Source organism: Natrix helvetica (genome assembly GCF_964273705.1).
Source record: "Natrix helvetica genome assembly, chromosome: 2".
NCBI lineage: Eukaryota > Metazoa > Chordata > Lepidosauria > Squamata > Natricidae > Natrix > Natrix helvetica.
Genome location: NC_138552.1, coordinates 235,110,635 through 235,254,813, shown reverse-complemented (window position 1 = coordinate 235,254,813; position 144,179 = coordinate 235,110,635). Strand labels below are relative to the sequence as shown.

Below are 144,179 nucleotides of genomic sequence, written 5' to 3'. Positions count from 1 at the left end.
GGGGGGTTGCTGACTGATCTAGAAGATATTATTATGATACCCTAAGATGAAGGTCTGGAAATGGAGATGACTGCTGATGAAGTGTTTCTCTTTAATACTTTTTGTAACATTTCTCTGTCTTTGGTTTTTAATGAGGAAAAATAAAATTATATTTTAACTGCTGTTACTGTCCCTCCTGCTTGCTCTCCCTTTACTCTGCCTGAATTCTAAGGCCCTAAGGCAATTCAAAGCATTTTAATGTTACAGTTGTATAGCAGACTACCTCTGGAGTCAACATTAAAATATTTTCATCTCTCAAAAGAAAACTTAACTGGAATCTCCTGTGCAAATTCTGGAAAATTATGTAGGCATGAATTTTGCAACCTTAGCTCAAATTCCTGTTTGTCCCACAGTTTAAGTTGCATCTTTTCCTAGCCACATTTATATGAGCAACAATCTTTGTCCTACCATCACTGAAAAATAAACTAGAATTACAAACATAGCTGTATTTGTAGCTATGTAACAAAACAAAATTTGTAACAAAATCCTGAGATCATAGTAAGTGAATGAATTTTACAGCGTCCATGTAGCAAGATATTTATGGGACCTGATGGAGGCTACTTTGTGGTGAACAATGTTATAGGGAATATTTTTGCTAAGAAATCTATATTGACAGGGAGGGAGCAGCAGCAGCAGTAGTTCTCAAAGCAAGCGATTTTTAATTGATTTTATTTACTGTTTTATATACTACCCACTTTGGATAGTCTAGAAGTTTATAGTGAATACTATATAAGCATAGATTAAACACAGTCACAACTTCATTGACCAGCTAATACTTTTTATCTTCCTAGAAGATTCCCTGCAAATACAGGGACCACTTTTGTTGTTGTTATTGTTGATCAACTGAATGTTGATTAATTGGTTTCAACAGAATTGTCAATTGGCTTGTGACCAGAGTCTGACCTCATGGGCTGAGAGAAAGTGACTGGCCTAAAGTCACCCAGCTAGCTTTCATGCCTAAAGTAGGCCTAGAGCTGACTGTCTCCTGGTTTCTAGCCTGGTACCTTAACCACTACACCAAACTGGCTAGTTCATATCGCATAAAATCAAAACCAGGTGGGAGGAAAAAGGCAACACAGCATATCCATCTATTGACTTGGTGTCTGCTGGAAGAAGATGACTTCCTGTCCTTGAAATCTAGTAAGTTAGAGGCCTCCATCCTTTTCACACAAAGTGGGACTCTTATCGTCACTTTTTGGACAGAGTGCAGTACCAGTCTGTATCCAATCAGCAATGTTTTTGTAAATAATGTCACAGGGACTGAGTCCCATAGGGCTGTGGAGTTGGAAATTAGCACATTGAGCCTATCAAGTAATTGACAGTGCAGCAACCAGAACATTAGTGCTATAGTGCTAAATCTCATGGATTCTGGCTCAGTTACATTATATTAGTCATCATTACCACTTTTTACTCTGCTGTCATCTAGTAGAACTCAAAATTGTATCCATAAAATCCCCAGGAAATGACCAAATCCCCATTTGCTTAATTTCAAATGTAGCTGTAGCTTGACATTACATGTTCCATTCATGCTGAGGAAAGCTATCTTAGGTTATTGAGAGATTGCCCTAGTAGTACTAACTTGACGCCAGTGGCTAAAAGTTGAGTTTGTGGTTGAACAGCCAAGAGCAATTTTTATAACTTGACTGTGAATCTTCATCCTGTTGTTTTTTCACTAGAATCAGGCAGGTGCTTCCCCTCAAAGATGAAAGCAGGCTATACAGATTCTAACATACACAGAAGAAGAAGCAGGTGTGTTTTTCAAGTTTCAGCCCTTCGGGTATTGGGAGCATTCTAGAAGTTAAATAGAAAATGCACATCAGCCTTGGTGAGTTGGACTTCAGTACCCAAAATAGATAAGATTGCTCAGGTTTTTTTTTTCACTGTCTCCACCAACAATATTACGTGGTTAAATTGGTAAGTAATATACACTTTAGTGTAGAGGCAGGCAATCAGGAGATCTCAGATGCTTTGTCTGAAACTCATCTGTTGCAGGTGCTATGGTTTGTAGAGGTTTGCATATGAGACATCCTTTTCTTGTGTATGAAACGTATCACAACAGGCATTAAGTAGAAAATAGGCACATAGGAATGGGAAATGATCAAAATAGAGGGGCAAACTGAACTCTTCTGAGGCTCTTGGAAGACAACGGTGCAAGTTATGTGTTTTAACAGTTTGCAAAACTTTAGGTACAATAAATATATGTAAAAATCAATCCCATATTTCTTGATAGCTTCAATATGAAGGTACATTTTTCATAGTTACACCCACTTACATACACAAGAAGTGTGTGAGTGTATTTACTGTACAGTCTAATGTCTTGTACAAGGCCAAGTGTTCTTTAAGGTAGAAAGGATTAATCAGGATAGGAAACGGATGCCATCTTTTAGGCTGTCAAATAAGGCACTGTATTTTTGGAGTAGAAGACGCACCATTTTCCCTCAAAAAAGAGGCTGAAAATCTGAATGCAGCATTTTGTACCTCCCCAACCCACCCCTTACCAAAATGGCCGTGCATAGCCTTTAGGAGGCTTCCAGAGTGCTCCTGGGGGCTGGGGAGGGCAGAAATTAGTGGAAAAAGTGCAGTTTTTTGCTCAATTTTGCCCCCCCCCCCAGCCCCAAGGAGCACTCTACAAGCCTCCTAAAGGCTATTCATGCCCTTTTTTATTTAAAAAATCCAGGCCTGTTTTTGGGAGGTCTGCAGAGTGCAAAAACGTTTTTTTAATTTGCCTCTTCAAAATCTTGGTGCATCTTATACTCCGAAAAATATGGTACATGCTTTTGTTCCTCAAGAAGGTATAGCATCCAGTCTTGTCAAGGCATTTCAATTTGAAAGCCTTTCTGAGTAGTCAGTTCCTATGTTTATGTGGCAGTGGGAAAAGCTCACCCTAGCATGAAAAGCCTACAAATCTACCAGGGTGTGATCACATTCAATTCTTTTTAATACGCTCTAGGATAATCACACAACTTCTGAAACTCTAAACTCTGTGATAACCAAACAACTTTTGAAGGCATGCTATTCCAGAAGTTGTGGGTGCTCCATTACCGGAAGCTTTTAACAAGAGACTGGACAGCCACTTGTCTGGAATGGTCTAGGGCAGGGGTGAAATTCAGCAGGTTCTGGTAGCGGAAATTTTGAGTAGTTTAGAGAACTGGCAAATATCACCTCTTGCTGGCTCCAGAGTGACAAGGGAATGGGGATTTTGCAGTATCTTTCCCCCAGGAGTGGGGAGGGAATAGAGATTTTGCAGTATCCTTTCCTCAGGAGTGGGGAGGGAATGGGGATTTTGCAGTATCCTTCCCCCAGGAGTGGGGCGGGAATGGGGATTTTGCAGTATCCTTCCCCCAGGAGTGAGGAGAGAATAGGGATTGTGCAGTATCTTTCCCCCAGGAGTGGGGAGGGAATAGGGATTTTGCAGTATCCTTCCCCCAGGAGTGAGGAGAGAATAGGGATTTTGCAGTATCCTTCCCCCAGGCGTGAGGAGGGAATAGGGATTTTGCAGTATCTTTCCCCCAGGAGTGGGGAGGGAATAGGGATTTTGCAGTATCCTTCCCCCAGGTGTGAGGAGAGAATAGGGATTTTGCAGTATCTTTCCCCCAGGAATGGGGCGGGAATGGGGATTTTGCAGTATCCTTCCCCCAGGCGTGAGGAGGGAATAGGGATTTTGCAGTATCCTTCCCCCAGGCGTGAGGAGGGAATAGGGATTTTGCAGTATCCTTCCCCCAGGTGTGAGGAGAGAATAGGGATTTTGCAGTATCTTTCCCCCAGGCCTGAGGAGGGAATGGGGATTTTGCAGCATCCTTCCCCCAGGCGTGAGGAGGGAATAGGGATTTTGCAGCATCCTTCCCCCAGGCGTGAGGAGGGAATAGGGATTTTGCAGTATCCTTCCCCCAGGAGTGGGGAGGGAATGGGGATTTTGCAGTATCCTTCCCCCAGGAGTAGGGAGGGAATGGGGATTTTGCAGTACTCTTCCCCTGCCACTCCCACCAAGCCACGCCCACAGAACACGACAAAAAATTTGAATTCCATCACTGGTCTAGGGTCTCCTGCTTGAACAGTAGGATGAACTAGAAGACTGCCAAGGTCCCTTCCAACTCTGTTATTCTGTTGTAAACCAATCAGCCTTATATAAGCCTTGAATGGGCAGACATCCTTGAAATCAAAGATCATTTGTAACCCTTCTATACTGAGAATGTATTTCTGTCTCCCGCTCTTATTGTGGTCTTTCTTAATGAATTCCCGCCTGCATTCACTGTATAACTCAAAAGCCATGTGGGGGCCTTGTTTTGTTTCTTTCATGTAGAACTACTAATCAAGCCAATTATGCTCCTGCCTTGCGAGCAAGTCATTTTAGCAGTTATACCAACAATAGAAAGTTACTGTTTTTTCCCCCTGGGGTTATTAGCATGCCCAAGCCTTCATGCCCTTGGAATTTGATATACAATAGCAGCCCAGCCCAAATGCACTACCAGGCACAAAGTAACTGCCCAGCTGCACCTATTTGCCCTGGCACAATAGTTTCTCTCCCCCCGAGATGCCATAAATGTTAACTCAGACTTTCCAATTTTCTCCTGCTACTCAGGGAGTTGTCATTTAATTTGAGGTTTTCCTTAGTTACCTTTTTAATGACTGATGATGATGTTTATCTGCTACTTGACATTCCTGGCAAACCTCTTCTTGAAATTCTTTCTGCTAAGCTGCATCTTGTTTAACAATGCTTTGTTAATAAACACAGCAAAGCGATAAGCCACAATTGGATGGGTTTCTGCAACATCCTAGACCTGCCATGTGAATTGGACTTCAAGTCTCAGAATTCCTGATGAACTCTCTACTTAGTCATGTAAATATGGATATGTAGAAAAAAAAACACTGGAAAGCTGAACTATAAAGACTATGGTATCAAAATACTCCATCTTTCACCCAGCCTTTCTCAATTTGATGGCAGAATTTGTTTTATAATTTTACTCCCAAAGAGATAAATAGCTATAGTACAAAGGGCCATGGTAGTGCAGTGGTTGGAATCAGTATTATGGGCTAACTCACTGCTCACTGCCAGGAGTTCGATTCTGACCTGCTGAAGGTCAGACGTCCATCCTTCTAAGGTCGGTAAAATGAGACCCAGATTGTTGGGAGCAATGTGCTGACACTGTAAAGCACTTAAAGAGCACTGTAAAGCACTATGAATCGGTATATAAGTGCTATTGCTATTACCATTCTCATAATGGGGATTATGATCTTTCTATTATTTTATTGATATGGGGACTAAAGATACTAGTATTCTTACTTTCAATGTCTGGTGATCTCATCAAGGGTTTGAAGTTCCAACTTTCAGTTAAGCTTTAGGACTGGAAACAGGAGGAGCCAGGAAGGCTGTAGTGTGATAGAATGAAATGTAACTAACTAACACCGATAGAACTCTATGCTTTAAGATAATAAGCCATTACCTACAGTATTACTAAGAGAAATGATAACAAATTGATTAATTGTTGCCATCAAGTTGTTTTTGACTCCTCTTGACTACATAGATAGATCTCCATAATCTAAAGCATACTGTGAATAAATGGAATAAAGGCAGGTAACCTTCTGGGATTACTGATACATTTGGTGTTTCAGAACAGTAGTTCACGAGATGACTTCCGGTCCCCAAAGGCGACGGAGGTGCGTGTCCGCTACTCGTCTTTTCGGTGGGCTCCCTTTGGGAGTACAGGGGGCCTTGTAGGGGCTCTCTGCCGCAGGGCGGCTTGTTGGGACCCCCTGGATTGGCGGCGGCCGCGGGGGGGGTGTCTCCAACTTTGCCCCAGGAGCCGGGAAGCGTGGGGGGTGCGCGGCGGTGCTGTCATGTCGCCGCGCGTCTTCGCCAAGCGGAGCCTGGAAGGAAACAACTAATTGAAGGCTGCAGCTGAAGTGCGGTGAGGTGGGAAGTCTCCCCAAATATCTTGCTAATCTATTCAATTGATGAACAGCAGTCTTTTCAAAGCTTCATTTCAATCTTTGGAAGGGTTAAGATTGGAGGGGGGGTTTCCACCACCCCCTCGGAAAAGCGGCATTCGTAAAAACCTACTTTCACTTCCTCTAAGTAATGGGAGAATGTCTTTTTACTACAATTGCGAGAAAAGATGGCTGAGTTGATTCTTTTAAACTATTTTATGGGAACTTTTGACTTGTTGCTTTCTGACCTCCTGTGAAGGCTGAGCCAAGATGGCCAACTTCCTCCTTCTTCCTTGCCTTTACGAATGAAGTTCCTCTCTTGAAAGATTTTCTGGCTTTGTACTATTTCACACCCCAGAGACCTCCAGGAGCCTCTCCTACCACGTATTTCCCTTGGATTTGGAATATTTGATTCAATTATTTGGCTTGCCTGCCTTATGATCTCTCCTGGTTATGCTTTTCCACAGACGCCATTTCTTTGTACAAACTTATAGCTATCTCTGAATTTAATAATGGGCCCTAAAAAAATACCGCTTAGTAAGGCATCCTCGGCCCCGACATCCTCTACGTCCAGCCCGATTACTCAACAGACACAACTGGCATCATTTCTACAACCTAAAGCTCCCGAAGAGAGTTCAAAGGATTTATCTGTTCACCAAATGCTTCAAACTCTTTTAAATGGACAGGATGAATTGAAAAAACAACTGACAGAATTAAATGACCAGCTCAGAGAAACGCAACAATAAGCTACACAAAACAAACAGAGAATAGGTGTACTGGAGGAGGGCGCAGCTGGGATGAGGGAGGAGGTTAAAACAATTCAGAAGGGGAATATAGAATTTGAAAATCATATGATAAAGATGGAATTTGAAAGGATGTCTTTTTTCCTTAGATTTCAAAACTTGCCAGAAACAGAGATTGAAGATCTTAAGGAGATTATGACTACAATCTTAGCAGAATACATTAAAAGAGATAAACAACAGCTATGGTGGGATATTGATCTGATTTATAGGATCAATTCAGCATACGCTAGAACACACAATGTTCCAAGGGAAATCCATGTTAAATTTCTTAGAAAGACTACAAGAGATGAGGTCCTAAGAGCTCAAAGGGGGGAACCACTAAAATATAAAGACAAAGAAATAACCATTCTTAAACAGATTCCGAAGAAAGTAAGAGATAAGAGGAAGAAATATTCCTCTTTAGCAAAGAAATTATATAATAAAGGAGTCTGGTTTAGATGGTTATTGCCAGAAGGTATGCTGATTTTCTGGGAGGGCAGCAGAATTAGAATTAATACAGTTGTGGAGGCGGAGGCTTTCATTAAAAAACACAATGCCCTCCTAGACGAAACAGGGGACAGTACACAAGATATGAAGGAGGGAGGGGCCGAGGCTCTGCCAGCAGACAGAGGGGAGGATGCAACACTGAGAAGACTCAGGTCACAAAAATGAGCTGAAACCTCATTGCAATTGTTATAATGGAATTGTTGGAAGTGATACAAAAATGATTGAATATATTGATGATTTAATGTAAAACCAAAAGCTGCCAATGTTTATTCAAATTTTGATGTTTTCCTTTTTTTCTTTGTAAAAGTTGCGAGATTTGGGGGGATTACCACCTTCCGCATGATGTAGCTGTCAAAATTTTTTATACCCATTTACCCCTTTTCCTTAAAACATTTGTAAAAACCAATTTAAAAAAATTCAAAAAAAAACAGTAGTTCACAACCTTTGTGGGTTGATGACTCAGCTGGGAAAGGGAGAGGGGAAGAGGGGACATCGGTGCGCATGCATGCAGCTCTACTTGCATGCGTGGTGGTCGGCACTTACGCCTGCAATTGCCTACCAGCCTGCTGCTCACACAAATTGAGCTGCATCTGCATGTTTGTGCATTCAGGCCAGCCGCTTGCATGGCCCAATTCTGAATAGGCCAGGATCTGGTAGTGGGTCATGGCTTGGGAGTTTGGGGACCCTTGGCATAGCAACTTAACCACTGCACCAGAGATGAGGCTATATAGGGTGTTTTATTTTCCAGCATCTTCCTCCACCCACAAATTAAAACTTTGATTGTGTAGAGAATCAGGGAGATAACCTTGAGAGAAATGTGCAAGAAAAGTTATTGAGGTAAAGATGGAGGAAACATTTTTTAAGTCCTGCAGAACAAGATAATATTTGGAAGTAGATCAGGCAAACACTCTCCTGATTCACTGGGATATAAGGGGGAAAGGGGATAAAGCATAACCAGGCTTGCATCATTCTTATCTCAATAAAATATAGTTTTATCTTCAAGTAGAATCATTTTCCTGATCTGGTGTACTTTGAAGCACTGGCAAGTTGAGAAGCAGCCTGATGAACACCAAAGGAGATATTCAGGAACACTTGATTGCCTACAGACGCTACACTGCCTCTCTCTAAGACAGAGAAATAGGCTCTCTTCAACAGGGAATAGCATTTTAGGAATTCGAAAGATGGTTTTTGCCCAATGTTAAATATAAACTGTGTATTGTGAAGACCAGTCAAGTGCAACAGTTGGCTTCTAATATAGGAGTTGCTTCCAGCTACTGTCTCTCAGTCTGAACCACTCCATGCTCTTCCAGTTGCCTGCAAATATTGGACAGAAGCTTCTGACAATTTCAGAAAAAGCATGATTGCCTTTATCTCTGCTTTTCCTCCTCAGGTTGGCATCTCTCTTAAAAGATTTAAAAGAGTCATCTTAGGGCAAGATGGGTGGCAAATTTAATAAATAAATAAAATTGGTTGAAGATTATATTGACATAGGAATGAGCCGAAGAGGAGTTGGTGTAATGATGTAGGGTCTCCTGCTTGAGCGGGGGGTTGGACTATGACCTATAAGGTGCCTTCCAACTTTGTTAATCTGTTAAATCTCTTCTTATGTTTATGATTCCCAAATCTGAATTCTCATGAATATGTCACTAGAGATCACTGACACATGTTGAGGGAGAATCTAACTTCCTACATATTGCAAGCATTTTGGTCTTAAACAAAATGATAAATTAAGATTTTGACTCAAAGGATTGTCCTGAAAAAACAGTCTCTATGCTCTGAATTGAAATCAGGCAATTTGAATTTGGAGATCCTAATGCCTATGATGAGTGCTCAGGCTACAATTTTATTTATTGGGGAGGAGTGGGCATTGATCTCTGATTCTCACATACAGAATGCACAGTGTCCTGCCTGATGGTTTTTTAAAAATTCCTGATGTACAATAATATGGCAAAGAAGTCCATTATGGGAACTCCATGCACAGAATCTACACACATATAAACACACACACTTTTGGTTATGCATGATTAAAAAGCAGTAAGAAGCTAATGTAACATTGGAGTCTGGATTCCTGCGCTATGCATGAGGTTGGATTAAAAGACCTCCAAACCCTCTTCAAATTCTATGATGCTATGAACTCACCACCACCACCACCACCACTATATTTTGGAAGGGGGAAGAAGAAGAACCCATAGCAATTGAGCTGAAGTAAAATGCTATTTCTCAGTAACAACGTTTGTTGGAGAGGGCAGTTTTCTATCACATCTTGCTGCAGGTTGTTTTGTATCCTTTCCCCATCTGGTGTCTTCTTCATGAGTTGGATGCAACACCCATCTTGGCCCATGCTATCTCAATGGAGGTGATGAGACCTGTGATCCAATGTTGTGTCTGGCCTGGCTGGTGGTTTCTATAAGGAAGTCACTCCTAGCTTTTCTAGAGCAAAACTTCAACTTTCAGCTATTGGAACATAGCTGAGTTTTGAAGTGCCAGATAAATCTCTTGCTGGGTCAATGAGCCAGGTGACTTTTAATAAGGGTTGGAAAAAAGTGAAGGTGAAAAGGTTAAAGAATGGGGGGAGGGAGGAAAAATCCATCCTGGAGTCAGAGCCAGATTTATGGGTCGGGGAGGATGGCAGGGAGGATGAAGCGAAATCTGTTCCTCAGCAGGGAAACCAACACCCATTCCTGGGAGCAGGCATGCCTGGATCTTGGCCCCAAGAGCTTGGCTATATTCCATCAGCATGGTGTGGATTGACTGGAAACAAGGGTGAGGTTATTCCCAAAATGAAGCCAAAGCTTTATTTTGTAAGGTTAGCTGAGGCTAAACTAAGTTCAGAAAGAATTAAAAACTAAAGCATATCAGGAACTATCTGCTTCAAAAAAAAAAGCTTGCTGATGATAGTTGCAGAGTTCTTTATGGCAAAGGTGGCATGTTAAAAACAGCACTCAAAAGTACTCAGGGTTTGGTTTGGTTTTTATTGGGAAGCGTTGTCCAAGAATCCTCTCTGAATGCAGTGCCAAAGCATGGAGGCTTTTCTTCTGGAAATGGACATCTGACTCCGTTGCGTGTTGAAAAATTGTGTAAGCATTCCACTCATTAAGTTTTCACTTTTATCAAGCATAGTAGGTAAACCATCAGTAGCCACAGGTCTATATTTGTGCAAAACATAACTCAAGCCTATTTACTTTATTCTTTCTTCAAGGAAGTTATTCTTTTCAAGTGAATTAGTTATTTTAAAAAAAGATTCCAAGAGATGTATCTGTCTTCATTTTGCACAAATTACCCAAGCATTTTGTGTTACTGGCAAGAGAAGGGATGTCTTTCCCTTGGAGATTTGATGCTCAGAGCAAGTAATGGGACTTCTATGGAAAGGGAGGAATAGGCAACCTGGATGGTGCCCAGAGCACAAGGTATAATGAAGTATGCTGGAGAAGAGAGGAACAAGGTGAAATAGCTGAAATAGGTGAAAAAAGGGTTCCAATGTCTCAGGGGCTGGCACAAAGGAGTCAAACTATTCTCCAAGGCACCTGAGGGTAGGACAAGAAGCAATGGGTGGAAACTAATCAAGGAGAAAAGCAACTTAGAACTAAGGAGTTAGAACAATTAATCAATGGAACAACTTGCCTCCAGAAGTTGTGAATGCTCCAACACTGGATGCTTTTAAGAAGATGTTGGATATCCATTTGTGTGAAATGGTATAGGATTTCCTTGACTAAGCAGAGAGTTGGACTAGAAGAACTTCAAGGTCCCTTCCAACTCTTGTTATTCTAAATTCTAGCTACTTCTCATCTTGTGGACAAATGACTGCCTTTACCGAGCAACCTGCTTTTTCCCATTGCTCTTTCTGGGAAGATTCTAGGACCCACGTCTGGAGCCAGGGAGTTCAGTGTTGGCATTTCCAAATATAAGAGCAAATATCAGCTACATCAGCAGGGAGTGTGATGGATCACAAGACTAGAACGTAGGGCTGATGATTGGCAGGCTCACATTCAAGACCCTGTTGCTGCTGCAGGACCTGTCACATGCCAAACTCCTGTCATATGCTCCAGAGTCCAGCTCCTGCGGACCCAGCAGTTCAAAAGCAGGCAACCATGAGTAGATGGATGGGTACCACTTTGGTGGGCAACTTATTGGGGAGATGAAAGGAGCCATCAATTGAGCATCCTCCAGGCAGTGGTGATTTCACTCTTCAATCCTTTCAACCTGGAAGTTCTTCGATGCTCCTTACACGAATGTAGCAGTAATAGCAGTACCAACATCCCTGATCTGTTTTTGTAGGACATGTCCCCAAGTTTCTAAGTTTAGTGGCTTTAAAATATGAGTGCAAACTTGCAAGTGTCCTATCTGATCCATTACAAGCCACTTACAGATGACACTTAGCCTCCATTTGAAGATCTGAAGCGAAGATGAATTCAGCATTTCTTTCAATTTGTCCTTACCTGTTTCAAATTGTGAAGCCCAAAACTGCCCACAGTAGTCGAGATTGGGCTGAACAGAACAACTTGCAACTTTCCATGATTTGGATCATATGTAACTGCTAATGCACTCCAAAATAGCATTTACCGTTTAAGGAGCTGTACATGTAGTTGAATCAGGTTTAACTGTGACTAATAAGAAGAACCCAGAACATTTTCACCTTTTTATTGCCAGACCAGGATTTCTCCATCTTATAGTTTTGCCTTTCATTTTTTCTTACCCCAATGCAGAACATTATATTTTTTCTTGTTAAATGTTATCCTATTCATTTCAGCTCACTTCTCACACCTGTCTAGATTTTTTTGAATCTTCTCTCTTTCAAATCTGGCTAATCATCCCTCCTAGCTTTGTCTAATATGGACACAACTTAATATTTCCTTCCAAGATGAAGGGGGATGAGTGGCCTTATGAGCAAGTTTTGAGTGTGGTCATTCATCCAGTTGTGAATCCATTTAGCAGACACATCATCTACCCTATATTTTATCATACTATGTTGAAAAAATGTCATGACATACTATATTAAAAGTTTAGTGTAGGTCTACTTTCATTCTATCTATAGCATTCCCTTGCCCTACTAACCTGGTATGTAATGTTATCAAAGATAGGAAATAGAGAGAAGGAATGTGGTTTAATTTGTTTGTGACCAACCCATGTTATTAATTGGCACATGCCTATTTAAGTGAACATAAACATGCTGCTTAGAGCAATACAATACCACTTTACACTGCACTGGCGAGACCACACTTGGAATACTGCATCTAGTTTTAATCACAAAGATACAAACTCCCAGAATTCCTGCTGTAGAATAACAATACATTGTCTGAAGAGTCCCAATAATGTTGTTCAGTCTCCTGATGGTCAATGTAACAGAAAATCCTATTTTCAAAGTGTCTGCTGATTCCATCACACCATCACACCAGTGAAATAGTGACGGTGAAGCCAATTGCATTCTAAGAAGGACATTAGAATGATGCATGAAGCAGGCCACCACATCCTCACTTGCTAGAGGCAGGGGGTGGTAACGACATGAATTTCTTTGACAAGCCTTAATTTTGTAAGTGAAATAGTGACACCGAGGAAGGTCAAATTTCTCATGCAATGTATGTTTTTCAAACTACAAAACCCATTACGTGAAGCTCTGAAACTTGATTTGTTAGCAAATATTCTCTTCTACCCTAGAGCATGCACCAGGGAAATGAATGCATTCTCAGTTGCACCTTTATGCCACACATTCCATGCTCCTCTGAAAAGCTCAGGGGAGGAGGGGAATGTGAATGACTGCTACTTCAGATTAGGACCCTGCTGGCTAGTGACTAGCGGCTGTCTGGATTGTTGCAGCGTAGACATGGGATGCCTACATAAGGCCAAATTGTTCATGCATTCACCTTTCCATTTATTCAGGTGATGGCAATCCAATATTTACTCATATGGGTGGGAGTTAGTCTCATTGAAGAGTTAGGAGGTGTTCTAGATTCTGAATTAAGGGAGGTGGAATTGCATTGTCTTTAAGGATTTCTATTTCAATATTGATTTTTTAAAACACTCTGTAGGGAAAGTGTTTTTCCTTTGCATAACAAAAACATCTAGGATGTGGGGAAGTTGCTTGTCTGAGGGGAACTCTTGCCCCTTCACAATTCTTTCAGGCCTAGGACAAAAGGCCCTTTCACACAACAAATGAAAATCTGAGCATACTGAGGCTTTGTGAGGTACTCACACTAGTCCCTTTGCTTCTCCTCAGTGGCAATCATATGATGTCTGCATGTAACTGAAGGGGTATGCATGAATCCCAGCTGCCCAGCAGCCTCTCTTTTATGCTCGGGTGTAATCTCTAGCAGAAGACCAGGGGGACTTGAGGAAATGCAAAGTTTAACTTTTCTTTTTCAAAAACCCCAGAGACTCTTCATCACTTAACAAGAGAGAGTTCAATAAGCTTTCCTATATAAGCTGCAAATGAATGGAATGCGTAGCCTCTGAATAACTACAAAAGAAAGAAACCAAGGAAAAAGAAGTTTGTAAAGTGTTTGAACATGGGAGACATGGAGAAAAGAGGTGCATGGCCTACAGCTAATTCCATTTCAGTCATTCAATGGCCGCCACAACTGTAGAAGGCTGGAATAATAGGGTAGCTAGTTGATGCTAGAGAAGGAAGGGAGGGAGGAAGAGAGGGAGGAAGGGAAGGGAAGGAAAGAAGGAAGGAAAACCCTTTCCTGCACAATAGTTACAGAGAAGAAAGATTTTCAGTAGAACAATCTAATTGAATAGGCTAAAATCCGATCATTTAAGTATCAGTTGCAAAAATCCAGGCAACCATAAGATTGCACCAAATAGGCATCAGACACCATCCTTCATTGCTGCCATCTATGGGTTATCAGGGATTTTGGAGTCGATGACTTGTAACCTTCATTGAATATTTTTAAACCTCATGTTTGTTAGACCTCATGAGAAATATACTTAGACCTCATGTTTCTGATTGTAAACCACTAATATCCACAAATACTTGTCTGAAGAGGTTAAAGTGAAATACTATCCATGATATTTAAATGAGACATCTTGTTGAATATCTCTTTGCATTTCAAAAATGATTTTAGGGGCTTATGAGCCCTAGTATTTTAACAATACTGAAACATTTGCCTCACTTAAGGGATGCAGTATACATTCCCCAATTTATTTATTGAAAACAAATGAATGCATGAATGTATCTGCTTTGGTTTACATTAAAAATGTATGTGCTTGATTTGAAAACAGCAAAATTTACAGAAGCATGGATTTTAGCAATACACATTTCTGTCTTCATCTGATTAGAAAAACAGAAAAAAACAACCTTCAGACAAATTCTGGGTTAATTCCTAAAAAGGAAGTCTGTACTGAGAAAATTTACAAAAGTAAACATTAACTTTTAGTCTTAAAAATTAAAATCTTTTAGTGTTCCATGAATGATTAACATTTCTGTCCAAATGTCAGCAAAAACTTCATAAAGGATTCCCAGAATTTTATAAAGATTTTTATTTATTTTAAGTCTGATTAAACTAATAGACTTTTATTCCTTCCTTTTGCTTCTAACAGTATTAGGCCTTAATTCATTCAGATGTTTAGGATTCGATCTTTCTTCAATTTTTCTTTCTCCCATCTGAAGCATTTCTTCAACTTTTTACAACCCTAATTTGTAAATTTAGTAAAAAGTCATTATCCAGGAAATTCTCTTGGTTTTATTTATTATTTTTCCTTTTGACTGTAATCTCAATAATTTTATAGTCAAGAATTTCTTTATTTTTGAGTATTTCTGCATCAGATAATATTTGTTCATCCCCTTCATCCTACCTATCTTCCAAAATATTCTCCCTCATGTATTTCATTTATTTTTAAAATTGTTTTGCAAATAATATATCCATATAAGGAAACATTGTTACTGAAATTGTATGGACTAGCTTCTGGGCCCATTCTTCAAAAATCTCCTAAAATGTCTCAAATATCATAGTATTGTCTGTCACTGTATAGGTTTGATTTTAAAAAAAGAATTTTTTTCTATCCATATTTCTCCTATCTGAAGTCTTTGGTCACTTCTAGTGTCTCATTTTTTAAAATTGCAAAATCTCAAATACGAATTGTTTCCTCTATAATTGACTAAACAATTTATGTTCCCGTAAAATAGTGTTTTTTTAAAGTTAATAATCTCCCAAATATTTTAGCAAAAGTTTTTACATTACAGAGTTACCTGGTCCCTTTGTTCCTTTGTAACCTTTAAAATAAAATTCTTATTAAGCTTTTTGCTGTTTACTTCAATCTAGGCTATTAGTTTGTGTTTTGTGCTGGAACAAAGATTAACTCACCAAGTTAGTTAGTTTTCAAATTTGTTACTTTTAAGATTTTTTCAACTTTAAAGTATTTTCCTGTACACCGCTTGGAGAGTCCAAGCAATGGGTTAATTCAGTCTGCTTGCCCTTAGGACTGAGGAACTTTTTTTCCCTTGGCCACACCTCCTGGTGTAGTCACTCCCCAGAATTCTTCCTCAGTCAGTCCGTTCGGATGCAATTAGCTTGAGCTCCCAGCTGAATTAATCCTTTTTTTGGCTTGGACTCTCTATTTCTTCATTTCTTTTTTACTGAGATCTCCCCTATTATTGAGTGTTGGTTTCTTTCTTCGTTGCTGTGTATTTCCCAGCAGATTCTTCGCTCTAGAAGGCCAGGAGGTAAGTCGGAAGGTGTGTGGGGGGGGTTCTCCTCAGCCGATCCGAGTTGGACGGCTTCGGAGCCCTGCCGCTTGCCTTTTAAAAAGACACGGCTGCAGCGGTGAGGTCCCTGATCCCCCAGGCCCCTCGTTTTTTATTTTAGATGCAGTTTTTTCGTGTCCCCGGCCTGCTAGAGGACCTCTGCCGCAGGGAGGGGTGGGCGATGGTCGCCTATTGAGGCGCGGTCGCCTCTCCAGTCTCCCTCTACCCCCACGCTGTTGCGGCGGCCATTTTAGGTGTGAAAAGTTCACGCTCTTTTCTGGCCGCCATTGCGCTTCAGCCACGCTACAACAGGAGACCGCTGGAGGTTGGGGGGGCCTGGCAAGGGTCTCCAGGCCGGCCCACCAGCCTCCATTTCCCCTTTTTATGAGCGGTGCTGGTTCCTGGGCCGTGTAACATGCAACGGAGGAGGCTTCTGTAAGGTGCAGGCCAAAACCAGATCCTACTCCTGGGCCATCCTACTGGTCTTTATGCAGGGGATTTTTTTATGGTTGGATAATTTTATAACTCGAATGATTCACTGTACAGTTCATTGTCTAATCCTTGATTTTTTTCTCTTTCCCCTTTTGCAGCAGACCAGTCTCACTTCTACTTCCACTGCCTTATCATAGCCTTGCACCCTCTTGTGTGGTCATTGACTATGAAGCTGCCCAGTCCCCCTGATTCCCAAGATACTAGGCCAGGCCTCTCCCAGGCCCCTAGCAAGGGTTCCTCCTCTTCGGGGAGTGGGGGTGCGGGCAAGAGTGGTGGGGGAGGATCTGGGAAACATCGTTCCAGGACCCCATCAGTGGCAGAGGCCAAGGATGCTGAAAGGCGCCAGCGGGCCCTTGACAAGCAATTTGAGAAGGCCCGACGCCAGCCAGGCAGGGAACCATCCCACTCCGAGTTTCCCTTATCTTGGGAGGATCCCCAAATGGTCCTGTCCGAGGAGGTGGAGTCCCAGGACCTGTCCCCAAACAGGTCACTCGCGGAACCGGCTTCCCCAGCCCCCTCCTGGGCCTGCAAACAAGCCCCTCCCCCTGGGGATGCTAGCCTAGATGACATGCCAGGAGAGGCTCGCCCACCTCTAGAGGAGGCCCTAGATCCAGATTCGGATCAAAACGAGCTCTCCCCCCACATGCAAGCGATGATGGCACGTGCCATTGCCAAGGGCATTGCCGAGGCCATGAAGTTTAAGGATCACCCTTCAGTGGCCCCAAAGGGCTCTGGGCCCGACCAGGCCGCTCCCCCTCCAGCCAAGCGAACTCACCACCCTTTCCTCGAGTCTTCTGTGGTCAGTGAGGCCTCAGCCCTGGAGGATCCTGACCCGGAGGGTCCAGGGTTGTCAGAGGACGAGGACCTCCCACAAGAGGCACCCGCCTTTGCGGGTCTTTTTAAACCCAGCCTTTCAAGTCGGTCCTCCATAAGGTCAAGGCTGCCACCAGGGTGGGGATCAAGCCCAAACCTGCCGCGCCAGCGGCGGACTCTACTCCGGTCAACCCCAACGCGGTCATGTTTGACGTGCCCACTCCTCAACAAGAGTTGGTTCCTGTCCCTGGGTTGTTCCTCGATCTTATCCAACGCCAGTGGGCCCAGCCAGCCATGCAGTTTTCTCCCAGCAGAGTGGACAAAAAGCTCTACACTATGGAGCTGGTCCTGGAGGACCTTCTGGTCCTGCCAATTGTTGACCCACCCATAGCCACCCTCACCTCTAACTCCTCCCTACCGGCCGACCTCCTGGAAGGCCTCAAGGCGGAGCATGAGAAGGCGGAGAAGGCGTGCCACAAAACCCATCTTGCGGCCGCCTGGGCCATTAGGGCTTCTTCGTCCGCGTCCTTCTTCAACAGGGCCTCTGTAATCTGGCTGCGCCAGCTGCTAACCAAGCTCCCGGCAGGGGACGTCCATCTCCACCAAGATGTGTCTAAAATAATAGCGGCCTCCCAATACACCACTGACGCATCTCTCAACGCCACCAAATTTGCCTCTAGGGCCCTGGCATCCAATGTGACTTCTCACCATTTAATCTGGCTCAGGCATTGGCAGGCGGACCAGAAAAACAAGTGGAAATTGGCTACCGCCCCCTTTAAGGGGTCTAAATTATTTGGCGAGGCTCTGGACCCTCTCCTCATAGAGTCCAAAGACAAGAGGAAGGTCCTTCCTTCCCTAACCAAAAAACAGGACCGCAAGGCTATGCCCTACCCTAGGAGGCAGTCCTTTCGAGCCTCCGAGCCTTCCACTTCTGCCTCCTCCTTCTCTTCCCCCAATAGATCCTTCGGACAGCAGGGGGACAGATCCCAGGACAGGCTGGCCTTCCAAGACAGGAACAGACAGCAGTTCGGCTTCCGCAAGTATAACCGCGGTGGGGCCTCCAACAGGCCATTCCGTAAGTCCAAGTGACTGCCCGAACTCAGCGCCCATAGGAGTTCAGCTCCAACTGTTTGCCTCCCATTGGGCCCAGACCACCGAGGACGCCTGGGTCCTCCAGATTGTCAGGGAAGGCCTCTCCCTGGAATTCCTGTCCCTCCCTCCCCGGAACTTCATCCGGTGTCCCACCCCAACCTGCCCTCAAAAACGGGAACGCATGGACCAGGAGGTCAGACACCTCCTGGAGATCAGGGCCGTGGAACCTGTCCCACAGGACGAGGAGTGGAGGGGTTTTTACTCCATCCTCTTCCTGGTACCCAAGAACTCGGGGGGGGGGGGTGGAGGGCCATCTTGGACCTCAAAAACCTCAACAGGCACATCGCCTATTGGAGGTTCAAGACGCAGTCCCTCCAGACCATTCTGGCGGGGATCCGTCAGGGAGACCTCCTCACCTCTATAGATCTAAAGGAGGCATATCTCCATATTCCCATCTGTCCCCAGCACAGGAAGTTCCTGCGCTTCTTCTATGCCGGCCGCCACTTCCAGTACAGAGCCATTCCATTCGGCCTCTCGTCCGCTCCTCGGACGTTTACCAAAGTTCTGGCAGTTATGGCGGCCCAGCTAAGACGCAGGCCCGTAAGGCTGCAGTGCTATCTGGACGACATTCTCATCCAGTCGTCGTCCAGACAGCAGGCCTTGCGGGATCTCCAGGTCACCATGAGGTCCCTCAGGAGTCATGGCTTCTCTCTAAACATAGAGAAGAGCCACCTCGTCCCCACCACCAGACTGGTCCACCTGGGGGCGGTGATAGACACCACCTTGTGCAGGGTTTTCCTCTCCCAGGACAGGTTGGAAGGCCTAGAGTCCATGACCCACAGGGTGATGCACATGAAGCAAGCTCCAGTGGTCCTTCTGTCACAGCTGCTGGGGAAAATGATTTCCTGCATCTCCATCGTCCCGTGGGCCCGCCTACATTCCAGGGCACTGCAGTGGCTGCTGTTACCTCATCAGAGGGCCTCCAGGAGCAATTCACCCATGCTGATCCGCGTCCCACCAAAGGTGAAGAGGTCTCTCCGTTGGTGAGTGTCTCCGGCGATTCTCAAGGGCCACCTCTTCAAAGAGCCCGAGAGGCTGATCATCACCACAGACGCCAGCCTCACCGGCTGGGGGGCCCACATGGGTCACCTGGTAGTACAAGGCAAGTGGTCCCAAGTAGAAGCGAGCTACAGCATCAACCTGCTGGAGTTGCGGGCCGCTCGCTTGGCCCTGCGTCATTTCCGCCATTCTGTCCATCGACGCTATGTGGTCCTGATGCCAGACAATGTGGCCACCAAGGCGCACATCAACCGCCAGGGTGGCACCAGGTCCAGATCACTGATGAGAGAGGCAAAATCCCTGGGCCGCTGGGCCGAGTCTCACCTGGAATCCCTCCGCTCCGACCACATCTCCGGAGTGGACAACACTCAGGCGGACTGGTTGAGCAGGACAACCATAGATCCCGTGGAGTGGAAACTGGACCCTCGTCTGTTCCATCAGCTGTCCAGCAGATTCGGTGCCCCGGCAGTCGACCTCTTCGCGTCCAAGGACAACGCACAACTCGGGCGCTTCTAAACCCGTTTCTTCACCTCGGGGGCAGAGGGAACAGATGCCCTGCATTGCAGGTGGCCCCGCGAGCTGCTGTATGCCTTTCCTCCTCTGCCCCTCCTTCCACAATTCATCACCAAGGTCATCGCAGAAGGGGCAGAAGTCCTTCTCGTAGCTCCCCACTGGCCCCGCAGGTCATGGTTCGCCGACCTTGTCCACCTGTCGGTGTCTCCTCCGTGGCGCATTCCGCCAGACCAGATCTCCCTCAGCCAGGGGGCCGTTGTCCATCCGGAGCCTCAGTGGCTTCAGTTGGCCGTCTGGCACTTGAGGGGGACCAACTGAGGGGCGAAGGCTTGTCAGATGAGCTGGTGCACACCATACAAGTGGCTAGATGCCCCTCTACCACAAGAATCTACGATGCGTCCTGGGCCGCCTTCGCAAAGTGGTGTGAAGAGCTGCACATCGACCCGACGACCGCTCCTGTCTCCCGGGTTTTGGACTTCCTGCAAGGAGGCCTCGACAAGGGCCTGGCCCCAAACACGCTTCGATGCCAGGTGGCGGCCCTGTCCACCGTCTGGTCAGGTGACCCCCTTTTGCCTCTTAGCAAGATTCCGAGGGTGTGCCTCTTCCTCAAGGGCGCCTCTAACCTCTGTCCTCCCACTGTTCATCGCTACCCTACATGGCAGCTGTCCGTGGTCCTGCGGGCTCTCACCGCCCCGCCTTTTGAGCCTCTTCGCACTGCGTCCCTTCGCCATCTGATGCTCAAGACAGCCTTCCTTGTCGCCATTACGTCTGCCTGTCGGATCTCCGAGCTGGCGGCTCTGTCAGTTTGCCAGGATCTATGTGTCATCCATCCTGACAGAGTTATATTGAGACTGGACCCGACTTTCACCCCAAAGATAAACTCATGGTTCCACAGGGCGCAGGACATCGTCTTGCCGAACTTTTGTCCCCGCCCGTCGCACCCCAGGGAGCGCTCCTGGCACACCCTTGATGTTAGGAGGGCCCTGAAGGTCTACATCGCTCGGACTGCAGAGTTCTGGAAATAAGAGGCCCTCTTCGTTTCTTTTCAACCAGGTTCCTTGGGGAAGAAGGTTTCATCATCTACAGTTGGCAGGTGGCTTCGAGCCTGCATAGCCTCAGCTTATGAGTGCCAGTCCAGATCGGTTCCACGTGGCATCAACGCGCACTCCACTCGGAGCGCAGCCACCTCTGCAGCCTGGGCTACTCAGGCCTCGATACTCGACATCTGCAGGGCTGCTATGTGGTCTTCTCCATCGCCCTTCGTGTGACATTACAAATTGGACATTTTCGCCTCGGCTGAGGCGTCCTTTGGCAGGCGAGTGCTCCAGGCGGTTGTGTCAGCGACCGAATCCCGGGAGCCTTCTTCTGCCCACCCGGATGGACAATAACTTGGGTATGTCCCATTGCTTGGACTCTCCAAGCGGTGTACAGGAAAATGACCATTGGCTTACCTGAAGGGTCCTTTTCTGTACACCGCGGGAGAGTCCAACCTGCCCTGGATGTTCTTGCCGGGATTCGGGTTCTTCGTGTCAACAGGATTATCTTCTTGGACGCTTCGCTCCATCCTCACATACTGACTCTATTGAATTCTGGGGAGTGACTACACCAGGAGGTGTGGCCAAGGGAAAAAAAGTTCCTCAGTCCTAAGGGCAAGCAGACTGAATTAACCCATTGCTTGGACTCTCCCGTGGTGTACAGAAAAGGACCCTTCAGGTAAGCCAATGGTCAATTTCATTTTAAAACAGTTTAGTAAATAAGGCTAACGTCCTTAACTTCTCCATGAGGGTTGAGACCTCATCTCCCAGTGCTCAGATCCATGGTAAATTGCTGACCAATGCTCTCCTCATGAGGAGCTGCCATTTAGAACACAAATGGGACATCTCTTGTCCTCTCCTTTATGCAGAGAGGTTATTTTAAGCCAGGCATGTAGCTTATATGTAAGTCTTGACTATTGTTCTCCACTGCTTCAGAGATATAGACTTCAACATTTCCTCACTCAGAAGCCTTGGGCATGACCTGATTCTGACACTGCATCCCCCATCTTGTAGAGTTTTTTCCTACCCATGAACAACTCTGTTTCACTCCTTTTCTTGTGCGAGTAATCACACAATTTCCCCAAGACTTGCTTTACAGGATTGATATGAAAATAAAGCAAAGCAATTCTTACATTTGTGACTAGTTCCATTAAATAATTTTGTTGCTAGATGGCACTGGACTTGGATCTGTGTAGAGTTAGGCGTTTTATGTTCAATTTGTTGGCGTGAGATTGCAACATCTTTCTTAAACTGCCTAATTGCAGGCCCTCTAAAAACACTGTGCAGAACCTTTTGGAGACAAGCACCATATAAATGCAGGGACATTTCTTAACTGTTGTACCTCAGAGACTTGAAGTCAGAAGACCTCTTTTACTTGTACCTAATTAAACATACCAGTCCTGGTGAGTTTCTTGTCTGAGAAATTCCAGGAAACAAAGCATCTGAAAAAATACCCCTGTTATCTGAACCCTTTCAGGCAGGGGTGGCCTGCTGGGAGTTCACACGGGTTCAGGCGATCCTCTAGCTAGGATTCTGTCCAGTTCAGCGAACCCCCAAATTCCACCCCTGGTTGGCCCCTCCTACCATGCTCCTACCCTCCCAGGAGTCCCCACGTGGCCTGTTCACTATGCCAGGTAAGTGCAGGGCCCATGGGGAAGCTAGGAGAGGGAGAAAATGGGCCTACCGGAGGTTCCGGAAGTCTAGAAATGGGCCTGTTTCCAGCCTCCAGAGGGTCTCTAGAGCCCAGGGGAAGCAGTTTTTGTCCTCCCAGAGGCTTGAGGGAAGCCTCTGGAGCCTGGGAAGAGTGAAAAACGGGCCCAGCAGAAGTTCTGGAAGTCAAAAAAATGGCCTGTTTTTGGCCTCCGGAGAGCCTCCAGAGGCCGGGGGAAGGAGTTTTCGCCCTTCCAGAGGCTTGAGAAAAACCTCCGGAGCTTTCTGGTGCAGGAGGCTGCCTAGGCCACTCCCACCATGGCCACGCCCACCAAGCAACGGAGCAGCAAACCCATTGCTGCAATTTTTGAAGCCCACCCCTGCTTTCAGGATCTGAGTACAGCACTGAAACTGCATTGATTGTAATAGTGGATGATCTCTGGATCATGATTAGATGGTATGACTTTCCCGATCCAGCTTAGTTCCTTAGTAGCATTCAATACCATTGATCATAAAAGCCTTTGGACAGTCTTCAGAGGCTGGCAGTGGAGAGCTCTGTATTGTAGTAATTGTCATTACATCAAGGTCTGTTCTAGTTGGCAATAGTAAGAAGGGATGCTTTCAAGACTTCACAGGGCATGATGCTCCCAATTTCTATTCAACATTTACTTAAAAGTTTCTGACTGAGCACATTTCTTACATACAGTATACCATTTAAATGAGGGCACATGTTGCAGTTCTGAAGTGACAACACAACTAGTCCACATATTAAGCAAGTTACATATAATTTACAGTTTCAGGGAAATAATTCTAAAGTTGTAGTAACATGAAAACTTTCCTCTCACTTTCACGCATGCCATCTTAAAAAGTATTGTCCTCTGCAAAAGAGCATTTCTTCAGCTCATAAAAAACCCCAGTGTTAGAATCGGATTGCATTCCCACACTTTCTCCTTTGGCTTTCCCAATGTGTGATGTTACATATCCTTCAGCAAAGCACACACTTTGCCCATCCATCACCCCACCATCAGCTGAGAAAATTCAGAGCCGTGGAGGGCAGCCATGTTGAAGCTTTCATGATTTCAGTCCATGTCTTTCACTAGAAGCCGTCAGATAAATATTTACAACTAAGTGTTGGAAGTGGCTCGTGAGCCTCTCTATACATTCTTTTTCATTTCAGTACTCTTTTTACTTAGGCTTCTGTATTTAATATCACATTCTTTGTATGCTCTGGGAAAGTATTTCTTTTGCCAAATATCTGCACCTCAAGATTTGCAAGTACAATTAGTCCTTGACATAGGACCATTCATTTAACAACTGTTCAGAGTTACAATATCTCTGAAAAAAGTGACTTATAATAATAGGACCTCACACACTTACGATTGTTGCAGTGTCCCCACAGTCAAGTTGAAAATAATATTTCAGAATATTATTTTCCAGAATGTATTTTTTAATACTTAGGAAATCAAGAATTTCATGGCAGCTTCTCCCTGCATGGTTGTGTGTAATACAATTTTCAGCTTTGATTGACAGAAACAGAATTGTACTTTCATAAAATTGGAAGGAATTTTGGAATTCCTTGAGTCTAGCATTTTGCTTGGTGGAGAAATTTTGCAGTGGCAGCATCCCTTCTTGCCTCTGTTTAAGGAGATTCGGCGAAGGACATCTCTTCAGAGTCTAAGACAGGTGATGTTGTACCATATGAGCCATGGTGACGCAGTGGCTAGAATGCAGTACTGCAAGATACTTCTGCTGTCTGCCAGCTGCCTGCAGTTTGACAGTTCAATTTTCACCAGGCTTAAGCCTGACTCAGCCTTCCACCCTTCCAAGATTGGTAAAATGAGGACCCAGATTGTTGGGAGCAATATGCTGACTCTATAAACTGCTTAGAGAGGGCTGTAAAGCACTGCGAAGTGGTATATAAGTTTAAGTGCTATTGCTATTCTAAAGTAGTACTCCAAATGCAGTGTCATAAGTTAGGACAGCCTGTAATAATTATTTCATATGATCTAGATCTTCTGCTTTTGTTAGTGCAATCTAACTATGATTTTTAAGAAGCTGGCTATTTTGTACTTTTCACTGTCATGTGAAAAGTACTAAATTCTATCATTCTACTATGTGAAATGGAAGTATATATTTTATACAATAGAACGGTCCTAGATAAAATAGCATAGATGGGCAATTTCATAACAAACAAGGGGAAATAGCAAGCTCCTTTTTATTTTTATTATTTACAGGAAATTATATTAGAGGATTCAGTGGTCAAAGTAAATGTACTTAAAGACAGCATACCCTTGCTATTATGCGCCATAAATACCTACATATTTTGTGAATGTTTTATCTGAACAAGCAAAAGTTCAGCATAGGACAGAAATGAAAAAAAATTGAGACCCCATATTATATAAATTTTGCATAGCTTTATCCTGTCCAGATGTGTCATGTGCTTCTCTCCGTATAGTGATCCATAGAAAAAAAATGGGTTGAGGTAATTTATTGAAAAGGATCACAATTTCCATCGTTGTTTAGATGTTGAAAATTTAGATTGAGGGACAGGGAATAGTCTTGCCTTTTCTGGTAACTTCTATCATACTTGTTTTTAGACTCAGTGAGGATTATCAGTCTAGAAGATAAGATGAAGCTGTGTTGTTTTTGAATTTCAGTAAGCCCTTAGGGCATTTCCCCCATAATTTGAGCAACTGCTGCTTCCAGTTATGGGGGATTCTAAATACCTTGAGCTCTATAACAGTAACTGCTCCTTATATGACAGCTGTTCATTTACGTTCTCTGAGTCAAAGACTGGCAAAGCAAGTGAAGTACCATTGAATGGAAAAAGTGTTGACCCAGCTTAGTTCTTGGTGGTTGACCTCCCCTCAGGATGTGGACCTTGGATCTTCTCTGATTAGTGGTGTCCACTCTGAACTGACTTCAGCATGGCATTGCTATCTAAACTGTGCCCCTCTAAATTTAAAGTCATCTTTAGAAAGATATCCAGTTCTGTCTACTTGCACAAGCACTTCCACATATCCTGACTGTTGCAGGTTTTAGTGAATAAAAGTGTTCAGTTGAGCGTCAGTTGAGGGGGGAAAAGTCCTTTTGCAATGGTTTAAAGTTGCTTGGAGAATTGAGGTTGGGAAGGAGAAAGAAAGGAAAAGAAAAATTCCAGTATAAACAGCTGATGATTTGACATACTGCTAGGATTTCTGCCTGTGATATACAACCGACATCTGTCCAAACAAGGACCCCCTTCCTTCGCTTGCTTGAGAAGAATCAACAACTGGCCAGGAAAGATCTTTTCCAGCTTTCACAGAGGGCTATGGAACAGTCTAGATCCTGCTTGTCAAACTGTCTCACCAGGAGTTGGCCTGGGTTAGATTTCATAGTTTGTTTTTAAACTGCTTCAGGGTTATTTACATGAATTCAGTTTGTGTTAAAAGTTTTCATTGGGATCTGAATCCAGAGAGGGGGAAATTGGGAAAGAAAAGTCATAGCACAATTCTTTATCATTTAGCCTATAGCAGTGATGGCTAACCTTTTTCTAAAGGTGTGCAAAAACTGTGTATGCGCTCGCTATCATGTGTGTGTGCATGGCCACCCACCTACACATGCGCGAGCACCCCCCCTGCATGCATGAGCATTTTCCCCCCGCACGCGCATGTGTGCACGAGGAGGGAATTTTTGCCCTCCCCATGCTCCGGAGGCTTTCCTGAAGCCTGTGGAGGGCGAAAATTAATTACTTTTCAGTAATTAATTTCAAAGCTTCGTTGGATGCAAAGTTGGCCTATAGTACACAAGAACTCATCTAGAGGAACAGATAGCAAATCAAAGAGTAAGAATTATTGTAACGACTGTTCATGTAATGAATGATTAATCATATTCATTGTTGTATTTTGAAAAGTTGAGTATTTTTTTCTCTCCTTTGCTAAATAGCATAAACCTATTTAAAATGTATTTATGAGTATTGTCTCATGAACAATACTGTAATGCAGATAGTGATCCTGGGAATTTTTGAATTAATGTTTATTAAAACATATGTATTAAATATAAGACTTGTCTTTCTCCCTCGGTTCTTGTTGCTTCACTGAAGGCTAATACAAAATAACGTGACATATTTTGACTATATTTAGAGTTGACCTTTCAAGAAGCTGAACAAAATCTTTAGTTTTCATTAGCTGCTTTGTTGGCAAATGTACACAAATATTACTTTGGTACTATAGAGACTATTGTAGTTTGTTGTGGTGGGATCATTTATAAATAAGTTAACAAGAACATAATAATCAGAGACTGTGAGCACCAAGAGATATATGTATGCATCTGACTATAGAGCTACCTTATAATCAGGATGGCACACAAACATGTATTTGCCACAACATCAATATTTGAATACAATAGTAAACACCAAACATCTCTCCAACAATAGATATTTAACAGCCTAATATGTTTGCATTTTGGATTTACCTGTTACATTTTGGATTTACCTGTTTTTCAAACAGGTTTATTAGGATAGGAGAGAGATAAAGAGACCATAAGACCTTAAGAATGCATTAAGTCCCAAAGTTGTTTGTTGCCTCTTCTTTCTCTTTCTCAGTGCATTGCAATGTTCCCTGTGGTTATGCCTCGGCAGATGGCAACATCTAGCTGATCTTGTCAAGTTAATAAATGATTAATACTTGTCTGGGAGAACACCAGGCAATATTTAGGGCTGCAAATCAGATTGGTAGGTCATTAATATCTTGGAAAAGGTCCATGTAGAACCACTTTTGTCTTGTTGAAGGAAGAAAGCTGTATTGGTTGTTTCCATGTAGTCATCAAGTGTTGACTTTGATTAGGATATGTCTTCATTTTTTATTGTCTGTAGTTATGCAATCTTAAAGATCTGGTCTGTTATGATTTAAACCAGCCTTTTCCCTGCATGAAGATTGAGACTTTCCAAGGTTACTTTAGGCCTTTAGGAAATTGCCTCGTATTCTAGCCAGAACATAGATTCATCCTGTGGGCAAAAACCATTTCTAGTATTTGGAGTTGCCTAGCTGGGATACTTGGGCATTCATTCTAAGATGTTGCACCCTCTGTTTCCTAACCATTTTTCCTGGCAAAATAAACTGTCATTTTCCAGATCTCCTGGCTAGTCCTTTCATCAGCCCTGCCTGCTTCAAGCATCTGGAACTGTTAATTGTGACCCTTAATAAGTTATTTGTCTTTGGGGAAGGTAGTTTATTTTTCTAGGTGGTATTCCTCCTCTTCTTCTCCTCCCTACCCTCCCCATGGCAAGATATGCATGCAAAAGAAGAACAAAGATATATTATCCCTGCAGATGTCCTTCCTGAAAAGTAGCTTTCACACAGCTACTCCTCTGGAATGTAATTGTTCCATCATTCTAGTAATCAAGTGTTTTTGCTTTGTTTATGATCAGGGAGGCAGAGGAGGATTAAAGCTGTGTAAAGCTGGACATTTTCCCAGTTACCAAGCACTTGACTTGCTAAGAAGGGCTAGTTTGTCAGTAATTATATATTTACCTGGCTCATACCAGAGCTGTTTGCTAACTCCCTGTGAGCTGGCTGATCGTAATGTATTAATTAAAGTGTGTCATGGTGGTAAAGGAGGGATAAAAATCTTAGGAAAGAAGATCTGTGTCACATATCAAAAGAAGGCCAAACCTTTGATCTGTTTATTTTAGAAAATATATGGCTTGATGCTTTATATCGCAGTTGCTTCAAAGAGTGTTAGTCTTAATTGTCTCAGAGGAAACCTGGGCTTGCCAGGTTTCCTCTTGCCATCAACAATAGGTAAATTAAGAAAGTAGGACTGCAAAAATCTGGAATTAATATGAAAGGATGAAATCAGCAACTTTCCATGCAATGTCTCTTAGGTACAGATTGCTATCTATATTGTATTCTCTTGGAGAAGCTAAAATTGTTGACACCTGGACTGTTAATCCAGCACAATCTGTACATGTTTATATGGATCTAGCATCTTGTTACATATGGTTACAGTTTGGAAACTCAGAAAACCCATGATAGAAAGCAAAAGCTGGTTTATTTCTTAAACAGAACTGGAACTTAATTGGATTCAACTTTAGGTTTATATGTATAGTAATTTTACCAGATAATTTTAACATCTGCAATTCCTCTCAGAAACAGAATTTCAATTAATGCAGGAACAGTAGTAATCACCTTTTTAAAAACTAGTTTCTGTGCCCCCTCTACCTTCTTAAATAACTTTTGCTGATACCATTACAGTTGTGAAATTGACTGTTTCTTTGGGAATGGGGGTGGGGAATCAGCAGATGGTAGTGGGATATATTTGTGGGGCAATAATCCATGATTCTCTCAGCAAGAAAAATGTGCACTGTGTATACACAAAAGATCTTTATGGAATAGGTTATACAACTTATGTTGGCTTCACATTTTGTGAAGCATCTTGGGGGCTGGTGAGAACAGAACCAGTTCCTATTGGGCGTGTTACCAGGTTTTAAAAGTGAAATTTCTATTCCTGGTGACTTTATTGCATTTATGTCATAGACAATAATAGAACAAAGCTGCCTCACTGGAGTTAGCCTTCCTTTCTCACCCTGTTTCCTTAGGGAATGTGGTCCACTTCAGTTGTGAATGATCTCATCTAGGTGTCTTTTCATTTGATGACCAAACCCTCATCATCAGATATATCTTCAAAGGGGACATGAAATTCTTCCATAGGATTTCCTTTCTATTTTGCCATAAAGTCCTCTGTCAGCAGATAATTTTGATAATGATGATGAAAAAGAACAACATTTTTGTACATGCATGTACCTGGTAATCATAGTAATAAATAAAGGCAATCACAATCTCTACATCTCACCCTGATGGGACTGGCCTGCCCCAGCTGCACTGACAGAGGGAGCATACTGTGGATCCCCTCAGCCAAGGAATTTTGACTGGTGAGATCCAGGAGAAGAGCCTTCTCTGCCATGGTTCCTGCACTCTGGAACATCTTACCCCCTGAAGTGAGGCTCACGTTTCAAAAAAGCCTTCTGGCTCATCTAGAAGCTTGGGGACTCAATGGGGGAAGCTTCATACTAGAGGTGATTGACTAATTAAAATGACCCCCCCCCCCCATGTGTCTAGCTTTCTTCTTTGCCATCCTGTGTCCATGATTTTATCTGTAAATGTTTTCATCTGCTATGGGATTGTTGTTGTTGTTTTTACAATGGCTGATTTTAATGCCTTTCAATGTTTTTTACATTGGATACGAGATGAGCAACAAATACATTTTATAAATAAATAAAAATAAAATCCTTTAGGTGAATGTTTCTCAACCTTGACAAGTTAAGATGTGTCCATTTCAGCTCATGGAAATTGCTAGCCATCAGACTGAGAAACACTGCTTTAGTTGATTGCTAGCACATGGGAACCCCATTTAGGAGTAAAATTCCTCTGTGGAGAACAAACAAAAGAAGACTTGCCAGTGTTAACCTTCTGCCACATTCCAGGGTAAAATATTTCCAAGAGTTAAGTGAGAAGCAGTGACCCAAGGCTGTAACTCTGTAGTGGAACACCTGTGTGGTGTTCAGAATGTATCTGGTTTGACTGCTAGAAACTGGGGAGGGGGGGGGGAGAAGTCTAAAACCCTGGAAATAGTTACTGTGCTTCCCAAAGAAGTCTTGAGTGTGGAGTCTTTCTAGGAACCAGTATTCTTGACTTCCACTGCCCTTACATACTAAAGAAATCAAATAGATCCAGATGTTTTGCTCAAAAAACTAACTTTGCTAAATATTTTATTGTGAAATGGTGCCTTTAAAACAGCCCCCTCCCTTTATTAACATGCCATGTAATGCTTGGTGAAACTATTTTGATTTATTTTTTAAACTAGCAAATGCTTTAGAATGTGAACCTTCTCCTGAGTCCCTGTTATACTAAACGCTAAACAATGCAATGATCACAGAGGAGCTAAAGTTCTATCATGGGTGACCTTGGCTGTGACAATTTATTTGCCTGAACTTGGTTCCCTGCCACATATAAACAACCCCATTCCAAATTATGATAAGACAAACCTAACAGTAACATTTTAGGACTCTCAAGCAAAGCCTTCCAAATTCCTTAAGATTTTACGGGGGACAATCATGAACATCTGATAGGATTAACAAATGCAGAATTTTACAGACTGACTTTTTTAAAATTTATTTTTCCAAATGTGAATCTCTATGTGACCAAAATCACAACAGACCTTCAGAAGAGAAAACGAAGAATGCAAGAAGCAGTTGTTATGTTTCCCCTGATATACAGGTCTGCACGTGATTTGCTGCATTACAGTCTATACCACATTGCTTTGTTGTGTCTGGATGTTTTTTTGTCGTCAGGGTGGACAAACTTCTGCCTTAATGTTTTCCTGGGTTTAAAATGTGTGCATGTCTGTTGTGTTGGTTGAAAATCTTCCTGAGATTTTCAGATATTCCTGCAACACATGGAATGACAACTTTGCTCCATTTGTTCTTCTCTTTTTTTATCTGTTATTGAAGGAGATTTTTTTGTGGATTTAATGAAGGCCCAATTAGGATATCCACAAGTTCTGAGGGCTTCCTTGATGTGTTTTTGTTCTTTCTCTTTTTCCTCTTTGCTGAGAGGCAAATCTTCAACCCGGTGGTGTAGGGTACTAATTACTCCCAGTTTGTGGTCCTGGAGTGGTGAGAATCAGAAGGCCAATACTGATCTGTGTGTGGGTTTTCTGTATACTTCAATGTTGAGGCTGTGATTCAAAAGCACAAACAAACAAGCACTGTATTGACTGCTATGCCAGTAATGTAGCAAAGTGCTAACTTGTTCTTTCTCTCTCTTCCTAGGTTACTGTTTGAGACAAAATGTAAAGTAAAAAAAAGTAAGGCTCAACTCGCAATAGACACATCTCGCTGTGGCTTTCTCTGACATGTTGTGGTTGTGTGGTTTGAGTTTGATTGCCGTACCAGCCATTGTGCTATTATTTTTGTCGATTGTTATTATCCACTATTTCCATCCTGTTAGTTTTAAACCTGTGTTCACTGCCCAGAGTCATAACTGCAAGATGAGTGGCTCCACTACATAAATCAATATAATGGACAAACAGCTATAGAGAGAGAGAGCATCCCCAAATAATTTAAAAATATTATTGAAGGATTCATGCAGAAGTGCCTGGGGTTTTTTCAGAGCAGTTGAGATCTTTTATTTAATTACCATAAATGCTCCCTCAGCTAGAGACATAGAAAAGATACTGTAGGTTCCTTTTTTTAATAAACTCTTTTTAATAAACAAATGCAAATAAATTTAAAGTAATATATAGCTTTTGTTCCTTTTTTTTTTGCCTGCCTCTAGTATTGTAATTTGATATCCAAAACGTTTTGCCCACTGCAGATGTAACTGACTGGTATGATATCCTTTTTATGATGATGACATGGATACATAAATTGGTAACTACCAAATCTATATCCCTAATCTATTTGTCAGGAGCGAGATAGCAGAAGTTAAGAGATTCAATTAACACAATTAATGGTTTTGGTGGGCAAAAAAAATACTATGTCAAATAACTAGACAAACAAACAAAAATGAAAGAAATTGACATTGTAAAAATTTAAATAATTGAATTCTCTCAGATTTTAGAACATTGCTAAATCTTCTAGAAAGCTTTTAACCATGTAGGTGATTAGCTCACTTCTTTTATAGGTAAACATGATGGTCAAGGAGAAGTAAAACAGTTTTGAATGGAAAAACTGAGTTTTTTCCTTGTAATTCTAATGCTCATGAAGTTAGTTGTTTTATGTAAAATGACCTTCAACAAGTGGCTTTTTGTTATTCCTTTCAGATTTAATAACATCATTTTGGCTTATAAATAAAATACATTAGTTATTAAAACCATATGAAGAACAACCAAGTGGGAGATGGTGCAAAACCTTTCAAAATGCACTTTTAATAAGAGGTTTTATTGAATGCTTGGAAGGTGACAACTACTGAAAGCTGGAACTAAGCCTGAAGATGTCTACAGTCAGTTTTGGAAAAGTGACATTGTGCAGTTTATTTCTTGGCAGATGAACAGACCAAGCCTAGGAGTTTCATAGCTAGTTGGAACTTAGTCTGGGAACAGCCTGGATCAATGAACATGGAAAACAGCACTTTCAGGCTATTACTTTTGATAATCACTTACCAATGGTTCAGAGTCTCCACCCAGACTACCCTGAAGCCTACTATCTTGATTGAAGGGACTCCCTTTGAAAACAAGTTCTAAACCTGGAACGCCTTAAAAGCAACAGCTTTTCAAAGATATTGTCTGGTGTTTTTCAACCTTGGCAACTTTATGTTTAGAATTCAACTCCTAGAATTCTTCAGCCAGCATGCTTTGTTCCATTTTGTCTGTGCAAACCCGATAAGATTTTTTTTTTTGATGACCACTTTATAAACAGCCAGAAGCGGTCTTCAAGGGCCATCATACAAATAGTATCTTTTAAATGCCCTGATAGCATACCTTATTTTTTTTTGTCAGAACTTACCTTTACAGAAATTTCACTGTGGCATTGAAAAGAAAGGAGGTGGCCTATATACAGTTGCCTAATGTAGCTATAGGCACACTGTTTGTCAATTAGCAAGACTGCAATAGTTTCTTTGTTGCAAGAGAGCAAATATTTTTCCTGCTCTATGTTTGGGATTTTTCATAGTTGATTTTTGAATTCTATGACTGGAAGTCTGTTTCTCGAGCACTTCTTTGCAATAAATGAGATGGGGAGATTATTGTGGGTGACCCTTCCCATTGGGAGAAACAAATATTCTAAAGGCCGTAAAAACCCACTGAAAAAATGGATGAGGTGGTACAACAAAATGGTAGAGGCAAAGGAGAAGGGAAAGCAAAAGTCACATTTTCTCAAATGTGAGTCCCTTTTGGATCACATTTTTTTTCTGTGAACATACTGGGTCAAATCCTAATCACAAAGCTTAGACTTCAATAAGTATAATTTTGTAACTGGCTGAACACCAGATGCCATTGTGTGTGTTTATGAAAAGAAAAAAGAAATAAAGCTCATCTTTGGACAAAGATACAAAAAATGTAAGCAATAAATCTAGGAAGCCTAGTGAAGACATGTTTCTTTAGCCAACTCCCTGCTGAAATATTTCAGACAACTTTGCATTAACATTCCATTCTTGGGTCCCTCATGGTATTCCTGCAGGCAAAGCTTTTGAACCAAGCCAAAACTGCTTAGTATGTAAATAAGACAAAAAAAAGGTGTATTTCCTAGTCCCTTTTCAAAATACTAGTGCTCCTTCAGCTTCTCTGACATACCTTAACTTGCTTTTCTTATAGAGCTACTTTCCAGCTTTTCATATAGAGCTACATTAGCACTGTTTTGACTTTGGAGGAAGAGCTTGAATAATATCAATCTGGCATAAGGAATCAACAGGCTTTATATTTTGATTCATTCCACTGCACATATTGCAAATCACAAGCTGGAATCAGAGGGATGGTAATTTACTTTGCTCCCATGCAAGGTATATTGATTGTACAATAATCTGGCATCTGATTTGGAATCCTAATCTTACTTCCATCCTACATAATTATTGCCTCAGTTAAGATGCACCAACTTATGTGTGTATGAGTTTTGTAAGGATTATTTGTAGAAAAATGTTTCCCAACAGACCGATTAGCAAGGCTTCAGAAAGTGCCTAAAACGTGAGTCCTTTCATCTAGATGAGAAATTTCTTTTTTTTACTTCATGGAGAATAATTCTACTCTTGAATATATCACATGGCATTTAGGGTTTTCCTTCTCCCCCCCCCCCCCCCCATAACTCAATTGGTTTCCAGTAATGGTTTACTGGCTGTTGTCATATCTGATTAGACTGAAAAATCCTGAATGTATCTTGAATTTGATACTCTCTTTGAACTCTCTGATTCTTTATGAACCCTAGTGTGTGATCATACATAGCAAGAAACTTCAGTTGTATCTCCTGGCAGTCTAAGACAGTAAAGGGCAGATCTTAGTAAGCAATTAGTATTTTGGCAAGAGTAGTCCTTGATTACAGCCCAGCTCTGCCCTGTTTAATGACTATTTGAACTAATGACAACCCTGAAAAAGTAAATTTATGACTGGTTCCCAGACTTATGATTGTTACATGATTACATGAAGACTAACAACTCTAAAATATAACCAATAAAGATGTAAATAAACCATTTTCTAAAATCTGTAGCTTAATATTTTGCACTCCAAGCGTTGTAACATAGCTTAGTTATACATTAAAATTTGTAATGTAAACATTAGGTACTGAAAATGTAAAAAACATTGAAATAAAAGGATAAAAACTCAACAACTTTCACCTGGGGAGATTCATTCATTGTTGAATCCATAAGTCTCTGATTTTAGTCTAAGTAGACAGGGATGCCTATACAGGGACAAGATTGGTTCTCAGTTGCTGGGTATGCTAACCAAATGTGAGACTGAGAAGTAATCTACAGGGGACACATAAGATGTCACTAAACTTGAATTAAATCTTTAAATTGTATAATTATTAAACAACATCTGCATATCTGATTCCTTGGGAATGACTTTTTTGGCATGCCAAATCCAATGTAAATATCTGTCTGATTGTGTTACCAACCATAACAACTGTATATGAACACATATTTACTCTTTGTAGAAAAAGTGGGCTTTTGTTTCTATTGTAATAGGAATCAAATTTTTTGATAGCTTGGTAGGATTTAATCCAGGAAAAATTGAGAACTGCTCATCTTAACTATACTATTTTAGAATGCCAAAGGAGTCTTGATGGACTGAACTGTTGCCCATACCAAAAATTATCTGCCATCTGGAGAACATCCAAGAAGTGGGATGTTTTCAGGGTAAATATACCCACTTAGTGTAAATAGCTTCTATCTCAACTAGCAGGATGATATTTAAGGATGATTTCTTTTGGGGTGAACATGTGGTGTTCTGATGGACCCAGCCTATTGTTGCAAAAAAACTATGTTTCACACAGACCAGATGTTAAAATAATTTTCTTTGCTGTGTCCTTTCCCCACTTTTAATTGATCACCACATTTGTCTTGAGTTCTCTATGAAAGGTCTGGAGGCCTTTCCTTCTATTAATGAATCCCAAAATAGGCCTTTTATTTCAACAGCTGGAGATCATTACCCACTGTTATGGTTTCTTCACCAGCAAAATCCTCTGGTCCCATCTCCTCCACATCTGAAGGGGATGCGGTATAGCTGCTTCGCCTTTATCTCTTTTCATCCTCCCTCAGATTCCTACCATTTTCTTCCCTTGTTGACCTTTGATTGAATGTGTCACTGTTGATTTGCCTTTTTCCAGTACATCTTGGGATTTGGAATCCTCAAGGGAAAATATTTTTGAATATTTCTTATGTGCTAATGGATCATTATAGATTTGCTCATGGGGAAAGGGTGATTGATGCTATTTCTATTTTTGAAGAAGCCACTAACCTCAGTCTGACCTTTAATATTTTTACGTATTGAAGGACTTGTTAGAAGTTTCAGTTTTTATTCTCTGTGTATAATTTTGGCAAGAAGTTTAAATAAAAACAGCATGGAAAGAACACATTTAGTATCTCCTCCTTCTCTTACTACTTCTTCTTAATCAATTATTAAGTTTAGTTTCACTCCTTACTGGTAAAAATAAATACCTATCCTAAACTTAAACTTTGAGAGCACAAGTACAAAATGGGCGTTGGTTACTTACCTGATGCACCCTTTCTCGGGATGGTGGAAACATTATCCAGGCATGGGTATGACTCCGTCAGGATCCAATCTGACTGGGTCTACAAGCATTAAAGACACGCCCATGAGGCTCCTCCTACCCAGATTAGATGAAGGAGTGACTTGTAGACCGCTGTGTAAACAGTCTTAGACGATAGATATTATCTCTCCTCAAGGTAAGAAACAGAGAAAAATCCAGGTGTAAGGCATAAAGAAAGGGTGGGACTGGATGATGTCTCCACCGTCCTGAGAAAGGGCATATCAGGTAAGTAACCAACACCCATTCTCCTAGTAGGTGGAGACATCATCCAGGCAAGGGACATACCAAAGCCCAATCTGTCCCATTGAGTGGGTCCTGAAAGAATTTAATAATCTTAAGTAGAAACCACTCGCTGCAACACGCGCCGTCCGAATGAAGCATCAGCTGAGGCATATCTGTCGAGCTTGTAATGGCGGATGAATGGAGAAATCGAAGTCCATTTGGCCGCTTGGCAAATTTCCTCTAATGAAGCTTGAGATGACCAGGCAGCAGAGGTGGCCACGCTGCGAGTGGAGTGTGCAGTGATATTGGGCGGAACAGGCAGGGATAGGGCGGAGTAGGCCCTAGAAATAGCAGCTCGCACCCAACGACCAATGTCAGAAGAAGAGGCCTTGAAGCCTTTCTTACCTCTTGGCTGGAACTTCATGAAAAGAGCCTCAGAATGCCTGAAACCAGCAGTTCGTTTAATATAAACACATAGAGCATGACGTACATCAAGGTAATGCCATTTACGTTCCAGCCGATGGGATGGTTGAGGACAAAAATTGGGAAGCACCAGTTCCTGGGCTCTGTGGAATACAGAATTTACCTTAGGTACAAAAGCTGAATCAATCGGAGGATGACCGTATCTGGATGAAAGATGCATAAATCTTGTCTGATGGATAACGCCGCCAGCTCGGAAACAGGCCTCGCCGAGGTTATAGCTACAAGAAAAACCACTTTTAAAGTCAAATCATATAAAGATACAGAATGTAAAGGCTCAAAGGGAGTCTGAGTTAAAGAGTCCAGGACTTTGGAGACATCCCAAGTCGGGAACCTGTGTATTGTTTGGTGGTTTGATGTTTATTGCACCTCTCAAGAAGCGATGGATAAGCAGGTCATGAGAAAGGGGTTGAGTGGAAGCTAGTTGCAGAACGGAGGACAGGGCCACAACCTGATGATGGAGGGTATTTGGCGAGAGTCCTAGATCTAGCCCACGTTGCAGAAACTGTAGAATATTAGAAATAGAAGCCTGTAAAGGAGTAATGTCTTGTCTATGACACCAAACAGAGAACTGTGTCCAAGTGGCATTGTAAATGTGGTTAGTAGAAGAGCATCTGGAGGCTTGAATTGTGTGAATAACGTCAGTGGATAGATTGGCAGTCCGTGGAGCCTCCCACTCAATTTCCAGGTGATGAGACGTAACCAAGGAAGGTCAGGATGTTGGCAACTTCCATGGCAACTTCCTCAGTTTCTGCCATACATGGGTCACATGTATGAGCAGAGAGGGAAACTGAGGAAGTTGCCATGGAGGAGCTACTGAAAGGTTCAGCAGATCGGCAAACCAAGGTCTGCAGGGCCAGTGAGGAGCGATCAAGATCAGTTCTGCCTCCTCCATCAGCATTTTCCGTATTACCCGCTGTATGAGAGGGATTGGGGGAAACACATACAAAAGGCCTGGAGGCCACTCGCACCTCAGAGCGTCGACGCCCTCTGCCCCCGGAGTCGAAGAGTGCGCAAAATACCTTGGCGGTTGATTGTTGCCCTGGGAAGCAAAGAAGTCGAGCACTGGAAGGCTGAAACTGGCAGTCAGTTGTTGAAAGATGTGCCAATGCAGGCTCCACTCTGTCGGGTTGATGTGCATGCGGCTGAGGTCATCTGCCTGAGTGTTCTAGACCCCGAGATCTGCTCAGCCTGGAGAGACAACAGGTGGGTTTCCACCCAAGACCCTAGTTGGAAAGACAAGGCTATTAGGCGCCAGGATTTCGTCCCCCCCTGCTGGCTTATGTGCACTTTGGCAGTGGTATTGTCCGTAAGATGAGCACATGCGCATTGGTTACGAGGTGTTCGAATTGAAGAAGAGCCAGGACAGCTTTTAGCTCCAACCAGTTGATACTGTTCCTCTGGTCGGAGCGTGACCAAAGGCCTTGGGCTGTGTGCGACAGAATGTGAGCTCCCCAGCCTTGCAGACTCTCATCCATGGTTAGAGTGATGCGTGGGGGGTGGTGGTCACAAAATAGAGATCCCTGTTCCAAGGCAGGGGAGAGCCACCAGCGAAGGCACTGGCTTACCTCTGAGGTGAGACAAACCTTGTGACTCGAGCAATTGCAGTCTGTCTTCTGATATGGTAGTAGAAACCACTGGAGCTGGTGACTGTGAAATCTGGCCCATGGGATGATGTTGAAGGTGGACACCATTTTTCCCAGAAGTTGCGACAGGTGAATGAGAGGAATCTTCGGATGGCCTCTGATGGATGAGACTAGATCGCAAATGCTCACCTGCCTCTCTGGCGATAAGAAGGCCTGTTCTAGGGAGGTGTCTATAATAATAATAATAATAAATTTGAATTTATTAGCCGCTCCCTTTCCAGGCAGGACTCGGGGCGGCGTACACTAGGACATATAAAACATAACACGTGTGTACAAACACATAAACATACATATATACAAAGACATACATGCACGGAGGAGGTAATAGATTACAACATTTAGACAATTAAAACCATTAACATACCCCAATAATAAAAAACCCAATATACAATAAAAATTTAAAATTTAAAAAAGACAGTCAGGAGGAATATGAAAAATTACGGTTGAGCCAGGCCAGATAATTGGAAGAGGTGGGTCTTCAACTGTACACGGAAGGAGTGGAGATCGGAAATAATCCTGATGTCACGGGGGAGGTCATTCCACAGGGCTGGGCCCATCACAGAGAAGGCTCTGCTCCTGGGTGTCGCCCCCCGACACTGTTTGGCGGACGGCACCCGGAGAAGTCCCTCTCTGTGTGAGCGAATTGGTCGTAGGGATGTGTGGGGCAGGATGCGATCCTGCATGTAACTAGGTCCTGTGCCATGAAGCGCTTTAAAGATCATAATCAAAACCTTGAAACGCACTCGGTAGACCACAGGAAGCCAGTGCAGCTCGCGCAGGAGAGGTGTTACAGGGGAGTATCTAGTCCTCCCCATAATCACCCGCGCGGCCGCGTTCTGGACCAACTGTAGTCTCCAAGTGCATCTCAAGGGAAGCCCCATGTAGAGAGCATTGCAGTAGTCCAGGCGAGACGTCACTAGCGCATGGGTGACTGTGCGTAGGGCATCCCGGTCCAATAAGGGGCGCAATTGGCGCATCAGACGGACCTGATGGAACGCCCCCCTTGCCACGGCTGTTACATGGTCATCCATGGACAGCCGGGCATCTAGGAGGACGCCCAAATTGCGCACCTGTTCCATGGGGGCTAGTTGCACGCCCCCAATGGCCAGAGATGGAAGCACCTGGTTGAACCGGGGGGCCGGAAGCCACAGCCACTCCGTCTTGGAAGGGTTGAGTTTTAGTCGGTTGCCATCCATCCAGACCCGTACGGCCTCCAAACACCGGGACATCATTTTGACGGCCTCATTGGGGTGGTTCGGGGTGGAAATGTATAGCTGAATATCATCAGCATACAGATGATATCCCACCCCAAAACCACGGATGATCTCGCCCAGCGGTTTCATGTATGTGTTGAACAGGAGAGGCGAGAGCACCGATCCCTGTGGCACTCCACATGTGAGTGACCTCCGGGTCGAACTCTGCTCCCCTGCCAACACACGTTGCGTCCGGTCAGAGAGGTAGGAGCCAAACCACCGTAAGACGGTGCCCCTGACTCCCAGCCCCTCTAGCCGGTGCAACAAGATACCATGGTCGATGGTATCGAACGCCGCCGAGAGATCTAATAGGACCAGGATAGAGAACCAACCCCTATCTCTGGCCCTCCAGAGATCATCAACCAATGCGACCAAGGCCGTCTCCGTGCTGTGCCCGGGTCGGAAGCTGGACTGGCGCGGGTCTAGATAATCATTTTCCTCCAGGTGACGTGGGAACTGCTGTACCACCACACTCTCTACAACCTTCGCTAAAAAAGGAAGGTTGGAGACAGGACGATAATTGACTAGGTCCGTTGGGTCCAGGGAAGGCTTCTTGAGCAGGGGCCTCACCACCGCCTCTTTCAAGGCGGCCGGTAGAGACCCCTCACCCAACGAGGCGTTCACTAGGCCCAGGAGCCAGTCGCGCGTAACCTCCCAGGATGCCAGTACAAGCCAGGAGGGACACGGGTCCAATAAACATGTGGTGGGTCGCAGACGTCCACGCAACCTGTCCAAATCCTCGATGGCAACCGAGTCAAACTCCTCCCAAAGCGGTCCCTCAAGACTCGCCACGGGCGTCTCTACTGGACCACTGAAAGGGGCCCATCCCATCCGGATTTGAGCGACTTTGTCCTGTAGACATTTCCCAAACTCCTCTGCTCTGCCCTGTAAAGGGGCTTCCCGCGGTCTCTCAAACAAGAGGGAGCGAGTCACCCGAAACAGGGCGGCAGGGCGGTTATCTGCGGACGCAATAAGAGCGGCACAATGTTGACGTTTGGCCGCTCTTAATGCCACAAGGTACGTCCTCAAATAAGCTCGTGCCTGTGCTCGGTCAAATTCGGAACGGGAGGATCTCCAACGACTCTCTAGGCGTCTCTTGTGGCGTTTCATCACCCTTAGCTCCTCAGTAAACCAAGGGGCCAGGGTGGTTCGTCGCCGCAGGAGAGGCCGCAAAGGCGCCACCCGGTCTAGGGCCCCGGTAGTCGCACTATTCCATGCGTCCACCAGGTCCTCTACTCGGGGGCGGGTCAGATCCACAGGAGGTGGCCCAAGCTCCGTCTGGAACCTATCTGGTTCCATCAGGCGCTTGGGGCGGAACCATCTAATGCCTTCCGGTTCCGCCTCCTCGCGGTGGGGGGTAGCACCAGGGAAGTCAAGCCGGAGAAGTGAGTGATCCGACCATGACAGGGGAATAATGGCTAGATCCCCTATTCCCAGATCACTCGTCCACTGGCCAGAGACAAAGACAAGGTCCAGCGTGTGGCCTCCCTCGTGAGGCGAGTTGTGAGCTGCAGATGGCTTTTCTTCAAGTTGACCAGGAAGCCGTGTTCTTCTAGAGTCTGAAAAGTGATCGGGACATCTCTGTGTGCTTCGTGGAGAGACCTGGACAGTAAGAAAATATCATCAAGGTAACAGAAAATTCTGACCGGCATAGTTTTAAGATGGGCAGTCAGCACCAAAAGGATTTTGGTGAAGACCCTCGGGGCAGAGGACAAACAAAAAGGAAGGGCATGGTATTGAAAATGATTCCCTGCATAGGAGAAATGGAGGCATTTCCTGTGATTTGGAAGAATAAGGACATGGAGGTATGCCTCTGTGAGGTCCACCGAGGAGAGGCAGTCAGTAGGCCGAATGCTGTCCAAGATGGATAGCAGAGAATGCATTTTAAACCTCCTGTAGACTATACATTTGTTTAGAAATTTGAGGTCGAGGATTGCTCTCCAACCCCCCCGAAGCACTATAAAGAGACGGGAATAAAACCCCTGCCCATATTGGTAAGGAGGCACCTCCTCAATGGCCTGAATTTGGGGGAGATGACCAATTGCGAGTTCAACCAGATGTCTTTTGGTAATGTCCCTGGAGACCGGACATAGTATGAAAGTCTGCGGGCGACTGGAGAGAAAATCCAGGGCAAGGCCAAATAGGATAGTAAGCCTGATCCAGGCATCGTTGGTGATGTCATCCCAACAATCGGCGAAAGCTGAAAGATGGCCCCCAATTGGGAGGTCTCCTATAGAATTACTTCTGCTTTCAGAAGGAACGGTTGGAGCCGCCCTTGAAGGGCTTCCTGTTAGAGAAACGCTGGGAATTTCTGTTGGATCTGTCCTGAGATGGAGGACCCTGTCTCGGGGGAGCCTGGCGTTGAGGACGGGGGTAGGCAAATCCCCCATCCTCCCTCGAAAGGATGACCTACAGAAAAAAGAAGAGGGTTTAGAATCTGTTTTGCGGCTGGCAGAAGGAAGCACCTTTTGCTTGTCCTTGGACTCTACTAAGAGAGGTTCCAAAGGCAGGCCAAAGAGCAGACCAGGAGAGAAAGGAGAAGAAGCCAAACACCACTTTGCTCTGGCCTCCGCTTGCCACTGTTTTAGCCATAGAAGACATCTTGTGGTGACTGAGGACGCCATCGACTTGGAGGAGAAACGAGCCGCATCCAGGGAGGCATCGGCAGCGTATTCCATTGCTGCTTTGAGCTTGTTGATGTCCTGATGAGAACGGGACTCAGCAGGAGGAACTCTGTCCTGCATCTGCTTCAGCCAACGGAGGGCTGCCCTGTTGAAAAAAGAGGCAGAAGAGGCAGCCCGGACTGCCCATGCAGAGGACTGATGACCCTTGACTAATGACTGTTCAAACCAGTTGTCCTCAGGACCGACAGCGTCCTCTGGAGCATTAGTGGCTGCATTGGGCGACAAAAGAGAAACCACAGGTAAATTGATGGAAGGGACTTCCAAAAGCTTAGAGAGCTCTGGACTGACATTGTACAGTTGTTTGTCCAATGTAGAAGGGAGGGGTTGCACCCCTGGAGATGCCCACTGAGTTTGAATTACTTCTAAGAACAGCTTTGGGGAAGGAACCATTTCCTTTTCGACAGGTGGGCGTGAAAAGAGAGGATCTGTGGTGTCAGACTTGTCAACCTCTGCAGTAAAAGATGGCTTTGAGGCCGGGATACCAGATACCTTTTTGGCCTTGAATAAGAGGGAGCGAAATAAGGTGGGTTTGAACAGACCCATTAAGGCCAAAGGGGCAGGTGTCAAGTCCTCGTCATCTGAAAGGTCGGAATCACGTGTTACCTGTTCCTCAGGGTCAGCAGCAGAAGGCTGAGAAGTACTTGCAGAAGCTGCCCCTTGAGAACGGGAAGAGGGACCCTTTTTGGACTGACAGTAATAGATTTGGGGGAAGGAGAATATCCCCCTCAGAATCATACTCTGCTTGAAACCCAATCCCATCTTCAGGGTTCAAGGGGGAAGCAGGAGTGGAGATTTCCCCATCAGTATCAGTAGAGAGATTTTCAGTAGGGTTGATTATTATTGGAGGAGAAACCAGTGGGGCAGACATGGGGGCAGTGCAATGCTTGGTCTAAGAAGTGGCCTTTCGTGTAGCAGAATATGAGGCCTTGTCATGGTCGGAACCAGGGGTAGCTATGCTTGGGGCCTCCTGAGGTGGGACAGTCTTAGGGGCCTTAGCAGGATTGGCTGTAGGAGGCTGAGAAGCAGTGGTTCTCTTTTTGCTCCTGGGCTCACAGGGGGCTGGAGGAGAAATAATGGCTGGAGAAGGTGGATTATCCCCCTGAGTAATGGTGGTCTCGTTGGTTGGCATTGCTCACAGTTGAGGAGAGCACCTAAAATGGCCGCCACAGGCTTCCCGCCAAAACAAAATGGCCATCCGAGTAGATAGGGCCCTGAGGAAGGGCTGAGGTAGCGAACCAACAATTCGGCTATTTTGCTAATTAAACGGCCACCCGATGGTCAAACCTGAAGCCAGAGCTGATAATCAGAGCGACGAAGGCGATCGAAGCAGTTTAAGTCCCCTGGTGGCTCGCCCAATGAAGGGCTGCTCTGAAGCGGCGAACACGAGTGGTGGTGTGCAAAATGCCCTGCGCTCCAGTGACTTATCTGGCAGCGCGGCTGCAGCAATCGCCTGCGGCTTCTCAAGTGGCATGGCTGCAGCGATGTCAGAAGAGAGGTAGAGCTGAGGAAAACCTTGGAGGCACGCCGCTGAATCTCTGCATGATGGCAAGCGTGAGATAGGGGAGGTCTGCAGCTCCAAGGGCTACGAGCCTCCAATCAAACCAATAGTAAGCCAAATGTGTTAAATTTGAAGAAGCCAATTAAAGAAATTTAGATGTTTTTCGAAGAAATTTAGATTTAAAACGAATTAATTAGATAGGAGAGAAACACAGACACAGCTAATCAAAGGTTCAACTGAGTCTAATCTGGATAGGAGGAGCCTCGTGGGCATGTCTTTAATGCTTGTAGACCCAGTTGGATTGGGTCCTGACGGAGTCATATCCATGCCTGGATGATGTCTCCACCTACTAGAAGAATGGCAAGATTTGAGTATGATGTATGATGATGCTGAACAATGCACACCACTATTTCGACTATTTGCAACAAAGTATGGTGTCATCATATATTTCAGTTATTTTGTTCTTTTAAAAAGTCTTGAATGTTTGGAAATCAACTGTAATTGAATTTTTATCCAGAGCCAGACAAAAACTTTTCTAAGTGTTTTCTATCAAGTTGATTTCTATCAATCATTTTTCATTTTATGATTGCAAATCTAATTAAATACATTTATTAAACTTATGAATTTTTCCTCCCTAGTTTTCCGTGTCTTATTAGCTATATTCATATGGAACTGAACCAGATTAATTAAGGTTAGTTGAGTTAACCATGGATGAAGATGTGTTTAATGACAGCTTCTCATTTAAGAAGCCTCACTACATTTTTTTTCTTTTCCTATTTCAGAGTGAATTTTTCATGGTCTTGTTCTCTGCAGTCCAGGGAATGCAGAATGCTTCTGTTTAAGGAGTTTGGATGAAGATTCTGATGAAAACAAGGGATCCTCTTCTGTGTAAACATGTTCCAAGTGGACATATTCATTTGCTATGTGAGTCATTGCCTCAGAAGTGCTTGTCTATATATTAACCTTTGAAAGATGCCGCACCATGCCATGTTGACAGTTTAAAAAACAATTGGGAAAGCATTTGGAAGTGTAGATGATGTTCTGAAGGTGGCAGAGAGCTTGATGTTTTGGGTATGGAAATGACAGCTGCTGGCTGCTTTGCATTGCAGTGAAAATGAGAAAACTTCTGCCATATGCTTAGCTGTCCCTATTACTCTCATTGCTTAATGGCTCAATTTACAATTGGACAGCCTGAAAGAAAAATCCAGCTGCTGCAGTTGCAGGGACAAGTAATGTAATCTCTACTGTCAACACAGATGTAAACTATTTTGTTCAGAGAATGTGGGGCAAAATCTAAAGCTCAACATCTCCCTACATCAGAGAAAAAGCTGCTGCATCCCAACAAGATGACCGGTAACAAGATGCCACCAACTTTGCATGGGAAAAGTTATTTCTGCTTGTGAATAAAGTCATGTGTAGGCTAGAATGCTTATAAACTAATACTAATGGCTGCTTTTGAGTGAGGTCATATTCCACAGTCTGCAACTGTATTTATAAATTGCTGCTTTAAAAATCTGATCCTAGTTTTCCTTTTGTAGAGTTCTCGTGTGATAATTTAAAAAACAACATGGGTAAGCAGTCTCTTCTCCAAAAGTATGGCGATATAAACTAGTTATGCACTTTTTAAAGTTGTCCTGAATGGCATCTTAGCATTTCACAAAAAGAAAGACATGGTCTCAAGCATAACCTCCTACAAAATGGAAACATATGCAAACAATTTTTACAGAGGGAGAGCGCGAAAGTATCCTATCAAGATTTTCACCAAAACATACAAAAAACAGAGTTGTTCCCCAGCATCTGTTTTTTATTTTAAACAGCCAAGATTTACCAGGAAGGGCACAAATAAGTTCACTGTGCATAAATACTTAACCACAAAACTTGTAAATGATGATCGGATGCCAGCTGATAAAAGGATTTGTTCTGTATACAATGAAATTCTACCCCTTTCGCTGTTTAATTGCACACATGCTGCACTGTGTCTGTTGAATTTCTTCCTGCAATTTGGTTGCCCACTTGACATTTTCAAACTCAGCTTTACAACAGCAGCATTTGAGAAATTAAGTTTCTTTCTGGGTTGAAAAGATGCATTTGGAGACAACAATAAATCTTTCACGACTTGGGTAAAGGTCAAAGCAGTAAAGCCAAATTGTTTTTAAGAAAAATATGTGATTATTTTATTAACAGAGGGTGATGAAAATTTATGAGGGTAAAACTCACATGGGTTATTTAGAGGATTTTGAAATAACAACTTCCCACCCAGATGGGTGAGGGAAAAAGCAGCTACAAAGACACACACACACACACAAATAGAGAGACACGTGCATGCGCTTCTGATCATCTAATTAAAAAAAAGAACAATTCCAATTTAATAGTTGATTAGCTTTTTATTTTATAGCAGAGCATTAATAGGTCTAAATTTAATAATTATTTTACCAGTATGCACAAAAATGGAAAGATACTTTAATTTCCACAATGGATGAATGGCTGGAAAAACTGTTGGAACTAGCATAGATGGTTAAATTAATTGCTCTAATCAAGGAAACGGTTACATCCAAATTTCTTTCTACCCGGAAACCACTTTTGGATTTTGTGCTTGAGATGGGGGGAAAAAAAGGAAACATTGACTTTGGGTTTTGTTGATTAGCTAGGTTTATTGTTATGGAAATGCTAATGCATATTATGTAAATGTAAAAAGTTGAGACTGTTATGTTACTCTATTGAGCTAAAAAGAGTCGGAAATCTATGCTTTTCTTTCCTTTCCTCCCGTTATCCTACACCTTTTATCTTATTCCCTCCTCCCTTTTCCACTATTTTTATTTGTATTTTATACTTTAATAAAACATGAATAAATATTTACCCTTCAAATTAGAAGCTTAAAACAGTTCTAAGCAGACAGTTTGACTTAACTGCCAATCCACTCTGCCATCTTAAAGACAGTTGGCTGTTTCCCCCCATTTTTTAAAGTCTCAAATCTTTCAACTATTGGGCAGCATCTCCTTTCCCACAACAGTTGCCTCTATAATAATTTAAATAACATTGTTCATATTCCTGGATTATTTAGGAAGATTTTCTCCAGTAAAGTCTGGAGATGATGATGATTGAGTATGCTTTGATCCAGTGGAACTGCTGTCTGGATGAATCTGAGGCTTGGCCCTATTGCTCCATTCAGCTGGCTTGTATTTCCATCTTAATGTATGAAGCTGCTGTGTAAAACTGTACAGAGCCAAACTATAAGCAATCAGGAATTTCCTCTTTTCATTTAACTCTTGCGGTAACACAGAAAGTCTGGCCACAATTACGGTTTGCAGAGGCAAGTTTATGTCACACAAGACTAAAGGAGAACATAGACAAGAGTTTTCTGTAATGTGGAACAAAGAACAGCAGACATAATTATCTAGAATAACCTCACAGCTTCCACCCATGTGCAGGCCTTAATAAATCTTTCTGTGCCTTTGGCATGAGAAAAAACAGGGGGGAAGAAATAGAGTGCTCACTTGGATTTTTTTTCAAAAAGGATTTCCTATCATTTGTATTTAATATATAGGAGGAACTCTGGAAGGATATATTTGGCATGTTTTTAGGTTGTAAAAATCTAGGTGGTCACTAGATGGCAGCAGATGGACTTCTGTATCTCTAAGTCATTTTGCTGCCACCTATGGCAGCATAGATGCCATATTTTACAGCTTAGACATAGTATGCCCGATAGTGTGTTTTTTTAATTTAAAAAGCCAACTTTGAGAGCACTCACAGCTTAATACACCCCCCCCCCCCCCCAAAAAAAAGTACTCACAAATATGTGGCAGAAATAAAATTAACTGTTGGAGGAGAAATTTAAATTATAGCAATGGCTAAAAAAATCCTATAATTTTATAATATACTAATTCTGTTCTGGAATTAGTAATCCTTGCTCATACAAATTAATGAACCCAAAATAGATGACGTAAAGGAATGAAAAGCTGATGCTGAAGATGGTAGCTTATTTCCAAACAAGGCAAAATATTTGATAAACCAGGGATCACAAACTATTTTGGACATTTGACATTTCAGGAGCCCTAATGCCAGATTTCATGAGGCTTATTTATTTTCAAACTGCTACTATATTGGACAAAAGCGGTCCTAAACTTCCCACTTAGTAGAAGGAAAACTTTTATTTATTTTGCTTTCAGATGAAGACGCACTTTTGAAGTTGCTGCTTGTTTTATTTCCTCCAAGATATTTCCTATATCCCAAGCTTAACTTTGTAGGGAAATGGGCAGAGCTCCTCAAAGCATGAGCTGTCACTAGCCACGTTTCTTTTCTAGTAATTTGAGAGGAATGAGGCATTTCGCAAATAACTCTAATGTTACTTTATCTATACTTTATTTTGTTGCATGCTTATTTCCATTTTTTAAAAAATTAAAATTATTGGGACTCTGATCCCAATATGAAGACCTTAGAAGCACTGGAGATAAACCTCAGTCTGGGCTATATATTTCAAAAAGCTGGGTTTTTTCCTAAATGTAAAATAAATATCTCTATAAGAGAAATAGTTATTAGTATGTGATTACAGATGGACCAAAATGGAAGTAGATTCTTATGCCTTAGATAAGGGACCCAGAATATGGAGGTTTACCGTACTTCATAAAGTCTGTCTCAGGCCCATACTTATGAACTCAGTACTCCTTTCAGTCTATGAATTGGGCAATTGTCATATTCCTACTTGCCAGTAAATCCATTAAAGTAGGGCTTCAAAACTACAGGCTTTATTTTATCATCAAAAGAAAGTTGAAATTAGTAAACATTTTCCAGTGCTTCCCCCTCTCCTCTCCTGAATTGGTTCCATTCTCATAACTAATATGTTTACATAGTAGATAAGACTACTGTATGCCTCTAGATTGTTTTTTTTCCCTTTTAAATACAATTTCTATTCTTTTCTCATATGGAATATGATGCAACCTAAGTGTAGAAATTATGAAGTAAAATCTGGTCTAGACCAAGGATAATTGCCTTTTTTCTGACTTATCCAAAAAGTTTCAGATATACTATTCAGTACTAATTCATAGTACTTCCATATCTTAGCCATGACTCTCTCAACTATCCAGGGTTAGTTATTTAACATTCTTTCAGGAACTGCCAAAGATTAACACTCTTTCCCACCCACATTAATACTAATCTACAACTGGCCAAGATATGAATGTGTTAGTATTTCACCTTGTAGAGGGAAAAACAACAATAACAACGAAGAACCTTTACAGAAAAGACTGCAACAGAAAGGAAGGATAAAAATTAGCTTAAGGTTCAGCAGCTCCACCTGGAGAGGGCCATCGGCAATTGTATTTTGTGCAAATATAAATATTTGTACATGGACAGGCAGAAAACATTTTGGTAATCAACCCAAGCATCAGAGTATTGAAGTAGCCCTTAGCACACATATTGACTAAATAGAAATCTAAAACTAATTCCTTTACCCCTTTTACATCAAGAAATAATGTTAAAGAAATAAAAACAAGTATTTTAAAAAAGTTTTTATAAAACCAACATTGCTATATCTATGTTACCTGTAAATTCTTAATTATCACCACTATATACATTATGATGCACATTATACACACATTCACTTCTAGGGGAAAAACATCCTTAAATAAGGATCAGGAATCATTAAACAGTGTTTAAAGAAAATGAAACCAAAATTGTTGCTTGTCATTTCAATGGCATATTGTACCAGTTATCAGTTGCTGTGCCATACGTCTACTTTTCAGCGTAATTTAGTAGCCGTATTTAGCATTCAGATGAGTTCTGCCGTCACCAGTTTGACCTGCTCAACAGAGAAAAGAAAGTAATATTTTAACATTTAACAGTATTTTTTTGCTATAATGCTTTTAAAATAATTTGCATTACTGTTGTTTCAATGATTTTGCCTCAATGGTTTTTTAAAATGTGTTGAAATTTTTTATTTTTATGTAGTTTTAACTTTAAATCCCATAAATATTTTCTTAATGAGTAGGATAAAATGTTTTAAACATATTAGCAAATTCGTTAATTAGAAATTGATAGGTTAGAAACACAAAAGGTACATGCAGAATATGCAGGCTATTTGCTATTTGTGAAATGGAGCTAGGAAACCTAATAAATATGTGTATGTATGTATACCTCTTACAACACTGTGTGATTTTATTACTGAAAAAATAAATTACTCAGAAGTTTTGGATGTTGCCCAGTAAAGGACTATTCTATCTCCTACAAAGATAGGCAAGGCTGTTGCCATTATTTCAACTCTAGCTTTCAATACAGCTAGGACCAGAAGCACATTGGGAAGAAGATAATTAATACTGTCAAAGATGCTTTCGAATCTGAACAGCATCATTCTTGCAAAAGCAGGGCCAGGCTTCACATAGAGGGAAGCAGCTTCGATTCTCTACCAAAATCCACTTCTGGCCATTATATTCAGAGATGGAACACTGATTTTGTCTGTACTTGCTTAGCATTTACATAACTCCATTTTGAAGCACAAATAGGAATCTATAGCATATCCCCACTCCCAGCACCATTCTGATTGCATCTTGTTTACTCTGTACTTCAAATAAGTTAGGTTTTTTTATAATGTATATGTGTGTGTGTGTGTGTCTTTGAGTCTACAGTTTTCTTGCCAAGATTTCAGAATTGGGTTGCCATTGCCTCCTTCCTAGAGTTGATAGAGAGTGATTGGCACAAGGTTAGCCATTAAAATGGGACTAGAACACCTATCCCTAAGTTTTCTTTGTTCATATATAACAGTGATGGCGAACCTATGGTATGCATGCCACAGGTGGCACGCGGAGCAATGTCAGGGCACGCGAGGCGCTGCCCTTTTAGCTGGCCAGCACGCATGCGTGCGCTGGCCAACTGAGTTCACCCTTTTTTAAAGCCATTTTTCGCCCTCCCCAGGCTCCAGAGGCTTTATAGGAGCCTGGGGAGGGCGAAAAGAGCCCCCCCACCCCCCCCAGAGGCTTTCCGGAGGCTTAATGAGTTTCCCTGAAGCCTCAGGAGCAAAAAAACCCGGCTCTACGGGCAAACCGGAAGTTCAGGAACAGACTTCCTGTTTGCTCGGAGGGTTGTTTTGACTGCCCCAGAGGCTTCAGGGAAGCCTCTTGATGGTTCCCGAAGCATTCGGAGTGCTTAAAACGACCCTCCGAGCAAACCGGAAGTGACTTCCTGTTTGCTCGGAGGGTCATTTTGAACCCTCCAAAGGCTTCAGACGAAGCCTCTTGACAGTCCCTGAAGCCTTCAGAGTTCTTAAAACGACCTTCCGAGCAAACCGGAAGTGACCCCCCCCCCCCCGGTTTGCTCAGAGGGTTGTTTTGACTGCTTCGGAGGCTTCAGGGAAGCCTCCTGAAGGTCCCTGAAGCCTCAGGAGGGCATCGGGGGGGGCAGGGGAGGCTGTTTTCGCACTCCCCATGCTCCTATAAAGCCTCTGGAGACTGGGGAGGGCAAAAAAAGCATGAAAAAATGGTGGGTCGCGCCTGTAGTGCTCGCATGCACACTCGGGGGTGTCTCGCATTGCATTATGGGTGCAGCACACCTGCACACGACCCCCCAGCTCCCCCCCCTTATGGCCACTTATGGCACGCGAGCCAAAAAAGGTTTGCCATCGCTGATATATAAACTATATTTTGTCAGCAACTCATGTTCCACAATTACTCTGTCCCTTTACCTTCAGGTGGTACCCATACACAGTAATCTGGATCATCTTCTGGATAGTTTGAGGATAATGAATGTTGACTCTGTAGGACAGAAAGTAATTTGCTTTTTGTAAACGTATTCCAGTATGCTCAACTTTCTTGCATTGTGGGCACACTAGTCCAGAATCACATAAATACATTTTAAAAAATGAGCGGGAGGCAAAATTTAAATTTAGTGATTAAACAAATCAATAGACTAAATCTGTCAAATGTTACATTTTGCTAATAAAATTATTAGTTTTGCATAATTTAAATTCTTGTTACAGAATAACACACCAACGTAAAATGATTCCCATCTCTTTGCAAAGCAGTTGATCCCAAGATTTAAAATAAACAAAAACAAAGCCACCTCAAAGCACTCTGTCCTGTGTGTAGAGATGTATTCAAGTCTTGAATATTTGGCAGTGGCAAAATAAAACAGAGGTAGTGGAATGTTGCTGGCAGGCTGTGCAACCAGTTGGATGGGGTGGGGGGAGAATAATAGAACACAACTTGTATATTTTCTGACATCTAGAGCAATGTTTCTCAACCTCAAAAATTTTAAGAGGTTGGACTTCAACTCCCAGAATTCTCTTGCCAGCTGAGGTTGAGAATGAGTGAGCCTAAAGCAAAAATGTAAACTGGAGTATCAAAGTCATATATCTGGCCAAACATCACATGCCTAGAATTCATTTCCAATTATGATTTGTGAGCAAAGTACTGTTTTGTCAGACTGTACTCTGAGGCTTGCTTTATACTGTATGAGATGGATTTTTGTACCAAATGAGGAAAGAACTAAATAAAATATAGGTTTTTGTGTGTGCTGTGTTAGAGAATAGTTTGATTTTTAAGTCTATTTTTCCTTTGTGAAGGAGAAAAAAAGTGCAGGATCTCCTGACTCATGCACTACCGGCTAACATTCAGTTAAGTACTACGCAGATTTGTAAAGCAAGATTGACAGCAGATGGTAAAAAAAGCTGCACATAATTTCTCTATCATTAGCTCTACTGCACTACCAAGAATGATTAGGTGAGATATTTTAATCATTGCTGGTTTAATGGAAACCAAGCATTTGAATTATAATCCTTTAATGTAAACTCTTGTAATGTTTGTGAGGAAAGCTACTATTCCCAAAATATCAAGAAGTATCTCCTTCTGATAAGTATAAAAGTTGTCCCTCCAAGAGCAATATGCAATAGGATCAGGCTGAGACAAGGAGACAATTGTGCTCTAATTCCCTTAACAAGCAATTCTTCTTCTAATTCATAAGGGAGTCTCTCTCCCCCCCCATTCAAAATCTCTTCCCCCATTCCTACCCCCAAACATGGAAAGAGTGTTCAGCATCTGATATCCATAACTATAATCATGATTATCTGGATTGCACTGCCTCAGACCAAATGGTGTGCGATCTGGGACTCACAGATCTTGCTCAAGGAGCAGTGACAACTGAGAGTCTATGAGAGCTTTTACCCAGCCTTGGGTTATGCACTGGTTTGAAGTCATACCTAGCGACTTCTAGACTGGGCTACTGCCATGTGCTCTACAAGAGCCTCCATTTGAAGAGCTTTCAGCAACTGCAGCTGATGTAGAATGTGGTTAGTGGTGTCTATTTTTTGGTACATGGAATACCACTGCTCCGTGATTTGCACTGGCTACCAAGGTGCTTCCGGTTCCAATTCAAACTGCTGGGAGTCTTCTGGTTACGTTGATTGCTGTTGTTTTTTTGTGATTTTCAACTGCTGTGATTTTTATATTTTTTTATTATTTTATTATTTTAATGCTGTAAGTTGTCCACGGTAATTTATTCAAGATAGACCACTATATAAATCTATGTAACAAAAAAACCAAAAAGTTTTGTCCTTCCAACTCACCTTAGGTTTACTGCTATCTTTCTGATTATTTGGGTTTTCTGCTGGCATCTCAGGTGCTAGTAAAGTAAACAGTTGGAAAAACGAAGTTTATAATAGCAGTTCTTAATTCTTTGGTTAGTTTCAAAATAAACAATTCCTTTCTCTAAGAACAACACATAGGGAGTTGTGAAAATAACGCACTGTGTCTCATCTGACAAAACAGTGCAGATATCTCAGAAATGTTTATATCAGTAGGACTGTCATACTGCCTTTGTAATATATCTAAGGTGAAGTATTATTAACATTTCTAATTTCTAATATTTTGTCTGAAATATATTTTCCTTAGTTTCTTCTTCCTTAAATTTATTGTTTCAATTGCTGTTATACAAGTATTTTTTTTTAATTGAACTATCACTGATAATTATTTTTCTGTTACGTTCCACCAATTTACTTTTTTTAAAAAAAGGTAAAAGTAGTTCTTCACCTGTTTGTGTATTCCACTCCTACTGGAAATAGTCCATCACTAATGCACCATTTACGATTGTTTTTTCTCTTCATTCTTCTGAAAAGTCTCGAGTTTCTAAATTAATGCTTTTACAAGAACTGAGCTTTTATAGAGATAAGCTGAGCATTCAAAGTCCAAGATCTCTCTGGATTTGCAGGATGAATAAAAAAGTTTCAGCAAGGCTCAGCATGACTGGTTTGAGGCTCCTGAATTTTTCTTACAGCCCCTCAGGTGACAGGTTCGAGTGGCTGAGATTGATATGCATCAGAGATCTGGAGAGGTTGAAAGTTCAGCCCAGGCCCAGTGGCTGGAAGCTATCCACTTTATTTTCATTCTAAATTTTGCAGTGCAATATTGAATGCAAAATATTGTTTAAAACACTTTCCTTCATTTTGAACTAGGAAAAAAGTGGTCTTCCTAAGAGCCAACAACTATTTTTGTCACAGGTTGTGAAATATAATCTGTTTCAGTATTAATGAAATTGTCATTTTGTCCTGGCATTCATAACCCACAGATTATTCAAAAACAAAGAGCTGGATAAAACAGCTTACCTTCTAGTTTTATCTGCAATTCATTCACTGGGGAATTATGAGCTAATGAGCTTGTATGCTTGCTTGAAGACTCAGACTGAGACTTAAGTCCTGTAAAAACACAAGTGGACCCCAGAAATTTAGTTAATTAGGAATAGAAATAGTAACTTCTACACTTTTTCATTCCTTAAAAATAGAGTTTTATCAAATTAGAGCAGCTTTTCCATTACACACAGCAATGATATTGCAAAATAAAGCAAGAGATAAGAGCAATTCATTAATCTCCAGACAAATAAAAACAGGGAGCCTTAAAATGTGAAAAAGAAATCAGATTGTATAAAAATAAAATATGATTTTTTTAAAAGAATGGGAATATCAAATAAGAATGAGCATTGCCTTATTGTGTATGTATGCACAATATATGTACTGCATGTTTTGATTATGATGAAGTGACCACCATGTTGCTTCTTCTGATATCCCCTCTCTCTGAACACTGCCAAACAAAGTGCATAAAAAAGCTAATGCATAACTCAGGCTGTTACAGACACTGCATCCTAGACTGTCTGGGCAGAGCTGTGCTAGTTTTGAAAAAGATACTTTGCAACTGAGACCAACTCATGATATCAGTTCTTTCCTTTCAAGCTCCAAAGAATGTGTGGCCTCAAATAATGTAGATACAATAGTCTTCTTATACCAACCTGCCTGGTTATTAATTGGAACAGACATTGTTCTTGGTTCTGTATGAGGAAAATTAATCATTAAACTTCCTCAAGAGCAAGGATGGTTTCTTTTTAATTGCCCTGTAACAGAAAGCTTGCCTAAGATCAGTGCTACAATCTTTTTGGTGATAGGTTAAACTTCTATTTTTGCAGGCATTTTCTTGATTTTTTATATTAGTTGTTTTTACTACTGACTGATTTAAGATTTCCCCCTATACCACTATTAGGTAATGCTTTTGTATTACATTTATAATCATGCTATTTTGTAACCACATTGGGTTGATGATACAGAATATAAAGTTTCAAATTAAACTTTTAAAAATATTCTGGGCAATATGAGAATTATGCACATTTCCCATAGCCCACTGCATTGTAGTGGTCAATAAGGATTCTGAGTCCTTCTCTCTCAGCTTAGCCCACTTAACACCTTACCAATCTTTGGAGCTTATGGAGCCAAGCACCTTCTGAATATTGAGAAACAATGGACTTTGCTGAAAAGAGGCTTAGATAATGGAAATGTTGGCTAATGCATATGGAAGATGGCAGCCCAGTGAGATGCGCCCCTATCGCCCCAATGGGGCCAGGCAGGCTGCAATCACTTCACAATGTAGTCGCTCTCAACAATAGTTTCAGTGCTGCCACTTTTGCAATGGGTGTCACTAACTTTGTCTTTATACCTCCCTCTGACTGTTTCCACAGAAGAGCCAAGCAGATGGACCTCATGTGTTTTGGTGCTCAACCTCTCCCTCCCATTTGCCTGGACATCCTTTCTACTCTATTAGTACATGAAACTGAACATTTACTATGTTAAGTAAATACAATTGCTAATAAAATGACTAAATCTTCACTTTATTAAGTTCCAACTAATTATAATATGTGCAAGTTGAATGAATATTTTTAAAAAAACAGTACAATTAATCATCATTAAGGAATTCCATACTTTGGTTTCTGGGTGAATAAGAACTGGAGAGGGGATTCTCTCCTTTAACCATTTCCATCTTTGTGTTCTGTGAGCTTTGATTTACACTGCTGTTCACATCATCTTCCTCCTCCTCCTCTTCTTCTTCCTCTTCTTCTGGCCTCTCATCTTTCATCTTTAATAGGTTTACCGGAATATCTGGACGTTTCATGGGCAGCTTCTATATTGTAAACAGAAATTACAGTAAAGATTGTTTTTCAAATGACATTGAGAAATAAGGAAAATTGGAAAAGGTACTTTAAAAGCTGATCTTATACATATGTCTAGGAATAAGAAGTTAATGATCTAATGTTTATTTCAGAAAATATATAGTTCCTATAATAAACATGTGAGATGCAAATTCTGAAATCCTGTGGCAGCTTTTCCCAATACTGTCACAGTATTGTGTACTTGGAAAAGTTCTACAATGTAAAATTAAAACCCACTGCCTTTTATTCTTCTCACTTACTTACCCCTACGGTCCCTGTTTTTAGTCTGAATTTGCTTCCCCCTTTCATGGCACCAAATAGGGGTAAAGTTAGCTTTTTGGGCTTACTCTGAGATTCCAGATCTTGATTCTGAAACCTAAAATGAAATATATCAAAAGATTAACATCAGATATTGAACAAAGTTTACTTATACGGATAACCTACAAACAGAGTCCTACACAACTCTACTTGGGCTGGTTTCGTGCAGTACAGGTTTATATGACTGATGGAAACCCGATGCAACTAATCAAGGCCAGTTCACATAATAGTGCATTTCTTATCTCAAGCATGAACTTGTGTCTCTTGCAATTGCTCAGTGGTGGTGCCCACACCATCTCATTACAGTGGTTCCCACACCATCCACAATTAATTCAAACCATAATTTAAATTGAAGTCAGAATATCTTAAGTTCGAATATAACCTGTATTCCATTACAATTGCACTTAATAGTTAAAGTACAGTATATTACATATTTCACTTTATTTTATTGATTAGCCCTTGGGCCATATCAAAGATTCATATATTTATTTAAAATAAAAGGAAAAGTCAAAGTGATTAGTGCTGTGTAATCAAACTCACTGGGACTTCAGCTGTGGCATGGATGCAGGGGTAACTATCTTAATTAATCCTTTCAATCGCTGCTGTTCCTTCCTCAGTTCAAAGGTTCTCAAATGAAGTTTTTTACGTGTCACACTGTCTACGGAACACTCTGACTTGATTTCGGTCATGAATTCATCCAGTGAATCCTGAGTTGCTGAATGGGACTGTGCTATGGGAAATTATATATTAAAACACATACGTGAAATACAGATTCAAATATAGTTGTAAATACATAAATAATACAGAGAATATCTGCAAAAAGCATACAGTGTTTCAATGCATTTTGGTATCCAATTACAGTTTTTGTGGCAATATTCTCCCTTCTCTTTCCCATTTAAAGATTAAAACAATATTGATTAATTTAATCAAATTACTATTTTTTAAATAAAGGAAATGATAACACCAACCTGTCCTATGTAAAAACAAACGTTTTATGCTTTGTAAAGTCACAGTACATGTTAAACTTTAAATCTAATGCAAGTAAGCATCTTATAGTTTGTACTTCACAAAACATGCTAAGATAATGGCTAGACATATCTCCATTTTAATTCACAGAAAAACTGAAACAAGTCATATTTGATTCCCAGGAATTGATTTCCTCAATCTCACTGTCATATTATTGTATCTTCTTTCAAAAGAAATATACTGTAATCCTGTTTCTAATACCCTGTTTCCCTGAAAATAAGACCTACCCAGATAATAAGACCAATCGGGCTTTTGAGCACATGTGCTAAATAAGCCCTCCCCCGAAAATAAGCCCTCCCCAAAATATTTCAACACAGCAGCAGCCATGAGGTGACCACGCTCGCTGCCTCCTGCACCTCAAAAATAATAAGATCTCCCCGAAAATAAGGCCAAGCGCTTATTTCGGGGGAATCAAAAGAATCCAACTAGCTGGCCTGGCTTAACTATAGCTCTATCTTCTAATCCCCCTGGCAATTTTAAATTTTAGGGTATTTTAATGTTTTTAACTTTATTATTATTGTATTATTTTTATGAATTGTAATAACTGATGTTGTGTTTTTATACCTCCTCCGTGCGATATGCGATATGTATTTTTATTGTACGCTGCCCCGAGTCCCTTTGAGGAGAGGGAGCAGCTTATAAGTCTAATAAATAATAAATAAAATAATAATAAAATAAGACCCTATCTTATTTTCAGGGAAAAACAGTATGGATTTTAAAATATAATTTGAATCTGTAAAATATGAATATATAGTTATATATAGAAGCAAACAATGTTACCTTCAATAATGTTGATATATTTTGAACTGCATTGTCCCCTATATACTATCCTACTTAAATTTTTTAAAAAGTATTATAAAATCTAAGAATTCGCACACCAGTAAGAGAACCTTCCTCTCAGAAAATAAGAGAATATTTCCCCCGATTCAGGGATTGTAATTTCCTTTGAAAACAAGATTATTCCAAATATTCAATGCCCATACTATCTACAGGCTGTGGAAGTCCGGATGAGGACAAACAGCCTTCAGGTCAATCCAAGTAATAGTGAAAGAATGTAGATTTGGAGGCTATTTAGTCAGGGAAATCTATCATCATTAGTTTTACTAATTTGTGCTAATTCAGACAGAAGCAATGGGAAATTTGTGAACTGCCTTAAACTCCTGTTGCTGTTGAAAGAATAGATGGCAGCTATGGCTAAGGCAGCCTTTACACAAATTCACTTTATGTTACAACTGTACCTCTTCTAGATCAGGGGATCCTTTTATAATTACTCATGCTATAGTTACCCCTATTGACTGGACTATTCTGGGGTTGCCTTTGAAGACTGCATGACAGTGAGAGTATGTGTTGTATTTCCTCTTCCTTCTTATACACATTTCAGTCAATTGAAAAGTTGTCAGCTGAGTCACAAATATTATCTGATATTCTAAACTTAAAAAGTGCCTCAGCCTTTTTGCCTAGATGATGGATCCTAGATAATGATCATCTTCCTTATTCTCTACAATCTAGCTCTATTTATCTCTGCCCATTCTATAAGATAGGATATGGCTTGTGTGCTCCATGTTCTATTAATGAAACAATCTCATCATGTGAGATCCATGAAGCATGCTTTGTCGAAACACTTGACACATGCAACATATGTCTCCCTTTATCTTGTGAGCCTTTAGAAAGGTCCCAGAGATAAAAAAAATATGACATGATGAAATCAATCATCTTTTTTATCTGGTTAATTATCTTTTTCTCTGGTCACTGCTGAGTCAGTTAAGTCCACGAAAATAAACTTATACTATTAAAAGCTGGTGTCAATAAAAACATATTTCAATGTTTGTATTTTAATTAATCATATTCTACAATTTGACTCTGCCTGATGCATAAATATATTACTGAAGGAATGATTTCAAAGCAATTTTATTTTTATTTATTTAGAAATTTATTTGCTGCCCATCTCGTTTCAAAGTGATTCTGGGCAGCTTACAATGTAAAAATAATACTTTTAATGATCCATCTGTGTAAGACAGCCTGCAATCATATATACCAGTGATGGCGAACCTATGGCACGCGTGCCACAAGTGGCACGTGGAACCATTTGTCAGGGCACGCGAGGCGCTGCCGTCAGCTGGCCAGCGCGTATGCACGCGCTGGCCAGCTGAGTTCACCTTTTTAAAAGCTATTTTTCGCCTTCCCCAGGCTCCAGAGGCTTTATAGGAGCCTGGGGAGGGCGAAAAGAGCGCCCCCCCCGGAGGCTTCAGGGACCGTCCCTGAAGCCTTCGGAACACTTAAAACCACCCGAAAGCTTCAGGGACCGTCCGGAGGCTTCCCTGACACCTTCGGAGTGCTTAAAACCACCCTCCGAGCTCGGAGGGTCGTTTTAAGTGTTCCGAAGGCTTCAGGGACCGTCCGAGGCTTCCCTGACGCCTTCAGAGTGCTTAAAACGACCCTCCAAGCAACCCGGAAGTCACTTCCAGTTTGCTCGGAGGGTGGTTTTAAGCGCTCCGAAGGCTTCAGGGAAGCCTCCGGATGGTCCCTGAAGCCTCCGGAGGGCCTCCGGGGGGTTGGGGGAGGCTCCTTTCGCCCTCCCCAGGCTCCTATAAAGCCCCTGGAGCCTGGGGAGGGCGAAAAAAGCATGTAAAAATAGGGGGTGTCGTGCATTGTGCGCGCATGCGCACTGGGGGTCGCGCCTTGCATTATGGGTGCGGCACGCCCGCACTCGACCCCCCTGCGCTCCCCCCACTTGTGGCATGCGAGCCAAAAAAAGTTCGCCATCACTGATATATACAATGATAAGTTCCGATGAGATTTTCCCAATTTTAATGGAAACGTATAGCCTTACTTGTCCTTGAAGATTTCAGCTTCTCTGCTATCTCAGAGAGCTCCCTTTCAGCTGCATGTAGTTTTGCAACCTATAAATAGATAAGATACCTATGGTAAGTCAGACGTCAGTACTTATTTGTTTTATCTTTCTTTTCAAAGCTTAATTTGCTCTTACCAATGAATCATATGTTTCTGGCTTTTCATCTATCTTTCCAGCTTTCTTCATTCTGTTGAGTCGTTTCTGTTCAATAACTCCTGTCCGATCAAGGAATATGTCATCATCACTATCGTAGAAGTCTTCTTCTTCCCAATTCTTTTCTTTTCTTTTCCGGGACACTAAGGGAAAAGTGTTTATATTTTTATTTACTTATCAAATTTCTATACTGCCTATCTTACCTGCATGACTCTGGATGGTTTACATAACCCACAGATAAATTTGCAAATAAAATATTGACAAAAGAAACAAAATACAAGCAAATGGAGGCCAATAATCCATAAATATTATTTCACACATTTTTTAAAAAAAAACGTCATATAAGATCACATATTTTTGATGAAATTATAACAAATATAAGTAGTATATTATGAGAATTGAATGACTCTAATGTTGTAACTTGCCAAAAGATGGCTGTGCAGATATACTTGAAGCTCTAACATAGTGACTCCTGAACTTTTTGTCATAATATTTTTTAGTGTAAACTTAATGTACATACCTCCCCTAAATATCCAAGAAAAATGTATAGAAATCAGCTATGAAAACAATACAATAAAACTTTGAGTCAGGAGGATTGTAACAATGTACAATTAAAAAGTTCTTCACACCTTCCCTGAATTCTGTCTATAAATTATCAAGGGACCTACACCTTTGGGAAACAACATTCCAACATGTTGTTTGAAATCTGTTCTCCCACTTCAGTGGGTTGTAAGTTGGTATGAGAAAAGGCTGTGTTGCTATTGTTTGTGAAATGGAAGCTTGCAGTCAGTACTTGCCACTATGCATTGATTACTTTCTGACTGCAGAAGGAATCCTTCCAACTGAAATTCACTACAGAACATATTTTTATGGCTAAGATTGTGTTAATAATATGAGTCACCCAAGAGGCAAACACCTGTCAGGACCTGGCTGAAGAAACAAACTTTTAAGAAGCCTGTCCTTTGCCGGCAAATGTGGTTAATATATGAAGAAGTAAAATATTTACAGGTAATATTCAAGGATCATTTTCCTATTTCATTTATTATAATATACATATTTAAACTGCAGTTATTGATGCAGAAGGCTTATTTTTCGATCAACTCTTGTTTAGAGCTCCTTATCAAATGGTGAGGTTAAAAACCCCTTTTTAAAGAGTAACTACATTCAGACTGATGATTTTATGTCCGCAAGAAAACAATGAAGCTCAAAGAACACCAAGAACTCCACAGTAAACTACATTTAGCCATACCACAAGTACAATAGGCATACATTTACAAAAGTTCTTGATAACAATATTGCTTCATTAAGATTTCTGCTGAGAAAAAAATCTGGCCATATAACTTACCTGCCTCTTGTCGCAAGACACCCCTAGCATCCAATATTCTGCAGGCTTCCAATGCACACTGGATCATTGCTTCTTTTTTCTTCCCTGAATGAATAGTTTCTGCTACAAGCTGTTTCCCCGAGGCATCATCTATAGGCAGCCTATCCAATTTAATGGGGTGAAAGTATAAAGCAAAATCAACTGTTCAGTCAATTCCTCTGATTTGTTTTTTAAATTAAACATTTTAAAATTGGCTTAAGCAAAGTGTTTTCCTGTTATTTTAAAGGCAAGGTGTTTTGTTATTTCAAATTAGTTTTCCGTTCCAGGTATAATAGTAAAAATCACAATGTCATAGATGTAATAGACAAATGAGGAAGAAAAAAAAGACAATGCCTCCCACCAACTAACCACCAGCCAGAAAACAAACAGACAAACCAAATGAACTATTAACCCCCATACCTACAAAATAAATAAATAAATCCATTTTAGATATCAATCCATATCTGGAAATAAGTGACATAAAATATTTTGCAGCCTGTCTAATTGAATGAATATACACAAAATTGTTGCATAACATACATACATACTTCACCCTACAAAGCCAGGTGCCTGTTCCATGAGAATCAAATTCATATTCCAATTCTTCACCTAGATAAAGAGGGAAAGGGGAATCAAATTATTGATTTTAAAGGATAGCTTTTTAATATTTATATTAATCAATATTTTATTACTGTTGTAAACTTGTTAATTTAATTACATGGATTAAACCATATTGGAACTTCCAAATTGACTGAAACATTAATCATTTGAAGTCTTTTAATAGTAGCTGCTTATTAGATGTCACTAGCTCTGCATACAATTTCATCTGAAATGAATTGCTATGTTTTATTTGGATTCATTTATCATTTACTACATCCAACAATATATGTGTGTCAAGTAGTGCTGGATGTGACATTATTTGGCAAATGACCGAAAACATGATCTACCATAAGTACCAATGACATATTTTTAGTAAGTAGAAATGCAGCTTTGGGGAGCTCCATGTGCTTTAACAAAAAGTGTTCCATATTTCAACCTTGCTCTTAGATGTTAGTGCATCTTCATACAACTTGTTAGTCAATCAGCTGCATCATTTCTTGAAAACCACAAACATGATTATTATTAAATGTCCTAACAACAATCTAATTAGATAACTGCAATATATTTCATAATAATTACTTCTAAAAAGAAATTAATAATAGCAAGAACACATAGGTGTGGCCAAGCTGTTGTTTAACTGCACTGTTAAACACTGGAAACAATCTATTTCTCAGGTTAGTTAAAAAAAACAAGAGAGTTTATAATAAGTATAATCTTTATTGTCGTTGTACTTAAATACAACAAAATTGGTTGTATTTGGGGATTTAAAAACTCAGCAGCCTTGTTTCCCTTCAAGTGGGAGGAGGGAAGGCTTCCAACAGAGGCTGGATAGTGAGTTGTATGAAATGCTTTAGCAGATCTTGCACTAAGCAATAGGGCTGGATCAGATGAACATTCTACTATCCTGGAGGTTCAACATATGATACTGGTTTTGTAGTTATTGTGCTTCAATGGCCTAAAATGGTACTTAAATATACTGCAAATTAAATAGGCAAACTCAAAATGGCAGAAATAAGTCATTCTTTTGAACACTAGAAAGAAACAAATGCACTGGATATTTGTGGCTAGCACCTTGTCAACCATCCCATTTGCAACATTCAACAAAAGAAACTTCCGGCTCTTTAGGATGACCAAGAGTAGCTTTATTGAAAGATTAATCTAGGCAAAACAGAAGCAAAGTCAGTTCTGGGATTTTCCCGCTATGGAGTTGAGTCAAATTTGACACACCTTCTCTATCAAAAAACCCTTGCAATGCCTTTTTGGGATCTTTCAAATAAAAGGCTTCTTGATCCTCTTGAAACTCCTCTTGAAGCAATTGGATTTTCTTCACCCTCTTCTTCCTCTGCATCTTCCCCTGAAAAATAAATTCAGGTAGAATTAGGCATCAGAGTTGACTCACAATGCAATAAAAACATTAAACTTTGACCTAACCTAGCATGGCTAGCATTCTATTCTCAGAGTTCCCAGTCAAATACTTATGAGAAATCAAAGATGTGACATGTTCGACTAGATCTCTTCATGCTCTTCAGAAATTTTGAGAAACATGTTGCTTTCAATACAGGAGAAATTATAGCCATGATTAGTAACTATTGCAATCTTTCTTTTTTTTTATTACTAGAATTTATAAGTACCCAGGAGAGATTACATCTTTATAACAAAATCTAAACAAAAAAAATATTAATAAACTTAGTAAATCTTTTCCCCAGGTCCCATATTATAGTTTCTATCCAAATTGTTTTTACCAGTTAGAGTTATTATTTCATTATTATTGTCATGATGGGTTATCTGTTAACGAATAAACATTTTAAAAACAAAAACATTCTATAAGCATCTACAACGTTCTACTTATTAATCACCAAAAATTAACTAAGTTTTTATTTTTTTTATTTTTTTTCCCCATTCAATTATGTTTTATTTGGGTTTCACCATTCTTAACTTTCTTATTTTACCCATAACTATTATTTTTAAGTTTTGTTACATTCCTTCATTGATTCTTGTTTCTTTCCTCCATCCACCTATACCATTTATCCCATATCTGGTAGAATTCTGATTCTTCTTTTCCCTGAATTTCTTTAGTTAGTTTGTCCATTTCAGCACAGTCCATAACCTTTCTTATTATTTCATCTTCACTTGGAGTTAGTTTGTTTTTCCATTTCTGGGCATAGGCAATCCTTGCCGCCGTTATTATATTAGTATTAAATACTGGATTTCTTTTTTGTATTTCGCAGACATTATTCCTAATAAGAAGATTTCCAGTTTCCATTCTATTTTAACTCCCGTTATTGCCTCCAGCCAATTTTTGATCTTTTTCCAAAACTTTTTAGCCTCCTCACAGGTCCACCATAAATGGTAATACGTTCCATGTATCGATTCGCATTTCCAACATTTTGGGGAGGTATTTGATGATATTTTAGCTCACCGACAGAAAGGACGACTCATCCAAATTTTATAGATTGGAACAAAATGCTAAAATATAGAGACTTAATTGATAGACAGGGAAACTTAAAAACAATTGAAGAATTGGCAGAACAGAACATGAAAGTTGACTGGCTAACTTACCTTCAAATCAAAACTAAATACAATAAAGATACCAAATTATATGACATTGAAACAGAACCACACGAATTGGATAAAATCATCCAAAGCCCAGATAGAAAAATGATAGGGAGAATATATAAATTTCTCCTGAAGTATAAAATGGAAGAGGAAATTGTGAAAGAACAAATGATAAAATGGGCGCAGAACTTTGGATGTAATATTGAATTAGACAAATGGGAAAAATTTTGGGGAACAAACTTAAAAATGACACTCTCAGTTGCATACAAGGAAAACCAGTACAAAATGTTTTATAGATGGCACCTGGCAACTATTGCAATCTTTCATTTCATACATTTATCCAGTCCCATGTCGATATCAGTCATATTCTCCAGAAACAAATTCCAAATGTTAAATATGTGTGTTGTAAAGTAGTACTTTTATTCCCATCATATAGCTTCATTTAAGGATGTTGTGTTCGAGGAAAAGAAAGGAGAAGAAAACCTTTTTCCAGGTTAACTTTTCTTTGACCATGTGTAAATCATATTACTTGATATTTTTCATGGGCTGAATGTTGTAACATATTAGTCATAGAAAATTGAACTGGCTGCTCTTTTCAGCATCTAAAAGGTTTTCATTCTAAAAAGTTTTCATCCTAAAAGCTTTTCTTCTTAAGATGTTGATCAGTAATATTTTTGCACAATATTATGCCGAGACTGCATTATAATATTGACAGTTTTGTTATAGATTCTCTTTCTTAATAATTCTTTACATAGAACCTGATTTATTATGCAGTGTTTTTCCCCAACTATGGAAAAATAGTATTTTCATCCAGTGCTTTTCATAACCCTGGGAACATTTTGTTACAGGTCATCAGCTATTAGGGGTTTTTACTTTAATGTGTGAAAGCAACAGCATTCACAGAACCATATTTGCCACTTTATTGTACAACTTTAATACTTTTAATTTGGAGAGATTGCCTTCTCTTCTCCTTGCTGTAACCATCTAAATTATTTATTGCTACCATGTTCCCCGAAAATAAGACATGCCCTGCTAATAAGCCCAATCAGGCTTTTCAGAGCATGCACCATAATAAGCCCTCCCCTGAAAATAAACCCTCCAACAACTATTTAAGCGCATGTGCAACCTGTCCCCACCATTACCACTGTACCACCTACCAGTACAGCTTGCGGGATAAAAAGAGGGCTCGCCGCAAAAACAGCGGCAGGTGAAGCAAAGTGCTTCCACTTCCCACCCTTCCCTCCCACGCAAAAAGAGCCTGCTGCAAAAACAGTGGCAGGCCAGCAATGCGATCATCCCCTCCCGCCTGTTCCTTCTCGCACAAAAAAACACCGCCCACCCCAATGGTAAAGGCAGCCTGCCTGGTTCCCTTACCCGCCATCCCTTTAGCGAGAGGTGGCAGGTGGGGGAGGAGAAGCAAGGCACGCCTCTTACCTTTCCAGGTCCGTTGCGTTCCTTGCCCTTTCACCCATTGAATCCCTTGTAAAAAAAAAACTCATGAGTTCAATTTACGAGTTTTTTTTTTACAAGAGGATTCAATGGGCGAAAGGGCGAGGAACACAAAGGACCTGGAAAGGTAAGAGCTGCGCCAATACCGCCCACCTCACCCCAATAGTAAAGGCAGCCTGCCTGGTTCCCTTCCCCGCCGTCCCTTTAGCTAGGGGTGGCAGGTAGGGAGAAGCGAGACACGCGTCCTAGAGCTACCAGAGACTGACAGCTCTGCTGCGTTCCTCGCCCTTTCACTCATTGAATCGCCTTGTAAAAAAAACCTCGCGAGTTGAACTCATGAGGTTTTTTTTTACAAGGGGATTCAATGGGCGAAAGGGTGAGGAATGCAACGGACCTGGAAAGGTAAGAGGCGCGTCTCGCTTCTCCCCCCCATCTGCCACCCCTCGCTAAAGGGGAAGGGAACCAGGCAGGCTGCCTTTACTATTGGGGCAAGGTGGGCGGTGTTGGGCCACGAGGCGTGCCTCTTACCTTTCCAGCTCCGTCGCGTTCCTCGCCATTGTGTTTAGGCAAGCCCCTGGTAAAAAAAACCCTTCTCGTGATTTCAAGAAGTTTGACTGAACTCGTGAGAAGGGTTGTTTTTTTACCAGCCGCTTCCCTGAGCACAATGGCAAGAAACGCGACGGAGCTGGAAAGGTAAAAGGCGGGCCTCGCTTCTCACCTGCCCCAGAAAATAATAAGCCCTCCCCTATAATAAGCCCAAGGCCATATTTTGTGGGACAAAAGAAAATAAGACCCTGTCTTATTTTTGGGGAAACACGGTATTTATGCATTTCACCACTCACTTAAAATATAACTCACTTACCTAATTCAAAAGTAATAATTCTATTACAAGGGTTTGAATGATCCCACTGTTGAAATTTCTCCACAGTGAGATCATCTTTTATTCCTTTAGTTAATTAATGAGGCTTTTATAAAGAACCTTTTCGCTTAGCACATTACTGGTTACTTTGTTTATGAGTACCCGGGCTCCTACAGTACTTTTTAATACTGTAAAACCTCTCCAGAAGAACATAGAAAAACAGTATTTTTATTATGAGTTTAAAAAAAACAACACTTTTCACTCTTATACTGGATTTAATGGACAGGCACAAGATCAGTTTTAAATTCCCAAAAATTTTGCCATTACAAATTGAATGATCCATCACCAGGGTGCTCTAGAGAAGAGAATTTATTTCAAGGATAAATGACTCAAGTATTTGACACAGTAAAGTTTTAGAAAAAAACATTTCAAATAAATTCAGTCAAATAATTTTTTAAATATTTGAACATAATGAATTTATCAAAGTAAATATATTTTAGGAAAAATACATCTCTTTAGAGTAGATTTTTGTTACAATAATAATTTAATTTTGGGAGATAAGATGGTATGATCTTAGCTTATAAATATCAAGCCTGAAATATGAGTAACTAAGCAAATATATCTGTCTCAAATAAATAATTTTCTTGTTAGCAAGGTTTCTACTGCTGATCCAGTAAAATCCATTACAAGTCTTGATAAAGAAACTTGTTACTTATTTGGCTGCATACAATCTAGGCTATGCTCAATTTACATCTGATATGATTTGTATAATTTTTAATGTTAAATAGATATAATTTTAAGTAAAAAAACCCCAGTTTTTGCTTTACAGGATGATTTAGACTATTGTGAAAGACAAAGATAACAACAAACCTAAGCGGATTGTGGATTCTCTGAATCCACTTGTACTTGCTCATACATGCCTGGATCCATTTCCCTAAAACTAAATATAATGCATGTATCTAGATATTTTCTCTTAGCACATTGCTGATTAACACAGGGTATATTAGATTATTTCAATCACATTTCATACAAAGAATTTGTAAAAAAAAACTTTAAGTAGAAAATGGCTGAGGGAAGTGGTAAATAGGGCTCAAGTCAGAAGCAAATTGCATCTGCAAAGCGACATAGCAAATCAATGCAAAATAAGCTCCATGAAAACATATAATTGAAGATTCTGGCAACAAAATATTATAATCTTACCCATTCCCCAGGAACAGCTTAAATCACTCCGACTATTTTCACTTTTCTTTATTTCAATTTCCTTTTGTTCCTCATCAGAATCATCACCCAGCATAGTTTTTTCTAACTTGGCCTTTTGCTGCTTACGCAGTTCTTTCAGTTGTGTTACAGTCAGTTCTGATTCTGGCTCTTGATCCTCCTCTGGACCCTGGGGATTAAAGTTATAAACTTAAAAACTATATGCCAAGAATTAAGTCCTATTAAATTAATTGTGTTTTACTTTTCAGTGATTATATAAAAAATCTGGACAGGATAACAGCAGAAAAATCAGCATCTTATTTATTCTAATCACATTCATGCTAAAGCTACCAGACATTTTCTTAAGGCAACGAAGACAAATGTGGTTGCAATATTGGAAAAAGCCTGATGCAAGTTGCAAATGAGAATAATGAAAACTATCAAAAGAGCTTTATAATATGCAAATATTCAATCAGCATATTTATTCTAACATTAAAAACGTTATCTTTCCATATTTTTATCTTCTTTTTGACATTGTTCACATGATAATTTTGTATTGTTTAAACTGTATATTTATATATAATAGCACAAGACTCAGATCTCCCCCAAAATAAAAAGTGTGAAATATAAAATAATTAAAAATAAACTAATAAATTAAAAAGAAAACAAAAACTCAAAGGGCAGATTCGATGGACCACTAGGTTTTTTTCTGCCATCACTTTCCCATGTTTCTATTTTCTTTAAGAAACATGCAATGATGAAAAAAAAACTAGTTAGCCCTTTCTCGTGTTCAATACAAATCTTCAAGGAAAATAGGCAAAATATATCTTCAAAATATAAAATCTATTGTAATATACTGTAACCTCTGCACCTCTATAACTGTCTGGTTTGGTTCTGCAACCCAACAAGACAGATACGGACTTCAGAGGATAATTAGAACTGCAGAAAAAACAATTACTACCAACCTGCCTTCCATTGAGGACCTGTACACACGAGTCTAAAAGAGGGCCATGAAAATATTTACAGACTCCTCACATCCTGGACATAAATTGTTTCAACTCCTACCCTCAAAACTATGCTATACAGCACTGCATACCAAGACAACTAGACACAAGAACAGTTTCCCCCCCGAACGCCATCACTCTGTTAAACAAATAATTTCCTCACCATTGTCAAACTATTCACTAAGGCTGCATTACTATCTTCTCATCATTCCTATCACGAATCTCCTCCCACTTATGACTGTAACTTTGTTGCTTGTATCCTTACGATTTATATTAATATTGTTTCCTGATTGCTTATTTATATCCTATGACTATCATTAAGTGTTGTAACTTATGATTCTTGACAAATGTGTGTCCAATCACATTTGGCCAATAAAGAATTCTATTCTATTCTAATGTACTGAATATACTGTACTATATACTGCGTTGTATATAATATACTCTACTATATGTACAACAGCTGAGAATACACACAAGCACTTTCGTATTTCTTATTTTGCTGTGAAATATAGTTCTTCCTATTGTCTCAAATACTATAAAAAGTCAGTCTGGTATAATGGTGAAGGCACCAGTCTAGAAAGCAGGAGACTCTGAATTCTTGTCTTCCCCTAAAGCCAATTGGGCGACTTGAGCCAGCCATTCTCTCTCAGTCCTAGCAAGCAGGCATTGGCAAACCAAAATATTTTGCCAAGAAAACTGCAGGAGCTTGTCCAGGGAGTTTCAAGGTGTCAATACTGACTTGAAGGCACCAAAACAAAAGCCAAAACCAATCCGTCCTCTCCAAAGCAAAAAAACATCTATATTATATCCCAGTATTGGGCATGGATAGAATCAAGTGCCAGATACCTTATTACCTTTGGAAGCCACACATCGTAAAGGCAAAATAAACATGGAAGAAAAAATGTAGCTGATATAAACAAAAATTGGGAAAGCATACATTTAAAAATAATGTACAACCTAACACATGGAAGCCTGCCTCTGAACTGCCTCTAAAAAGAACTAAAAAGACTAGTTTACAGGGATAAACTTAAGAGACAGCTATCAAATCCTGGGCAACATTTCCACGGGATAAGGAACAATATTTGAGTCACCTGCATACGGACTCCTGTTGCCCAGACGTTTGTGCGGATGCTGCGCTTAACTCACCTGCAAGATGAAGAGGCGGCTGCTGCCCCCGAAACGCAAGACGTGACCCACCCGGACGCGACAGTAGGTGCGGGGAGGGACCCTCGCTTTGTTGAGGAAGGTGCCGTGGGCGCTGTCCAGATCGTAGATATACAGGCCGGGTTCGGGGCTCTCAGACGCCAGGGGTTCTTCTTCCCCTTCCGCGGAGCTCCGTGACGGCCGGCACTGAAGCACGGCGTGATGCCGCGACACGCACGGATGAGCCAAGGAGAGGTCGCAGCCCGGCGCGCGGCCTACCAGGAGCCGGCTCCGACCGGCTAGGCTAACGCGGTCAAGCACCGCGCCGCCTTTTACCGTCTCCAGGCTGTAGTCGGAGGAATCCTCTTCCGAGGGGCAACCTCCCCAAGGCGGCTCCTGATACTCGGGAAGGACAGGGGGACAGGGGCCCACCTCAGGGCCGCGGGGGCGTTTAGGAGCCTCCCCCTCATCTGCCTTTCCTCGAGCGAGGGAAAGAGGCAACGGCTTCTTAAAATCCTCCGCCACAATACTCTCTTCTGTGGGAGCCGCCATCTTAGCAGGTCCGCTTCTCTAACGGGTCCCCCAGGAAACTGCTTTCCCGGTGCTTCGGTTCCGGGAAAAGCGGCCCTTCTTTGAAGGGGTGGGGCCCCTTTCAGGCTGCCGTGGAGGGAAAGCGGGAGAGCGGAAAGAAAAAGGGATGCGGCCGTGATTTTCAGGGCCAAACGCTGGACGGTATTTGGTATCCCTCACCCCCCCAAAAAGTATCACCAAGCTAGGCCTTGGGGGGGGGGGGATTCCTGTGGGTGGGGACTTCCTGAATCCGGTTTGGTCGAGCGTTGCGGTACTGAAAGTCTTTGGGACGGTAAGGCCGCGCGAGGACACATTGTTGCTACCATTAAGTTGGGATGCCGGGGAGATGCGTTGAAATCTCAAACCCATGCAATCGCATTCAATGGATCTACAACCCTCCCTGTGGTGACTCAACAAAGGAAACGGGGAGAATTTGGATATGAGGCCGCTGTGCACCAACTTTTCTCCAATCCGATGCGCCCATCGGGTATGTGCTGATATTGACATTTACAGAAACCATGGCTGCTAAAGGGCACCAGGTTGTAGGCAAAACTAGTTCTGCATTATAAATTTGACCGCACGTATTCAGTCCTATGGTGCTCAGTGGCCTTTACTTCCACAGGAGTGTGGATAGCATTTTAGTCAAATCCCCCTGTAGCATGTCAGCCCTAAAATGAGCCCAAGATCAACTTGATCTAAGATCAGACCAAGACATTCATATTGAGACTAAGACTACTTTTATTAAGTTTGCCTATAGTAACAGAAACTTCTGATTTTGCTTTTGATTTACCCTCTCTCTTAGATTATGCCAATTAAAATTTCTTCATTCTTCCTCCATTGTTTGGACCTATACAGTGTTCTACTTCTCATTGCTTTGGTAATGGATCTTAGGCAACTTTAAGAGCTAGAGCTGTCTGGAATAGAAATGCTTTCATCTACAATAGAGTTAATCAAGGCTAAAAACAATCATATGCTTAGAACCCAGTCATAAATGTGAACAACAAGAAGAACAAAATATGTTCACTGTTGATAAGTTGTTTTGTCTACAGGACCTGGAACCTATATGATACTGCCCATCTCACTTTTGACTCTGGATGGTGTACGGTTAAAAGGATAAAAACATGAAATATAAAAACATTTAAGGAGTATAGATCTCATGTAATAAAAATATGCAGAATAACTATTTGACTATATATCTTAAGCACCAATACTTTACTTGTTAGAAATAGATTTATATTACAGATAGTTCTTGACTTAACAACCATTCATTTAGCAATTGTTCGACGTTACAATGACACTGGAAAAAAAAGATTTACCAAGCCTTACTTGTACGTCTTCATAGCATTCTTTGGATCATGTGATCAATTTTTGGGTGCTTGGCAATCAGCATGTATTTAGGATGATTGCAGCATCCTGGAGTCGTGATCACCATTTGTGATCTTCCCAACCAGCTTTTGTCACTTAATAACTGCAGTGATTCCTTAACAACCATGGCAAAAAAGATTATAAAATTGGTCACAACTTACTTTATTAACCACAATGCTTAGCAACAGAAAGACTGATCCAAATTGTGGTTGTAATTCGAGGATTGCCTTCTCTTGCTGTTCTAATATAAATGACAATGTGAATAAGTTCAAAATAAACGTGAAAGATTTTGTTGTAGGTCTGTATTAAAAGGTCAAGTCTATTTCCAATTTAGCTGGTGGCTTCATGGAGATATCCATGCAATTTTCTTGGCAGTAGTACAGAAATAGTATGTTATAACATTGTCTTCTACTACTACCTGAGCAATTGATATTTGTTATATAGCAGCATTTGCTTGATTGGCACCAAAAAAGTCCTATCCCTATACAAACACTTAAAAAATCCTTATACAGACCTTTACTTCATGAATAAACCTAATCTAGAAAGCTAGAGATGTTCCGTTTTCTTCATTCTAAAGCTTATAATTCATTCCTCAGAATTGTATCCTGTTCAATTAAGAATAGCACTGCAGGACAAACAAAGGCTTCTGCTTGGCTTTTTGAAATTCCTCTAGCATTCTTAGGATTATAAATTATAAATCCTAAAGTTGCCAATTTGATCTAGTAATTAAGGCACCAGGCTAGAAATCAGAAAATCATGTGTTCCAGTCCTACCTTTGGTATGAAAGCTAGCTGGGTGACATTGGGCCAATCATTCACTCTCAGCTCAATCCACTACATAAGGTAGTTATTGTGGAGAAAATAGGAGGATGAAGATGTGTTGGATATGTTTGCCACCTTGTTTGTAGAACTAATAAAGATAGGATACAAATAAATAAAAAATAAATGATTTGCATAAAAAAGGGAAAGTAAGGATTGTTATACAAGATTCACTTTCTTTCACTGTTATTCCTTCATCTTACAAAAGTTAAAGATGATTCTGCAGCAAGAAGATCCATGAATAGAGACTACAAGCTACTGGTAGTTACATAATAATTATGGAAAAAACAGAGACTGATTCATGTGCTCTTTAAACATCTGATAGGTGTTAATTTTGAGCTTATTTGCTTTGGTTAATGTTGAGAGCTAACTTTCTACTCAAATCTAATCTACAGGACTTAGTTCTCTTAGAAATATTTTCTGCTTCCATGTCCTGCTACTAAAGTATGCTGTTTGGGAACAATCATATGTATGTATGTATGTATGTATGTATGTATGTATGTATGTGTGTTACAACCCCTGGTATGCCCAAATATGGGAGGGAACTCGCTACTCCCCCTTTCTGTCTATCGGCTCACTGCAGGAGACCATCCAGGCAGAAAACCATATTTTTAATGTTGCCTTTTTATATTTGTGTTGTATTTGTGCTGATAAATAAATAAAGGGAGACTAGTATAGATCTATTTCAAGCTATTTAGCTCTCATCAGCTAGCCATACCCTTACTTGGATTCGAACCTGGGCTGTATTACATATTAGGCAGATGTATTAGCGACTAAGCCACAGGCTCTCCTTATCAGCTGAGCCAGGGAAATAGGTGTGTATTTGTGTTACAAACCAAATATTCCATATTTGGGCATACCAGGGGTTGTAACACAAATACATACATATATACATACATACATCTGGAAACCAGCCCTGGTCAACAAATGAGCCCCACCCACTACCCAGGCCATTACAACACGAAACAACAACGGACACACAGCCAGCACCAATCAGCACCAATCTACCAATCATGATACAACCACACAACCAATCATTCCACTTACTGAAACAAAGCCAGCACTCCACCCCACCCCCCCACCAAGATTTATAGAAAGACAGCAGCTTTGACCACACTTTAAGCCCAAAACCCAACCTGAAGATAGCGAGTGAGACCTCGCTGAAACGTTGCCAAGACAACCTCAATCTTCCATGGGAAATGACCCGAATACAACAAGACCAGCATACCTACACCCGTGAAAATCTACGAACATTATATATTTTTTGTCTTTGTCATTGTCATTGTACAAAATAAATACAACAAAATTGGAAACATGAAGATTAGCATAATAAATAATAAAGCACATTTCAAATTAAACATTTAACAATGGAATAAATAAATAACTTATGGCTTGGGATCTAAAATTAGTAACATTGTTCGGTAGTTCACTTGTGAATCTTTGAGATTAAGATATCAGTTTGCTTAGATTGTCTATTGATAGCTCCTTCTTTACATTCTTATAAGCTCTTGCTTTTATAATTAGTCATAGTATATAGTTACCTGGTTTTCTGTCAGTCTTTTTTAGGCTACGTTTGATTTTTCCAATCATCAGGGTTTTCACCATTGATTCCTGCCTTCATATTATTTATGCAAAATATTTCAGATTTATCTTTGCACTATGAAAAATGAGATTAAAAACAACTTTATATTTAATTTTGTTAATTTTCTTAGAAAAGGTAAGAAAATACCCACCTCCTTCAAAGTAATGACATGGGGAAAACCATTTTCCTATGTGGCAATTATTCCTAATAGCACCATCTTCATTCCATTTAAGATTTCACAATGCTTTTTCCTCTGATCTTTCCACTCCCTGCTGTTATGTTTATGGGTACATTTGCAATCTTGGAGTCTCTTCATCCATTTTCTAAGAATAGAAGATATTCTATGAATGCCAAAGGGACACATTTCTGTTGGAATGTTTGTTAAAAAGTGTGATAACTTTGAAGATTAGTTGTTGCTTGGAAGGCGTTTTGCCTAGTGAATATCATTCTTTTGTAATATCTGAATAAAGCTTCTCTCTCTTTACTTTTCTGGTAAATTAGTTTTTCTCCTTGCAATACAGTTGCCCTTTAACTTTGCCCAGTTTCCATCTGTTTCATTTCTTCTTTGTTGCTGTTTTTGCTGGAAGGAGGGAGATTGTGTTTCTCTCTTTCTCTCTTTCTCTCTCTCTCTTTCTTGCATGAGTATTTGCATAACTGGATTTTCTATGTGAGAAAAAGTAGTTATATAAAAAGCTGCATGAATTAATTTTATAAAGAAAATACATTAATTTTAATCAGCAATTAATATAATTTGTAATTACATTATATAATTTTGGGGCATGGCTTCTTTCAAGTATACATACAGACACAAATATAGGTACAGGCACATATGCTACATGTTTGCATTTGTAGGATAGACATAAAGGGCAATCTCCAGGATTAGGATTGACAAAGTGGACAAATGTATTATGACATATAACTTTTTTTCTGTGTTTATATTTTTATCACCTCTTGTATTAGAATTAGAATTGGATCATCTTGAAATCTTCAACAACAACATTTAAGAACAAAATTTCCCTCCCCCCCTTGCTAAATATAGTAGTGAGATGTTTCTTTATCTTTTGCACCAGATTACTCAGATAAAAACCCCTACGGCAATAATTCCTTCAAAAATATAAAAGACAACAGTTACTTTGTTTTGTCTCTAGGTTTAATATAAACTCATGGATTTTTGTGAGACAGAAACTATAACTTTTTTTGCCAATTTCTTTTTTTTATTCCCCTCTAGGGTTACTATGAAAGTTACTTCTTAAAGAAGATGTTGCTAAGTTAATTTAAATTGACTGTATTACTCAATGAACCCTTCAGCTGCAATGAGAACACAATAGTACATTTTTAGATTACCTGCTCCTCACAATTTGCCAAATCAAAAAAAGGTAACTTTTCACAAGGATACTACAGAGTCAGTCTTCTTCAAAAGACAATTACTTTGTTATCTGAAATATTATCTGAATATATTCTATTTGATCAACCAGTGAAAAAGATGCTCCGCTATTGGGGTGAGATCCCTGTTTCCTCCAGTCAGACCAACCGCAGCTCTTTTGATTTGCTTCAGCGGGAGTTCCGCACTGTAGAGGTTCAGGATCCTCCATTGCATCAACCTTCAGCTAACAAGTCTAAGCCCACAGCCACGCTTGATAGTCCTTCAGAGCCCTGTAGCCTCACCATTCATACGGTCCAGCTAATCCAACATAACAGGAGGTTGCGTAGTCTCATTGCCACGGCCCAGGCTCAGAACCAACAGCAACTGGAGGGTATCAAGATGGAAGGAAGTGAGTCTTTGCCAACTTGTCCTGGGTCTCCACCTCTCCCTGATGACTTGCTTACTTTGGATAGTAAAACACCCAAGATGCCATTCCAGTTGAGGCACAGTGATCCAGAAAGTGACTTTTACAGGTATGTTGTGAGATCTTTGGTATGGTGACCATTGGATTAGGCTGTACAAATCTGAAGTTTACATTCCACTGTGCCCAATACCATTTCCTCTTCCATTTCCATTATCTTAATTTTAAACAAGTCTTTTCTTGTGAAATGATCCGCTGTTGGATTCTGGTCCCTTAAGTAAATCTACAAAGATGCAGAATTGACCTATTTGTTCATTATAGGTGTGAGAGGCTTTTGCTGTATGGATATAGTCTATTTTTGAAATCACTCAAAAGACCATATTTACCTTTTATATTACAAGTGTCAAACTTTCCACATCACATTGCCATCATGTGATGTTTCATAGCATTTTTCCCATTTGTGGAGTTTGGGTGGGTGTGGCTTGCATGTGACGCATCCGACTTGTGGGCTGCCAGTTTGACACCCCTATTTCATATGATTATAATCTTTGGCAGTCATTCAGAAATTACTAACCTTTATAAGATGGAATATCAAGAACTAAGCATGGCAGGTTTGGGATACCTCACCATTTCAAATCTCTGCCCAGAATCCAATTTCTGTTTAATATCCTGGGGTCTTAGGCTGTAATGGATTAATCATATCATGTGTTGTTTTATTCTGTCCCATATTCTGTAGCAATCTGCCAATGAACTATTGCCTCTTTATTTTTTTGAACTGGCACAGCAAATTGTATATGTATTCTGAGACTGCTAGAGTCTCAGAATACTGTATTGGAACTAGTGAAAAATGCCTGGCTGTCACTGATGGCAATATTTAAGGGTGGCACCTGCTGCAAATTTCAAAGCAAAAGCAAAAGGTAATTAGGAAAGGAATTGGTGCTGCTAGATCAAAATCAGAAAAGGTAGAGAACAAGCTTTTCTATTTTTGAATACTGAATGCTAGGCAATCTTTTTTATAATTTACTAGCATCATTCTTTGTTTTATCTGGAAGGAATTTTGTACAGGAAATTGATTTTTGTTACACTTCAGTGCCTCGAAAATACAACCCAGCAGGTGTAATGTTTTATAAAATAGAAGCAATTGTAAGAAAGCCATCTTTGCTTTCCTGGACCTGTTTTCAAACTATCATTTATCTTGGAAGTGGCCAATAGGTTCAGCCTATGATTTTATTTGAATGGACCTCAGCTTTTTCTGCACCTGTCAAATCAGCCCAAATTCCTTCATCCTCATGCACTTATTAAATGGGGAATAATCGCCTACTTAAAGTTGCTTTGTGATATGCTTTCATATCATTTCCTCTGAGAATGTTTAATGGATAGTGATGAAAAAAAATGACCCATTTTGTAATGTCTGAAATGTCACTAATACTAAGCCATGTTTGGTTTATTTAGCTTATCAGATGTGTGGTTGTTTTGGAAGTATATAATCTCTCAGTCAGAAAAGAATAGGGAGTTGCTAATATTCTACTGTTCAGAGCTGTCTGCAGCATGATGAATACCAACTTAATAGAACATGAGTTACACAGAAAAGGCATCAAGTGCAGGTTTGGTAGGATTGAAAAAAAATCCCATTTAAATCTCAAGAGATATTCCTCAATTTGCTTGAATCTGATGCCTTCCAGATGTCTTGGAGGATACTAACCAAGGATGAAGGATGCTCTGTCCAATACCTATGGGAGACACTAAATTAAGCAAGGCAGATTTATGCTATATTGAGCTTGATGGATTTATGTTGCAACTTTGTATTTTACTATTATAATTCCATATTGTAGTTTGGTTAATCAGGTTTTGGGAATCTGAATAGAAAAAAATAGATTTGTCACTTCTCTGTATGTTATTAGATTGTCAAAAAATTTAAAAATATAAACAGAATTGAAGTTTTTCTTACTGTTTGCTTGATCTATAGTTAAGGTTAAACAGAAGCTGATTTTATTTTCCAGAATATGATTTGTAAAAACTACAAGATCTTAGTCTTTAATAGAATGGAGATTCTTTATAAGGTTCTGTAGTTATTCTCATGAATGTCAATTTTAGGGAATCTTAATCTAATAGTTTTGACATATTGAAGAAGTAAACTTGGAGTAAATACTACAAATATTCATTATTTAACTTTAGCCATATTGGCTCTTATAGCACGGATAATTCATATTTTGAAATTAATATGAATATGCTGCTTTGAGCTAAAATCTAAAAAGTTACATAAGCTGTTTTAAAATAAATACTGTTAACTCTGATTCTTTTTTTTGCAACGGCATTCTTTTTATTGTATATTTTTATTTCAAAAAGTATAATTATGAAGTCAGAGATATTTTTTGTGTATATAGCTAGGTATTCCAAGTTAACATGCTTCAAATAATTGTTCTGAACACATCAGCATGATTCCTGTCTTTCATTTTCATTCTTATTGTACATTATCCATCCTTGAGGGAGATATACCTGGTGGGATCCAGAAGAAGGGCCTTCTCCGTGGTGGCTCCCTCTCTCTGGAACATCATTCCCCCAGAGATTAGAACGACCCCCTCCACTCTAATACTCTCCTGGAAGGCACTGAGAACCTAGTTCTGCCAGCCGGCCTGGGGAACCCAGAGCGGGATGGAGCCCATTAAATGGCTCGTGTGATCTGCTGTCACCAGGGCGGAGTGGGTGGGGGGGGTGTGACTTTATTATATTATTCTATATTAATTTATTTGATTCTTTTTATTAGTTTTATTGTTTTAAATGTTTATATTTTGTATAAATGTTTAAATGTTTTATATTCTGTAAACCGCCTTGAGTCGCCATGGGCGAATAGGCGGCAATCTAAATCCAATAAATAAATAAATAATTATCTGATTTTAGAGGCAAAGGAGAGCCAGTAATAGAGTTGAGTTGGACCTCTTGCCGCCAGCTTCTTTATCAATCTATAGCTACCATTTTAGCTCATGCTGGCTTCGAATGTGCCCACGAAAGTGTTCTGGAGACTCTGACAGATATCGCTCATGAATACTGCTTGAAGTTCGCCAAACTTCTGCGTTGTGCTGTGGATAGAGAAGCTCGGCTTGGACAGACCCCTTTCCCAGATGTTATGGAACAGGTCTTCCATGAAGTGGGCATTGGCAGTGTGCTCTCTCTGCAGAGGTTTTGGCAGCATCGAATTAAAGACTATCATAGCTATGTGCTACAGGTGAGGAAAGACAAGTGAACTGATACTCATCAGAGTAAACGTCTTTGAATATCTCAGCAATAACACCTCATCTTGTTCACTTGAATTTTATTTGACTCTTTTATAGTATACTCCTACATACTGTTTAGATAACTAAAGTGCCTTATCCGTTATATATGGAATGGGAAAAGAGAGTTTGCATACCATTGTCCCCTTGCTCCCACAGTCCATCTTCCTCAAGTGGCTTGATGTAGATATTGATAAACATGAGATATGGATTTCTATGTTGTTCTGGGGCTAAGCATATATCCTTATGCTACTGTCTAGAAACAATCTTGAAGAAGGAATAGAACCATGTGCTCATTGTGCCACTTCTGACAGCAGTTCTTAGAGCAGACATTTTCTATTCCTGAAGATTAAGTTATGCACTTCCAATTTTGACTTGATTAGGGAATGATTCAGCTATAACACGAAGTAATAACAATGTTTTCCAGAATAGTTGTTTTTGTGCCTTCAAGTCAGTTTTTGACCGTTTTCTTGGCAAGATTTTTCAGAAGTGGCTTAACCCTGGCCTCCTTCCTGGGACTCAGAGAGAGTGACTGCCCCAAGCTTATTCTGGGTTCTGGTGGGGAGTGACAATGAATGTAAACAGGTCTGTTAAATTTGAAGAACCCCATATTTTCTAACTAAAATGTAGTGGGCTAGCATGAAGTTGAGAATTGGTTCTCCCAAAACAGCCCTGGTACAGACATTGAAATTCTTTGATATTACCCAAGACAACTTATTGCAAACTTAAAATGATGCATTTCTTAGGACAAGCATAAGTATTTGGTGCCTTTATGGGGCTTTTTTTCACTACTCATTTCAAATTGGGATTTTTGTTAGAGGCGGAAACAGGTCAGCTTTCAGAATTTCCTATTATTTAGCATTTATTTTCTAGATTGCTAAATCAAGTCACTACATGAAAGAAGTGAGTTGGCCAGAGTTTGGTATAAGATGGGAGACTATATACATATTTTAATGTATAAGTTCAGTCTGCACCTTATAAGTCATTTATAATCAAAGGACTGATTATGAACTATTGCATCTGTGTTCTTTCCTGAATTATTTGCTCCTCTCTGCAAGAATCTCCATTATAAAGGTAAAATGTAGATGCCTGATGACTTAACCATCCCAAGACTTGTGATTTCTGTTTTGGGATCATATTTATACGTGTTTGGAATTGAGGAGAAAAAAAGAACCATTTTGAAGACAACCCCCCCCCCCTGCCCCCGATGCTGCTTAGGTAACATCAGATCAAATCAAAAGCATCTGACTTGAATCTCAAATATGATTCCAATAATGGAATTGTAACATACTGTCTGAATGTTACAAAAGAAACAAAATCATCAGCCAAGTAAGGCAACCTTTTCAAAGCCAGGATATGCACTTTTAAAAATGAATTGTTTGCCCTTAAAGGCTGGCAATTGTATGGCAATGGCATTGTGACATCAATGGAAAAGCAAAGCTCAATTTTGGGGACTTTTGTTGTCTTCTTTGGAATCAGAAGGCTTTTAAAAAGTAAATTATACATGCATAATTCAGTAGAATAAAAATATTTTTCGTGAGGTTAGCTCTTGGGACTGTATTTAGTTACTTTTTGGAAAAAATACATTTGAAAAATAATTATCCATCTTATGTAGTTTGTTCTGACAGTGAATTCAGTGAAAAGGTGAAATGTATATCACATCTATCCGAACTGTGCATTTGTGCAATCCAGGAGCCAGGGATTAATTGCATCAAGACACAAATGATGTGGTTTGTTCGCTGTGCTAAACCTGGTTTTCTTAATCAAGAATGGATAAACTCGAATTGGCTGGTCATGAACCATGGCATATAAATCACAAGGGCCATATTCCCATGAATATATATAGCCTCAGAGAAAGAAGCAATGTTACGGCTTAGTGTGCTGGTGGATGAAGCCTCTGCTGCTCTGTTTATAAGATCCAAGCAAGTCAGACAGAAAAAAAGTTAGAGGCTTGGTCATGAAAATGACATCTTCATGAGGGTTAATTTGTCACAGAGGCAGTAGCTGTGTTATACTTCGTGTATCTAACAATTGATTGCAATCAGGTTGTTCTGTCTTACTCCAGGTTAGCAAGCAACTCTCCGAGGAGTATGAAAAGCTTGTAAACCCTGAGAAGGCAGCAGAAGATTTGAAACCTTTGAAAATCAAGGAAGAACCTGTTAGTGACATCACATTTCCTATGAGTGAGGAGCTGGAGGGGGATCTTGCATCTGGAGACCAGTCCTTGCCTGTTGGAGTCCTTGGAGCTCAGAGTGAACGCTTTTCATCCAACATGGAAACCGAGGCCTCTCCGCAAACTTCTGGTACATATTATTTTATTTTTATTTATTTTTCGCAGAATTATACCTTGCATCAATCACAACTATTTCTAAGCACTCTATGCTCCTAATTTATAGTAAAAAGAGGAAAACAATAAACACAATGGGAAAAATTCCTCACCTATCATAACGTATTAAGGAACAAAAATCTGCAATTCTATACAAAACTGAATAACCTTTTACCATAGGAGGGGCTCAGTCATCATTCTCAAAGGCCTTGTGAAACAGCCATGTTTTAGTAGATTTGTTAAACCACAACAGGTTTGTGCCAGTTTAATATCAAAGAAGATGCTATTCTAGAGGAGTGGGTGGGCTGCGGTGGAGAAGACCCGACAGCTCTGTTACTTTATGGATGAGTATTTCCAGTGTATGGAAATAGGGTTAATTTTTATTACAAAAATATACTTTATTTGTTTAAGTTGGGATCATCTATCACAGCGATGGCAAACCTTTTTCTTACGGCGTGCCAAAATTGCGCGCTGCGTGCCCACTCAAGCTCCCCACCCATCTGCGCATGTGCGCACAACCCCGATGAGCATGCATGTGTAACCCCTCCCCAGACTCTGAAGGCTTTCCTGAAGCCTGGGGAGGCGAAAACAGCCTCTTCGCCCCCCCCCCCCCGGAGGCCCTCCAGAAGCCGGAAATGTATCTTTTCCGAACTTCCGGTTTCCTCATTGGGGCTGTTTTTCACCCTCCGCAGCCTCTGGAGGCTTTCCTGAAGCCTGGAGAGGGGGAAAATGGCCTCCCCTGCCCCTCCGTAAATGTGAAAAATCAGCTGGAGCTGACACCTGGTGTGCCACCAAATAGGGCTCCGCCATAGGTTCGCCATCGCGGATCTATCAGAATGATATCCAAATTCAAAGCCTGAAGTTTTGGGGGTACTTTCACAAAATGGCTGCTATAGTAACACCACTAGTTATAAAGACTATCGGTTGTCTTCTGCTTCCTATTGCCATCTCTACTGGGCCATCTAGCCAGATTATCCTCTTCCATCTTATTTTTGCTCTTGGCATGAACAAATGGCGAAACTTCAAAGGTCCAGGCTGCAGACACTCCTTAATTTTATCTTTTAAGAAAGTTCATGGGTCCAATATGAAGCCTAGATGCATTTTGAAAAAATATAGTTGTGCTTTGCTCTCTGGCATTTCAGCTTTTAATTTTTTGAGTAAAACTGAAATTGACATACTTTTGTATTATATTAAAAAATGAGATGTCCATGGGCATTTTGGTACATTTTGGGACTTTGATAACTCTGGGTTCTCCAGTTCTAGCTGAAGGTTGTGACTATATTGTGCTGGTAGAAAGGAGATACTAGGATATCAATGTAGCAGTTTTATCACTTGTCACACTAGCTTGTGTATTAAGCCTTGAAATGTTATTTATTTTTGGAAAGTAAAGGCAAGGTTAGAGGACAAAGTCAATAATCGCTTTTCTAATTAAAACAGCTAGGAAAAACAGCCCTACAGCTCAACTGAAGGAAATTGCTAATGATATCTTTTGTGAACTGGCCCTTAAAATGTTAAATTCGCTTCTAGCTGAATTAAATTTCTAGTGTTAGATAAAGTTAGCTTGGAAATTGGATGTTAACAAATGCTATGTCTTTATAATTTTTTAAGCCCTAAGGAGTTGTGATTTGGTTTTTAATGCTTGCTGGCTCAGAATATTTGCCATCTGTCCATTTCTTGTACTTATAAACAACACACTTTAAAATAACTGCTTAGGCTGCCTTAACACAGAAACTAAGCTGTAATATGATTTATAGACAGTCCTTGACTTAAAATCACAATTGAGCCCAAAATTTAGTTTAGTTTAGTTTAGTTTATTTAATTTATAGACCGCCCCCTCTCACCGTAGGGACTCGGGGCGGTGTACAGACCATTCATAATCAAAACAATAAAAATGACATAAGACATAAGACATGGAACATAAACAACTCACACACACGGTCTGTTATAAAATCCCAAAACCAATTTAAATATTAAGAACAATTTTAAAACCCGTTAAAACCCCAATATAAAATTTAAAAAGCCATCCAGGAAGGTTTGAATAGATGTTAAATACAGTTACGATTATGGTTGTAATTAGGCCAGACCTGCTACTCGAAACAGGTGGGTCTTGAGTTTCTTGCGGAAGGAGCGGAGATCAGAGGTGGTTCTAATATCGGGGGGGAGGTCGTTCCAGAGGGTTGGGCCCATCACAGAGAAGGCCCTACTCCTAGGCACCGCCCGCCCGCATTGTTTAGCGGATGGTACCCGGAGGAGGCCCTCTCTGTGGGAGCGGATTGGTCGCAGGGATGTATGGGGTAGAATGCGATCCCGCAAATAACTAGGTCCCGAGCCATGGAGCGCTTTGAAGATGATGATCAACACCTTGAAACGCACCCGAAAGGCCACAGGTAGCCAGTGCAGCTCGCGCAGGAGAGGTGTTACATGGGAGTACTTAGTACTCCCCATAATAACCCGCGCGGCTGCATTCTGGACCAGCTGGAGCCTTCGGGTGCATCTCAAGGGGAGCCCCATGTAGAGAGCGTTACAGTAATCAAGGCGAGAAGTCACTAGGGCATGAGTGACTGTGCAAAGGGCGTCCCGCTCCAGTAAGGGACGCAATTGGCGCATCAGGCGAACCTGATGGAACGCCCCCCTAGCCACGGCCGTCACATGATCATCTAGCGACAGCCGGGAATCTAGGAGGACGCCCAAATTGCGTACCCTATCCACCGGGGGCAGTTGTACCCCCCCAATGGCCAGAGATGGAACACATTGGCTAAAGCGGGGCGCCGGTAGCCACAGCCACTCCGTCTTGGAAGGGTTGAGTCTGAGTCTATTGTCGCCCATCCAGACCCGCACGGCTTCCAGACACCGGGACATCACCTCGACGGCTTCGTTGGGGTGGTTTGGGGTAGAAATATATAACTGAGTGTCATCTGCATACAGATGGCACTCAACCCCGAATCCTCGAATGATCTCACCCAGCGGTTTCATGTATGTGTTGAACAGGAGAGGGGAGAGGACCGACCCCTGTGGCACTCCACACGTGAGCGGCCTCAGGGTCGATCTCTGCTCTCCCGCCAACACACATTGCGTCCGACCGGAGAGGAAGGAGGAGAACCACCGCAAAACGGTGCCCCTCACCCCCATCCCCTCCAGCCGACGCAACAGGATACCATGGTCGATGGTATCGAAAGCCGCTGAGAGGTCTAACAGGACTAAGATGGAGGAACAGCCCCCATCTTTCGCCCTCCAGAGATCATCCACCAACGCGACCAAAGCCGTCTCTGTGCTGTGGCCCGGTCGGAAACCGGACTGGCGCGGGTCTAGATAAGTAATTTCCTCCAGGTGTCGAGGGAACTGCTGCGCCACCACACTCTCGACAACCTTCGCTAAGAAGGGAAGGTTGGAGACAGGACGATAATTGGCTAACTCAACTGGGTCTAGGGAAGGCCTCTTAAGTAGGGGCCTCACCACCGCCTCTTTCAAGGCGGCTGGCAGGAACCCCTCCTCCAGCGAGGCGTTCACCAGGCCCAGGAGCCAGTCACGTGTAACCTCCCAGGTTGCCAGTACAAGCCAGGAGGGACACGGGTCCAATAAACATGTGGTGGCCCGCAGTCGCCCGCGTAGCCTGCCTCAGCGGCAACAGAGTCAAACTCCTCCCAGATAGGTACCTCAAGACTCGCCTCCGGTGTCTCCTCACGATCACTGAAGGGGACCCATTCGCTCCGGATCTGAGCGATTTTGTCCTGCAGATATTCCCCAAATTCCTCTGCCCTCCCCTGTAAAGGGGCTCCCCGCGACCTCTGTGATAGGAGGGAGTGGGTCACCCGAAACAGGGCGGCAGGGCGGTTTTCTGCAGACGCAATAAGGGTGGCATAATATCGACGTTTAGCCACCCTTAGTGCCACAAGGTAGGTCCGTAAATGGGCTCTTACCTGTGTTCGGTCAGATTCGGCACGAGAGGATCTCCATCTGCTCTCTAGGCGTCTCTTGTGGTGCTTCATCACCCTCAGCTCCTCGGAAAACCAAGGGGCCAGGGTGGTTCGCTGCCACCGGAGAGGCCGCAAGGGCGCTACCCGGTCTAAGGCCCCGGCCGCCGCACTGTTCCATGCAGCCACCAGGTCCTCCGTCCGGGAGCGGGTCAGGGCAACAGGAGGTGACCCAAGCTCCGTCTGGAACCTATCTGGTTCCATCAGTCGCCTGGGGCGGAACCATCTAAGATCCTCTGGTTCCGCCTCCCCGCGATGGGGGGTGGTGTCAGGGAAGTCCAGCCGGAGAAGCGAGTGATCTGACCATGACAGGGGAGTGATCACCTGATCCCCTATTCCCAGATCACTCTTCCATCGACCAGAGATAAAAACAAGGTCCAGCATGTGTCCTCCCTTGTGTGTGGGGCCCTGAATTATTTGGGTCAGGTCCAAGGCTGTCATGGAAGCCATGAACTCCTGAGCAACCTCGGATGATTCACCCGTCGATGGCAAGTTGAAGTCCCCCATGACTAATAGTCTAGGGGTCTCAACTGCCACCTCCGCAATCACCTCGAGGAGCTCAGGCAGGGCCGCTGAAGCATAGCGAGGAGCCAAGTATGCAATCAGCAGGCCCAACTGACTCCCTGGGCCCCATCTCACACCTAGAGTCTCACATCCGGATATCTGAGGTACGATGAATTCTCTCGGTGTCAAGGCTTCCCGTATAATGACCGCTACCCCACCACCCCTACCCCGGGCACGAGGCTGATGGAATACACGGTATCCTGATGGGCACATTTCCACGAGGGGCACCCCCCCCTCGTGGCCCCCCTCAGAAACCAGATCATGGATGAGGGGGGCCTTATTAACAACGGACCTTCCGTTACATAACATCAGTCTCATGCCACGGCTCTGTAAACCCTGACCACCTAGGATGCGGGGGTTGGTACAAACGACCGGGCGTAACCAACGCCCCTGGTCTCCCAACTGACTGCAGGATCTTCTTCTGTCCTCGCATCTACCCCTTCCTGCGACCGTTGGAATATAGGAACCCTCTAAAGGAACGTTATACTGACTCCCCTCCCCCGCTCCGCTCCCTTCCTCCTCAGCCCCACCTGTTCGTCTGGCTCTACTCCTATTCCTGGTCTGGCTAGACCCACCCCCCGCCCTGGATCCCTTTAAAACCTTTAAAAAACATTTACACAAAAACCCCCGGAGCCTCCTCTTCTTCCACCTCTCTGGATTAATACATCCGTCATCAAGGTGGGCCCTTGAAAGGGCAGAGGGCCATATTTGCGAGAGGGGGGACTCCCGCAATAAAATCAGGTCTACCCTAGAGTAAAAATAAACCATGGTTCAGCAGGGCCTCAGATCGAATTGAGGGTGCTACAGATATTAAAATTACTTTACAAAGATGTTAAAATAGGTGCTGCATACAGCACTGAGTCCTGTTCCTAAGAAGAGTTCTTAAATGAGTTTCACCCTATTTTAAGACCTTTCTTGCCATAACCGTTAAGGGAATCACTGCAGTTGTTTAGTTAGTAACAAATTTCAAGTTAGTGCCCAAATTTTGATCAAGTGACCATGGGAAGGCTGCAATGGTTGTAAGTGTGAAAAATGATCAGAAGTATTTGTACTTTCAGTCTTAAGCGTTCAAATACGCATTCAAGCATGCATGCAAATATGCGGAAAGACGTTATAGTCTACACTGTATGATGCAGAAATAATGTTATCTTCTGTTTTCTTAGAAATGCATTGAAAACTTTAATTTAACCAGGGATGTCTAAACTAGAGGTCCCCAACCCCCGGGCCATGGCCCACTACTGGGCCATAGACTGTTCCAAACCAGGCCGTGGGAAAAATGGGCAAGTACATGCACGCAAAGCTCCACTTGTGCAAGCAGAGGGCGCTTGCACCCATATGTGAAACACTATTTGTGCAAATGGAGCTTGGTGTACGAGTGTCCTCCACTTTGTGCCCAAGTGCAAGCTCCCTCAGTTTTCAGTTTTGCATCTTTTACTGATTGATGAGAAAGCATTTCCTTCCTCCTTCCCTCCATTTCTCCCTCTCTCTCTCTCCCTCCCTCTCTCCTTCCCTCCCTCCTTTTGCCAGGTGGTGAGGTGAACACTTCTCCTCTTTGGAACTTGGCCCCAGTAAAAATGGAACCACAAGAGAATGAAGAAGGCAATGTTCACGGGCACCACGGAGTCCTAGGTGGTGATGTATTTGAGGAGCCAATGTCAGGTATGAGTGAAGCTGGGATGCCACAGAGCCCAAATGGTTCTGAAAGCAGTTACGGTTCTCATTCCGCTGATAGTTTGATGGGCTCTTCACCAGTTTTCAACCAACGCAGCAAAAAGAAGATGAAGAAGATGTGAATTATAGCTGGGAAGTTCTGAGAATGTGAACTAATTCAGAAAAATTAGGACTGTTATCAAGAAAATAATGTTTGAGTTGATGGATTTGGCAGGTTGTGATTACTGTTCTACCTGAGAGACTTTCCACCAGCTGAAGATCTAGATGGCTTTCAGTGGAGCAAACACCATACAGTGACAGTTTTGGCAAAAAAGTGGTGTAAGTGACTTTTGGTGAAAAAAGATCGATTCTGATTACCCATGGAATCTTGTAAACCAGTGTAGTTTCTGGTCAGTTGGATTTTAAGTAGTTTAAGCAATGGTGCCAATTGAATTAATGATAATAATTTAATAAGTGTTGACACTATCTTTAACTTGAAGAATGGAAACTATGGAAGAGGCATAAGAACTGTATGATGTCGTAATGGAAATCCATAAATTCCATTTCACTTTTGTTACATATTATACTTTTCATTTTTGACTATGAATTTATACTTTGAAGAACAGGTTTTTTAATACAGAATTTTTGTTCTAATATAATTACTATTACTGTTGGTTTTTGCTCAAAATCATGGCTGATACCTGCTTTTCCTTTTAATGAACTAACTCACCATATTTAAAGCTAATAGAAACTGGTGAATTTTATGTATTTATGGTTTCTATGTTGTTTTATGTTTTTAATATTTTTATATTTTGTCATATAGTACATATATTGCTTTGGTCTATGATTGCTGCAGTAAAAAAACTTTATGAACTATATGAAGCACTTTTTTAAAAACATGTGCATAATTTTATTTTCTTTATGCTAGTCCAGAAGGCCAATTTACTCAGAACATTCATCCAGCTCTGCATACAAATCTCCTATGACTTATTTCTTAATTCTTTTTTACTTGCACTCTGAATATATAATTGAACCTAGGTTGAATGCAGCTGGGAGTAAAGTTTGAAAGATATGACATTTTCAAAACCGCTTTTAGTGAAGTTATTATATTATAATGTACTACTCCTTTATAAGTTTTTGTTTGTACTGTTGATGCGCAATGCTAAATATAGATTGATACTTTATTGATCTGTGGAGGGTTTGTATGATACATGCTTTTAATTGTTGATTTTTTTGACCTATTCTTGGACATCATTTTAAAAAAATAAATTTCCCCTTTTTAGATCACCTTTTGCTTGATTTCCTATGATTTGGGGTTTTGAGAATCTTTTTTTTAATTGTACCAGATAAAGCTTAATCTTTAAGGCTTAAATATTTTCTGTAGGCTATTGTTCAACTACTGACATTTTAAGAAGTGCTTAATTAAAAACGGACTTGAAACGTGTGCTTCCTAGTTATGTAAGAGGTTTCATTTAATAAAAAGAATAAATATTTAATGGAAATCCTGGAAGCAAAGACTTTTAAAATTGTTAGGTTAAAATACATTTTGAAATTATATTTTTATAATTTCTATAAGATTTTTTTTGAGTTCTGGAACTTTTTATAAAGCAACTTTTAAGAGCAAGCAAGGACAAGGCGAATGTATATTACAAGAATAGGATGAGGGAGGTCATGAAAATTTCATGCTGAAATTACCTTCTTGGAAGTTTCTATAACTCTTAATCTGCAATAAATCCGCCTTTCTGCTTCCAAGTTGATAATGACTGGATTAAACTCTTATCTATTACTTCCTTCACAACTCTGCAAGAATAAACAGTCAATACAGTGCTTATTGAATTGTATCAAAACTCACAATTGTCTGAGGTTTGAAATATAACCTGGCAGGTACTCTTATCTGGGATTTTTGTTATCTACTTTAGAAGGACGGATAGGATTTATACTGTCTTAAACACAGTAAATATCTTTAAAAATTGCTGAAGCTGTAGCTTACAGAAATGCTGAGGATTCTTTTAATTGTTGTTAGACTTTACTCATAGAACTACAATTGTTCTTTCTGTAAGGGAAGGAATGATGGTTCAAGTAATTTAAATCTGTAAGATAGAAATACCACTGTCTGGTGTCATTTTGTGAGACCACACATGAAGCCATAATTTTGTTTACTTTCATTGTAAAGAGCTATTTCATTGAACAATGCACAACTGTCTAGAATCTTGCAATAGGCTAAATCCATTTTTTGCTGCTTCTAGAACTTTCCAGACCTTGCAAAATTACAGAGGCAAAATGGTGATCTTCAGTGGGAACATTTGATGGTAAAACAATTTAACCAGTAAAAAATAACTCCACCAAGCTTCTGGGATTTCAAGATCCCTATTTTGTTTAAACTCCCAAATTCCTAAAAATGGAAGAGCAGAAAATGTCCCCTGTACCAACTTTGATGACATGCAATTTATTGCCATGCTTCTCTCTCTTCTCGTGACCCTCAGAGTCTGAAAATAAGGAATAAGCAGTCTTTGACTGAAAAGGCCGTCCCCACCAACAGCACAAATAATGGCTTACAAGCATTGATTGCTGGTATGAAAGGCCAGAAAAAAACCTACGCTGTGGATTAGTACAATTTGATGTGCCTTGTTTTCTTATACCACAAATGCTTTGCAACCCTCACCCTAACCTGTTCCACAGGTTCAACATGTGTGCCAATCTCTAGATCATTCTCCTAATGGGACTCTTGTAATATGCTTTATATAGAGTGTGCCCTTGAATTTTTTTTTGAGCTGCAGCTGGTCCAGAATTCAAAAGCACAAGCAGTTCTGAGCATTTCACAATGCATCCATTTAAAACCTCTGCTCCATAAGGTGCACTGGATCCCAGAGACTTTCTAGATGCAATTCGAGGCATTGGTTATTGCTCATAGAGACATATTAGGTGCAGGGCCAGGTTACATGCAGGCCCACTTATCTCTGCTGCCAGAACTGACAGATTTGGCATGGTCTGTGGTGTCCTATCAGATAAAAAAATCTTAAGTAATGCCTTCTCTGTTGGTATGCTGCCTGAGATCTAGATGGCCCTGACTTGGTGGGTCTTCCATAAGGTTTAAAGATCTGAATGTTCCCACAGGCAATTGGGCCAAGAGTACATGAACTCGCTAGATGAGCGCTTTGTAATGATCATAGTGTTTGAAATGGTATGGCTCTTCGGATCCCAAGTGCATGATCAATATACCGTATTTTTTGGAGTATAAGATACGCTTTTTTCTCCCCAAAACCAGGGATAAAATCTGGGTGCGTCTTATACACTGAATACAACATTTTTGGTTTCCCGAAAACCCGCCCCCACGAATCCTGGTTTTCGCAAAAATGGACACGCAGAAGGTTTGGGAGGCCTGCAAAGTACTCCTGGGGCCTGGGGACGGCAAAAACGAGCTGGTTTTTTTGCTCATTTTTGCCCTTCTCAGCCCCCCAGGAGCACTCTATAAGCCTCCCAAAGCCTCCGCACACCCTGTTTTTTGCAAACAATGGGCCGTTTTTTGTGAAATATGGGCTGTTTTTTGCTCATTTTTGCCCTCCCCAGCCCCCAGGAGCACTTTGCAGGCCTCTCAAGCTCTCTGCATACCCCATTTTTTTCAACAAAGGGGTGTGCAGAGGGTTTGGGAGGCCTGCAGAGCGCTCCTGGGGGCCAGGAAGGGCAATTTTTTTTTAAAAAAATTACCTCTTCAAAATACTCCTGTGCGTCTTATAGTCCAAAAAAGACAGTATGTATTTTTAAATGATTTTTGGAGTGAAGTTAGGCTTTTTTGGTTTCAATCTTGTATGCCCTTGGTAATAGAGCTGGCTATTTAAATAAATATTAAATAAAATATTAAATAAAATGAAAACTTAAATATTTCACATTTTTACATACAGTAGAAATTTAAAATCTCCATTGCTTCAGTAGTGTAGCTAAATGGGAGATGTAGAATTGATTTTCTTTCCCACAAGACTATTTATGCATAGATGTTAGAAATACATCAACCTATACATGCATTGCTTTTGAATAATAATAAAATAAAATCTCCTTCCCTCCCTGCTAAGTGCTTCTTCTGACATTTGTATGCTTTGTGGTGTTGTTGTTATTGTTTTTGCATAAGGAAGCTTTTAAATTTTTTGCAATGTTCCATAAATTTTCACTGACATTTATAAGCAAAAGTGACATTTTCAATCCTGACTTAACAAGTCATGGGGATTCTGTTAAGAACCAAACTTGTTATTCTTATAGCTGTCATATAAACAAAAGGATTTAATCATTAGGACTGAGAAAGGTAGCTAGCTTTAGATAGATAGTCCAGGGACTAATCTATGTTTTCTGTTCCTGTATTAGGACCTGACCCAAGATAGAAATGGAGACATATGATCTTTAAGATGTTTGTCTTTTTAAATTTCTAGGTAATTGTTTTTAGTGTCAAACTGGAAATATTTCCTTACGTTCAGTTGGAATTCACTGTCCCGATCCATTATTTCATTCCTTTTCAACCACATGATTTTAAAATAAAGGATAGAGGAGTTAACTACGTCACATCACTTGCTGAATTTGATATGGCAGCAGGGGAAGGGGGAACAGATTGATCTTACAATTCTTCACTTGTGGGATGCCTCATGGCAGAGTAGCTCTCACTCCTTCTGCTTAACAACTATTTCAAACTCTTTGGGCCCCTGTAGAAGGTGTGGGATGGCTGTGCAAGCTGGAGCGAGCGAGGAGGGTACTATAAGCAGGAGAGGTGGTGTGCTTGTGGGCATCCATCAGATTGGACCGATGGACAGATTGGGGTAGCCACAACCTCCGAACTGCACCAAATCTTAACTAGAGGTTCTCCCAAACCCTTGCGAACCCCCAGCAGCCCTCCCTTGCCTCTAAGATAAAAAAAATTGTGAAAGTCTCGTCTAGAAGTTTTCATTTTTGTTTCATTTGCATGCATTTTCAAAAACATACCCCCCAAAAGTATGTTTTGTTTTAGTAGCCATTGTCTGCCCGGCAGTTTCAAAAGAAACAGTGTTCTGAGGAAGTCTCGATTTTCTTGTATTAAAAGAAACTGTGATCTCACTTCTAGGTAACTCCGAATCATATTATGGGAAACAGTTATTTACCTTTCTTGTAATAACTGAATAAAACGCATGTTTGATTGTACGCTTTATCTAAGCAGAAATGTGTGAGAAAAAAACCCTAACCATCTCTCAAGTTCTAGAAGCTGGTGGAATTATTCACTTTGGCCACACGGGGGTGCTGATTGCACATATTTGAACAAAGAGGCATTCCTAACAGGGTTTGTCTCTTCCTGTCTGTATGTGCATGCGTGTGCCTATTTTTAATTACCAAAAAAAAGTCATTTTCAATACGGGGCTTAAATGGAAGATTAGAAACGGTGCCATTTGTTGCTATGGAGACAAACACCCTATAGAGTGAGAAAGCTGCCTTAGTATACATATTTATGAAGTCTCTTTAATAGTTACTCAGCACTGGATTGCTATCATTACTATTGATGATGAGAAGGTGCATTATGCTAGAGGAATTATTTTAGGTCAGTTCATAGTTTAGACATATAGTTAATCGAAAAGCTTTCTGGCACGCTCACAAACAACCTTACCAAAGTGAATCTGTCTGGCTGAACCTACTCTCCGATATTTGTTTAAAGCCTCTCCTCTCCCTCTCCCTCCCTCCCTTTCTTCCTCTCTCTCTCTCTCTTCCCCCCCCCTCTCTCGGTGTGTCTGTGTCTGTGTGTGTCAAGGAATGGGGATAGAGAGGATGTTAATATTTCTAAGGACTTGAGGAATTCATCTGGGGCAGTGATGATTGGGAGGGGGTATCTGCTTTTTAATTGACCAATCCTATTTTAGGTTTTTTCATACATTTCCACCACTGGTGGGATTCAAATAATTTAACAACCGGTTCTCTGCCCTAATGACCAGCTGGGTAAGCAGGGCTGGGCGGTCATGTGACTGGGTGGGCATGGCCAACTCAACATCACTCATGTCGAGGGGCGTTTTGCCTTGCCCGGCCTCTTGTGACCATGGGGATACTGCAAGACTTGTAAGTGTGAAAAATGGTCATAAGCCACATTTTTCAGTGCCATTGTAACTTTGAATGAACTGTTGTAAGTCAAGGATTACCTGTACCAAAACACAAAAAGCTTCTTTGCTTGCAAAAAGCTGTCCTAAATACCAATCATTACATTAGAAATACCTGCAAGCCGGCGTTGCAAATCAGGCAGAGTGCTAGAGCACCATGAGGAATTAAAATAGTTAAAATGTAATGATAACTATCAGCAGCCAAGTCTTTCTCATAAAGCGAAACCCTTTAGCAGAGAAGTCATTTAAGCTCTCCAGAAAGTGGATGGGCAGAAAGGGACAAATTATATAGGGGACTCAGGTTCAGTTTCTCAACCATGTCAGGATCACAATAAAATTAGTACATGCCACAGATATCTAAATAAACTTCCATTCTGGTGCCATGTTACTAAGCCTTATTATTATGAGAGAAAACTAAAATGAATTGGAGGAGCCGCACCCCTACCTCCTTTTTTAAAAAATCTTACTATCAGTGAGAAAGCATGTGCCTTGCCCACTCCAAACCAAGAAAGTCCATTTGCCTCTTGCAAAAAGCACCTTTTGGAGCCATGACCTGAATGATTGAAGAATCCCCATAGACAAGAGACTTCTGTGCTCAGTGAACTGACAAAGCACCTTTCACATCCAGGAGAAACAATCCTTAGATCCATTTGCACCACTTAAAGATACCAGGCAGTCTCACTCACCTTACACAATATCCTAAAGAAACCATCCAGATTTAAGCAAAGATCACATGCTCCCAGAAAGGCAATAGAAAAAAATCAGTGCCAAGCTTACACCCTGCCTCTTGGAAGTACACCCCAAAAGGACAGTGCCAGGAACCACTAAAGCTGTGAAGGAAGATCCCTCCCCAGATAAAAAAAAGAAACCATGAGGCAGGGGAAAATTCAAACATAATACAAATAATTAAATCACAACAGTTTAAATCCTTTTAAAACTAAAACATAAATCTTGTCTAGCTCATTGCCAGAGCTTACACCCCAGGCAAGCTCAAGTGTGAACACTTGAGATAAGCCAAACTACAAAGAATGCAACTAGAATGTAGCAAAAGAGCAAACACAGTAGATGTTGTTTGTTATCAATTACCAGAATAACTAGTTACAGGAACTAGCCAGATTTCTCAACCCTGCTTCTTTCCAGGATCAGAGATTAACCTCTTTCCTTCCAAACAAAGCTGAATAGGGAAAATTATCCCATCAATAAACACAGGATTAAATGTCACCAAGCACAGAATTAAACTTCCTCAAAAACCAGTTTTAGACCAAAACTCGAAAGGGTATATAAACTCACAAGTGAATGTCAATCTTTCTTTCTAGCCAAGAAGCCTTGATGAATGTCACTAATATTGGTTCCTTGTCATTAAAAGCTTCTTTCTGGCAGCTCTGCTTTGTTATTCAATTATTTCTTCAAAGTGCTGATCATTGCATCCAGGCCAGAGGTGGGTTGCTCCTGGTTTGGACTGGTTCGGGCAAACCAGTAGTGGCAATTGGGCATGGGTTGCTGAATCAGTAGTGATGGCTGGCTGGCCATGCCCCCAAACCGGCCTGCTCTGATGCTCACCCTGCCTTGCCTTCGCAACATGCGTCCACAGAACTGCCTCCTCCTGCCTACACACAGGTAGGCATTTGTGCTAGCCTAGCCCCACTTCCCCACTGGCCAGTGTCTCCTGAAGCTGCCAATATTGTAGCCCCACCCCACCCCGTGGGGTGGCAGGGGTGAGCCCTCAGCACTTTTTCCATTGGCGGGAAAAAATGCTGACGGGGAGCCTCACCCACCTTTTGCCTGCTGCCTGGAGTTCCAAACGGCAAGCGGGTGGTGGCAGCAGTGAGTTCCAAGTGGCAGGTTTGCAAACAAGGTGCAAAGCGGCTCTCAAAGAGAACAAGGCAGGTGTGGTGCACCAGAGCTGCCGGTTCTTCTGTCCTCGGCTGTTGGGAAGAAGCAGCAGTTCTGAGTGCAACATGCCCACTTTGTTCTCCACCAGGGTGCCACCAGGGCAAGTGGTGTGTTTGTGTGTGTGTAGGGGGGGCTTTCTTCCCACTCCTCCCCTGTGTTCCCTGGTCACAAGGGCCAAAGAAATGATGGCAGGGGGTTAAGCAGAGACAAGAGGACACCCAAAGTGGCATTCCCTTTTGTCCTTGGTAGCGGAGGCTGCGCTATCATGCACCTCCTTTTTTTCTCTGGCCCCTCTCCTTCCCTCAGTTGCCCTGGCAGCACCCCGGTCAGTCCGTAGATGGAGGGCACGTTCAGCACTGAGGTAGAAGCAGCCGCGGTGGGGAAAGCAAGGCTTCTTTGCCAGCCACCCAGCTGGCAAAACAGAAATTTTAACCAGTTCGATGGGCATGGCTAGGTCGGGGGCATGAGACTGAGTGGGCGTGTGCATGAGTGACATTAAGTTGGCCATGCCCACTCAGTCACATGGACCCCCCCCCAATTTAGCTACGCCCACAAAACTGGTAGTAAACATTTTTAGAACCCACCACTGATTCAGGCTAGAAGAACTCCAACAGGGGAGTGTTTCCTCCCAACAGCAGTGTAAAAAGCTTAAAATAACCTTTCCCCTATAAGAAATGAAGCCTCTAATAAAGCAAAGCAAAGTACCAGCAAAAAAAGAAGAAAAAACCTCCAGAGAAGCTCATGTGACGTACTGCCAAGAATGTTATAAGGGCTAACAGGAGAGGCAGTTTCTGTAAGCAGGACAATAAAGATTAGGCTAGAAACAATACCAGAATGTTTCCTTCTTACCTTCCTTATAGGATTAGCCCTATAAAGTAAAAAAATACAAAAGGAGATTTCTTCCAACAATTAGTTCTCCAAACTACTCAGAAAGTTAACGAACAGTTCTTGCGAATAGTTGCGAACCAGCTGAATCCCTGAAACCACTGGTTTCCACACTGAATCCAGTTTTGGTGCCCACATTACAAAAAAGGTGTTGAGACTTTGGAAAAAGTGCAAAGAAGAGAAACTAAGATTATTAAAGGCCTGGAGACTAAAACATATGAAGAAGTGTTGCAGGATTTGGGTTTGGCTAGTCTAGAGAAAAGATGGACTAGGGGGCACATGATAACAATATTCCAGTATTTGAGAGCCACATAGAGGAGGGGGTCAATTTATTTTTCAAGCGCCAGAGGGCAGGACAAGAAACGATGGATGGAAGCTAATCAAGGATAGAAGCAACCTGGAATTAAGAAGAAACTTCCTAACAGTGAGAAATATTTACCAGTGGAACAGCCTGCCACCAGACATTTTGGGTGCTTTGTCACTAGAAGTTTTAAAGAAGAGATTGGAGAGTCGCTTATCTGAATTGGCATAGAGCTGTGATGGCGAGCCTATGGCATGCATGCCACAGGTGGCACACGGAGGCCTCTCTGCCGGCACACAAGCCCCAACTGAGCTCCACCGAGCATGTGCCGCCGGCCAACTGATTTTCAGGTCTCTGCAAAACACTATACAATATACATCCAACAGGAACAGGAAGTGCCTCACAGGAGCAGATAGAGGTAAATCTAGAGAGGCAGGAAATGCATCACTGAACAATGGCGATGAATGCTAGATAGGAATAAAGCTGTATACAAGACTAACATAACTCCTATCACAGTGTAGGCATGCACAGGGGGTGGGGAACCACGGGGTGGGTGTGGGTGTGGGATCATGCCCTTTTTTTGGTCCTAGAAGCACATCGTATTATAGATGTGGGCACGCACGCACATGTGCACATGGGCGCGCTTTTGGCACACAAGGACAAAAAAGTTAGCCATCACTGGCATAGGGTCTCCTGCTTGAGCAGAATGTTGGATGAGAAAACCTTGAAGGTTCCTTCCAGCTCAATTCAGACTGATTGATTGATTGATTGAAAATAACAGTAACAAAACTACAAAGGAAAACATGGAGCCTTCTGATAAATCATCATAAGTTATCTCATTTCTTCCACTAGTATGAGCAACAAATCTCACAATTTCATAAAATATTAGAATACGGGTGTCAAACTTGATCATGTGACGTCATGTGACATATTGCCTTTGCACAGCAGGGGTGGGCGTGGCCTGTATGTGATGTATCTGGTCTGCATGGCTCCAGTTTGACACACCTGTATTAGGATGTAAAGCTTGGGAGATATCTTGCAGATAATTTAGTCCAACCTTCTGCCCAGTGCAGGAATTCACAACTAAAAACATCCCTGATAGATTGACATGTTTTCTACTTGATAAATTCATGTTGGCTCCTCCAAAACTATGCATTCTTTTGTAATGCTCTCAAAATAACTACTCAATAATGAGATCCAGGGAAATATCAAATCTGATCTATAATTACCTGGGTCAACCGTCTTCTCATTCTTGAAGACAGAAATTACATTTGCCTTCCCCCCCCAATATTCTGGTGTGATGCCTGTTCTATGAAAGGGACCCCAAGGTGACACTCACACATCCTTCAAGACTGATGAAATCCATCTGGTCCTAAAGACAAGCTCATTCATGACAATATCACTTTATAATGCCTTGGTAAGGCCACACTTGAAATACTGCATTCAGTTTTGGTCGCCATGATGTAAAAATATGTTGAGACTCTTGAAAGAGTGCAGAGAAGAGCAACAAAGATGATTAGGGGACTGAAAGCTAAAACATATGAAGAATGGTTGCAGGAACTGGGTATGTCTAGTTTAATGAAAAGAAGGACTTGGGGAGACATGATAGCAGTGTTCCAATATCTCAGGGGTTGCTCAATAACATGATCTTCTATTTGGAGAAAGAGCAATTTAGGAATAAACAAACTAGTACACCATACCTTCTCATCTGCTATTATTTAAATTCATGTTGCCTGAGAATTACAGATTTTGTAGCCAAAAACATCTGGAGTCCACCCTACAAAGGCTACGGTAACTTATTTTAACTGTCTCTGCTTTGGAAGAGAAATCTTTTTCTGCTCCAACTGGAGATACTACACATATCTGGAAACTTTTGCATACTGTTCTGCTGCACTGTGACCTGTCTACAGTTTGAGATCAGAGTGCTTGATCCACATCAAAGAAGCCTGAGGCAGAATGAAAAATTCACAGTTTAGCGTGCCAATGCATTTTGCATTTTGAACTTTTCTTCAGCTGCTGCAATTTTATTTTGGCAATTGTAGATACATTTTAAAGTTTTATCTTGGCAGATTTAAGAAGCCCTTTTCCAGATTATTGTTAGATAGACTACCTCTATTTAAATGCAGTGCTTATATGATAGAAATTTTAAAAAACCCTTCACCGATATCTGGTTAACAAATATGATGAACAATTGGAATAGAGCAACTCAACCCCGTTCATGGTAGAAGATTCTTAATGTCTAATTCTTTTTAATACTGAAGCCTGAAGCCTAGGGAAGTAAAATAGGTCTATTCAACAATATGGTATTAATTCCAATCACATTTTCTATTGATATCTGCATGTGGTTTTGAACTCACTTGCCCTGCACAGCATTTTTCAATTTCATTTTGTTAAGCAATCTTGACTACCATGTTGGAGCCATGTTGGACACACACACACACACACACACACACACACCACACTATTAGGATTGAAGATCAATAGGAATTCTGAATGATCAGTGGAGCTGATGAATTTACACATAACGAGTGATGTAGCAAGAAGCAATTTTAGAAGAGAAATATTTGAAAACAACAGCACAGAAATGAAAAGAAAATGCCTAAGATGCTCAGTTGTAGTTGCTGCAGTGAAAGGGTTATTCTTGTTTTCCTTTTTTCTTTGTATTAGGATCCCCAAATTCCAGCTGGGCACACAGCATGGAACCCATCAGTAGCTGTTAGGAAAGCAGAGTTCATGGCTGTAGCATTTGAAATTTCATTGCCTAGGCCTAAGGACATTGCTCATACTATAATAAAAGCAAGCAAACAAACTGTCTTCTCAATTGGGTAAGCAGAATGACAGATAGTATATCTGATCTGATGGCTAGTCAGAATTCTAGAGGGAGTGAGAAGAAGAAGCTGAGAAGGTGTTTATTTGCTGATGCTCTGATTATTAAATGTTTCTTTCAAGGGAGTCTTGCTGAGAAGAAAATGATCCTTGTTTACTTTGGCGTCCTTTAACAACAGCTATGGAAACCAGCCTTCTGTCGACAAACCAAGTTCTTGGATTTTCCTTTCTTCCAATTCTCTGAAACACAAGAGAGTGGCATGGCCATTGTAGAATATGTGAGACTGGAATACATCTCTACTTTTAAGAGCACAAGGATGGGCAGAATATATAGTTAATAAAGCAAAGAATTTTAGGGCTCTTCAGAGCAGGAAGTGGTGTTTATCTACAATGGTGCTTTGAGCAAAATAGACTATGGATGCAGATCAAGGTGCCAAGCCTTCCTGCCCTCCTGCTTTGCTTTGCATTATTTTGTAAGACCTCCTCAGATGCTTGCAGTAATCAGTGAATCTCTCTCTCTACCTCTCATAATACCATCACTTTCTAAAAAGCAGTAACTCAGGCAAAATGATCAAAATTAATCAGAAAGTTAATCTGATTTGGCTCTTCCCATCAAAATGCTTGCTCATAAGGCAGGACCCAAACTACTATTTTAAAAATTCCCCACCTGTTTGATGCCAAGCACAGCTTGTCCCTCCTTCTGGATTCTGAAATTATGATCCAGAAGCTGTTTCGTGGATTTCTTTGAATCAGAGATAGGATGAGGTATATGAGAGTTTCATTCTGACTCAACTGAGTTTTAAATTTCATTTGGAGTTTTCAAAACCACCTTCTCTCTTTGTTTACTCATATTCGGAATGCGAGAAATCATCCCAGATTTTTTTTAGTCAGTATCTCTGATTTACTACAGCTCTGGCCATGCTCACCTATCTTGACATCTTATTTCCCTCTGAATTAAAGATTTCCATGATCGTGGGATGAAATTCACAGTGAGTACAGTCCAAATATATATTGTGAAAGCTGAATCAATCGTGAAATTAATTTTCCTATGACATGTTTTGGCTTCCAATATTAATTTTAAAAGTGATGTGAATATAAAGGAATCTAATGTCGTTCCCTGAGAGAATGTTTTCAACACCATGATAAATGGAAGGGCAAAATAAGCAAATCACCATTTCAGAGATGCAGTATTAAGCTTTCAGAAGTGTCCCAGTGTTTAAATAAAATAACAAACGAACAAAAAAGAGTAGTTTTTATTCCGACAGCAAAACCATCCTAGGTAGTTTTGTCATTATCCTATAAATGCATCTCCTCAATCCTGAGGGAGTGGAAATGTGTTGATGAAAAGAGCCTCTGCTTTTCTAAAGACATTGTGCTGTGTTTTTTGTTTGTTTGTTTGTTTGTTTACCCCCACAGCTTTTCCATTGAAAATGAATTCTGGGGCTCAACACCAATGAAATTAACACCTGCGTGTTACAAAAAGTGACAAAAGTAGATCCTGTGATTAAGACTAAATATGTATGTAAGATGAAAGGACTGAAAAGTTGTGCTTATTATACATATCTATCTTTTCCTTCCTTCTTGGTTAATATTCTTGTGCAGTGGTGTGTGTGTGTGTGTGAGAGAGAGAGAGAGGGGGGGGGGAGGAAGGGAGGGAGGGAGGGAAGGAAAGATCTCTTTTTAACTAGTGCTATTCTAAAAACATAAACCCCTAAACCAGTGATGGCGAACCTTTTTCGCCTCGGGTGCGAAAAGCACATACGTGCGCACTATCACACGAACTCGAGTGCCCACCCACATAACTTAATGTCCCCCCTCACCTGTGTGGACCGTGCATTTTTTTTTCCAAAAAGTTTTATTGGTTTTTTAAAACATTTATAAGGAAAAGGGTAAGTGGAATGGTTACAAATTTTGGCAGTTGCAAGTGTGGCAGACGCCCCCTCCCTCCAAACTCATAGGTTACATCTAAATATCAAACATTAATACATAATCATAAAAAATCAGCATATTAATTCTAGAAAAAATAATTTTCAATCGGTTTATATAGTTATGATATATAGTCTAGATATAATTTCATTATTACTTTCGGTCTGTTTATAACATTGTGGTTTTCTTATTCATTTTTGTGATCTGAGCTTTCTTGGTGTTGCCCTTTCACCCCCCGCTGGCAGAGCTCCGGCCCCTCCCGTGTCCTGTGTGACCATTGTGGTATCTTCTGTTTTTTCTAGGTTCGCTTTATTTTTTTCCATAAAAGCCTGTGCCTCTATGGATGTGTTGATTCTGATTCTTGTCTCCTCCCAGAATATCAGCATACCTTCAGGCATCAACCATCTAAACCACACCCCCTTCTGGTATAGTTTATTCGCCAATTGCGAATAGTTTTTCCTTTTCTCCCTAATTTTTTGGGGAATCTGCTTCAGAATGGTTATCTCCCTGTCATGGTATGTCAGGGTTTGCCCCCTTTGTACACCCAGAATTTCATCTCTTGTGCTTTTCCTAAGGAATTTAATATGAACCTCCCTGGGTACATTGTGTGTTCTGGCATATGCTGAATTCACTCTATAGACCAGATCTATCTCCCATTCCATCTGCTGTTTATCTTTGTGTATGTATACAGCTAAAATATTAGTCATAATGTCCCTTATATTTTCCCCATCTGTTTCTATTACATTTTGAAATCTAAGATAAAAGGACATTCTCTCAAACTCTGTTTTCATTTGTTGGATATCAAGTTCTTTGTTTCCCTTCTGTAAAGCCTCTACCCCCCCCTCTCGCCTCCGCCACCCCACCCTCCACAAGGTCCAGTCTCTGTGAGTTCTTATAAATTTGAACTTGATTTTCTTTAATTTCATCTTTCATTTCCCTTAGCTGTTTCTTGATTTCCTCCTGGCCCTGTAAAATTTGTTGAAGCATTTGTTGAAAGTCTATCTCTGTAGTCTTAGGTTGCATCAGTTCTGTTATCTTTGACTGTGTGGCTGGACTGGATGTTGCAGATGTTGGAGCAGAAGTGGCAAAGCCAGGTTTTCCAGGAGGTGGTCTTTTTGGAGACATGGTTTAAAAAGCAAAGAGATCAGTCAGTGTAGAAACTGGGCAGCTGGAGAAGTAGAGCAGGCAGGCGAGTCCAGAAGGCAGAGGATCCAAACAGGTGGGAATTTCTTTAGTCACTCTAGCAATAGATGAAGGTTTTTTCTCCAAAGAGTTCAGAAAATCACAATCCACAAGAGATTCCTCTGGGCGACTCGGAGACAAAGACCGGAAGCCTGAATTTTAAAGGTGGAGTCAGGTTTCACAGTTCATGAAGACAACGGAAGTGTGCCATCTTGCCCTGCCAGCTTTGGGCTCAGAGGCATAAAAAAAGTTTTAAAAGTTCAAAAAGTTCTCAGATCATCAATAAGTTCTGGATCTAAGTCCCATGAAAAGCACTTTTGCTGGGGTGAGGCATCGTTAGTTGGCTCTTCCCCCTCCTCCTTCCCCTGGGGGCGAGAGCAGAATTTTAACAAGCCGCTTGTCCAAGGGGGGGGAATCCCCCTCCCCTCTAGCCGCTCCTCAAAGAGTGAATCCGAAAGGTTAATTTTTAAAATTACTGAAAAGTCTATCCATTCAACAGTAAGGGGATGAAGAGAGGAAGCATCTCACCGCACCGCCGCTGCTTCCTTCAGTTTTGCATTCTCCGATCGGCATGGGGCGAGACGCAGGCGCATCCTCCAAAACTGCTCCCCGGTGCCTGGAGCAAAGCGGAAAAGCCCCCACCAGCCGCCGCCGGTGACAGAGCCTTCCGCGAGCCGCTCCTTCGGCAGGGCGCCTCTTCGGGGCGTCCTGTGCCCCCCCGAAGACGGGGGAAGCCCACCGAAGAGTGGGAGCGGGCAAAGTCCTTGCCCGTCGCCGTAGCCGCTGGAACCGGAAGTCTGGACCGTGCATTTTTGCACAAGGCTTCCTCGCCACTCCCTGCTCTGGCTGCTTCCCCTTGGATAACACCCAGTGAGGGGAGAAGTTGCTCTGCCACTAACGGGCAGAGATTGGGGTGGGGGTGGGGGGATGCTCAAGTGTGCTCCTGTGTCAAAAATATCTTCCCTTATCATTCTCCTGTGTAAAGATTGGGCCCTTTTTACAATGGCAGGTGTGAGTCCAGTTGCTAAATTCTCCCCTTCTATTAAAGAGGATCCTGGGCACTACAGTCAATAGACAAATGAGGAAGGGAGCTGCTGGCACAGGGGAAAGAAAAGCAGCAAGGAAATAAGGAAAAGCAGCTTTTTTCCCCTCAAGGTGGCTGCTCTGTTTCCCCCCCTCCCCTGTGCTAGCACAGAGGATCCTGCCTGGTCCCTGCAATCCAAAGGGAAATGAGGAAGAGAGCAATCTGCATGAGGGAAAGACAAGCAACAAGGAAAGAAGAAAAAGCAGCTTTTTTCCCTCAAGGTGGCTGCTCTGTTACCCTTTTCTCCATTTCAGCACCACTCCATGGAGCCTGCCCCACCCCCCATCGCCCAGGTCCTCGCTTGTCCCAAGCATTTCTTTGCCTACTTAATTTCCCCTCCGTAGCATTTTTCCATCGTGTTTCTTGCCGTTTTGGACAGGAAAACGAAGTTTGTGGGACTAAAAAAAACTCCTTTCAATCAATCAATTCCAACTTTGCGAGATCTCTCCCCCCCCCAAGTTGTAATTGATTGAAGTTTTGTTTTAGTCCCACAAACCTCGTTTCTCTGCACACGATGGCAAGAAACGCAATGGAGCTGGAAATCAGGTAGGCAAAGAAATGTTTCGGAGAAGCGAGGACCTGGGCGATGGTGGGTGGGGCAACCTCGATGCCATATCACTGAAATGGAGAAAAGGGCAACAGAGCAGCCAACAGTTGAGTGAAAGAAGCCTCTTTTCTTCTTTCCTTGCCGCTTGTCTTTCCCCTGTGCTGGCAGCTCATTTCCCTTTGGATTCCTTGGCCAGCATGGCTGGCTGGGGAATTCTGGGAGTTGAAGTCCACAAGTCTTAAAGTTCCCAAGTTTGGACACCCCTGACCTAGGTAGATTGGATGGAAAGATCACACCTGGCCACTCAATACATGTTCATGGCTGAGAAAAATGAGATTTAGTACTTCCCATTAAGGTTACAACCTGGAATAGAAATATTAGAGGAAGCATCCCCCAGCAACACAAGAAAACTCTCTATTGCTCAGAGGTTCCAAACTAAGCTGCAATGTAACTTGAGAATAATCTCTTTCACTTAGGCGCATTCAGTGTTCTTCCAAAGTTTAATGGTTTTCATACTTCAAAAGAGAGATCCACTTTTTAAAAAACGCTGATTCTCTTCAATAAATACTAAATTTTTGAACGTGTGTTTTAATCAGACCCTCAAGGGCAATACGTTGTGGTGATGGTTTGAATCATTGGTTGCCTCCCAGAATCTTTTAAATAAATAAATGAATAAATTGTAGGGAGAGGTGAAATAATATCATGATCACTAAAAGTGCAAATTCAGTAAAGGATATATATAACCAACTGCAATATAAAGTGATACTAATTTCAACTGACTTGACTCCAGCTATTTTTATTTGCTTGGTTTAGTTTATAGATTTCGCACTTTTTTCATTTCAGTATAAACAAATGTTCTAAAACATTTAGGAGATGGTAATCTATTCCAATATAATCCCCTTGACTCTCTGTTAAGCAACCTACAATTTGTTTAAATTCTCCAGGCCCTTTTAGTCTTTCTCTGAATGCAACCTAAATTTTAAAAAATTGCTTTTCTGCAATTACCTTTCTCTTTACTAATATTTTTGTCAATATAGGCCTGATTCTCTCAGATTTTAAAGCTACCCATTAAGCTGATCTGAAGGTAAGTGAGCTGTACCAATCAAATTCCTGAAAAAGTATAAAAGGATGTGGAGATGCCAACACTGACAAAATTCTGAGCATAGGTTTTGTGTTTTTTTAACCTTCTCATCGCCTTTTCTTCAATCTTCCAGTTTCTACTTGGACTGGCAGCCAGCAAGAACCTACATTATCTGGGTAAGGATCTTTGTGAACAGGAAGATTAGAACTGTTTTGGCTCTGTAAAAATAAACATGGATTTTTGTCTAGTGATACTAGGAGAGAAAAGGGGGCAGGCTGGTTTGAATGTGGACGAGTGGGTGGTTTGGGGCCAGCATTTCCTTCGCTCATTCGGGCAGGCAGAGAAAGAAAGGAGGCTTGTGATAAAGCACCTCCACCACCAAGGGCGAAGGGGAGAACCTTCACCCTTGGCTATTGCATGCCTCTTTTCTCCACCCACTTGAATTAGCAAAGAAGGCAGGCCACTAAACTGCCCGTTTGCCTGCATTCAAATCAGCCCGCCTCCTTTCTTTTTGCATGGGCTCTCTGGATGGGGAGGGAAGGCCTGCGTGCTTCAAGCGAGAATGGGAAGCATGGGGATCTTAATATAATAGGGCGGGGGAGGCTGGAGTGGAAGGTTAAATAAACAAATTTGGCTTCACTTCCTTGCATGGCAAGAGAGAAGGTTGCCTGAGAATGTTCCCTTCAGGTTGCTGGGAGAGCAAATTTCAAGGCAAAACGCAGCTGTTGGAATCGATGCAACTGCAACTTAATGCTCTCCAAGATGCCTGCATTACCCGGAGCAGCAGAAGCAGCAGCAGTGGGCGCCACCGCCACCCCTGGTGTCCAGCACCCTCCTCAGGAGCCTCAAGTTGCAGCCGTTTGCACATCTCTCCTGAGCGTCTCTCAGGAGGCAAAATGGGAGGCACCCCACCAGCAGAGCCTCTGGGTGGAAGGCGAGTGAAGGGCACAGTGATGGGAGAGGCTGCACATCCCCAAAGCCAGCTCTTGAGGAAGGAAGCAGAGATGAGCCTGGGGCTCGCTTCCCTGCCGGGCAGTGGGGGGAGCTTTCTCGCATGCCTTCAGAGAAAGAAAGAAGGCATGCGAGAAAGCTCCCCCCACTGCCTCTCAGAGGTGGGGCAATTGGTGAGCTAGCCAATCAGTGACCGGCAGGCAGGGAAAGCATGGTGCGGATTGGTGGGGCAAGCGAGCGGCGACCAGACGGGTGGGGGAAGTGAGTGAGCAGTGACTGGATGGGCGGGGGGAGTGAGCGTGCGGCAACCGGATGGGTGGGGGGAGCAAACAAGGAGGGGGACAGGTGGAAGGGAGCATTCTGGTACTGTCCCACCCGACGAATGGGTTCTAAAAGGTACAATAAATTTGACGAACTCCTTCTGGCATACCGGTGTGAACCTGGAGCAACCCACTCTTGGCTGACTCTACAAACCACTTAGGGCTGTAAAGTGGTATATAAGTCTAAGTGCTATTGCTATTGCTATTATGAAGGAATACTTTTGAAAAAATAAATGGTCAGAAAATGACCAAGGAAGCCATTGTACAATAATACAATATCTTCATTTAAGTTAATGTTATGCTAGGAATAGATAGTTATCAGGTTTGCAGGATCTATGTCCTGTTTAATTAGAACCTTATTGGAATGTAATGTGAAAGGCAGATAAACCATTTTAAGCCCAGGATTGTGCTTTGAGTATTAAAGCTAAATGGAGTTCATTCTCCTCTAACAAAAGTAAATAAATAAATACATAAAAAATCCAGTCTTGGCCATTTTAAGTTAGATGATTGATTTAAGTAATGTAAGTTGAAAATAGGGAGTTATTTTATTTTTGCTATTTTTATAATTTTGGCCAACTATAAATCATCCAGCAATCTAGCAAAAATTCATTTTTTGTTCATCTTTGCTTTCACAATTCACCTAAACAAGAACTGTATGTATAAGATTAAAGATGATGTTAGAATATGTTAGGTTGTACAAGAAAGACTGTTTCAGACCCTCACATGTTTTTATTTACCGTAGTTCAAAAGTGTTGCCAACTTTATAGACCCTGAATAACTTGTAGAATTTGGGTTATTGATTGCATTTGCACAACACTGGATGTTTTAAAGAAGATGTTGGATATCCATTTGTCTGAAGTGGTGTAGGTTTTCCTGGCTAAGCAGGGGGTTGGACTAGAAGACCTTCAAGGTCCCTTCTGTGTTATTCTATATTCTAAATTGCTCAACAGTAGTAACTGTGAAAGGAATCTTAGAGTCTTAGTGGACAACCATTTAAATATGAGCCAGCAGTGTGCAGCAGCTGCCAAAAAAGCCAACACAGTTCTAGGCTACATCAACAGAGGGGATAGAATCAAGATCACGTGAAGTGTTAATACCACTTTATAATGCCTTGGTAAGGCCACACTTGGAATACTGCATTCAGTTTTGGTCGCCACGATGTAGAAAAGATGTGGAGACTCTAGAAAGAGTGAAGAGAAGAGCAACAAAGATGATAAGGGGACTGGAGACTAAAACATATGAAGAACAGTTGCAGGAACTGGGTATGTCTAGTTTAATAGAAAGAAGGACTAGGGGAGACATGATAGCAGTGTTCCAATATCTCAGGGGTTGCCACAAAGAAGAAGGAGTCAAACTATTCTCCAAGGCACCTAAGGGTAGAACAAGAAGCAATGGGTGGAAACTAATCAAGGAGAGAAGCAACTTAGAACTGAGGAGAAACTTCCTAACAGTTGGAACAATTAATCAGTGGAACAGCTTGCCTCCAGAAGTTGTGAATGCCCCAACACTGGAAGTCTTCAAGAAGATGTTGGATAGCCATTTGACTGAAATGGTATAAGGTTGGACTAGAAGACCTCCAAGATCCCTTCCATCTCTGCTATTGTATTGTATTGTATAAATTCTAATATCTCCAGTTTAGACAGCCATTGAAATTATCAATTATCTTGGGTGGGGTTTGGTGCTACAATTGTCCTTACAGGGTTTCATTCAATAAAACAGTATGTGTAAATCCAGCCATTAGATTATTAAGCTAAACATTGGGAGTTGGAAGTATCCTCCATCTGGAAACATCCCAGCTCCATGGGCATCTGAAAGATATTGATTACTTGGACCAGTGACGTGCGGTGAGGGTTATGGCTGGGGAGGCTGGTGACGTCATCAGGAAGGCGGGGAATGGGACCACGTGTGCAGACCACGTGTGCAGACCACGTGGTCTCGTTCTCCGCCTTCCTGAGTGAACATTAAGGGGACCGCGGCGTAGCATTACTTCCTCCACCGGCACCAGTCCCTTTCACCCCGCTCAAGCCTTGCCGCCTGCAGCCACCGCCCACCCTCGCTGCTCCTTTCGTTGCTTGCCCGCCCGGCTCTAAGGCACGCCAAAGCCTCCTTCGTCCCCCCAGCGCGCGCCCTTTTTATTTCCCGCGACACCCCCCCCCATTTCGGGAAAGCTTTCCCCATTGCCTAGGGGGTGAGGGGGGCGGCTCCTCTCCCCCCACTCCCTCCGTCCCTGCCTCTCTCCTCAGCCCCAAAGCTCCGTCCGCACGACTCACTTCCAAGGCGATGGCTGCTCCATCCCGCTCCGGCTCTGGAAGCGACCGAAGATCAGGCTGCATCACTCGCTCGCTCGCCAGACTGCTTCGGCGCCATTCTGGCTACCTTCGTCCATCCGCGCCCGGGAGATGCGGAAGCAGTCCGGTGGACGAGTGACAGAAGATCTCGCTGCCTCGCTCGCTGCCTCGCTCGCTCGCTCGCCGGACTGCTTCGGCGCCATTCTGGCTACCTTCGTCCATCCGCGCCCGGGAGACGCGGAGGGAGAAATGTTGTCGGCGCCTCCAGATGACGAACCAGTCGCTTGCTTTCGTCATCGGGAGGCCGATAACATTTCTGCCTCCACGTCTCCCGGGCGCGGATGGACGAAGGTAGCCAGAATGGCGCCGAAGCAGTCCGGCGAGCGAGCGAGCGAGGCAGCGAGATCTTCGGTCACTTGTCCACCAGACTGCTTCCGCATCTCCCGGGCGCGGATGGACGAAGGTAGCCAGAATGGCGCCGAAGCAGTCTGGCGAGCGAGCGAGCGAGGCAGCGAGATCTTCGGTCACTCGTCCACCGGACTGCTTCCGCATCTCCTGGGCGCGGATGGACGAAGGTAGCCAGAATGGCGCCGAAGCAGTCCGGCGAGCGAGCGAGTGAGGCAGCGAGATCTTCGGTCACTCGTCCACCAGACTGCTTCCGCATCTCCCGGGCGCGGATGGACGAAGGTAGCCAGAATGGCGCCGAAGCAGTCCGGCGAGCGAGCGAGCGAGCGAGGCAGCGAGATCTTCGGTCACTTGTCCACCGGACTGCTTCCGCATCTCCCGGGCGCGGATGGACGAAGGTAGCCAGAATGGCGCCAAGGCAGTCCGGTGGACGAGTGACCGAAGATCTCGCTGCCTCGCTCGCTGCCTCGCTCGCTCGCTCGCTGTACTGCTTCGGCGCCATTCTGGCTACCTTTGTCCATCCGCGCCCGGGAGATGCAGAAGCAGTCCGGTGGACGAGTGACCGAAGATCTCGCTGCCTCGCTCGCTCGCCGGACTGCTTCGGCGCCATTCTGGCTACCTTCGTCCATCCGCGCCCGGGAGACGCGGAGGCAGAAATGTTGTCGGCCTCCCGATGACGAAAGCAAGTGACTGGTTCGTCATCCGGAGGCGCCAACAACATTTCTCCCTCCGCGTCTCCCGGGCGCGGCCGGACGGATGTATATAATATTATATATAGTATATAATATTATATACTATTATTCCATGAAGAGAGGTGAGGCCCTGCCTCCCTTGCCTCTACTGACCGCACGTCACTGACTTGGACCTACTTCAATCAGGCTTCCAACTGGTTCATGGTAGAGAGACGATGTTGGTTTCTTGGTGGGAGACCTATACTGCAAAGCAGATGGGAGGAAGTTGACCCTCTTGGATCTTTTGACAGCTTTCAGTATCACTGATTGTGATGTTCCTTGGACCATTTAATAGGCACTGTTTTTCAGTGGCTATCAGGAGCCAGCATGAGTTTGTAGAGAAAAAGTCATGTCAGGCTAACCTTGTCTCTTTTTATGTCAAAAAAGTGCTTGAAAGTGTTGAAAAAAGTTGCAGTGGGAACAAAATTCAGCAGCTTCAGTGCTAATTAGTGCAAGCTATAGATATCACATGATGCTTATACTGAAAAATCTCCACTAGATGCCAATTATTTATTAGGCACAAGGTAATGTGTTGGTACATTAAAGTCCTAAATAGCTTAGGGCTTATCTAAGGAATTATTTATCTGGTTTAAAATCCTGTCTGGGTGTTAAGATCTTCAGGAGGAGACCTTATGAAAATAGCTTCCATGTCAGAGGCTTTTTCTTATATTGCTCCCAGGCAACCATTTATTCTCCATTGGGAGTTGCATGTAACTTACACTTCCTCAGAATTTAGGGGGGAAAAATCTAAATCTGAAAATCTAAATATCTCCTTCACAAGGGTTTTTGGCTATTACATAATGGTAGCATTACTTTTAGTGCTTATATTTCGATTGTGTAAGTTCTTCGGTGTGGTTAGGTTTCATTTTGAACATTTTCCTAGTTGCCTTAAGTATTTTCTGGAGAAGAAAATTGGAGTTTAAATCAAAGGAAAAAAAATTCATTGATGAGCTTTTTCTTCATTCTTCTGGGGTCTAATGGAACTTTTTCTTGTGAGAAAAAGAACAGATCTAGTATTGGATTATTCAGCAGCCCCTCAAATGTGAGAACTTGTTGAAGATCAAGAAATACTAGCAGGAACTCCTAGATGTGAATCCTTACTGCTTTCAGAAGGAACTGTGTGAGTTATTTAAAAGTGGTTATCAACTCAACAGGTCCTGTCTAGAAAGGATAAGGCTGAGGGGAAATAATAAAAAAAGGACTTGCTTCTGTGAAAATATAGGAAATTTGTCCCATATAGGGATGACAACAGAGAAAGGTGTTGAAAGGTGCAAGTGCTTGCAACTTCCAGAGGAAGAGAGATGGAGCTGATGAATATAGTAAAGAAATAAGAACTGGTGAGTGGGCTGACTTTTTGAACCTCTTTGAACAAAGAAAAGATAGTAGATTACCCTCAAGTGCTCCAAACATTGCCTTTGCATGAGGAGGCTGCAAAACAGCAGTCTCTGGCAATTTTTGAGCCCTGGGATAGGAGGGTATATTGCTTAATCATATTGCTCAAACCAAGGTTGGGGCTTTTTCTAATCACATTGGGAAATTGACAATTAACTACTTTTAAGATATTGGAAACTTTTGGATCCACAAATCTGAAAATACCAGACCATCTAGCCACAAACACCACCTGTTTCTCAAGGATATATACAAGAGGCTTCTTAAAGCTTTAAATAATAAAGCTTTAAATAATTTAAATAGCTAGTGAGATGGGACAAAGAAAAAGAAATGAAAAGATCATTTGAAAGGACTAAAGATCAAGATTGTTTCCCTATGAGCATTGTCTGTGTAAAATTCAGGATCCATTCTGGTTAGAGTGGTGCAGTAGGCAGTAAAATATTCTTGGACAGTTCTGGGTCTACATTTCCTTATCACATTATAATCCACTGGGTTTTACAGATCAGTGATCTCCAATATGAACTGAATTATAGACAAATGAAATAAAACAAATATCCCTCTATAATACTTAGTAGCTCTGCCAGGGGAAAAATTAGCTTGTTGTACAAGCAGGAAAACCCAGTTAAATGACTCAGCCAATTATCTTAGAGGGGTGTAATATTAACCTCAGAAGAGATCTAGTTGTGTTGGAATTAAAATATAATCAAGTGTCTTTCCCTGGGTTATCTGAAATACTTTTCTGAAAAATTATCTACCCTTCCAATATCAGACAAAATCCTATTTTGGTAATATATCTTTGTTATCATTCATTTTGTAGCTACATAAGGGGAAGATGGAAAATGGACAGGGGAAATGGCTGAGCATTAAAGGAATTAAAGAAAGGAAAGTGATAGCTTTCCAGCACTACTGCAACTATGGGATAGTCTAGAACAGCGATGGCGAACCTTTTTTGACTCGCGTGCCACAAGTGGGGGGAGCGCAGGGGTGTTGTGTGCGGGCGTGCCACACCCATAATGCAATGCGCGACCCCCAGTGCGCATGCATGCACAACAGGCGCTCCCCCCATTTTTACATGCTTTTTTCGCCCTCCCCAGGCTCCAGAGGCTTTATAAGAGCCTGGGGAGGGCGAAAAGAGCCTCCCCCGCCCCCCGGAGGTCCTCCGGAGGCTTCAGGGACCGTCCGGAGGCTTCCCTGAAGCCTTCGGAGCGCTTAAAACGACCCTCTGAGCAAACCGGAAGTGACTTCCGGTTTGCTCGGAGGGTTGCTTTAAGCGCTCTGAAGACGTCAGGGAAGCCTCTGGACGGTCCCTGAAGCCTTCGGAATGCTTAAAATGACCCTCCGAGCAAACCAGAAGTCATTTCCAGAAGACGGTCCCTGAAGCCTCCGGAGGGCCTCCGGGGGGGGGGGGGGAAGGCTCTTTTCGCCCTCCCCAGGCTCCTATAAAGCCTCTGGAGCCTGGGGAGGGTGAAAAATGGCTTTTAAAAACGGTGAACTCAGCTGGCCAGTGCACGCATGTGCGCTGGCCAGCTGACAGGGCAGTGCCTCGCAGTGCCTGACAAATGGCTCTGCATGCCACCTGTGGCACGTGTGCCATAGGTTCGCCATCACTGGTCTAGAAATTGGTTGCTGGGACAACCGACTGAAATATCCCAGTTTGTGTGCTGCAGGAGCAGAGAGATCAAGTAATTTATCCAGAGTAGAGCTGTTTGATCAAGCATGTCATGTGAACATTGTCACTGAAAAATCAGAGATTTGTGAATGCATCTAAAGTACTTAAATTCTGGTTTGCTCATTTGTGTCCCATGGATTTAAATTGGGTCGGTTTGGAGGGATTTTATAAAATCAGTGTTGGTAGAAGGCAAAGGGAATAAACCTACTCAAGAATATATGTTGATTTGGAGGGGATAAGGGCACAATTGGAATATATTGTATATCTTTTAGTTGCTTTGGACAAAGAAATATAAAGGTAAAAAAATAGGCTCCAGGGATGGGGGTGCACTATTATATTTGTGGGATTTTTTTCCTTTTTCTTTTTTTCTTTCTTTTTTGTATTTACTGTGTGTGCATTATTTGTATTTAAATTTTTTTAAAAAAAAAATTGGGTCGCGTTTTTAATTTTAATTTCTATGAAATATTTCTTTTAACACTGAGTTGTGATTTTAATTTAAATATACGCATCAATTGGGTGGTAAAATTGAATGAAGTTCTCGGAGGCTGGCACAGTGGGTTGCTGCTTCACTTCTCTTAAATGCATCTGTCAGTTCGCACTGTAAACAGAAGTCCTTGCTAAAGCAAGAACCTTCAAATCCCTTACCCCAAATTAGTTTCCTTTTGTTGAGCTTAAATGAAAAGGGACATCTCATTTGTGAGTGAAAAGATTAATCATTTCTTAGGGGGCCAGGTATGCAAAATGCAATTAACATCTCCCAAAGAGGTTTTCTAGAGGTGTAGTAGCTGAAAAGAAAAATGAAGTTAAAGTAAATAAAAATGGATTGGCTTAACATTGTTGCTGAAGTGGCAGGTGTAATCTTTATTTGGAGCTTAAATTTCTTTCATGCAAAAGCTTTGAAAATATGGAACTTTCCCACACCAGAATACTAAGGAAAATGGTATCCACCAGGGATTGCATGATGATAATGAAGAACAAACAATGCCAAATGAGACTTATTTCTATGCATTTTCCCTAAGCTATCTGATTATGCAGCAAGGAGACACTTGTAGTGAAAGAATTACAAGCTCTTTCCATTTGTAATTGGGATGCAGTTTTATGTATCTTTTTTCTTCTATTGGAGGGATACAGCTTGCTCACAGTGGCTTTCAGAAGCCAATGAATAGCAGTTAAGGCATTGGGATGGGAGACCAAGATCCTAGCCCACTCTCTGCCATGGAAGCTAGTCACTTCCTTTCAGCTCAAGTTCTGCTTTGCTGTCTTGAATTCCTGAATTAAAGGCAGAATATAAACTAAATAGAGATGGTCCTTGATTTATGACCACAGCGGAGACATTTGTTAAGTGAGTTTTGCCCCCATTTTACAGCCTTTCTTATCACAGTTGTTAAGTGAATCACTGCAGTTGTTCAGTTAGTAAGACGAATGTGAAGTGAACCTCCATGGCCTTTGCTTGTCAGAAGATTGAAAAGGTGATCACATGACCCCGAGACAACGCAACAGTCATAAATACAAATCAGTTGCCCAGGTTCTGAATTTTGATTATACGGCCATGTTGCAAAGGTCGTAAGTGTGAAAAATGGTCATAAACCACTTTTTTCAGTGCCATTGTAACTTTAAATGGTCACTAAATGAACTGTTGTATGTTGAAGATTACCTGTATAAAGAAGTAAGTAAAGAAGTGGAACAATCTTAGAGTCCCATTGTCCCAAGTTTTGTCTGTGTCATGACAAGTTCAGATGGGGAGCCCGACAACGAGCAACCTGCTTTCAGAGCTGCTGGATAAATGATGGATGGATGGATGGGAATCTGAAGGCAATCGAGGGAAAGGCTGCTCAGTAATCAATTGTAAAGAGCTGAGAGAATAACCTTAAGCGAGACAGGAGGAGAAGCTGCAGTCTAGACAATGGTCTGATAAGAGAAATGTGAGTCCCAAGTAGGAGTGGAGATGGAAAAGGCATCTCAAGGGTCAATCCTCCATAGGCAGAGGAGGGAAGAAGTGCTTTCAGACTTGCAAGAGTCTGGATTGTAGCAATAGCACTTAGTGTCAGTAATAGATCCATTTCAAGCAAGAACTCCGAGGCGGGTGAATTCCTCGAAGAATAGCTTTATTGGAAATATCAAATTGGCACATATCTGTTGAAAACCAACTCTGAAGGGCCCTTGGTTTTCACCTAATTAGAAGTAGAAGGGTTGACACTTAGGGCTGTAAAGCAGTATATAAGTCTATCTAAGTGGTTTACAGAGTCAGTATATTTTCCCCAACAATCTGGGTCCTCATTTTACCCACCTCGGAAGGATGGATGGTTGAATCAACCTCGAGCCAGTGAGATACCAACTGCCAAACTGCAGGCAGCCAGCAGCCAGCAGAAGTAGCCTGCAGTACTGCATTCTAACCACTCCTCCACCACTTTATTGTGACCTTACAATCAAGATAGCAATAGTATTCTTTCTTTTGGTTTGTTGTCCTGGCTTACAGGACTGGGATAACATCAACAGGAACAACTGCCATGAGTCACTGAAGATGGGAAAGCTGACCTGCTGCCCCCCTGCCAACACCATGCAGCACCAGCTTGCCATGCAGAGAAGAAAGCAGAGCAAACGTGTTCTAATGAGCAACACCAGGTTCTCTTTAAGTTGAGCAGCAAATCCAACAACCATTTGCTAAGCCAGATTCTTTTTGCCTTGAATTTTGACTTTGACTCCTGTGACTTTGGCTTTGGACTCCAGATTGGCTGATGAACCTTCTATGACATCTTGGCCTTTGCTTTGACAAAGTATTCTTGACTCTTGACGGCTTTGGATTTCGAACTGTAATAAGGCAAGTTTGCTTGACTTTAGGGATTTATTCCCTCTTTATGTGTGCATGTGCATTGCTCACATGCCCTGTCACTTGTTAAACAAGTGCCTGAGCGTTGGTTTCTTCTAAAACAAGTAGCATATCCATAGAGCCCAGAGGTGGGTTGCTCCCAGTTTGGCCCAAATCAGGTGAACCAATAGCAGTGGTGGCGGGAGGCTCCGGCCACCCACCTGGACGCTTCTGCGATTATATATATATAAGATTGGCCAAGACAATCTCAATCTTACACGGGAAAAGACCCGAATACAACAAGACCAGCATACCTACACCCGTGAAAATCTACAAAAACAAATTATATATATATATATATGAAGGACAGAAAGAGGGAGTAGTGACCTTCCTCCCATATTTAGTCATACCAGCGGTTGTAACACAAATACATACCTATTTCCCTGGCTCAACTGATAAGGAACAGAGCCCGTGGCTTAGTGGCTAAAACTCCTGCCTAAGATATATACAGCCCGGTTCAAATCCCAGTAAGGGTATGGCTAGCTGATGAGAGCTAATTAGCTCGAAATAGATCTATACTAGTCTCCCTTTATTTATTTATCAGTATAAATACAACTATATATACAAATATATATAATGTTCTGACCCCTCTTCTCATATACCAAAGCACTCCGAAACAAGGTCTCTGCAAGATGTTTTATTTACACACAGTTTAAACCATGGAAGCAATCCAGTACAGGCAACACCTTGGCAACAATCCAGTACAGTCAATACCTTGGTAGCAATCCAGTACAGACAACACCTTGGCAGCAATCCAGCCTGCCGAGTTAGGACACAGACTTGAGAGCGTCTCCAACTCTAATGATAAGTTGATTCCTGCAAAACAGCTTTTGGAAAGTCCTTCCTTAAATAGCCTTGAGAGGAGCCTGATTACGATCATCTGAGTCCAATCATCTCTTATAACTGCGTAGCTGTTCTCTACATCTATCAGCTCTCCATTGCCGGGCATCCAGAAACCACTCCCTTGTCTCCTCCCCACTGCGCCAATGCATGACATCAGGAGCACACTCCCTTTGGCTTTCACTACTACTTCATGCCCCAGTGGCCTCCTGTTGGCCAACCAGCCTCTCTGATCCTTGCTCGGAGTCGGAACCCTGTCCAGGGTCCTCCACATCTTCCAGAGCCGAGTCATAAGACCCCTCACTGTTGGAGTCTGGTTGCAGCTACACCGGCTCCTGCTGGGTTACAACATATATGTATGTATGTATGTATGTATGTATGTATGTATGTATGTATGTATGTGAACGAGGGAGGCAGAGAGAGAGACAGACAGACAGATGGACAGAAATAAAATATTCGCATCATGTGTAATGTATAGTAAATACAGAGAACTTTTAAGTGGCTGGGAAGGTACACTATATATGGTATATAAAATAATTCAAGTAATGGGGTGACAATGAATGCAGCAGGGGTGGAGGCTTGCTCCCCCCTCTTTTTTTGGAGAGAAAAGTTTGAACTAAAATGAATGAAATATTATGACACCAATTTTAGCAGCAGAAACCAGGGTTGCAAAAAAAAGAAAGAAAGAAAGAAAGGAAAAGGAAAAAAAAGAGGGGCTTTGATGCTGCATGCTGTCTGTACATAATGGGTTGCTGCAGCCCTGATATAGAAACTGATTTTCTAATGTATATAGATCATTCATCTTTTAAGGTCAACAAGTTTATTAATAACAGTTTGGGAAAATGCAACTCACATTTGATTTCTATCCTGCCTTTCAGTCCAGCACAAGATCTCCATAGCAACCGCATAAAATATTGTATTATATTGTGAGCTGCCCAGAGTCACCCACATTAGATGGGTGGCTGTATAAGTCATCAAACGAACAAACACAATCTTTAGGGCCCACTTTTCTCCCTTGGAAATAAGCACTGAAAGGTCACAAGGGCAATGCAGTGCAGGGCTGCCAAAAGGACAGAGATGGAGAGGGGAGAGGAGCGTTGAAGCAGAGGTGGGTGCAGCAGGACAGAAGAACCACAAGTCCCTTGCCTAATGAGACCCTGCTCCTGGCCTAACAATTCCAATCACAACAATCAAAGCTGCCCTTGCGGTCACAAGATGCAGTAAATTACTAATACAATATTATCAAATATGAGAATAAATAAATAGAAATAGATTAGGAAAAGGTGGCATGATAACCTTCCAAAAATTATTGGTCACTTGAAATATGTAACAGTATTTTTTGTCCAAAATGCTTGCATAAACTGCACAACCCTGGTGGCACAGTGGTTAGAATGCAGTATTGCAGGCTAACTCTGTCCATAGTTTGGAATTCAATCCTAAGGGGCATTCCATTCCATCCTTCCATCCTTGACTCATCCTTCCATCCTTCTGAGGTCAGTAAAATGAGGACCCATATTGTTGGGGGCAATATGCTAACTCTGTAAACCGCTTAGAGAGGGCTGTAAAGGATTATGGAGAGGTATATAAATTTAAGTGCTGTTACTAGGGCTATTTTGTGTTCCATCTCATATATTGGTTGAATTAATAGCTAGTATGTAATGATTAGGTTCATGCAACGTGTTAACCTGCATTATGGTAACATCAGATTTGCATTACCATTTCATTGTGGCTTAAAAAAACCCATGGTTTATGGCTTAGTATAATGTACTAATTATTCCTTATTCCACAATCCATGATTTAACACAATGTGTGAGTACAATCTCTTGGAAGCATAGGTATCTCATTTTGTGGGGCTGAAATCTTAACTGTGAGACACAGATCCCCAGTTCCCTACAAATTAGCCATTTGACCAAATATATTCCATGCATATAGCAGAGGCTCTCCTGGATGAGCTGGAACTATATTTATATCTGTGGTTATAGAATACTGGAGTACGTTAGAGGAAGGACAGCCTTGCGCTTTTTTTTTTAATAAAAGTATTTTTTATTTTCAAAACAAACACAACACATAAAAACGTCCTTCTTTACATACTGTAGAAAGTGTATCAGTTGGTTACAAAAGACTTTCGTGCATCTCTTCCACAGTCAACAAACATAATTCATATTAACTCAAGTATTTTAACTCAGATATTTATACATGTTACCGTCATCATACCTCCATTTTCATTTGACTATAATTGTTTAAATGTCCTTCATCATAAAATATTCCAAGATTTAATACATGACCACATACCGGCATTTCATTTACTATTTCTAAAATCCTCCAATGACACTAAATCCTTATGTCCTATTCTAGCTAAACATCCATAATATTTAATAGAAGTTTTCTAATCCTTCTTTCCAAATCACTGTTTACAAGTTATATCCCATTTCCTTATGTTGTATCCATATATATATATATATGGATATCATAGAATGTAAGTGTTAGATCTGGGCAACGAGAGACAGACTGCGGACACGAAGTGACTTAACAGCTCTTTATTAGTAGTAGTAGTGATCCAGCTTGTTTGGTAGTCGGAGGGTTCCCCTTTTATAGGGATTGGGCACGCCCCTCGACCAATCAGAGGGATACCTGTTTCCCGCTGTAGGAGCGGACCAGAGGGAAGACTTATCCCGATATATGTTAATATCTAACACCCCTCCCCTCCTAGATGGGACGTTGCGGTAGGTAACATAATCTTTTAGGTAGGTGGGTGTTTGTCTTGCTCGGGAGGAACGTCGTAGTTCGGGTTGGCTTGAAGTGGTTGCAGGACTGGGTGTGGGTTGGTTTGAAGTAGTTGCAGGATCGGGTGCTTTTTCTATTTCCTGTTCTGGAGGTCTTGTGCCTTCGTTGCTCGGGCGTTCAGGAGTTTGTTCGGCTGCGCTGTCTGGGGGTTGCTCTGCTACGTGTGTGTAGTCTTGTTCCACGCTTGGCTCGCCGGCGTCGTTGTTTCCTATGCTGGGGTTTTCTTGTGGCTGACTTTCCGTAGACAGGAAACTTTCGTCTTCATTTCTAAGGTTGGAGTGTGCTAGGCGACCCCGCAGTTGATCGATGTGCCTTTTCCAATTCCGCCCATCTTCTAGCTCTAGCAAATACGATCGTGGACCCGTGATGCCTATGACCTTTGCCGGCATCCATAATGTCCCTCCCGTGTAGTTGTGAGCGTATACTGAATCCCCTACTCTGAAAGACCGGATCTTACTTGTAGAGTCTGGGGGAGCCGTGGCAGAGTAATTCGGGTGGAGCCGGTCTAGGTGAGACCGTAGGCGACGGCCCATGAGTAGTTCAGCGGGGCTCCTACCCGTCATTGCGCTCGGGGTAATGTGTTGAATGAGGAGGTAATGGTCAATGCGTGTTTGCCAATCACCTGGACCCATCCTGGCGAGGGCCTCTTTTGCGAATCGCACCATTCTCTCCGCCTGTCCGTTTGATGCTGGATGGAATGGCGCGATGAGGGCATGCCGGATTCCCAACCCTGCTAAAAATGTTTCAAAGTGCATGGCCGTGAATTGGGGCCCGTTATCGGATACGAGGAGATCTGGCAGGCCATGGGTGGCGAAGAGTCGCCGTAGAACCTTTATGACTGCCTCTGCCGTGGTTGAAGTCATTAGGACTACATCTAGCCATTTTGAGTATGCATCCACAACTATAAGGAAAGTCTGACCTTGGAATGGCCCTGCGAAGTCGATGTGTATTCGCGACCAGGGTGCTTTGGGTTTCTCCCATTCTGTGGCGGGCGCTTCCGGGGGTGCTGGTCTCGATTCCTGGCATGGGTCACAAGTGGCCACCCACTCCTCTATTTCTTTGTCCATGTTTGGCCACCACACGTAACTTCTTGCTAACGCCTTCATTCTAACAATCCCCGGATGACCCATATGTAAAGCATCTAATACATTTTTACGTAAAGCATGCGGAATAACAACTCGATCCCCCCACAACAAACATCCTTGTAGTACTGAGAGCACGTCCCGTTTCGACCAAAACATTTTGAATTCCGGGCCCACATTTCCCTTTGGCCACCCCCTCCAAACCCAAGTTTGAACTTGCTTTATTAAATTGTCTTTAGAAGAGAACCTTGCAACATCGTAGGAAGAAACCGGTCCCGAATCCAAACAGTCAATGAGCAATACCGGTACTTCTGGAGTGGGGTCTGGCAGAATGTCAGGTAATGGGCAACGGCTGAGTGCGTCTGCGTGTCCAAGAGTGGAGCCCGGTCGATGTATCAATTTGTATGAATATGCAGCCAGGAAAACAGTCCACCTGGTCATGCGAGGAGAAAGGGAGACCGGAGTGGGGCGGTTTCCCGCCAAAAGTCCCAACAGCGGTTTATGATCTGTGATCAGTTCAAAATCGCGGCCGTAGAGGTATTCGTGGAAACGCTTTACTCCCGCGACGGCAGCCAGCGCTTCCCTGTCCATTTGGCTGTAATTTCTTTCGGCCGATGAAAGAGTTCTGGAGTAGAACGCGATGGGTGCTTCTTTTCCGTCGGGCATCCTGTGGCTGAGGACTGCTCCAACTCCGAAAGGTGATGCGTCGCAGGTCAATACCAGCGGTAGGGTCTGGCTGTATTGAACAAGCAATGAGTCAGTGGTGAGTAGACGCTTTACTCCGGCGAAAGCTGCAGCTTCGGATCGTCCCCATTTCCATGGTGCGTTCCTCTGGAGTAGACGGTGTAGTGGCTCAGCAACGGTCGCCTTCTGTCTCAGAAAAACGCTGTAGAAGTTAAGTAATCTGAGGAAGGCCTGCAACTCGGTCTGATTTCGTGGTGTGGGGGCGTCCTGGATCGCCTTAATTTTCTTTGAAGTGGGGTGTATTCCCTGACCATTGATTCTATAACCCAGGAATTCTACGCTAGGCACGTTAATTTGGCATTTTTCTTTTTTAAGGCGGAGACCCTTTTCTCTGATTCTGGCCAAAACAGATCTGACTCTTTTATTTAATTGCTCCTCGTTTGCAGCTGACACCAAGATGTCGTCAAAATAGGGGACGACTCCTGGTATCCCTTGCAACAGTCGTTCCATGACGCTCTGGAACAATCCTGGGGCAATGCTAACGCCGAATTGTAGCCGGTTGCATTTGAATGCTCCTCTATGCGTCACTATCGTTTGGGCCTCCGCTGTGGCGCTATCAACTGGCAGTTGCTGGTAAGCTTGTGCCATGTCTAACTTTGCAAATACCTTTCCTGGCCCCAACGAGTGCAATAAGTGCTGTACTACTGGCACAGGATATGCGCTCTGTTGTAGCGCGACATTAATTGTGCACTTATAGTCCGCGCAGATGCGGACTGATCCGTCTGGCTTGACTGGGGTCACGATGGGCGTTTCCCAGCGCGCGTGATCTACCGGCTCAAGGATTCCTTGCTCCACTAACTTATCTATCTCTTTGTCTATTTTAGGGCGGAGTGCAAAAGGCACTCGTCTCGGTTTAAGTCGGATTGGCGCCACTTTAGGGTCTAAATTGAATGATATTGGTTTACCCACATACTTACCAAGACCGGGGCTGAACACATCCTCGAATTCCTTAAAAATCTGTTCAGCGCTGCTGTTTCTTACGGCGTTGATCCCAGTGACTTCTAACCCCAGGGCTTCAAACCAATCAAGCCCCAGAAGGTTCTGCAATGGCGCGCTGGCGATGGTCACGGGCAGCTGGGCTTCGATGTCCTTGAAACGGATGTGGAATGTGCCTTGGCCCATGATGGGGACTTGGTTCCCCTGGTAGTCTCGTAGCAGGACGTCTGGAGCGTGTAGTTGGCTCTTTCTGAGGCTAGGGATAGCCTGTTTCATGGATGCCCATGAAATGATCGTCAGGGTCGATCCTGTGTCGACTTCTAGCTCGCAGGGTGAGCCCTCCAAGAGGACTGTGACTCTCAGCCTTTTGGGCCGCTTAGGGCGGACTTGATGTATTGTGGTGAGATACGTTCGCAACTCCTCTCTCTGGGTCAACTCTATCTCATCGTCTACATCCTGAAAATACTCTCGTTGAGCGTCTTGATAGAACGCTCGTTCAGCTCTTTGTGTGTATTCTCTCTGGGGATACGCTCGCTCAACTCCTTGTGAGTAATCTCTCTGGGGATACGCTCGTTCAGCTCTTTGGAAATGTTCTCTCTGGGTAAACACTTGTGGATTTCTCTCTGGGCGCCCTTTTTGATTTCGCCAAGCCCCTGGGTTGGGCTTCTGTTGGCGGTACATGGGTGGCTGCCGTGAGGCAGGGACTCCGCTCCGGCACACTCGTGCGATGTGCCCAAGTTTGTTGCAATGCGAACAAACAACGTTCCTGAACCTACAAGTAGACCTGAGGTGATTCCCTCCGCAACTTGCGCAGGGCGGCAAACGGGATCCGGGTCTCCCCCCAGGCCTCAAGTGACTGCTCTGCATCAGGTGACTGTCCTCAAACTCGGGATTCTCGTAGTCAGGGCTTGCGTCCTCGTAGTGCACTCTGGTTTGCCTTGCTGCTGGCTGGTTTATGTTGGCCCCTCGTTGTATGGTTACAGATGATTTCTCCGCTGATTCTGACGCTCTTGCTTCGTTTAACGCTGTCTGTAGGGTTAAATTCGGGTTTGCCAACAGCTTCTTTTGCAGCGAAATGTCTCTTAACCCACAGATGAGTTGCTCTAAGATGTGTTCTTCCAGATCCCTGTATTCGCAGTGAGCTGCTGCTTTTCGTAGGGCTGCAACATATTGATTAATGGATTCTCCCGCCTTCTGAGTCCTCATGTTGAATTCTTTGTGGCAGACATGGCGGGAAGGTTTTGGCGCGTAGTGAGTTTGCAGAGTCTGTTGCAACGTTGTCCACGATACTGCTTGTATTGGAGTAGGCGTGGTGAGGTCTCTGGCCGTACTGAAGACTTCTTTTCCGCAGTAGCCGAGGAAGATGTTTTTCTTCCTCGCATCGGTGATTCCCGTGTATTCGTTCGCTTCGAGGAAACACTCGAAACGAATCATGAAGGCTTCCCATTCGTCGTTTGCTGGGTCGAAAGGAGCGGGGGGAGCATGCATCGCCATCTTCTCTGTTTGAATTTGCCGCGCTGCGGTGATCTGAGATGGCTGTCGGAATTGCTGCCGAATTCCTGGGCTGGATCAAATCCGGAGATTCTGGAGGTAGCGTTCTTCGTCCTATCTGTCTCTCAATCCCACCTTCGCCGCCAATGTTAGATCTGGGCAACGAGAGACAGACTGCGGACACGAAGTGACTTAACAGCTCTTTATTAGTAGTAGTAGTGATCCAGCTTGTTTGGTAGTCGGAGGGTTCCCCTTTTATAGGGATTGGGCACGCCCCTCGACCAATCAGAGGGATACCTGTTTCCCGCTGTAGGAGCGGACCAGAGGGAAGACTTATCCCGATATATGTTAATATCTAACAGTAAGACTTTGGAGATCATTTGGGTGCACTTCATTTCAGGGAAGGCGTCTAGCACTATATTATTTTTGACAGATAGTTATCAAGGTTTTGCTTGCCTACGTGATTCTAAATTTTTTAGGTACAGACTAGTGGTGGGTTGCAGACGGTACGCCCTGGTATGGGCAGACCGAGCCTGCCTGGAGCACTAGATACCGTTCCGGTTCGGTGCTCCGGAGGGCCCACCCACCCGCCCAAGCTCCTTACCTGTGTTTTAAGGCTTCCGTGCTTCTGCGCATGGCGCATACAGCGCCTGCATGATGCTCTGTGGAGCAGCAGGAGTGTTGCAGAGGTGCTAAGACACATGTGCTTGCTGCACGCGTCCATCTGGACACCGCCGGGCCCATTCTAACCGTACGGTTTGGAACGGGATCCGGAACTCACCACTGGTACAGACTTATCCCAGCATCTTGAATACTTTTTCAAAGATTTAATGGCTGCTCTATCAAGTGCTTGTCTGTGTTGCACTTTTGACAGCTAGTTGCTTTACTACTAACAGTTGATCTTAAAAGACAGCAGCAGTCTCACCACTACAATATCATCTTTGTTAATTCTAAAGCTGGTTGCAGTATCTGTTATTAATTTGATTTTCTTTATATTTAATCAATACAATACAATAGTAGAGTTGGAAGGGACCTTGGAGGTCTTCAAGTCCAACCCCCTGCCTAGGCAGGAAACCCTATACCGTTTCAGACAAATAGCTATCCAACATCTTCTTAAAGACTTCCAGTGTTGGGGCATTCACAACTTCTGGAGGCAAGCTGTTCCACTGATTAATTGTTCTCACTGTCAGGAAATTTCTCCTCATTTCTAAGTTGCTTCTCTCCTTGATTAGTTTCCACCCATTGCTTCTTGTTCTACCCTCAGGTGCTTTGGAGAATAGTTTGACTCCCTCTTCTTTGTGGCAACCTCTGAGATATTGGAATAATGCTATCATGTCTCCCCTAGTCCTTCTTTCTCTAAAGCTAAACATACCCAGTTCCTGCAACCGTTCTTCATATGTTTTAGTCTCCAGTCCCCTAATCATTTTTGTTGCTCTTCTCTGCACTCTTTCTAGAGTCTCCACATCTTTTTTACATCATGGCGACCAGAACTGAATGCAGTATTCCAAGTGTGGCCTTACCAAGGCATTATAAAGTGGTATTAACACTTCACGTGATCTTGATTCTATCCCTCTGTTGATGCAGCCTAGAACTGTGTTGGCTTTTTTGGCAGCTGCTGCACACTGCTGGCTCATATTTAAATGGTTGTCCACTAGGACTCCAAGATCCCTTTCACAGTTACTACTACTGAGTAAGGTATCACCTATACTGTACCTGTGCATTCCGTTTTTGTTGCCTAAATGTAGAACCTTACTCTTTTCACCATTGAATTTCATTTTATTAGATAGTGCCCAATGTTCAAGTTTGTCAAGATCCTTCTGTATCTTAAGCCTATCTTCTGGAGTGTTGGCTATTCCTGCCAGCTTGGTATCATCTGCAAATTTGATGAGTTCCCCATTTATTCCCTCATCCAAATCATTGATGAAGATGTTGAAGAGTACTGGGCCTAAAACAGAGCCTTGGGGTACTCCACTGCATACTTCCCTCCATGTAGATGCAGTTCCATTGAGAACTACACGTTGAGTGCGGTTGGTCAGCCAGTTACCAATCCATCTGGTGGTGGTCAGTTTCATTTTTCATGGCGCTCCTTAGCTTTCATTAGTAGAGCTTGCAGACAAAAATTGTAATATTTCTTCTTCCTGGTCACATCCTTTCATAGGACAAATGAAGACATCTTCAGCACCATCTGATGCTGCAGCTCTTTTACTCTCCTGCCCAAAACATCATAGTCCCTTATATCATCACATTTTTCTTGACAGATTGTCCAGTCAACAGATTGTTGCTTTGCTCCTATTTAGAAACAAACTCTTACCACCACTACCACTGTCTATCAGTTCCCCTTCTTCATGGCAGAGACAAGAATCCTTCCCTTTGCACAGCCTGTACAGTCCTCTTCTGAAGTTTGTGCCAGCAATTCTTCATTTATGAGGATGCCCTGAAATCTGTTCTGAAGCTGGAGAAAAGAAAAGCTCTTCTTTGTATCATATTCTTCCACTTCTCTATTCCCTTGGTCTAGCTTTCTTCTGCCTTCTGAAGGGCATCTGCAAACACTTCCTGTGTCCATTCCAGGGGTTCTTTATCTTCCATTTTATCTGGCTGTTCAACAACTTTGCTTTGAGACCGTTTGCCTGCTCTTGCAGGACAGTAATCACAGCATGTGTAATTTTGGTTTTCAGGGAGGAAAGCAACCTTTTCTTTCCCCAAATTCTTAACAGGATCCTCCAGAATTAGGAACAATAAAGCTTAGCAGATCCATTACTGGTAATTTCTTACAGAACCCCAACAACTTGATCTTTCAGCCCACCAGGGCAGCAAAAATGGACCTGGGGTAACATAGAGGCACCAGGTGTCTACACCTGTTTTATATATAACAGAAAAGCCAGTGTAACAGGAGGGGAAAAAGAAAAAAAAATCCTATGGACATTTTGCATTTAATTATATATCATAGCCTTTAATGTATTTTGCTTATTATTGTTTGAATGTTATCTCAAAAAATAACAGAAACCCAAAATTGAGAAAACACACAATTATTTTCAAGGCTGCATGTAATTTTCAGTATTTTTAATGGACTATTTATCTTTGCAGCAGCTACTTTTTTTCTATTTTAAAAGGTTATAGCATTAAAACAGCCAGCCGCCACCACAAGAGAAAATGCCGTATTTTGCTTAGTTACATAACATTCTGCTTAGGAGCCTTAACTTCTAGTCTTAACTTAGTTAGATAACATTCTGCTTAGGAGCCTTAACTATAAGTATCTAATTCAATACTTATACCCTGCATTTCAAATTATTTTAAAGATTTAAATACAAGGAGAGAGTAACTGAAGAAGGATAGCGGGAAAAAATTCACCCCCCCACGCAAGTTTAACTTATTTACTGAAATTTGAACTTGAGACTGAAGTTTCTATTGTTAATTGCATTTGGAGGGGATGGCAGGAAAAAAACATAGCGAGGTTTCCAATTACAATATAATGACCTCCTTAGAACAGAAAGTAATTTCTGCCTGTAATGCAGAGGTTAAAAGAGAAGATGTAGAAGAGGAATAATAGGAAAGAGAGGATGACACACACAGACACAGAATCAACTGACATCTATCCCCAAAAGATGCTCTGTCATTATTTGGTGGAAAACTTAATTTATATGTTTGGGAGGAAAAAAAGAAAGAAAAGAATAGAGAAATATCACTGGAGGGAGAGTGGAAGGAAAATATTGTACCTCTGTGCTATTTCTCAAAGGCATTGATCACTTCTGAAGTTTAAGATGAAGAAAATTCAGTTGGGGAAAGTCACAATGTGTACAAAGTATTCGGATTTCAGCTTTGTGGACTAATAAGTAAAAAACGAAGATCGGATTCGCAACTGAGATCACAAGAGTGCAAAGGGGTCCATGTTTACTTTTGAATGTATTATATTTACAGAAAGGAGTCCCTGTATTGCTCATCTATGTAATCAGTTATGGCTTCACTCTTTGATTGAAGTAAAGATAATTAAACCCCAATGGACCATCAGGAACGTTTTCTGTATAATTTGAAATTTATATTATAAACTCAATTTATACTATGCATACACATACACATGCACACTCTGTTATCCACACAGTATTATCTTTTAGAAAGTATCAATTCCTCTTTAAGCAGGTATTTTGAAATAGATTAATAACTAATTTAGATGTTCTCAATTATTTCATATTTTGTTTTATTATTACTATTAGCTCCTTTGGATTTCCAACAAGAAGAGACACAGGCTTATATGAAAAACATAATACTTTTTTCAAGGGATAATATGCATGACATTGTCCATGGAAATACCCATGAGTTTAAAAATCCCATAATCAGGTAAAATGGTTAAGTATTACAATTTTTAAAAATCAATATACCATGGCATTTTATTTTCAACAGTGATAAAGTTCGCATAAAATTGCTTGGTTCCCTCTAAAATTAATGTACAATAGAATGTTTTTCAATTGGCTCTTTCATTAAGCAGACACAAGAAGCAGTGTTAAAAAGCACACAGAGAAGTCAACATAAAAAAAACACAACAGCATAAACAAATCCCACCATCCCAAAGCAAGGACATCTACGAATCATATAAGAAAGACTTATGGCTTCATTTCTGAAGTTGTGGTTGCCATCTTGACATTTATTATCTCCTGCACAGACCTTTCCTCTCTCAAAAGGTCAACCAACCTTCTAAAAATATATTATACTCTGAAACTCTTTATCAGCAGAAACAAGAGCATACTGTACATAGAGTGTGGCTGACATGGATGGAGCTAAGTTGGAGTTGGAGCAGCCGCCGCTGCCACCACTGTCCTCACCGCCGCCATTATTGGCTGCTTCACGAACCCACAATTTATCATCTGCTGTGATTTTGCTATCTGACCGTTACCCTTACATATTGTCTTCAACATCGACCATGGCTATGATGGACATAAGCCTCCCGCTACCCCCTTTAACACTGTCGGATGCCTCCCCGTGGATATGTCATCTCCCCGTTCCATTTCCCTGTGATGTCACTCCATTTTGGCTGTTGCCACACTCTCCTCTATATTATACTGCGACAGAACTTTACTCCCTTCGGGAACTCCCCCTTTCCTGGGGATGGCCTTCTTGCTTCTCAAGACGCTTCCTTAATGACGGATCTTGGGATCCCGAGAGGTGGCATGCGAAGAAGAGACTTCTTAGGGGTTTTTTACAGGGTTTTTAAAATCAAATTTTAAGAGGTGGGCGAGGGGGTTGATGTGGATGGCTCAGGCAGACTTGGGGGGGAGTCAGGCCACAGGCCAGAGCTAACTAATGGGTGTGGGTCAGGAGTGCTGGAAAGGGTTGGGATTCCGAGGGAGACATTAAACCATTCCATTGGGGTTTTGCCATCTCTACTGTATGTGGGAGGGGCAGATATGGTGGGGGCCTAGGGCCAAATTATGTCAGGGGGATGCGGGTTTGCTGTTTAAGAGCGATTGTGCATTCCGACACTCATTGCCCCTCTCACACCCCTGGGTGCTCGGGATTACAGGACCCGGGTCTCTGGCTGGTATCGCTTAACGCCAGGTCCATGGTACATAAGGCTTCCCTCATTTACAACCTCATACAAGAGGGGAGAGTGGACCTGGCGTGCATTACGGTGACCTGGTTGGGCCATGACGGGGGTGTTCCCCTCATTGAATTATGCCCACCAGGCTTCCAGGCATTTCACCAGCTGAGAGCCCAGGGCAGGGGTGGCGGGGTGGCGGTGGTTATTAGGGAAAGTCTTGGACCTCAGGAGGTCACTGTGCCTCAGATAGGTGGGTGTGAGTCCTTTTTTGTGAAGAGGGGCCTTGGAGTCCAGGTGGGCCTTTTTGTTACATACCTGTCTCCCTGCTATGTTTCATCGGCCCTGCTGGAGCTGCTGAATGTGTTAGCCAGATTGGCGGTTGATTTCCCCAGGCTTATGGTCCTGGGGGATTTCAATCTGCCTTCCATTGGCGAGACATCTGAGTCAGCTCAGAAGTTCATGGCTTCCATGATGGCTATGGACCTAACTCAGTTAATTCAAGACCCCACTCATAACGGGGGACACATGGTCGACCTGATTTTTGTCTCTGGACAGTGGATGAATGATCTAGATTTAGGGGATATTTCTATCCAACCCTTGTAATGGTCGGATCATTTCCTCCTTAGGCTTGACTTCCATACTGCCACCCCTCGCCACAGGGAGGCGGAACCGATTAGATGGTTCCACCCCAGGCACCTGATGGAGCCTGAAAGGTTCCTGATGGAGCTTGGAACTTTTCCTGAATCCCTTGCTGACAGTTCAACCAAAGCCCTAGCGGAAGCTGGGATAGGGCGGCCACTGGGGTCTTGGACCGTGTTGTGCCTTTGAGCCTCTGACCCAGTGCTGATCCCAGATAGCTCCCTGGTTTACCGAGGAGCTCCGGGAGATGAAACACCAGAAAAGATGCCCAGAGAGTGATTGGAGGGCCAGCCAGTCCGAATCCGACCGAACACTAGTAAGAATTTATATTAAATCCTACTTAGTGGCAATGAAAGCAGCAAAATGGCAACATTTTCCCGCTCTTATCGCATCCACAGATAACTGCTCAGCCACCCTGTTTAGGGTGACCCGCTCCTTACTTAATCAAGGAACTAGGGAAGACCCCTTGCAGGGTAGGGCTGAGGAATTTGTTCAGTATCTGAAGGATAAAATCGCTCAGATTCGGACAGGCTTGGACTCTGACTGGGTAGATTTGGGCGAGTCGACGGGGATGAATCTTGTGGAAACTATCTGGGATGAGTTTGACCCTGTGACTCCCGAGGGCATGGACAGGATTATGGGGAGACTCAGTGCTGCCACTTGTGTGCTGGACCCATGTCCCTCTTGGTTAGTTTCGGCTTCCCAGGAGGTGACACGAGGCTGGCTCCAGGCGATTACCAACACTTCATTGAGAGAGGGGTTCTTTCCCACTGCCTTGAAGGAGGCGGTGGTGAGGCCCTCCTTAAGAAGCCTTCCCTGGACCCAGCCTCTTTAACCAACTATCGTCCGGTCTCCAACCTTCACTTTGTAGCGAAGGTTGTTGAGAGCGTGGTAACACGTCAGCTTCTCCAGTACCTGGACGAAGCTGCCTATCTGGATCCATTTCAGTTGGGTTTCAGGCCTGGGTACAGCACGGAGATGGCATTGGTCGCGTTGATTGATGATCTCTGGCAAGCCCGGGACAGGGGTTGTTCCTCTGTCCTGGTCCTTATTAGACCTCTCGACGGCTTTCAATACCATCGACCATGGTATCTTACTGCAACGACTCGGGGGGTTGTGAGTGGGGGGCACCATTTTGTGGTGGTTCTCCTCTTACCTGTTGGATCGATCGCAGTTCGTGTTGACTGGAGGATAGAGATCGACCCCCAGTGGACTCACTTGTGGGGTGCCCGAGGGGTCGGTTCTCTCACCCCTCCTGTTCAACGTATACATGAAACCGCTGGGCGAGATCATCCATGGTTTTGGGGTACAGCATCATCAATACGCTTATGATACCCAACCTTTCATCTACCCTAAACCACCCAAATGATGCCCTTGATGTGATGTTCTGATGCCTGGAGGCTGTACGGATCTGGATGGGGATGAACAGGCTCAAGCTCAATCCCTCCAAGACTGAGTGGCTGTGGTTCCTGTCATTCTGATTTGTGCATCTTGTACCATCTTTGATGATAGAGGGAGAAATTTTAGCCCACTCAGAGATGGCCCGCAATCTGGGAGTCCTCCTGGATACGCAGCTTAGTTTAGAAGAACACCTGACGGCCGTGACCGGGGGGGGGGGGGGGGGGGCTTTTACCAGGTTCGGCTGGTACGCCAGTTGCGCCCCTTCCTGGATCAGGATGCCCTGTGCACAGTCACTCACGCCCTCGTCCTTTCTCACCTGGACTACTGTAACGCTCTCTACATGGGGCTGCCCTTGAAAAGCACCCGGAGGCTTCAGCTGGTCCAGAATATGGCCGCCTGGGTTGTCATGGGGGTATCTAGGTGCTCCCATGTTACACACCTTTTAGGCGGCCTGCACTGGTTGCCGGTTATTTTATGGGTGTGATTCAAGGTGTTAATTATGATCTTTAAAGCACTCAATGGCTTAGGCCCAGGGCACTTGTGAGACCACCTACTGCAACCGGTAGCCTCCCACCATCCAGTACGATCCCACAGAGTTGGCCTCCTCAGGGTGCCGTCGGCCAGGCAGTGTCGGCTGGCAACTCCCAGGGGGAGAGCCTTCCCTTTGGAATGAGCTGCCCCCGGAGCTTCGCATAATTCCTGACCTCCGGTCCTTCCGGTGCGCACTAAAAAGTTGGCTTTTCCAGCAAGCCAGCCTGGCCTGAATACAATACATTATTAATTTTAATTGTTAATTTTAATTTAATTTCTAAATTCATTGTTAATGCCGATTGGGTTTTTTGGATATTCTATTTAATCTTTCTTTTACCTTTTGTAATATGTGTAACATACTGCAGGAAACTGGATATACTTAAGAGCTAAAAACAAAATTCTCGCAATTTAAAATACTTCATTTGTCTAAATCATCCTGGCCTTACCACAAAATCTATAGCAGAAGTCACAAAACGGATTTTTTAGAACAATGGTCAAATATATCACCTGTTACTCTAGGATGAAAAAACACCACCCCATCATATATGGCTAAAAAGCAACTGTGGACATGTCTTGTGCAAGACTGGTCCCTATTGGATTGGAAATTTTCTGCACACCCTAAAGATCAATACATGTAATTATTTGGCTTTAAACCTCATGAATTCTGAAGAGGGTTTGAGATTACATAGGAAATAAATGCCATTTAATTCCAGTTTCAAGCTGATTGGAATAACAATATTCACTTTAAGATCATTTCACCAAAACCGACATCTTTCACAATCTCACCAGAGTTTTTCTTTGTTAAAGGTTGGCACAAAAATGGAGTAAGGGAAGTCTTTTGTCAAAAACTGCAGCTACAGCTAGAAGTTTTATATGTACCAGCACTGGTTGAAATTGAAATGTTTTCACAATGCATTCATTTATATTTCTTGCATGCACACCCACACCCACACACACTCCCCCATACCCACCCACCCACTACTATTCCTGAGTTATAAAGATTCAGATAACAGCTATTTAGCAGCAAAAAGAGTCATAAAAACTCTAATCCGCCTATGAATCGTCCTAGTTTTAGATGCTCTGATATGGTAGCTCTACATCAAACTTGGCTAAGATGCCCTCTGAATAGGAAGGTTGTGAGTTGGATTGGTTGCTTCTCATTGGGAAAGATAATCTTTGGAGAAGGTAAGTGGAGTGAAGCTTGGGAGGGGGGGAGGTGCAGGAAGTAATGCAAGAGTGCCTCAGGAGATGGGGGAGGCCTTGGGAGGCCTGAGGCAGGCCATGTATGAGCTGGAAAGGTGCTACAGCACCAGCCTGGACCCGTACCAGGCCTCCCAGGGCCTTCCCTACCCCTAAAGTACCCTGTGGTCTGCTTAATGATCTGCACAGTCACTTAATGACTGCAATAGGGAGATATTTTTTGAGAGGAATTGTGATCATTAAGTGAAGTGATCATATGGGCGCCTCAATACTACCATGACATATGGACATAGTTTTGGGTTCAATTATGATCATAAGTCAAGGACTACCTGTATGAAAATATTGAGCCCGGTAACACTGAGAACATAATGGTTAAACCCCTCTCCTATTGTAAAGGGTCTTGATTTGTGCATTTATTTGTTTATTTTAGAAGGGTAGTAGGCAAATACTTTGATTTGTGGATCTGATGTCAACATTTATTTCTTCAAGAATAAAAAACGAGATTCAGAGTTATTCATCAAGTCAAATTTTCCTTCAGTGCAGAGAGAACACTCATTTTCAGCTCTTATGAGCAAAGCTTCTGACCTGAGATTCCCCCTCCTGTCTTCAGCTTTCTGCTCTGTATGGAATGATTATGGAATGGATGCTCTCATTGCTTATGAAAGAGACCATCAACTGGCACATGCAGATGCGTCCGCTTTAAATGCAGGATCGAAGGACTAGGCAATGGAGGAGGATGCAACACAAATGTAAAATAGGCTTCAGGCAGCCGCATCAGAGAACACAGCTTGCGAGTGGACATCAATTCTCCCTCAGCCAGTGTGACAAGGCCAGGATGTTACTGTTATCACTGCTCATTGTATTTACTTTCCTTCTTGCTCAGCGTCATCTTGCCTGCAGATATACGCATGGAATAAAATTGATACTTAAATCACTAGGGACATTAGCAAATGGAAGAAATGCATTCTGATATGTTGCTCATAAGGCATTAAGCTGCTTTGATGGTGGGTTTGTTTAAGCAAGTAATTAGATATAGATGCTTCTTAAAATGCTAGTTTCAGAAATGTAACCATAGTCAGATCTATTGTATCTGTAACCCTCTGGAAATTAGTGCTATTATACTGATTCCACAGGGCTATTTTTATGTATCATGTCTTCCTTTTAATTTGAAGTAAGCAATTTTTGGTGCTGGGGGTAGAGTTGGAATGTCTTTAATTAAAAGGCTTCTTTTAATTAAAAAGTTAAATATTGTAGAAAGTTGGTATACTTCAGGGCCAAGCTTCATATTTATTTTTAAGAACATCTGACAAAGATTCTTCTGCAATAATGTAAACTATCCTGAGGGGCTACTTAATCTTCAGGGAAATTGGTTTTGTGACTGGTAGTGGCAGCCATTTTGTTGTCTAGGCAAATCTCCCGTGGCAAACATTTTCTAGATGTGATCACCATTTAGAAATGTATAGCAATAGATTTTGTTACTACAGTCTATGTTGATCAAGTACAGTTACAATCAAACTTGCAGATTCTTTTTCCTGACTTGAACTACCTTGAAATTAATATTAGCAACATGCCAGGGATATTAACAAAGTTTGATCCTGGATGAGATTTCACAATCAGCTAAGAGCCACTAGGTCAGGGATGTCAAACTTGATATCATTGAGGGTTGCTTCAGGGTTGTATTTGACCCTGGGGATGGTGGTGTAGCAAGCTTGAGATCACTCGTGTCAGGGTGTGTGTATGCCTGTGGTGGCCTAAGTGCTCTGCCAGCAAAAACAGGCTCCCAAGCTCCCTTTTCGGCTGCAACAGTCTCTTGCCACCCTCTGCCAGTGAAAACAGATCTTGAGGGGGAACCTGCAGCCCCCTAAGCTCCGTTTTCACTCGCAGAGGGCTCCAGTAGGCTTTTAAAGCCAAAAATGGAGTCTGGGAGAGACATGCATGATCCTCCTGAGTTTCATTTTTACTGGCAGAGGCACCATGGGCCAATCCATCCCTGTTTCCAGGGCAGCCCCTAGGCCAGATCTAAGTACCCTGTAGTTACTTAGACCCCCGGGTCTTGAGTTTGAGACCCCTGCACTAGGAGATGCCTATTTGTAAGCAGCATAAGGATGAACTGTATGACTTCAAAATATAGAAAATGGTGTGAATAAAATAGTTGTCATCACTATCCTGTATTTTTATACCAGGGATAAGGCTGTTAGGATTGTCTTGATTCTGGTAAATCACAACGCTCAGCAACTTCTGACTTAATAACAAAAGGGATTATACTGTGGCTATCTCTGATAAGCCAAATTAAAATGTCTGTTTTTACACACACAGAGAGACATCAAATATGTGTCAGAAAGAAGGACACTCTTATTTTTACTGATACGCTTTGTGTGAATGGTGAAAGACTATCTGAAGTGACGTGTTTGCAAATTCAAGCCTTTGATCAAGAATCAAAGAATCAACATTTCATTTATGTTACAAATGTTGTGAGTAAAGAATTATGAGTTTGCTGTCATCTGATGATTATCTAGACTTTTTCAGTCCAAATTTTGCAGTCTTACTATACACCAGTTGTTATCATATATTCATAATAACAGCAGTGATAGTGGGAGAAATTTCACTGCCAAGCAGGTAGCCTGATAATCCTGAAAGGAATGCAGAGCTATTGGCAATGGAAAGATATCTTGGCTCTAAGAAGAAATTCCCTTCAAGAAGGATGACTTTGTGACAGGTTCACAACTGTTTTTCTTTTGATTGACAACTTGAATGGCAGAAGTAGGTTTATACAAGGTCAGTGACAAATCTATCAGCTCTGTGAGTTGCTTTCTGCTCTACTTCCAATAGATTATTCCACCATTATCTTGACCATCACCACTGAATCCCTACTCACGGTAGTGAAATAGAAGGAAAAAAAGAAGAAACATTGGGAAAAGTATGGGACTTTGCTGTTGGTCATATGACTGGAAAATTTTAAAAAGTGCTTAGAATGAAGAAGTCAGCAACATTCTGAGCCATCGTTCAATTACTTGTCTCCTAGGAAAACAATGGTGAATATTTCTCCTTCACAGCACCTGCCCAGATCTGATTCATTTTAAAACCTAATTATAATTATTTTTTGCTGTAACAAATTTTGCTGACTTGTTTTCCTGTAGCAAATTTAGTTCCATTATGTTCAGTTTTTGGGAAATTATCCTGCCTACAGAAAGACAGACTGATGAAGTCATAAAGCCCTTTGCAACTTTCCTTTCCAAGATTCCACTGAGTTGGAAAGAATAAAAATATGTAGAGGGGGTGGGGAGAGGATCAATCTTTATTTTTCATTGGATTCTAACACTGTACATCACAGTCTAATATTGTGTTATCATGTCTTAGCAAAAATAATTTTCCTTATTTCTTTGCTGCCATTTAGTATTTGATTTTTTTTTTGCACTCCAAATATAGTAATCTTACTTGAATATCGTGCAAATATTTTTGTAGCATTTCTACAGACAGAATATATATATATTAGAAGATGATAGCCCCAAAATGGTGAAGAAGAATGGAAATGTTAGAAGAAGAGATATCATACCTGAGTTCACATACTGCATTAATCCACAGGTTCCTTATCATAATTTGTTGAATAAACTGCAGCAGTGACGTGCAGTCAGGGGAGGCAGGGGAGGCACAGCCTCACCACTGTCATCATGAAAAGAAAAAAAAATGTAAAGGGAAAAAGGCGAGAGCTGAGGTCAGACCGAACTAGTTGCTGCCTGAGTCTGCCTCACCGTGGATGACTGCTTAACTGTTTAAAAAAGCCTCTAAAAAGCACCCTCTACTATGAGGCAGAAGAACTGCGTGCCGCTCCTACGTCAGGAATTTTTAGGCTTTTAACCCTTAAGTTAAGCAAGGGTTTAAAAGCCTAAAAATTCCTGACATAGGGGAGGCACCCAGTTCTCCTGCATCATAGAGGGCGGTCGTTTGGGCGGGGCTTGTAGAAGCTTTGTGTGTGTGTGTTTGTTTGAGAGAGAGTTTGTTCGAGTGAGAGAGGGAAGAGGGTAGGAGAGACAGGGAGGGCAGCCCACCTTACCCGGCCAGAGGGGCATCGCCTCTGGCTCCAGTCCAGCCTGCGGTGCTTGCAGCCCCCGCCAGCTCCTCCAGGGACTCCCAGGCTCGGTGCCAGAGAGCCGCCGCAAGAGAGGCCAGCCAGGTTGCCCGGGCAGCGGCAGAGGTTCCCTTTGTTCTTTCAGGTGGGGGAAGTGGGGAGGGAGAGGCTTCCTCCGCTCCATCCACACCTCACCTGCGCTTCCCTCGCCCGACAAGCACGCCCCAGATGCCGCGCAGCTCTGGCAGGCAGTGCCATGGCCGAATCCCGTGGCGGAAGGCGGCAGGGAAGCTGGGCCGGACTCTTCATGGGGTGGCTGGCCTCCCCCGAGCCGGACCAGCCTTGGTTGATCCCGACCAGAGGGCTCAGGTGCTGAGGGCGCAGTCGGGGGAGCCGGGTCGGCACCAATTGGCTCTTCTCTGTGGAGCAAAAGGCGGGTGGCGGCAGGTGGACGCTCAGAGTCCTCGGAGCCCTTCCACTGAGCACGACGCTCCCTCACAGCTCCCGTCGCCTCGTGTGGCAGGTGCTGCCAGCCCAGGAAGCAGCTGAGCTGGGGAGTCCCGGCCTGCAGTTCGGCTTCTAGAGCAGGCGGTGTGGGCACCAGTGGGCTCCTCCGGGCTCCTGCCTTCCCAAAGTGTGTCCCTGTTTTTGCGGAAAGCAAAAGAATGGAGAAGAAACAAGGAAGCTTCGGGTGTGAAATGAGGCCATGGAAGAGAGTTTTGCCCTTTGCTGGTGAACGTGTAGTATAATATTTATAGGAGGAACACGCAAAGAAGATTGCTTTGTTTCCTTATTCTTAAATGGGAACGGTTAAATATTGAATGAAGGTGATAAAAGATCTATTGAGCTATTCATGTAGGTCTCTAGAGGGATTCTACTCTTTTTTATTATTTCTACATTCCAGTTTTATTTATTCATAAGCATTGCAGGATTGATCCAAGATAGTTTTGCTGTGTGTGGCAATATGACAAAACATGATAGCAACTCCCAGTCAGGCTGTGCCTCACAAATGACTGTCCTTGAAAAAGAGGGATGATTGAGGAAATGAGAAGGAACACCTAAGAAATGCCATTGCTGCACTTATATGGTTTCTGCTGCCAGAAGCAATTGCCTCACTTTGTCTACTGGTCAAGGCATTTCATCAGAGAAAAGAGCAGAGGATTTGCTTTTATCTGAAGCTGAATCCTATACAAAATATTTCCTTTGGCTATGTGTATCTCAGGAGACATGTCCCATTTTGTGGAGATCTCTTCATTGATAAATACATTCACTGCTTAAGGAAGAATGACAGAGAATTTGAATTATATTAAACAGAAGAATTAATTGATTTTGCACTTCCAGGGAAGAAATGGCGAATTAAAGATATTCCCATTAAAAGTGCAGCCAATGACTGTGGCAAAATGAAGAACCAGAATGTGTGAGTGTGTGTGTGTGTGTGTGTGTGTGTGTGTATTTATTTGTGTTACAACCCCTGGTATGCCCAAATATGGGAGGGAACTCACTGCTCCCCCTTTCTGTCTTTTGGCTCACTACAGGAGACCATCCAGGCAGAAAACCATATTTTTAATGTTGCCTTTTATATTTGTGTTGTATTTGTGCTGATAAATAAATAAAGGGAGACTTGTATAGATCTATTTCAAGCTATTTAGCTCTCATCAGCTAGCCATACCCTTACTGGGATTCGAACCTGGGCTATATTACATATTAGGCAGATATATTAGCCACTGAACCACAGGCTCTCCTCCTATTCAGCTGAGCCAGGGAAATAGGTATGTATTTGTGTTACAATCCCTGGTATGCCCAAATATGGGAGGGAACTCACTGCTCCCCCTTTCTGTCTTTCGGCTCACTGCAGGAGACTATCCAGGCAGAAAACCATATTTTTAATGTTGCCTTTTATATTTGTGTTATATTTATGCTGATAAATAAATAAAGGGAGACTAGTCTTTATTTATCAGCACAAATATATGTGTGTGTGTGTGTGTGTGTTGTATTTGTGCTGATAAATAAATAAAGGGAGACTAGTATAGATCTATTTCATATTTGGGCATGCCAATTTGTAACATATTTGGGCATAAACAAACATAAAACAAATGGACATAGACACATACAATACATAAAAATCATCCTCCAGTTACATATAATATGTCGATTGGTTACAAAGCTTTGTGCTTCCTCACAATAGTTCCCGCTTACAATTTACACAAGTTCTCATATCATCAATCCAATATATATGTAAACAACTATTATGATTATTAAACATTCATTTGACTATAATGTGTCTGCCTCTATAGACAGAACATGTTTAAAAGATTGAGACTGTTCTAAAAGTAGGTTTATAATTGTCTTTTCTGACATGGCACCTGCATTGTTGAATCTTTAACGTTAACTTTCAAAGGTCCCTCAAGACCTAAATATGACAGCAAACCTGCAACCCACAGGGAATGGATGAACGCATGAGATGACATTGTTTCATTAACATCCCTCATCTTCATCCCTCTATCATTTCCTTTTCCTGTTTCAGTTGTGCCTTTGTAATTTTTTATGCTTTTAAAATAATTATTATATAATAGTCTTAGCTAATAATTGTTTTTATACATTTACTGTTTTATTTGATTGTGTTCACAGCCCAGATGAGATGGTCAACCATATTAATTGGATTAATCAATCAAACCAAATACAAATGATCGGTTACCAGAATGATATGGAAAAAAATATAGACAGCTGTGATACCTGGCATTCACATACACTAGGGAAACATCCTGGCAGAGGAGGATCCTGGAAATGTTGCTTCTGAACCTAGAGAGATGGGGGGTACATCAGCACCCCTCACACACTGATTCACTGGCATATCTCTTTCTCCAGAGGTCAAGCCTGTTTATTGAGTTTGACAATGCCAGGTACTCTTAGATGGCATAATGACCTGCTTTCTGAATGCTTGTAATGAGGTTTTAGTACAGTTTTAATAATGGAGAAGGATGTACTTCATTTAATAATGGAGAAGGATGGCAGAATTTTATACATTCTTCAACCTTTGACTAGTTTCAGTGCAATTGATCTTTTTGGATTAGTTGGCTGACACGAAAATTAGAAGCACTGTGCTATGAAGGTGAGTGCTGGGATCTACCCTAGATGTTCTGGCTTTTTAATTTCATAGATGAAATCCTGCTTGGGCTTGCAGGAGATGCCATTTTCCTCATTTTAATAAAAGTTTGTCAAGGACCCTAAAGTAATCAAATCAAATCATTATTATGGTCATAGCATCGGAATCTGATGTAAGACCAGCTTTACTATTTTAATTTTTCATCCTTGATCTTTGCGAAGACCCCACATAATACCAGGCTTGAAGTTTCTTGCCTACTTGCTGAAAAAACTTCAGCAATCTTCTAGTTGCAAAATTAAATATTCGGAAGCTAGTGGCTGCTCCTCTGACATCCCCTGTTAATGATGAAGAATTACCTATTACACTAGGAGTGGGATGGTTTGACAATTCCATTACATATTACTAATAGTGCTATTAATGCTTGGTGGCTTATCAGTACAATAGGATATGTGCCATTGTTCAAATGTTTTCGGGTCTGACGAAAGTAAGACAACAGTAGGAAATGTGACTATGTTGTGCAGAGGATAGAGCCTCCAGTTCCAGTATTTATTACCACCTGACAGCAAAACAGAATTGACATAGGATGCAGGTGGGTGGACTTAGTTCTGCTACTATAGATTTTATCATATTACTTGCTGAAAAAAGAAGGAACAGACTTGATTATGCTGTCATGTATGAAGTATATTTTAAAGCGCTCTTAGGAGAGACTCCTTGGGAGATTAGAAAAACTGATTAAGTTCATCTGCCTTCTACGTGATGTATCATTTCCATCTCTTGACCCCTCGATTTACCTCCTATGTTGATCTTGGGCAGAAGAAAATATGTAATATAGCTTACTTACTATTTTTTCTTATGAGTTTGATGAAGCCTGAATCTATCAGTAGGTTAGCTTTGGCTTCCTCACCATGACAAGACACCCCATTGTTGTGGCCCAGCCGGTTCCGGTGCCGCTGCCACCAGACTCCGACAGCGAGGTGTCCTCTGAGTCGGCTCAAGAGGAGGTGGGGGAGCCTGGACAGGGTTCCGACGCTGAGCAGGGCGCAGAGAGGCTGGTTGGCCACCAGGGGGCGCAGAGAGGCTGGTTGGCCACCAGGGGGCGCCTGAGGCATGGAGCAGTGGTGAAAGCCAAAGGAAGGGGGCTCCTGATGTCATGCCTTGGAGCAGTGGGGAGGAGTCACAGGACAGTGAGTCAGACAGCAGTGAGCTATTAGATGCTCGTTACCGACGTGCTACCCGGCGTAAGGAGCAATTGAGCAATTACCGGAGGTAATGGCTCTCAGCTGCTGATCATTAGACTCCTCTCCAGACTATAAAGGGACTGCTTGTGGACACACCCTTTGCAGGAATCAACTGATCATTGGAGTTGGAGAAGCTCAGATCTGTGTCGTACTTTGGCAGGCTGGATTGCTGCTAAAGGTTTTACCTGGATTACTGTCAATCTGTTCCCTGGACCATGGCTGCTAAGGTGATTATCTGGAGCTTGGTAGCTGGATTGCTGCCAAGGGGTGTCGCTGTAGCTGGATTGCTGCCCAGAGTGCTATCTTGACCTTGGCAGGCTGGATTGCTGCCAAGGTGGAACCTGTATGTCAATAAACATCTTTGAAGAGACTTTGTGTCGGAGTGTCTTGGTATACAAGAGGAGGGGGTCAGAACAGATTGATTCCTGCCCCAAACAAAACTCCATTAAGTTGCAATGGAGCACCTACAGGCTGAGACGGCCCAGTTGGCTCAACTGATTGCTTTGCTGGCTGGTCAGGTCTCTCAGCTCCAGGGGCTTGCAAACCTCCCCCCAGCCAAGGAGGAAATGTCCAGTGGCTACACCAGACAAGTTTGATGGCAAACAAGCAATGTTTGCAGCGTTTTTGGGCCAATGCCAGCTGTTTATCAGCTTGAGAGCGGAGGACTTTCCCACCGACCGGACGAAGGTGGGATTTATCATCAGCTTGCTCTCAGGCACAGCAGCGAGGTGGGCCACTCCATTGCTCTCTCAACCGAGCCCCCTGCTGGACGATTTTCAGGGTTTTTGTAACCATCTCCGGCTGATGTTTGAAGATCCCATTAAGGGGGAAACAGCCACCAGACTCCTCAAAGAGTTGCACCAAGGGCGTGGTTCTTTGCAGGATTATGTCAGCGAATTCCGGCTGCTTAGTCAGGACTCTGCTTGGAATGAGCCAGCTCTTATGGACACTTTCCAGGACGGCCTATCAGATGGCCTGCAGGACGAGCTTATGAGGGTGGACAGGCCTCCAACGTTCGACGCGTTGGTTCATTTGTGTCTCCGGATAGACGCCCGGCTGCAGAGGCGGAGGCCTCGCCGCGTGTCCCAGGAGACCAGTAGGGTTCCGGTCCCTCACGAGACTGCAGTTGCACGGGAGGAGCCCATGGAGTTGGTTGCCGCCAAACCCCGCTTGTTGCGCACGGAGA

At 42.2% G+C, this 144,179-nt stretch overlaps 3 protein-coding genes across 6 annotated transcripts in view; 2 read left to right on the top strand and 1 right to left on the bottom strand.

The window, feature by feature from the left end:
* The window catches only part of LOC309387836 (uncharacterized protein), an 82,058-nt gene extending 81,896 nt beyond the window's left edge, over positions 1–162 (top strand). For both annotated transcript variants that reach the window (XM_081944716.1, XM_081944715.1), the window contains one exon: positions 1–162. This exon is cut by the window's left edge and continues 2,432 nt beyond it. The gene's annotated coding sequence lies outside the window, so the exon portion shown is untranslated.
* A 49,433-nt stretch (positions 163–49,595) lies between these two features.
* Positions 49,596–71,774, bottom strand: SLC4A1AP (solute carrier family 4 member 1 adaptor protein). The gene is given in 15 exon segments (XM_081940140.1): positions 49,596–49,898; positions 51,774–51,843; positions 53,652–53,707; positions 54,687–54,776; positions 56,325–56,523; positions 56,816–56,927; positions 57,410–57,599; positions 60,726–60,795; positions 60,882–61,042; positions 62,245–62,384; positions 62,811–62,871; positions 64,090–64,172; positions 64,174–64,216; positions 68,927–69,113; positions 71,074–71,774. Coding segments are annotated over 15 exon segments (2,061 nt in total). The 5' UTR covers positions 71,623–71,774; the 3' UTR covers positions 49,596–49,848.
* Positions 71,775–71,813: 39 nt separating this feature from the next.
* On the top strand, positions 71,814–90,256 carry SUPT7L (SPT7 like, STAGA complex subunit gamma). Of its 3 annotated transcripts, XM_081940143.1 has the most exons (6): positions 71,991–72,127; positions 76,634–76,781; positions 76,881–77,301; positions 80,088–80,412; positions 82,524–82,761; positions 88,847–90,256. In XM_081940143.1, the coding sequence occupies exons 3-6, from the start codon at positions 76,889–76,891 to the stop codon at positions 89,110–89,112; spliced, it is 1,242 nt and encodes a 413-aa protein (XP_081796269.1). In that variant the 5' UTR covers positions 71,991–72,127; positions 76,634–76,781; positions 76,881–76,888; the 3' UTR covers positions 89,113–90,256. The 3 variants fall into 3 exon arrangements, with proteins under 3 accessions (XP_081796268.1, XP_081796269.1, XP_081796267.1); XM_081940142.1 differs by lacking the exon at positions 71,991–72,127 and adding an exon at positions 71,814–71,932 and having other exon boundaries at positions 76,634–77,301; XM_081940141.1 differs by having other exon boundaries at positions 76,634–77,301.
* Positions 90,257–144,179: the final 53,923 nt, after the last annotated feature.

Excerpts from the sequence above, each read along its gene's own strand:
- SUPT7L (XM_081940142.1), top strand. The coding sequence starts at position 76,889 with ATGCTCCGCTATTGGGGTGAGATCCCTGTTTCCTCCAGTCAGACCAAC. Across the intron at positions 77,302-80,087 it reads CCAGAAAGTGACTTTTACAG|AGGCAAAGGAGAGCCAGTAA; the intron begins GTATGTTGTGAG and ends ATCTGATTTTAG. Across the intron at positions 80,413-82,523 it reads ATCATAGCTATGTGCTACAG|GTTAGCAAGCAACTCTCCGA; the intron begins GTGAGGAAAGAC and ends GTCTTACTCCAG.